The sequence below is a fragment of the Podarcis bocagei genome (genome assembly GCF_964188305.1).
Source record: "Podarcis bocagei genome assembly, chromosome: 5".
Lineage (NCBI taxonomy): Eukaryota > Metazoa > Chordata > Lepidosauria > Squamata > Lacertidae > Podarcis > Podarcis bocagei.
This window is the reverse complement of record NC_138129.1, coordinates 50,504,874-50,628,773: the sequence shown is the minus strand read 5'-3', so window position 1 is coordinate 50,628,773 and position 123,900 is coordinate 50,504,874. Positions and strand designations below refer to the sequence as shown.

Genomic DNA, 123,900 nt, shown 5'->3' with positions numbered 1-123,900 from the left:
TGATAAGAAAAGTGAAGGGGAAATGTGCCTGAGATTAAATATACTTAAGGCAACAGGAAGTAGAGGGAGGAAAGGTAAGAATGAGATAACCAGGACTTTAAGTGATTGGATAAGTGTTTTGTGAAATTTCTCTAGGAATGCAACACCTGCAGTTGAAGTACTTAATCAACAAACCGTTTCTTAGTTTCACCTAACAAGAGCTGGACTCTCCATGTAGAGCTCATTGCGTGTGTGGAATAGTGATTATTTCTGTCACTAAGTCTTTACAAAATGCATGGGATTTCCATGAAATGGAGCTATGAACCTGATTACAGATGTGCAGTGAATATTGTTTAATAATATAACAGCAGGTCCTTTTGCATGATTTCATGGGAACAATGCACGACCACTGGGTCTTAGTATTTCATGTTGGTGTTGGGGTGTGTATGTGTTTTTAACAGATGGTTGTGAAGTTTTGAAAACCTGTGCCAACTGGAGGTACTGGTTTTGGACCTTGATTTTTTTTAGCACGGGTGATATTTGGATCTAAATTGGTGAACATAAGATACTTAAATTTATGCAATTGAAGAAAATGGGTTGATTTGTTTTTTCATTCTACATATCTGTCTATAATACATTTAATTCTTAAAAGACTGAACTCATAGGAAATTGCATAACAAAACAGGACAAAACTGGAGAAGGCTAATAAACCAAATTGTGTTTGTCCTTCAATGGGTTGAGATGCAGCAAGGTCATCTCCCCCCCCCATGTGCCCAGTTGTGTTTCAAGCCACAATGTTTCCCTGCCCCACAACCCCCCTGGAAAGCCTATTCATTCAGATGCTCATCTGCACAGCAGCTTCTGGGGTAAGTCCACATTAGAAAACTGGATACAGAGTAAGTGGCAATAAGACTGAAGGGGGCTTGAGGAAAAAATGCATCAAACAGCAGTATTTGTCAAGAATCTATAGGATCGATAAGCATCATGGCTGACATCACGTGAACACAGCTTCAAAAATTCCTGGATGTGGAATAAGTGGTAAAGTGAATATACCCCCCCCCCCCGTTATGCAGAAAAACTGACCGAAGAACACTAAGCACACTTCGTGTGCTGGAGAGAGGGCTTCTCATGCTCCGTATGGATGGTTTTTCACATCATGTGGATTATTTAATGGGAACTTGTGGCACAAACATGCAGCTTGCCGACAGGACGTCCTGTGTTGGGAAATTAACACTGGTGAGCTGAGGAAACCTTGAAACCAAATCTGATGCTTTCTCCAGTGACATTACATATTATCCTACCTACTGAATAAAAAGGGTGCTCCTTTCTTTAGGGATAGAATTCACTGTTATTCAGTTGTACAGGGCGATTTTGCATTCTTCTGCAATGAGGCAGGGCTAGTAGAGTCCTCCTGTTGTGCTCCTGGCCTGGGCTGCTCACCATCCGATACACCTGTCTCAGGTTACCTCTCTCTCCCCCCACCCCCCGCCCGGCCTTCGTAATCCTGCCTTGCACAGAAATCTTCCCACAACTCTTAAGGCGTTCTCTTGGCCCGGCTTCCTTTTGGTTTGCTAGAGGTGTCCCTCTGGTGTTCAGATGCCCAATAAAGCAGATCAAGGTTTGGATTTTATATAGTAATCGTGTCCCATTTCTCCCACCGTTATCTAAACATAACAGAACTTAAGTCATACTGCGGCCCACAGAGGTCTCCTCCCCTGTTGATATGAGGCTGGAAATAAGCATTCTGCTGTAACCAACAGAATGCCTGAGGGACATGGCTGCTGCTGTGAGTGCTGGAAGGAAGACCGCTCCCTGCGGCAAGGCCCATTTCCACCTGGCCTTTTGGGCAGGGCCAAGACTCACCTTGAACAGCTAAAAGAGGCTTCTGGGAGGCTGGAGAGGCATTGCTGGAACAGCTCGGGTTGGGGAAAGTGGCTAAAATGTTTTAAAAGTTTCCCATTTTGGTTCCTCTGTTTTATTTTTGTTGGGTTGGTGTTGGTTAAATGTTTAGTTGCGGTTGGGGGTTATTTTAATTTGGGTATAACTGTAAACTGTTTGTTGTAATTGTTGTTACTGGTTTCTATTGATTTATTTGTTGCTTGTATAGGATATTTTGTTTTTTAATGTTTTTGCTGTGTTTTTATATATGTTGTAAGCTGCCCAGAGTGGCTGGGGAAACCCAGCCAGATGGGCGGGATATAAATTAAAAAAAATTATTATAATAGGTTGAGAGGTGTCCTTCGCTGTGATGTGTGTGGTGCCCCAAACAGTTCCTCTGGTTTGCAAAGGGGCTCAGAAAGGCCAACGATCCCTGACATACACGCACTCACCCTACAGATTCAATCGCTTGAAGGCACTGGGGCAATGAAGTCTAGGAGTTTTCAATCCAGGCAAACCTTCGGAAACAGTAGCAGGTGGTGGAAGGGAAGCATTTGCAAAAGACGGGGAGTTTGGTAGCTGGCACCCATTGAGGTTCCCTTGCCTTGCACCCCCCCAGGAAAAATGAAGGAACAGTTGTTATCTTTTGCTCCTCTCAAATGCAACAATCCCCCAGAGCAGGGGTCAGCAACCTTTTTCAGCCGTGGGCCAGTCCACCGTCCATCAGACCATGTGGTAGGCCGGAATATATTTTGAAAAAAAATATGAATTCCTATGCCCCACAAGTAACCCAGAGATGCATTTTAAATAAAAGGACACATTCTACTCATGTAAAAACATGCCGATTCCTGGACCGCCCATGGGCCGGATTGAGAAGGCGATTGGGCCGCATCCAGCCCATGGGCCTTGGGTTGCCTACGCCTGCCCCAGAGTTTTGTTTCAGAAATGCTACAGCGCCATCTTCTGGCAACTTCACAACATGGCATTTTGCAATTATTTCATGCTCCACAAGTTTTCTCATCTCTGAAGCATTTTTAATTCAGGAACTACTTTACTACCCTTACTATACTGACCTTCCACCCACCACAAAATCCTAAAGTGGCAAGTTTCTTGTTTCCATTTTGCAGCCGGGAGACAGTCGGACTTGACCACAGCCACAGAATGAGCCCATGAAGAGTGGGTTCGAACTCTGGATTTCCCAGCTCCAACTCTTTAACCCCAAGGCTGTGCTTAAAAACAGGCATAGGCAAACTCGGCCCTCCAGATGTTTTGGGACTACTACTCCCATCATCACTGACCACTGGTCCTGTTAGCTAGGGATGATGGGAGTTGTAGTCCCAAAACATATGGAGGGCCAAGTTTGCCTATGCCTGCTTAAAAACAAAGAGTATTTTTAGTTTCATCTAAAACAGCAAACACGACATGAATTTGCCAAGATAGCCTCAGAAAGGAGTTTGGAGCAACCAGCTAGCACAGTCGGTGCTAAGCTACTATTTGCTTGCATGTAGGCACTCACCTTCTACTTCATGGGTAGGCAACCTAAGGCCTGGGGGCTGGATCCGGCCCAATCACCTTCTCAATCCAGCCCACAGACGGTCCAGGAATCAGCGTGTTTTTACATGAGTAGAATGTGTCCTTTTATTTAAAATGCATCTCAGGGTTATTTGTGGGGCCTGCCTGGTGTTTTTACATGAGTAGAATGTGTGCTTTTATTTAAAATGCATCTCTGGGTAATTTGTGGGGCATAGGAATTTGTTCATTCCCCCCCCCCCATAAAAAATCGTCCGGCCACCCACAAGGTCTGAGGGACAGTGGACCGGCCCCCTGCTGAAAAGGTTTGCTGACCCCTGTTCTACTTGATACAGCACTGGGCATTGGATGGAGTTCATTCCCCACCCCAAGTTGTGAGTCATTGCTATGTCTTAAAAAGCAACGACGACAAAGTGCACTAATTCATGCACTCAGTGAAAGGAGACAGGAGCACTTATGTGGATAGTAGCCTTGCATTTTCATAAACTACCTGTCTCCACCAGCGAAACAGGCCCCAAATTGTTCAAACTACTGCCAATATATATTTATGCAAGCCTGGGTTAACTACAGATATCACTATAAAAAAATTCCTTCCAGTAGCACCTTAAAGACCAACTAAGTTAGTTCTTGGTATGAGCTTTCGTGTGCATGCACACTTCTTCAGATACACAGATACACTGTGTATCTGAAGAAGTGTGCATGCACACGAAAGCTCATACCAAGAACTAACTTAGTTGGTCTTTAAGGTGCTACTGGAAGGAATTTTTTTATTTTGACTATGGCAGACCAACACGGCTACCTATCTGTAACGGTACAGATATCACTGTGTGTTACATAACGCACCATGTACAAATTAAGAGCGGGTATTGGGGTAAGGGAGTCCAGCTATCTGGAAACCTCCCGTTTTGAACCAAGTCCACATTCCAGTCAACCTGGGGGTGGTCATGATTGTTAGCTACTGTTTTATGAGCTGCGTTCCAACCTTATCTGGTTGTGCTCTAGGGTCAAAATCCACGAGCTCACATTTTCTTAGATAGGCAATCCTAGCTAAGTTAGATACCTGTTTTCAGTTCTGTACTGGTCTACCACTTTAACTTACAGGGATACACTCCCGACTCACCACCCCCACAAGAATTGTCTTCAGTGAAATCATATGAGAATATCCCAGACCTCTCTCTCCTGCCTTCTGGAGAGAAAATAGACCTTTAGCAATGACATTCTGGGAGCGGGTTAATGTCTGTCTTTGTAACAACACAAGCAGCAATTCTTGGCTCTCTGAATTAAAGCACCAACCATGTGTATTTGATGCATTTTCTATAACTTGTATACATTTATATTTTTGAATGTTTAACATATTAATTCATTTTTTAAAAAAATCATTTCTTAACAAGGAGTAGTTGCCCTGAAGTCCACAAAGACATGGTGTTTATTGCTCAGTTTGCAAAAGTGTACAATTGTCACGGTGGCATTTTTAGACTTTGGTCCTTAGATGATTAATGTCCCGCATAAAACATACTCCATCCTTGTGTGGAAGCAATCTGAGCAATAGCCCTGTGTGTGGTCTATAAGTCATCCAAAGGAATAAGTCCATTCAGTCAGAAACAACACAGAAGACTTACTTAAATAATCTTTAATGATGGATCATGCTCATGTTTGATAGGATTTCTAACATCACATTTCAGCACAGACAAGCAGATAGTTTATCCAAACTACATCAAAATTATCAAGAGTGTGTGATAGGAGGATGCAGTGATTGCCAGGGGGATACGGGTTTCATCTCCATCTGACAACAAAGCAAAAACTAACATGGTGTGTGCCGCACCAGATACCAAAGAGGAGCAAGGCAGGTTGCGGCAAGGAAGGAAGGAAGGAGGGAGGGATCTGTGGGGAGGGGAGAACCCTCTTGACATAGACCAAGGTACATTCAACTCCCTGAGTCGAGATTCTGTTATCTTCACAAAGATACAGACCAAAATGCTGTGGCTCCGATCCGCAAAGGCTAGCTGAAACCAAGGCAAAACACCTCCACTGCCCTCTCCAAGTACCCAAACAAAAGCACAGAAGTAGGGGAGGAAAGAAAAAAAAGGTTTCCCCCTTTCAGGCCATGGAGGTGAGATGCCAGTCATACAAAGAAAACATTTTGACCCTCTAAGAATTCTCCCTGTCCCTCTTGTACACACACAAACACACCGACACAAAGGAGAGCAAGTGCCTGTTTCAGAGGTAGAAGCTCAAGGGGAAATCTACCCAGTCTTGGCACACTCCATGTACTACTTAAAGCAAGGCACTGGCTGCAGTATGGATCTTCAGATTTTGGTCCACAGCAGCCTAGAGGGAGGGCTCCGCAAGCTCCCTGCCCAACCTTAGAAAAAATAAAAACCCCATTTCTATTGCTGCTGCCCATCTAATGTTTAGCAAACGCATTTTTCCATTGAATCAAAGCTGCTTGCAACTACAAGGTCAAAAGTGCCTTGGCAACAGCAAGGGAGAGGTGGCGCCGTGCAATCAACTCACCACTGAGAAGCCTTTTTTCGTGAGCAATGCAGACTTTGCCCGAGAGTCTGAAAGGAGTGAGCAGTGTCTGAGACTGGTCTGCTACTCCAAGCAGCTGTGCTCACGAGGAATTCCTTACTGCGACTAGTTGCACACAGACTGCTAAGGGGGCCACAGAGACCCAATATGTCAAGGATGGTGAGCTGCCCACAAGCAAGCTTCAGAAGCTATGTGATGGTGAACAGCTTGGCCAGACATCTGGGGGGGGGGGCTTCTAACCGTTATGAACCTTTCACAGGACAGGACTCAAAATGGAGAGCTGGGAAAGGCACGGATCCATGTTCTTCTGCGCGTTTCCATTTTGAGTCACATGGCTTCAGCAGGAAGTATAAGTTACTGCCTGTTGCCTCCTTGAGATTCATTACCCATTTGCAATAAGCAGGAGGCATCAAAGTCAGTTCCCAGAACAGCAGCAACTTTGCTGGTGAGAAAGCTAAACTATTTCTATGGCATGTTTCCTTGCCAAATGTAGAAAGAAGATCTTGACATACATGTGCATTATGCAAGGGCAGACACAAGAGGCTGTTCTCCTCAACCCAATGCAGAGAACAAAGGAGGTTGTCCATGTGGTCTATGCCCAAGCGTGGCAAGGCGTACTGAGAGCTAACGGCTCTCCCCAAGCTCAAGCAATTGGCAAGAAACTGCTCTTTGACCCAACAGGGTGGGGTTTAAAAACAACGCTATTCTAGAGCAGGGAGGAGGAGTCAGATTTTATTTGGAACAGTGATACTGAAGTGGGCACCATTTTGCTGATCTACTCCCCAAACAGCAGAAATGTTCCAAGAGAATAATACAAATATGATGCAGACACTGTTTTTTGCCCTGCTCCTGGGCTAAGGGTGGCATGTGGGGTGAGGGGAGGGCACCAGTTTAGATCAGATAAATGGATTAACACATGCAGTCTCAGTGACACTGATCCAACCAATGTTTAAGGTGTATTTTTTGGTGTTTTTTTGTTTCAAAAGGACATAAATAAAGGAATACTCAAGATGGCTGATCACAGAATGCCCATGTCACATCCATTTCAACCTTAAGGCAAAAGCCCCTGCTAGGATGGGTGTTACGGCTCCTCTTGTTACACTTAGATAAAGACATCTTTGTTACATGATTGTAGAGAAGGACAGACAAATGCTAAATATGCCAGTTACCCGGCAGGCTACTTTCTCTTTATCCTGCTGGGCTAGACTCAAAGGCCCACTATTCCCCAGCCACTCACAGTATTTTGCCTCCTAAGGCAGGGGGGTTGAGAACTGGCACTTTCCCCAAGCAAAAGACACCAGAGTTTAAGGGCTTGAGACAGAACTCACCACATGGCCACGCTGTGCACTGAAGGCTGCAGCACGGAAGAGCTGCGCCAACATGCTGCTCTGATAATAAAAGGCAGGGCTGCCTAACCAAAGAGAAATAGAGATAGAGAGGATGTTTTATTGGCCAATGAGAAACTCCAGCTGCCAGCAGCCAAACAGAGGACAAACAAAAATCCTACGCACCAGAAGGCACCACCACTCTGCTCTATCCCTTGGCAGAGCCACACAAACACTCACAGCATCTCATTCCAAATACAACTGGGACACATGCTTCCATGCTGGTGCTTCATTTGGCCTCCATGCAACTGTCGCCAGGCGCCTCTAAGGTCCACTCAGCAGGTCTCTGCCACAGCCTTACTCTTTGCTGTCCAGCCTCTGCTCAAAATCAGCACTGCCAACATCTGCAGGATGCTCTTCCCCCTTTCTAGCACTCATTCTAGAGACCCCAAAAGGAATTTCTCTGACACCCCCGCCTCCATTGCCCCAGCAGGTTACCAAGTGCAAAAAAAATCCCAACCCATTAATGCCTTTCCAGGAGATAATAGAAGATAACAAGATGCTTAAAAACCAAAACACAACAGGAAATTAAAACGGTCCATGGGGCCGGGGTGAGGTGGGTGGGTTGGTCAGGGTCTCTTCATGCTTGTAGGACAGCCCCACCTTGGCAGGCCAAGAAGGGGATGGAGGGGAGATTGTGAGCCGGCCATTCTTCAGCGAGCATCCAGGCTGGAGCTCATGGTCAGAAGGTCTTCCTCCTGGATAGTCTCCAGTTCCTCCGTCTGCACAGCCTGCGTGATGAGGGTCAGTTCCTGGGAAAGTGTCTCATAGCGGTAGGCCACCCGGATGTCTGGCACATTGGTGCGCCGGATGTCGTTGCCCTCAGGACCCTCCTTGTGGTAGTTGTGCCCAAGCCACTGGCTCTTCACCTGGGCAAAGAAGAAAGAGACCAATCCATTGTTAGGACAAGCAACAATTTATGCTTTTCCACTGTGCCATTCAACTACATGGTAACATCCTGTGCCCATGAGCACTTTAATCAAGGCTAGCACCAAGCATAAAATCCCAGGATACCTTTGTCTGTCTTTAAGCAATCTGTAAAAAAGAAACCTTAGAAAACAAAGTCCTGTGGAAGCTGTAAAGAGCTGGCAACAAAACTGAGCATACGTCTGGGCTGCTAGGATAATGGGCTACATCTCCATAGTTTCTCATCACGGCTACAATGCATCTTTTGCAAAAGTAAAGAAAGGCAGCTACATTTATGGTTCTCTATACCCTAAGAGAGAACTTATCCTCTGAGTGCCATTCCTTATGAGGCCAAAATGGCACCTTCCACATACCAAAGACAGGTTATCAGCAGACCTGGGGGTGAAATGTCAATGTTTTGCAGAAGTACAAACCCGAATGGGTAATGCAAGAATAAAAACAGCTGATTAAGGACTGAACATGCTCAATGAGCACAGAATAGCGACTGACTACTGGGTAGATGGGCAGAACTTGAAAATCGGGGGGGAAATGGAAAGGAGCACCCTTGAAAATGGCAGGAATCCTGAACAGGAACACTCCAAGGTGCAACAATTCCTTATATTGCAAAAGTAGGACGTCTTTGTGCAGACATCTCAAAACCTAACAAGGGCAGAGAAGGAGACAGATTAGAACCACTCTTTGATTCCCGCCTCCTCAAATCCCACAGGGGCAGAAAATGTGAGCTGCTCTCAGCTGGCCTGGACTGGAAGAAGAATCCTTTTGGTAAGGAGGGGGACTTCTTTCACATAAAAGGACTGCAGTGGTATTGAGTTGGGAGAAATTGAGCTCAAGAGGCCACAGGCCACAGGGGCAGCATTATCCAAAATCAATTCCCTCTCCCATCCACCAGGGTCTTATTGGCAACCAGGAGGACAGATCCTTCATTACTTAAACTTAAAGGGTCACAAAGTCCGGAGAGGAGCAAGGAGGTTACAGAATATCCACCTCATGACACAACTCCTTCTGAACTTAATTTCTCCCCTTTCAGAAGTGGTCATGCTGCAGAAAAGGCCACAGAGTGGAAGGAATTGGGCTGAGAAGAGACCCTCTGGGCCTGATCCCAGCCACTGCCTTTCACAGAGCCCAGTTGTCACATGACAAATACAAAGATCTTCAGCTGGAGCCTGTTCATGTTTGTGTAAAGGCACAGCTGGGCAGGAGGCAGTTCTAAACTGATCTTAAATTTCCAAAGCTGGAGACATCAGGCCATGAATCGATACGGGGGGGGGGGGGGTATTCTTGTGTACTGTATTCTCTGAGAGGTTAGGGAACAAATGCAACCTCTTTTCAAGAGGGAAAAAGATGTCGCCTTACCTTGTGGGAGAAGCCACTCATGAGCACACTGTTGCGTGCAAGTTCGCACATATCACAGGAGCTGAGCTTCCAAACCTGTGTGGCGATGCTGTACTCTTCCATCAGGGGTTCCTGTAAGAGATGGTTTTGTCAGTCAGGCTGCATCATGGACTATACTGCAGATGAGAACATACAGTGGCCCCAACAAGGCAGGACTTTGAGGCAGGTGTCTAGGGTCCCACTCAGAAGAACAAGCAGGAGGGTCCCCCAATGAAGCAGGGCTGTCTGACATTTTGAAAGCAGCAAAGTTATACACATTGTCTTCAAAAAAGGGCACCTCCACATAAACTCCAGAGCCTAAAGTAACCTACTTGCACCCTCTGTTTGTATATAAAGAGCATTAAGACATGCCACTGAGCTAGGTTTGGAGATTCTGAGATCATGGGGCATATTCTGGCTACCCTACCGCAATTCCTCTGTACTAGACAATTAGGAGAACAGAATGTACTAAGAAAATTAGGACAACGGCATGCGGAGAACATAGCTGAAAAGATGGAGACAGCTGAAGCAACATCTCCTGTAAATACAGTTCAGTTGTAACCCTGGCCTGGCCTTCCGCTACTATCCCTCCAGGCTGAAGCAAGCTCAACACTACAGGCTGACTGCTACGTTCTTGCTCTGACAGCTGTAGTGGACAGGCATCTGTCCAGACAACTGAACAGTCACTAGGTGGCAGCATTCATGCTGACTTGTTGAGAGGAACTTACGCTGTGCTTGCACAAGCAGAAAAGGAATTAAGAGGAAAATCTGCCTACAAAGTGGAACCCAAGAAATGTACATATATGACCAAAATGGAGACAGAATATGATTCCCACCCCCCTCCAGCCAAGAACAGTTGCTAAAGTTACTTCTGAAGTCTTCCACAAGGTCCCAGCCCTCAGCTCCAAGCTCTATAAGCGTCTGCCATGCAGAAAAGACATTTAACTGACTGCTATCGATACATCTGGCTAGGTAGGAAGGTGAAATGTAGGGCTTCTCCAAGGTAGCTTGCTCTGAAATGCTACCCATTCCATATGTAGGCGAGCTGGCAGATGAAGTGGAGGAGATTCAGTGCATGGATGAGGTATTTGGAGAAGGGCTTTGGCACTTCTTAGGCACGAGGGGATGTCTTGGGGCATGCCAAACCTCTGCAAAAAGGCCTAGGCTCTACGTGAACTGAGATGTAACTTATCAGAAACATTCAAGCAGATTTTAAACTGACGCTCCTAGGGAAAAGCCAACAGGAGCTGGGAAGCATCTGCTTCAGGGTGAGGGTGAAAATGTTTCTGAGCATCCAAGTTAGTAGAATTAGGCAACAAGCACAGGACAGGATGGGAGAAGCAGCCAAAGGACCTCAGGGGGAAACGGAAGAAATGTGATAATGCTGTGAGATCTTCCAAGCCAAGTTAGGGGTGGTGGTGGGGGGGGGAAGGAACTGGAATGCTTGCCGCTAAAAGGAGAAGATTGCTATAGTGGGCATAGCAGAAGCTTAGTGGAATGGAAAGGACCCGACCAAGGTACAAGAAAGGAGATTCCAATTATACATTAGGAAGGACATTCTGACACTAATTGCTGTTCGACAGTAGAGCACACTGCCCTGGAAGGTGGTACTTTAATCATGGCCATCTGTCAGGGATGCTTTCGTTGTGATTTCTGCATTGAAGGGGGTTGGACTGGGGGTACCTTCCAACTCTAATTCTTTGAAAAGAACCAGTGGAATACAGATTACCTCTGCATACAAAACTTTACAAGGAAAGGAAAGGCTTGTCAAAAAAGCATTTTGCTTGCAGTGGGTAGTGGGTTTTTTTTGTTTTGTTTTGTTTTTGCAAGGTCAGAAGGTACATGAGACAGGTAAATGGATGCCATCTGCCACAGGGTCATGGCCTCACTTGGCCTCCGCGACATCACACTCACCTTAGTGAAGTGGAACTGCAGTGGGTCATCTGTGGACAGGGAGACCATGAGGCCCCGAGAGAGGTACTCTGGCAGAGGGTTTCGATGGTAGCTTAAGAAGAGGCTGTTATTGCTGAGTGGGGACATGGCAATGCCAATCTGGGCCAGGTAGTAGAGGTACTGCAGCACAGGTGCCTATGGAAGAAATGCAGGGTTAGGAGGTGGGCAGCACATCTGGGGAGTGTTGAGCTTTGTCAAATCCTTGGCTCAGAAGGGAATAGCAGCAATACCCAGGATGTGCTTCCTTCAACGAGTTCAGAAGGCTCATGAGATGCCAGGGACTGAAGCGGGAAGCTTCTGCATGTGCTCTGCCACCGAGTTTGCACATGGGCGCACACACTCGTTTTCCAAGTGTGCCCCCCTCCCCTTCTTACTCTCACCTTGCGGAGCAGGAGGCCATGTGATATGTTCTCAGACAGCATGAAACCAGATACCAGATGGTGGATGGGCCCTGCCTCTCCACAGTGGGGGCGCAGCACGAAGGTGTGAAAGCCTCTCTTCCTAGAGAACCAGCAGCAAAACACACAGTTCAGTGTCACTTTATAGTGCCTTCATTTTATCTGCCTATTTATTACATTTATATCCTCCCCAGGGAGCCCAGGGTGACAAACAACAAGTGATAAAACAATAAAAACAACTTAAAAACTATTCCAACACAGATGCAGGTTAGGACCAACCTCAACTTAAAAGGCTTTTTGAAGGAGGATGGTCTTCAATAGATGCCTAAAAAGACAACGGAAATGGAACCTGTCCAGTGTACATGGGGAGGGAATCCAAAGTGTAGGTGCAACAACACAAAACTCCCAATTCCTATATTGTGCGGACTTCCTGATAAAATCGCATCTTGCAGCAGGCCCTCAGCTGCAGAACAAATTGATTGACTGGGTATATAAGGAGTGAAGTGATCTTTCAGGTATCCTGCTCCCAAGCTGTAAAGGGCTTTATGCACCAAGACCGGCATCTTGAACTTGGTAGCTAACTAGCAGCAGTGTCTTTCTTTTCTTTTTCCCCAAATTTTTTTTATTGATTTTCCAAGATTTTTAAACAAACAAACACCTTAACTGTACTTAATCCAATCTTAGTAACATTGTTAAGTGACTTCCTCAAATCCCCCCTAGCTGAATTTCAGTGTATTTCCTTGTAACAGTTACAGATAGGTAGCCGTGTTGGTCTGCCATAGTCAAAATAAAAAAATTCCTTCCAGTAGCACCTTAAAGACCAACTAAGTTAGTTCTTGGTATGAGCTTTCGTGTGCATGCACACTTCTTCAGATACACTGAAACAGAAGTTGCCAGATCCTTCTATATAGTGAGAAGGTGGGGAGGGGTATTACTCAGAAGGGTGGTGGGAATGGGAGATTGGCAGATAGCTGAGATGAGCCTGTTGACGACTCTTAACGACTGCAATAGGTCTTACAGGAAAAGGCAAGGGGTGAGAAGGTGAAAAATGGCTTAGTAATGTATAATGAGATAAGAATCCAATGTCTTTGTTCATACCAGGTCTCTCCATGGTTTTGAGTTTGGTAATGAGTTGCAATTCAGCAGCTTCTCTTTCCAGTCTATTTCTGAAATTCCTTTGTAGTAAAACAGCTACTTTGAGATCTTGTATAGAATGTCCTGGGAGATTGAAGTGTTCTCCTACAGAGAAACCAGTAGGAGAACACTTCAATCTCCCAGGACATTCTATACAAGATCTCAAAGTAGCTGTTTTACTACAAAGGAATTTCAGAAATAGACTGGAAAGAGAAGCTGCTGAATTGCAACTCATTACCAAACTCAAAACCATGGAGAGACCTGGTATGAACAAAGACATTGGATTCTTATCTCATTATACATTACTAAGCCATTTTTCACCTTCTCACCCCTTGCCTTTTCCTGTAAGACCTATTGCAGTCATTAAGAGTCGTCAACAGGCTCATCTCAGCTATCTGCCAATCTCCCATTCCCACCACCCTTCTGAGTAATACCCCTCCCCACCTTCTCACTATATAGAAGGATCTGGCAACTTCTGTTTCAGTGTATCTGAAGAAGTGTGCATGCACACGAAAGCTCATACCAAGAACTAACTTAGTTGGTCTTTAAGGTGCTACTGGAAGGAATTTTTTTATTTCATTGTAACAGTTTTCCAAAACCAATTTTCTCATAAAATTAACTTAATCACTTAACATCTTTCTTTCTTTTCATTTTAACTTTAAACATGTTATTCTCTAACATCACATATTTCAATCCTAGGCCTATCTGGTATTTGCAAGTTTTTCCAATTAAGTTATCTTAGCATATTTAACTAAATAGTCTTTGAATTTCATCCATTACTGGCAGGAGTGTCTTTCTGTGGGAGGAGTAGGCGATGAGCCGTTAGAATGAGAAGTGGAATGGAAACCGGGATCCAAGCAACAACATCGAAGGTGTGAAGCTAACGCAAAACCCAGCAGCCACCTCCAAGGACTCTGTGCACCTGCTTATCTAATAGGGCACAGTGCTGCATGATCTGTCAGCAGGCACCCAGTCTTTGCTCAGAAGGTTGAGCAAAGAGCCTTAAAGGGACAGGACTAGGGAACCTCAGGCCTCTAGACCTCTCTGTTCGTCTCTGGGGGCTCTGCTCAGGTCACACTGCTTACTGGCCCTCTTTGACGTAGGAAGGAATGGATGCTTCTCTGGATGGAGAACAGAGACGGGCATGCAGGGGCAGAAACCAGCCTACTGTACAAAGGCAAAACCCGCTTTTGCCTCTGGCCTCACCCACCACAGACATGTGGATGCCAAAAGAGAATGTGGCCCTTGGGCTGTAAAGGTTCCCCACTTTTGCCTTTGGAGCTAGCAGGGACAGGAGTACCATTCCGGAGTCTCATCCATGTATACTGGGGGGTGGGAGGTAAGAAGAGAGCCTCCTACCTGCGCAGGTGATTCAGAACCACCATGTTAGCATATGTGTAGTAAAGGTAGTAGGAATAGGGTGGGTTGTCCTCCTCCACCCAGTTCCCAGGCAAGGGGCTGTCTAAGTTGAAGATGTGGTGCTCTGGCTTTGATTCGTCATCCACGCTGTCAAATCCATCCACCTGCCCATCAAGAAGCCGAGGGAAAGGAAGGAGAGAGAGAGAGAGAGAGAGAGAGAGAGAGAGTGAGGATGAGATGGTGCCACTTATCTAAAGATTTTCCACTCCATGCAGAAAACTGAGGATTTTTCTGAATCCTCTCGCTCCATGCAGAAAACCTGCTATACAGGTTTTGGTGGCAGAACTTACGTGCTCCAAGAAGAGGTGCAGCTCTGGGTGGCTGGCAGGGTGGATCGTAGCTTCGAAGAGGGGCAAGAAGATGTTCTCCAGCATCTCCTGGAAGTTGGCCAGCTGCTTCTTTGTCTTGTACACATCGCTATCGGAAGCAGAGATACATGGAGAGCACAATTGTCATTCACAGAAGCTTAAGACACAGGCCTTTGCAGAAATCTCCATATTCTGCAGTTCACCAGAGGGTTATCACTTGCAGGGGCTGAGTGAGCCACTCCACATGCCATTTGGCCAGAGTAAGACCTAAGGCAGTATTGTGACCCTAGTTCAAATCTCACCTCTGCCATAAATCTGTTAGGTGGCCTTAGGTGAGCCACATCCTCTTAGTCCCAAACCACACCACACCTCCCCCATTTGCAATATGGGATCACAATTCTGAGCTCCACTGATTAGAATGGCATATTATCAAAAGAAATGACATTTGAAAAAATGGCTATAAATTTATGACTGTGGAACTAGTCTAGATGGTTTTGATACTACAATAAACCACTTAGAAAAATCCAAAGCAATTGCTGGAAGCTACGTAGAAGAGAAATTTAAAACTACTGGAGTTAGCAGCAAATTTAAAACAACAGAGCCATTTGAATATTCAGATAGTAACATTTGACCTGAAGAATTTGACTGTTTGGGACATAGAGAAGCATGTTGTGGGCTGGACACACAAGATGATCTCTTACCACATCTGTCCTGTAATCAAGTGCGGAGCAAGCTAGGACTGAAACTGTATAATTAACAGCTACATTCTCAGAGTTTGCCAACAGCTTCAGGGACTGTTAGGCAATGGTCTTAAGAATGTGATCCGAAACACAAGCTTGCAAAAACTTGATCCAAAATATATCCTTGCAAAAAAAAGGGGGGCATGATCATAAGCATTAGTGTATCTCTCCCCAATTCATTGCTTTGGTTAAAACATGATGGTATACTATGTATCTTCTCCTTTCTTTGGTGGGGCAGGCTGCTTGTTAAATATTGTAACAGATTTCTTCTCTTTTCTTCCTTGTGGACAACAACTCTTTTTTAGGACAATAACATTATGTATTAGGATAATAACATTATGTATTTATGTAAATATTAATGTATGGAATTGAAACTGATTACAGTTAGTGATCTATATTATATCTTTTTATTAAACTTTCAATTGAAATTCTCTTAATATATATTTTTAAATGAAAATGAAAAACAAAACAACTATTTTTTAGGAACAAGTGTTTGCTGACCGCCCCCGGGTATTTCAAGAATACCTCATTACAAAATGCTGAACTTTCTCCTGCCTTAATATCAACTTAGAATATAGACTCTACTAAACAGGGTTGTAGGGATAACCAAGATAATGTATGTGAAATACTCTGGGCACCCTACAGCAATACACAAATTCTAAGTATCATCATCGCCTTCCAAAGCAGCATTTGCATGGCTTCCCGTTATCTTTAATCCATAAGAACACAGGAAACTTCTTTATAATACATCAGACTAGTTGCCCATCTAGCTCATTATTATATCCTCTGATCAGCAGTAGCAGCTCTCCAGAGCAGAAAGCAGCCTGCTACCTAATCACTTTATTTAGAGGTGCTGGGGGTTGAAGCTGCCTTATTCCAAGCCAGACTCTTGGTCCATCTAGCTCAGTACTGTCTACACTGACTGGCAGCATCTCTCCAGGGTTTCACACAGGGATTTCTCTCAGCATTACCTGGAGATACTGTAGATATAACCCTGGCCCTTTTACATGGCAAAGCAGTTGCTCTACCACTGAGCCCCAAGAATGTTGGGCTTGCTTCCCTTTCATAGCTTTCTTTTTAGAAAACCCCAGCTTATTCTAGTCTCTCTGCACAATTTAAGAAACTCAGCATGTTGCACTCCTCAGGTGCCCACCAGGCCCCTGTTCTTTGCATTGTCACCTGAAAGACTGCTGGTGCACTCACTCTGTTGCTCTGTTCAGACAGGGAGGCTTTTCATCCACTTCCCCCAGCCAGTGAAACAGGTGTTCAGCTTAGAATGTGCAACCCTATCTGAAGGGCTTGCAAGCTGTGTTGATAGTGTAGCTGAGCAGCTAAGCTTTGAGTGCGCTCTCCTGCTAAGCTAGGATTACAAGCAAGCACAGCTAAAGCCCCAAGCACAGATCCATCAAAACAAAGTCCTCCGAGTTCCTCGTCAATCTAGCTTTATCCATCAGTCAAACATGCAAAAAAGAAAATTATGGGCACCAGCTAAGGAATAAATGGACGTAGTTATATGATGCGTAGCCCACTTTTCCTCCATTAAAGCAGCTTGGCAGCTTTGTTTACTGTGCCTTAAACCATAAATTAAGAGGGTGGGAGGGAGCAGAAAATACACCATATCAGAGAAGCAACAGGAAAGTAATGGTAAGAGCAGCTGCAATATAAGGTATGTTTGCAGGCCAATCACATCCATGGCTACACAGAGTTAAGGAAGGACCTGGCAGGGGCTACAAGAAGAGAGCAAGCTGGGAACCAAGGGAAAGGCGGCAGAGAGGGAAGGAGCCAAAGGGAGAGACCTAACTAAGCAGGGAAGGAAGCAGACAGAGGAGGAGAGAACAGGAAGCAAAGTGGACTTTGATAAGCTGGGAGAAGAAAGGCAGAAACTGCCACCTGCATGAGAGCAGTTAACTGACATTATTGATTTATTCATTCAAGAAATTTGCTGTTGCCAGGCAACCAGTGGCAGCTTGTTCATTTACTGGCGTTGTTAAGTAATCTGCTAATTTTATGAGGTGGTGTTTTGTTTTTTTTAATCAGTCCTACTGAATTCCGTGCAAGTAAGTGCATGTAAGATTGCTGCTTTGGAGACCTTGCCTAAAGAATACCTGCTCAGGCAGCACAGTTTTCACTATTCTTTTATAAACACAAAATAAAAGGGGCAAGATGTGTGGGCTTTATAAGGAGGTTTCTCCACAATCTGGGTGCCAAAACAGCAGAGGAAAAGAACCTCATGCAGGTGCCTATGAGAGATCAGGGATTTTCTGCTGTTGTTTTGGTACCCAGATTGCTTTGCGGGTGAGGGAAAGGTGCAGAAACAAGAGCCGCAGGAGCAAGATTCTGCTTACGGAACAAGCTTTCCCAACTTTTCCATTTCAGATTCCACCTTAACTACTGGGGTAGCTATTGCCTAGTTCGCAATACAACATCTGCAGGGGTGTCCAAACCCCCCAATCCCACCAGCACAACAGATTCTACCTCTCTAGCCCTCGCAAAGTCCTTTCTAATAATCTCAGCAGCTTGCTACACTTTGCTAAAATAGAAAATGGAGTTATGTTTCTCCTCCGTATGACTAGGAGATAATACTGCGATCAGTTCAAGCCACACAAGGTAGCACAGCGGAGTACCCGTCGCTTGGAGGCTGTTTCCCCTGCCAAAGGTTGGCTCCCCTTCCTGGAATAACACAGGGGGAGTGGCACTCACAAGAGGCGAGGCACCTGCACCAGCCAGCGCACATTGTTGGAGTGCACTTTGTGAGCCACAGCCCACTTGGCCAGCTTGTCCCACTCGTCACGGGCTCGGCCATAGATGGAGAGCCTTAGCTCCGCATTCTGATACTTGCTCTCTTCCAGATCAGACATCACCTCCTGCCAGGAGAGAGAGAGAGAAAGAGCTTGTCAGCAAAGGAGCCTCATCAAAGACATCAAAGACTACCCTCATTTGCTACAGAAACACTCTCATGTTTTTGCAGGATGAAACGCATTACAAAGACAATCCAGCGCTTGGACACCTTATACCTTCTTTGCAGGGTAGAATAATTTATCTGCCTGCAATTGATTGCTTGGGCTTCACATGTGCTCTTTGAGACAGCCCCTACTGTCTCAAAATTGACTGCTCTCTTTGCCCTATTTTTTATCCCCAGACAGGTGCGTTGTTATTCCTAATATTCTAGAAAGCAGACAGAGAGTGAAGAAGATCTTGAAACTGAGAATCTTGTCTGCCTTTCATTATTCTTCTGGGAAACCTGCAAGCCCAAAGTGTGATGAATAGAAGAAATCATACTGTGCCTTCCCCTTCCTTCCTCAAGTATGGAAGCTGGCACCAGGGGGTTGGACTCGATGGCCCTTGTGGTCTCTTCCAACTCTATGATTCTATGATTCTATTCAGATTTTGACAGCCCAAGAATGGATGCTCTCCTTAAAAAGCTACGTTTCAAGGCCTCAAGTCTGAGGGCAAAGCAATACTTAATCTGGGGAAAACTCAGAAACCAGGAGGGCTGAAGTAGGCTGCTAGTAGTCAAGAAATCTCAACTGCCCAGCATGGTTCCCTTTTATCTGCCCCATTCTCCTGGTTCACTAGATGCCCTAACTCAATTTGAATGCTCCTCCCAAGTTTTAAAACCACACACAACGCAAGAATAGGGATACAGAGTTTGGATAGCTTATCCAGCACTCTGGCAATAAGTAGAAGCTCCTGGGCACACAACTAAGGAAAGATCAAGCAGTCTGCTTACCTTGATGATATGGGCAAAGTATTTTCCAGAGACTCTGTTGTCTGTCTTGATGAAAATCTCCCGCAGCACAGACTCGCCTATGGGGTTATATTTGGCATTGAACTTGTCAAAGCGATGGAAGGTGTTACGATCCTATTAGAAAAGGCAGCAACAATGATTGTTGTAATTAAGTAACCATGAAGACAAAAGACTGCAATTCTCTTCGTCCCCATTTGGCAAACTGCAAATGACTATATAAGGCCTGTAATAACGTTGTGAAGGCTCTTATTTGACATACCGCATGGACATCAAGCGTGTCTACGCTGAGATCATAAGCTGTGAGATTCATGGTCTCAAAGACCTCCTTTAGAGTTTGCTCCTTGCCCTTCTCCACATGCACAATCTCCTCCAGGTGCTTCTTCATAGCCCGCTTGATGAAGCGCAACAGGTGCTTCTGGTTCATGCAGGATGATGCATGGATATGCGTGTCCACCTGCTCAAGAGATCAGTGGTTAAGAATGTGGGCCAGAAAGCCCAGAGCTCAAATCTGACCTTGGCCATTGACCCACCAGCTGGCTTTAGGGAAATCCATTATCTCTAAGCTCCAATCCCTAACCTTAAAACACGGGCAACTCCCATCAGCCCTCATCACTGGCAACACTGCCTGGAATTGATGGGAACATGAGTCCAAACTATCTGGATGGTCATAGGCTTCCCACCTGTTTTAAGGACTAAAATAAAAATTAAAAATATATCTGTAAATAAATGCTTATTATTCAGCCACCATGACACTTCTTGCCACTATGGTTGCCTGGAAGACCCTCAAATGGGCAGGGAACCATTTGTCAGGCCATCTAAGGAAGCAGGGTGCCAAAACAAGCCTTTGAAAGAGAGTGCCTGTTTGTTAAGAGGTACCAATGGAGAGGGGCCCACATCTCCATCAGACTTGCTATTCCTTCCTTTGGCATTGCAGAGGCCAGGCAGTTTGGGCTGTAGCGACTGAGCATTCTGCAGTAACGGCTGGGGTTCCCAAGAGTCCAGTCCAGTGTGGTACAAGCATTCTTTGTAATGAAAACTACAGGCACATACTCCTGAAACACAGAATGTCGGTACCTTCCGGATATTGTAGAAATCGCGGTGCGGAACCCTCTTCTGAGCTGCCAGTTCTTTCATCTCATTGAGCAGGACGTGCATCTGGAACTTTGAACTCAGGTACTGCAAGCGTCTGTAGCAGAAGGATTTTCTGTCCAAACATTAGAAAGGAGGTTTAGTTCACCACACCAAAATCAGACCTTCACCTTCTCAACATAGTAGCCAGCACTGTAAATCATGAAAACCTTATTCGGGGTTTAAATCTATGCTTGCAGAAGGCTCAGGCTAGTGCATTTGTCATTTCTAATGTGGTCTGGGTGGGTGGGTAATTACCAAAGACATAAGGGAGCGAATTGTAAGGAATTCCATAACATCAGAATACATTGCCATGCGAGGTGAGGTCCATATTCCAGCCAGCTCAACAAGGATCAGACATATACTGCAGAGAAATTCCAAAGCAAGCCATGTTGATCCTTACTGTAAGTTCCTGGCATCTCGTAATCAGAAGTGTATACTTACTCTCAGTTTGACCATGAAGTTTGTACTTCAGGTTATCATGGCAAGTAGCAATCACCAGAACTACACCTCATGAATTTACTCAGGCCTTTTCCTTGAAAAAAGGGGTTTGATGCTAGTTTTCCATGATAGTTACCAGATAGGCTCACATCCACCCTGCTTGGATGTGAGCCTAACCACATTTAACTGAATTGTCATTTGGAAGAAGGAGCTTGCTCCTGCACGTAAAGATGAAAGAAATAAAAGAATGGCATCACTTACATTGGACCATTGATGATCAGAGCCATTAGGACATTCATGTCAGCAATGAACTCCTGCAGGTCAGGGTAAGGCAAGTCTAGTTCTGTGGTCCTTTAAAAAAAATAAAAAAGAGGCAAAAGATGAAACAAGATCACAGACACAAGTAAACAAGAATCAAGAGAGCTATGTTGTCCAGATGTGTGTTTTGCATAGTTCTATGTGTAAAATGAGAGGAAAAGCCAAGATCAGCCCTGCAAATAGCACAAAACGAAGATCTCTCTCTAAAATTATTAGTTAGAACTAAAGGGGAGGAAGCTACTAAAGAAGGCTCAAGAGAAAATTGGCGAACAAGATGCTCAAAATATAGAATTTGGTAGTTATTACCACTGCTTCAAATTGAAATTGCCAGAATATCCAGCTGCTCACTACACCAACTCTGTTAAATCAGGTTAACTGATATTTCCATACAGAGTAGAAAATTAAGATTCCTGAGAACATTCACTTTAAAAGAAATTGTAAGGCATTAGCAGTTACTATTATGGAAATGCATTGAGAAAAACACAGATGGTTTCTGGGACAGACTCCTGTTCTTTATTGTATGTATGCTCTTTTATTGTATGTATATTGTATTTTCCTCCCTTATCTATGCCCGTTTTCCTGCTATGTCAGTATTTAATCAAAAATCACAACTAGGGTTCAAGCTTGAGGAACTTCCATTTCATGCAAAACTATCCCATGCAAGGTTCAAGGTTTTGTCCAGGAAGTCCTGTCTAGCTGTATTATTGCGTTCATTCCTTCACCTTGGTTGCTTGCAACAATTTAGCTAGGTGTCTGGAACTGGTTAATAGCTATTTTGCTAGAATATGATGTTTTTTAAATTCAGTTTTATTGTATAGTACTCTGAATATGTAAAAAAGAAAAAGATATAACAATAAAGTTTTCATACATTTTACTGATTTGCTTAATCTAGTTTGAAAACAGCATGTGCTGTTGGTTCAAATAACGAACAGGCCCAATTAAAATGTGGATCTGCCTTTCTGTGCTCTCAAAGCTGTGTAGGCGGTTGTCAATCACACCTTCTTCCCCAGCTCCTGTAGTATAAATATTCCCTTCTATACTTTCCAAGGGCAAATGGATACAGGGAAGAAAGCACAAGATTCAGTGATTTCAACAGTGTTCATTATCAGACATCATGTGTGCATTTATTACGATTTGCATGAGAACAGTGTTTTCACAAGATGCTGCATAAGAATATGGAGCTAGACTTCCTAAAAGCTCAGGATGTCTATAGATGAATTTTCACTTTCATTAGGCATATGCCATTTCTATAGATACTTGAGCTAAATGCATCCAAGATTCCCAGCTACAGAGAAAACAGGGAATAACTTGGCCATTTAGGTGTGGGCCATGGATAAAATCACCGTGAATGACCTCTGCTCACCTCCAAATTTTACCTGTCACTAAAGAACATATTTTCCTAGAATCACTGTTAGCATACCAAGGCATCTGTACCCAGCAAGATATTGCCATGCCTTCTCCCATTCCCCCTTACTTGTCGGTGATGTCCTGCTTAGTGTACACATGGACTACTCCATTGACCATCTTCAGGCCAAAGCCAAGGTCTCCAGGCATTGATTCAGGGTCACACTTCTCATAAGGATGCTGGTTTGTAAACGGCGAGTGCCCTGAAGCATCTGCAACACAGGAAAGAGCAAATGAGAGGCTATACTTTTGCTTCATCACTACGGATATTTCACCTCCTATTTTAAACAGAAAACCAAAATACAAAAAATAAAACTAATTATTCTCAAGAACCATCTCTCTCCTTGAAGTTGATGGCACATTCCCTTATCCAGTTATTGTTTGTCTGCTTGCTTGCTTACTTGTTTAGCAAGAGTTGGTGAGAAAGAAAAGCTAGCACAAGGGGCACAAAACAAGCAAGTTACAGATAGGTAGCCGTGTTGGTCTGCCATAGTCAAAATAAAAAAATTCCTTCCTGTAGCACCTTAAAGACCAACTAAGTTAGTTCTTGGTATGAGCTTTCGTGTGCATGCACACTTCTTCAGATACACTGTATATCTGAAGAAGTGTGCATCTGAAGAAGTGTGCATGCACACGAAAAGCTTATACCAAGAACTAACTTAGTTGGTCTTTAAGGTGCTAAAACAAGCAAGCTCAGTGATGGTTGTTCGGCTACAGAACATGACGGATCAAGTCAATATGGGACGGCACAGCCTCACTGGGTCCCAGTCACACCATCTCTCCCAATCATCCAAGGCTGATTCCATGGGAGCACAGAAACCTTGTAGAATGTAGTTAATGGGTATAAAGTTCCATTTTTCTCATAATCTCTGTACGTTTTTTTTTGAGAGCAAGCAAGTTTCTAGTTCTCATGACATAAGATACATTTTGAAATGTGGGGGCAAAGTCTACTGAACTCTCGGAATCCAGAGGCGTAGCTGCCACTGAACATTTGCTAGAACTTCAACACCCCACATAAGCTCCTTGCCCCCCAAAGACTAATAAAATCTGAATAAAATGAATCTGGGGGGGGGGGGAATTACCCAAATGTACCCAACTGGAACCCAACAGTTGCAGAATTCAGCATTTCTCAGCACACGGCCCTACACTCACCCCATAGCTATAGCATCTTTCCATGGGATCACTTAAAAAATATTTGTAGTTGAGCCCTTGGAGACATGAAGAGATGACCCATTAGATCTTGCAGCTACCCAGTCTTGCCTACCCCAAAGCTGGAGGCAATGTACGACTTGTCCTCACAGCCCTCCTTGGGTGTGGGAGAGGAGGGGAGCTGCCTCTGGACCATGCCCTGACTTCCACTACCTGCTGGCCTTTCAAGGGCATCATCAATACCATGACCACCTTGTAAGTAGCCAGGGACCAATCTAAACCTTCTCCATGTTCCTCTTCCTGTCTGCCACTTTAGGCACCTCCCTTACTGGAATGACTTTGCTGAAAGGAAGGCCCTCTCACACACAGGCCCCAGATTCAGACCTCACCTCCAGCCCCAGGGGTCTCGGGGATCTCCTCATACATCCTGGGGGCCAAAGGCCTTTCTGAAAGGTCTTGTAGGAAGCGGGCTGTGGTCTTGCAGAAGCTTTGCAAAGAATGCCCCATATACTTCTCCCGAATGAACAAGGCCTTCACCACACTCTTGGCAGCATCCAGCAGGTCTGTGAAAGGCACCTGGGGGGGGGGGGAGAGAGCAAAAGAAAAACAGTTAGCTGAACTGGGAACAGCACTTATCAAGGAATCATGATGGGCAGGCTAGGAAACAGATGGCGTGAACCGCTAGACAAAAATACATAACATATCAATAATAATAATGTCTCCAATAAGGCAAATCTATCAAGTGCAAATTTCAAATAACCACAAAATGATAATTGATCCATTCAAACTATATAAAGAAGGTCAGAAAATCAAAACAACAGCCAGAAGGAAGTCTTCAGAGATTCACTGCATAAAATGGAAAAACACAGGGACTGAGTTAGGTAACTAACTGCTTCGCAAGATAGCGATCAAAAGCCAGTTTGCATGCAGAACTTCAGTATCCATAAATAAATACAATGAAAGTGCAATACAGGTGCTGCAGCTTCTTCGTGCTAAATCAAATCACTCCAGAGGTTCCTAACAGACAGTTCAGTTAATCATAGTTTAGTGTCATTCAAACCATAAACTGGGGTTAATGTTGACTATGGTTTGTAGTTGGCTTGTTTCAAACAAACCATGATTAACGTTATCCACAGCGAACACTGAAACACGAGATTAAGCAAAAACAGAAGTAAAAGCGTCTGAATTCCAGAAGGAGGGGGAAAGAGGGAGTGTGTGAGCCAGAAGCTCACATAGGCTCATTCACAGCACACTAAGCTGAAGTTTAGCCAAGTATCCAAATGGAACCACTGGGTGAAGTTAGGCGAGCTCCTCTTCTTAGCCCCAAACTCCCATCTGCAATTTTGGGGGGGTATAACACTTACAACATGGGTGTTTAAAAACATCAAAGTTAGAAAATTGTTTTAATACTTGAAATAAATTAATAATAAACAATTTCCCACAATGGCTGTGCCCAAAGTGACTCACAGCAAACATTCAAAACATCAAACTACAAAGCACCAAAAATACAAACATACAAAATACAGAGCCTGTCAGTAAATTCTATTTGCCCAGCTGGTTTATTAGATGGGTTGCATATTTTTACCAGCAGCTGCTCTCCAGGGGCTCAGGCAGACAGAGGCCTTTCCCATTCCCTGCTACCTGATCCTTTAAAGTGGAGATGGCAGGGATTGAACCTGGGACCTTCTGCATGCAAAGCACAATGTGCTCTAGCACTGAGCTAAGGCCCTTCCAGGGCTAAACCGGAGCCATTTCCTGCCTGGAGGCTATCTGATTGCTGTCAGAAAGCAGCATGTTGTAGAGCAGTGGTTCCCAACCCACCTGCCCCCCTAAACATTGAGGAACACATTGTCAGACCACGGAATGATTTCCCTGTCTGCTGCAGCAGTTGTAAAGCACTGTGCTGGATGCTGCATGATTTTTAATTGCATTTTTTTACAAACATAGCATGGATCACTCGCATGAAGCTTGTAGACCACCGTCTGTGGCAGAGCCTTTGCAGGAGACTGTGGTTGGGTGCAAATGGATGGCTAGTTTCTGAATCTGTCAGCCTTACCCCGCACGTCTCTTCTCCGGAGATGGTGACCCTCTGGAACTCCCTTTCCAGAGGCACATCCCGTTCTTTGGGATACTGGTCCACCAGGTCCTCTCCCTGCTCCTTAAACAATCTGGGGGGAGAAGAAAGAAAGGGAAGAGTTGAGGGAGCAACAGTAAATGACAGATTTGGCTCTGCCGGTATCCTGCCGTGCTCACTGGAGTCCCCTTTTCGAAAGAGGTCCTTCAAGACATCAAAGCAGGACGTACCACACACAAAACACGTTCAAGACAGGGACAACCTCCCCGCCAACCACAGGGAGGCAAGCCCTGAACTACGGAAAGGGGTGGAGACAGTCATGGACACCTGACAGCTTCAGAACCTTGGACAGTCAAACAGGTTGCCCACGTAGCAGGAAGGTGGTTCCTGCTCCTCAGGGGAGGGCTCTTTCATTTTGCACAGCTTCACCAGATGACCAATTGCCCCTTTCCGCACTGCATGAAGTCAATCATCTGGCAGAACCAGAAGCAGAGCAAGGGCCTGAAGAAGCTGGTCTCCAAGGGACCCCCTGACAAGGACCTTGCTGGGCTTACTAGGGACCTGAGCTGCTCAGCCAGCACCATGAAAAGAGGGGAGGTGGGGGAAGAAATATAAAACACAGAGACAAGAGGCTGGCTCCACCCACTGCACCTGCCATGAAAAGAATCATCACCGTTATAATAAAAAGACAGGAGGGAAATGGAGCTCAGAGCAAAGGAACAAGGGAAAGTGACCAGCAGTGGAAAGGGAGGAATCCCCCGCTCAGCTGTGTCAAGAGCCATGGTGGGCTCGGGACCAAAGGCACTTCTGCCTGCCCTAGTTGCCATGGGGCTTCCCAGCTTCTCAGTCTGAACAGCATCTACTTCTCAGAAGGGATTGCCAAACTAAAACACCGAACTTTCATTCTCCTCCAGGAGGCGAGGGGAGATTCACTTCATCCATTTACACCAGGCAAGTCTAACAGGTAGATCGTGGTCTACCGGTAGATCACTGGATGCCTGTGGTAGACCACTGGTAGATCATTGGCTCCCCCCAAAGAAGCTCAACAGGGCTTTCCTCCCTAAAAAAGCCCAATAACTTTGACCTGAACCCCCCAAATTGGGGTAGATCACTGCCAGCTTTTAACTCTGTGAGTAGATCGCAGTCTCTTGGGAGTTGGCCACCCCTGATTTACACCATCTTTCCACTCTGAAGTCCAATTCCAAGCCTGCTTCCAGGCTGTCTGGCATGTCTCTCAGTCACTGCTGGTAAGATCAGAGCCCTACTTGGACATTTGGGGCAAAATAATGTGGACTTAAGATGGAGAGGCGAGGGATACAAATGCAAGCCCCCCCCCCCAACTTCCTTGTGCCTCCTGGTCCCACTTCGGACTATCCCATGTTGTACAAGGTCTGCTGGGGGATTTCTAAGCATGTTCCACATAGAATCCCCCCACTTTAGAGCTTTGCACTGATTGTAGGAAGGTCTGAACAGGAGCTGGCATGCACTGGGATTTTGAGGGAAGGTGCAAGGGTTGTGTATGCATGCCTCTGCCTCCTCCCCATTTTAAGCCTGCACAAGGCAGTTCAAAATGCCTGCACATGGCTTAGTTTGACTTAGCAGTACCTGCACCTAATTAATTGACCACACACCCAGCGGTGTGATTGAGAGTGGGAATGTGCCACATGCAGGTGGATAGAACTCTTGCAAGAGTGTCACTTCCTTTGTGCCTGCCAAGGTGGGGAGAGGATGAGGATGCAGCCTGCAGGGTGCTCCCGCTCCCACCCCTGAGTCAAGGGCAGAGAGAATTAATGCCAGGCACTCACTGTAAGTCAGCAGCACTGTCAATTTTCAGGAAGTCCTGTTTGGCTCTGAGTAAAATGTCAGGTTCTAGTCTGAGGATAAATGGGAAGTGGAGGCCAAGGCCAAGACAGGAACAAACAGAGAGACAGAAAGAAAGAGAGAGAGGGGAAGAGAGAGAGAGACACACACAAACAAAGAGAGAGATGAGGAAATGTGGAGGAAGAAAAGGAGAAGAGAAGGAGAAGAAAAAAAGAAAACACTAGCATTAATACAGAAACCAACACCAGAAATGGCAGACACTGTACAGCAATATTCACCAGCTATGGGAGACAGAAGAGAATGGATTCAAAAGGCCTAGGACAGACATCAAAACCAAACCATGGTTTGGCCATCAGGAAAGTGCTGCTGATTTGAATAGTAAGTCCCTCCTCATCCATGGCAACCAGTTTGCCATGAAGATCAGGCAAACCACCCCCACCTGAACCAGAAAGTATAGCTCAATGTGAGTTTCTGGTTCTGGTGCGGAGGCAAACTATGGCCAGTGGTAACCATAATTTGATCAATCCAGACATTATGCCAAAGCATGGTTACCACAACCCAGGAAGCGGAGAAGGGAAGCAGTGTGTGCATGGAGAAGAGGGAGCAAATGCTCCTACAGCACACTTCCAACAGCCTAGGCATGGTTAGGTCACAAGATCTGTACTGGGCCATATTTGTCCTCTCTCCAGTCCTGGTTTCTAAACGAATCTAGCCACCTCTGGGCAGATAGAGCTGGAAGAAATCCAGAGGCCTTTATTTGCCTGCTGGTAATGTAGATAACCACAAAGCAATCCCACCAGTGAAAAGCCTCTGGGCACCCAAGACAGACCATAAGCAGGACGAGCGTTGTGTAAAACTGCCAGGTACAAACGCACACACATACAGTTATGTATATGCACACACACACACAGCCATGTCAATGGCAGGCATCCTAGCCAACGTCCGATGTGCACCTCTTTGGACCACCTATGTCTTCTCCATTAAGCCTGTTCCCCGAGTTACAGCAATCTATTCTAGGTTGCAGCTAAGGGTTCCCCATTTGGCTTCTTGCCACCTTTCTCAGTTCTCAACTGCTCATATTCATCCAGTTGTCTTTGTTCATGAATTTCTCTGAAATGCACCTTCCTACTCTTGGAAATACCAAACCAAGGAGCCAGACGAAGACCAAGAAGCATCACAGCAACTTACTTCACATCCTGGCTGATTTGCCGCTCCAGCCGTTGGCGCCTCTCCTCCAGCTGTTCAATGGGGCTGTCTTCTGGGAATTCATAGGGGGCACTGCGCATATCACTCTCAGCCAACGAACGGCAGAACAGCTCCTGTGGGCACAGCAGCACAACAGTGCAGTCGACCGGGGCAGGGAGGAGCAGTTAAGCCTCCCACATAACAAACCTCTGACAAGCAATGCGGACACCAGCATGGAGAGTCCACTAAGAGGGACTCCCTGGAGTCTGTCTGCTGAGATGGGAATACTCTGCCAGCATCCATGAAAGTATTGTGGGTGGGATCCATGCCACAATGCCTGCTTTTTCAGGGCAGGAATTCACAATGGGGTCACCAACGCAGTGACTTTCAATTGCCTGAGTGATGACTGTTAGATGAACTTCACTGCTGCTGGTTTCCCATTGCCCAGGTCATCAAAAGGTGCATTAATGATTAATATATCTCAAGGTCCCCGTCTCCCCTGCTGCCTTCTCCAGCATGTTTCTGACACATGGATGTGTCAACATCAGGAAACGACAGCTGCTGAGCCATCAAGCAGGCCCTAATTTCTTCCTACAAAGGTCAGGTGGAAGCTAGAGCAGGCAGATTCAAACACTTCCATACCACCACCAGTGCTCACATCCAGTATCTCTCTGCTTAGGACCATGCCTCACATTTAAGTTGTAAGATATACACTTTACAGACCTGTACTGTGAATCCACTAAAGCCATAACAAGTGTATATTCAAGCCTGTGAGGTGGGGTTAATCTACATCATGCCACAATGCTTTTCTACAGTGTGCATACGACATTTATGTACTTCAGGTATTGTGATTTTAATAAGTCTGTACCATGGACCCATTAAAATCAGCACGTGACGTGAGCTCCACCAACAGGCTCTATGACACTTCTATCAGTCTGGGACCAGAAAGAGTGAAGGCAGACCTAACATCTTCAGTGTGGCAAAGGTAGATTGAAATGACATTTCCTGCCTTGAAAATGAATGCACATTTTAATGTCCTAGACCTGGGGTGAGATACCCATGGTCTGGCCAGATTTCCTACAGCCCTCTAGGTGCCCTGCCAACCATCAGCTGTTCAGCAGAAATGGAAAGAGGATGTGTAACCGTGGCTCCTTCCTCTGCAAGGTCACAGCAAACTTGTTTTCTTTGCAGAAATGCAAAAAGTAGTCCACACATTTTGCAATTGCTGGATCTCAATTTTGGGGAAGGACTTGCAATTCAGCTGTGAATTGAACATATTTGCATTATCACACTAGAATTACTGAGCCTTTTGGATAGGCAGTACAAATACAGTGGTACCTCGGGTTAAGAACTTAATTCGTTCTGGAGGTCCGTTCTTAACCTGAAACTGTTCTTAACCTGAGGTACCACTTTAGCTAATGGGGCCTCCTGCTGCCGCCGCACGATTTTTGTTCTCATCCTGAAGTAAAGTTCTTAACCCGAGGTACTATTTCTGGGTTATCAGAGTCTGTAACCTGAAGTGTCTGTAACCTGAGGTACCACTGTATAGGAAGTTCAATGTATTTTTTTAAAAAAAGTCTATGAAGGAAATGGAAAGTATAACTTGAAGGGAGCTAGTAATAATTAAAAATATGCCTCTGCTTCCATGATATGCGTGGTGTTATGAGAGAGAAAGAGAAATTGTGTGTGCATCAAGGGTTTATGATTTTGTGTGGATCTGGCCCCACCTGGTTCAGGTATATGGCTCCACAGCTTTTCTGCTAGGGCAATGTGACCCTCAGCCCCCCGCCCCGAAAGTCCCCCCACCCACCCATGTTCAAAAGCAAGGTATGAAGGAAGGAGACAGACAGCTCTCATGAATCACGAACAAAGGACAAGATCTTGCTATGGACATTTCCATACTGCAACTAAAGAGCCCTGAAGCACAAGCAGCAAGAAAGCGAGCTGCGCTACAAAGAGACATGAGCTGGGAAGTGCTGAGTCAGGCTTGCTCTGCAAGGATTTCCCCCAATAAATCAGACAAGCAATTCAATTACTTAGCCTGCCAGTAGGTCGATCAAAATGCATTTTCAATTAATTCACTCGGGTACCCGATTCTTGAAAGCTTGCCTGTGGTAAGTTCACTCTTTAGATAGCTAAAGGCAAAAAGCCAAATTTCTGTGCCAGCAATTACAATGGAAACATCTGTTGCATAGGTTAAAGGGTATCAGCATCAGAATTACTGACCACTTGCCGGTGACCCGCAAATTCCCCAGTTGAAATTATGGACCTTTTCAGTCTTTCCAACTGGGAGAGAATGCACCCAAGAGCCCATCCAGACAAAAAGTCTGGCCAAAGTACTCCTGTAATCGCTCTCCCTGACAATGGCTCAGTTCACACTCCAGCAAGAGATTGCTCACCTATTACTGAGGTTGAAAAAATTGTTCTGATTGCCTGAAACAGGAAGCCTGGAACTGGATCACGCAATAAGGGGAACATAACAAGAGCTTCTCTTTTTTCTTGCTCCTCCTTTCTCTTGTAATGCTGTGATTAGCAGGACAGTTCATCACTCACAGAGATTCCAGCTACTCCAGAAACCATTAAGTGCACATGGGACAGACTCTGCCAGGCTTTGAGGCTGGGTTTAGGCTAATGCACATTTGCTGTGAGCATGCCACGTCTGGACTTGGAAGTAGCAGAGTCCCAGAACTGCACAAGATTTGCCTGCCTTAGAATCTGGCATCCCCAACCAGTGGACGAAAACAGCCAGTGTGGGCTGCAAGCAGTGCTAGGTCCACCTTTCCTTTATGCCACAATTAAAATTGGGAGACGGTGGAATCATTATGGCAGTGGAGACCACGTAACAACACTTTATGCCTCAACTGCAGGGTGGCACTAACTGGCACAATGTGGCAACCTGGCCCTCTGGGAAGCACCCCAACAAAACCTCACTACAAGCACACTCAGTGAGAAATAACTCCCAAACATCAGGTTGGATACAGAGGTGATCCTAGGAAAGCAAAACTGTACTTCAGCCAAGGTGTCAAACCAGCAGAAGCTTCCACAAACAGAAGGGGAGGGTGATTTATTCCCACAGCCCCTCCACCTCCCATACACCCACCACCACCAAGCACAATTCCCAGGGGCACAGGAGATAACAAGAGGAACTGGCAAAGATTACCTCCCTCTCAGCTTCCATTTGCAGGAGTTGAAAGCAACCCACTCATTACCTCCAACAGTGAAAGGCTGCGTGGATTATTCCCCCCCCCCCAATCTTTGCAAATGCAAGAGGAATCGCATGCATTTGTCAGAGTTCAGGGTTACAAGCTTGTTTCATAAAAAAGCAATCAAAGGAAAAGAGGAACTCGGGGCCAGTAGGTATAACTCTGAGGTTATAAAACAGGAAAGCAACAGCAATGAAGAAGTAACATTACCTCGGCTATCTCTTTGTACTTGCCATCCATGGAGGTGCGCAGGTCAACAGGAAAATGCTTCAGGCAGTGGGGAGGCCCTGGGAGGGAGCGCGCAGGCTGCAACTGGCGGGACCGTGGCCCTCCGTGGATCTCTGTGGAAAATATGAGACAGCAGTCAGGGAGATGAGAGAAAGCCACGGCCCTGATCAGAACAATTCAAGGGAAGAGGAGAAATTTAATCAAACACAGCCTCTATCAGTTCTCTCCAACCCGGTGCCCTCTAGATGTTCCGGACTATGATTTCCATCAGTTCCAGTCGGCAGCGGCTGGTAATTTTGCCTGGATCAGAACTGAGAACTGCCGTGGGACAGTCCTGCTTTCCAAGAAACATCTGCAAAAGGTTTCTGCAGATTAGCAGACACCCCACCACCATCATTTCGTTTGAGAAACTGCTAAAACACTTGGCTTTACCATCACTCCCTTCTCACTCCACATCATCCATTTGAAGGAAGCAGGTTGTGGCTGCTGGTACTGTAATTAACAAACAAACAACTTTATTACCCTGCCTTCACACTAAGGTCCCAGGGGTGGGCTGCATTGATTAAAATTACATCAGAAGTTTTAAAAACTTACAATAAAAAATGCAACCACACACACAAATAGAGTGGGTCCTGAAAATATACATCTCAGGTGTCAAGGCCAGGGAAAAGGGGTGATAAGATGATGACACTATAAAAGGTAAAGGACCCCTGGGTGGTTAAGTCCAGTCAAAGGTGAATCTGGGGTTGTGGCGCTCATCTCGCTTTCAGGCCGAGGGAGCCGGCGTTTGTCCACAGACAGCTTTCCAGGTCATGTGGCCAGCACGACTAAACCATTTCTGGCGCAATGGAACACCGTGATGGAAGCCAGAGTGCATGGAAATGCTGTTTACCTTCCCGCTGCAGCGGTACCTATTTATCTACTTGCACTGGCGTGCTTTTGAACTGCTAGGCAGGAGCTGGGACAGAACAACGGGAGCTTATCCCGTCGCAGGGATTTGAAGCGGCAACCTTCCAATCGGCAAGCCCAAGAGGCTCAGTGGTTTAAACCACAGGGCCACCCACGTCATATATAAGCCAATATAATGTACTAATTCTACTCTTTCCATCCTTTTGCTTCAGGAAGTGGCTCAGGAATGTATTCAAGCTAAGATGTTAGAGCAATTGGTACACACAGAAATGGCAAGCACATACTACCTCTGCTGAACCTCACCATCCTTCAAAGGAAAATTAAACTGCCAAGTTCACTTTCTGGCAATCCTTCCCAAAAGCCTTTTTCACATCTGTGCACACTGAGAAGTATGAAGCTGCTAGAACTCAGACTGGCCCAGGGCATCAACAGAGCAAAGATGCTACTGAAAATTGACATTGGAATCGGAACTAGTCTTGTGGCACCTTAAAGACAGATGTGTTTATCATGGTGTGACCTTCCCTGGATTAGTCACCAGATGCAACAAAAGAAAAATAACAGAAACGGAGCAACTCTGATTGCCGCTCGTAACCCATCCCTTACCATGTCCAATGAATGGCAGTTATTGACAAAAAGCAGGAAATCCTCTGTGAGATATGCCCAATTTTATGTTATTTTCTGGTCTCTGTTAACATAGCCCAGGTTCATCAGTTCCTGAGCTGTGTTTACCAGTTCCAAGAGGAGCCCACCATTTAAAATAAAAGGAAATGGCACAAGCACTATTTGATCCATTGGTTCACCATCCACCCCCAAGGGTCACTCGAAGCCCGCACTCAAATTGCCAGCTGTCAGTCTGTGTCCCAGGGCCCCAGACCTTGCAAATGCCCAAGAACTATCTTATGATCCACCCGCCTCTGTTTGCCATTTTCAGCTGCTCTGCTACCAGGGACAAGGGTTGGGTCTGGAATCCACCGTTATATTGGCATTATGAGAAGAGTTCCCAGACATCTCCTTCCAGGCCTGGCCATTCATTTCCTGAATATGCAGTCACATATTAATTTTGGCAGATTACATAATATGCACAATTGTTGCTTTATTCAAGCTCACAACAGCCATGCAAAATAAGCCACTCCTACTCCCATTGAACAGATGCAGGATTGAAGGCGAGACTTCCTCAAGGGCAGCAACTGTATGTTCCTGGCCCAGCAGGGATTTAAAGTCAGACTCTGGATAGGCAACCAGCATATGCTATTCAGCTGGACCCCACCATGTCTCAAATGTCGGTTCTCAAAGTGATCCAGTCACCTCAAAATACTGGAAATGCCACTGAGCTGAGGACCAGATCTCCTTTCAAATGGGAAAGAATCCCTTATCAACTGGCATCACCTTTTATTGGGCTTTTTCAATGCCATTCCTCCTAGCATTTGTGACAACCACAAAGCATTTGTGACAACCAAAAACCACGGTGCAGATGGAGGACTCCAGCTCGGAGATGAAAATACTTACTGCCATACTTAACAAGGAATTTCTGGCAGGGCCAGGAACTGACTATGCTAGCTAAAAATGAACAGATGCTATAGCTTTTCTTGAAGAACAAGGACACAGAAACTGCGGCCCTGAGGATGTTGTTGGACTACAGCTCTCACCACCCCTCACTAATGGGCATGCTGGCTATGGCTGATGAGAGCTGGAGTCCATGGAGGACCACACAGTCCCCATCCCTGTTGTAAAAAGATAAGGCTCCTCACCATCACGCCCAGTTAAAAGGATCCCATTTCTCACCAGCTTCAAGACTCTTAGCGTCTACTTTGAGGTTGAGAAGCACTAAAAACAATAACAGGTATCCCATCCCTTCTAAAAGTTTAAACTAGTTGGTAAGGCTTGCCCTACCACTTGTCTGATGTAGAAATAATAATCAGCTTCCAGCCTGGAGACGAGTACCTTAAGTTGGCTTCCAGAAAGACTATTAAGGGGAATAACACATCCTTTGTTCTGTTAAAAGGAACCTGGCAGAGACACATTCTCTCTTGTTTGCGCCTGCAGAGGCTGAAGGCAAACACCATGGACCGATCAGCCAGACCCTACGCTGAGCCTCACAGGAGAAACTGCTCAAAGTCCATTTTATAGGGGTGACTGGCTTTCAGCTCTCAGGCCTTAACGTTCTAATGAGAGCAAATGCTTGCAGACCAGACCTTTCCTCCCTGCCGCCGCCACAAGAACACAACCACTCCTAGCTCCCCATGCAGCACAAGGGTAACAGATAGGGAAATCAATACAAACAACCCAACCACAGCACTTATGCTGACTGTTGGCCAAGATCTACCATGGAGTGGCCTCTCTGAAGCCACACAGGAATCCAGGGGTGACCCAACTTCCTACCTCTGCAGACTAAGGGGCAAAGCAAGTTGTGAAATAATACAGAGTCATGGGCAATTACTTTGTTCCCTTCTGCTAGAATCGACATGTCTTGACCTCAAAATTCCTAAAAATAAAGCAAGGTAAACAAAATAGACTCCTCAAGGGAAAGGGAGCAAAAGAATGTAGTTACTTGAGACATTTTAAAAGCAGATCAGAGTCTCAACTGCTGTGTGCTCAGTATGTGTTGTAGAATACACTAAATTGGTCCATTACATATCTTGTTGTTTAGTTCTAACTTGTGACAAGGTTGCTCATAGATCTGTTTTTAATGTCTCCCAAGGATGCTTCACACACTACAGAAAATATGGATTTTCTTTGCTCCTCTGCATGTCTCTGTGGTGCCTTTAAACCATAAGGTCTCTAAGTCCATGCCACCAATTTTTCACACATGTCTGCACCCTCCACACATTATAGTAGTCACCATGTGGACATAGTCAACACACAAGAGCTCATTTCCCCCCGTAATAACCCAATGTAGGTGCCAAACTAGCAATCTTCTAACTCATGTGAATTATTTCCTTTCCGTGGCTCATGTAGACATCTTGACTGGTACTAGCCATGGTTTGCAAACAAGCTTCCATCTCTGTTTGTGCTGCTGCAGATGTTAATGCTTCTGTGCCAGAGTCAAATCTAACCAGGTGAGGGAAGTTGATTTTTGAGAGCTAAAGTAAGGAAGGTGATGATGGGCAAGGAAGGAGATGCAAACCTGCAGCACAGCTTTGATCACCTAACCATGGTTACATTTTCATTGGGTCGATTTGCAAGGCAGCTCTAAGCAAGACGTTTCACCTACTAAGTAGAGAATAATAAGCAATAGACTGGGGCGGGGGGCAAGGGAGGTTCAAAGGTACAAAGGAACATGACACCTCTAGCGGAACTGGACTATCACCAACAGCTACTGGCAATTACATAAACTGACACTCTTGCATGCTGTCAATAGGCAGGAAATCTACATAACTTGTGTGGTCAACTATGTCACAAGTAAACACTACATGGCTTTGTCAGATCCTTTTCTATTTAAAAGTTTCAGGTATTCATAGCCACACAAAAGGATTTGGGCTCAGGAGCCAAAAGGATCCATTTCTAGGTACCATTTTCCAAGCCATACTGCTCCAAGTGACATTGCTGAATTAGGACTGGGGAGACCCAGGCTCAGATCCCATTTCAACCGTCATGAAGTTCCGAGTGACCCGGGGCTAGTTATTCTCTCTCAGCCAGATTGAAGTCACAGGGTTGTTGTGTGGATAATGAGGTGGGGGGGGGGGACCCATGTATGCCACCCTGAACTTTTGGATGAACAGGATAAAAGTGTCCAAATTAATCAATCAATCCACAGTCCCTGCAAACATTTTTTATCACTGTAATGCCTCGTGTCCTTACTTCTTTTTCACTCTCTCTGTCATGCGATACATCACATTCCATTCTTTGAAGAGGATATCATAAGTACACACATTCATGAAAATTCATGGCTCACTTGCACAGCCCACACTAAATCACAGGATCTGGCATTCCCTCGGTTGAATCGTACAAGTCCTGTCTATAATTACTGACATCACCCACTACGCAAGGAATTCCATTTGTCTTCCCATCCAAACCAGCTATTGTCTATCTAGAGTCACTTTTCAACCCAACACAGCTGGCCTGCAAGCACTGATTTCCTTTTCTTGTCAAGAGACAGAATATCTTCTTCTAAATTGTATTTAATATCAGCAGAGTGTTCAAGTAAGTTTGTTACTGTCCATGAAGAAGTTGAAATTACTTTAGGCGAAGGGTGAAAGGCCAACAAGTAAGGATGGGTGGAAGATGTCTGATGGCACTGGAGGTGCTTGACTGGTGAGCGATCTGTCACTCACTGTTGCCCCTGTAAATCGCTCAAGAATAAATACAAGATGGAGAATTATTACTTTAGAGAAAATCTCCTGGTCAAATTGCCACAGAAGCTGCTTTATACAGAGTCAGACCACTGGTTTGTTGAGCTCAGTGTTGCCTACTCTACAATGATTAACAGTGACTCTTCAGACTTTCAGTGGGGACGATGTTGTCCAGCTCCACCTGGAAATACCAGGGATTGAATTTGGGATGTTCTGCAATGCAGAGTATGTACCCTGCTATCTAGCTATGGCCCTTCCCAAAAGGTTGCCTGATCACAATCTAGAGATCCTGCCTGGGTCTAAACATCCCACGGCAACAGGAACACAAGGAGCTACCGCATTTCCCAGTCCATTCCTCCTCCAGATCCTGCATCCATCTTCATGTAGCAGAGTGGGAAAGGGGTAACAGCAGATAAAAGTAACAGGCCAAAAAGAGCCAGAGGAGCCGCATACGATTCTGCTGTTGCTGCCTTAAGAGTGTTCAAAAGAACAGGCAGGATCTCCAGAGCATCATCCGGCAATGAGACACGTGTGTTCCTACCCACCAGGGTCTAAGAAAGCATTTCATAATTATATACCTGGAAACGTCATTTCTGAAATGATACGATTATTAGCTTTTCCCCATCTAGTGTTCTTAGCTGTTACATCTACAATAACCAAAATTCTTGTCGTGGGGGCACTTAAAACAGATGTTGATTCCGCCCCAAAAGCAGCTGCACTGCAGTAGCTGGCAATATGCATTTTGTGCACTCCGATTTTCAGTACTCATTCCTTCAGAACGAAACTTGTCACAGAAAAGGAAAAAATGGCCCTGCTGTCCTTAGCAGCCTATTCCCAGAAACCTCTGCACAACACATTCCAGTTTGTAGGGGAGGGGGCCACTTATCTTAGTAGATGCTGAGCAAGTTTCACAAGTGTCACAACTACCCGACGAAAGGGTGACACAAGAGAAACCAGTCCCTTCGAGTTCATTCATATCCTGAGCTCACTGGAGACACGCGAGAACTCCATAACTACACGAAGGTCTCCCCCACCACCACCCCACGATGAAAGCTTGCAATGCCTGCTTTGCATCTGGCCCTCAGCAGGTCACCAAGGTACACACCACAAAGCAGAAGCATCAAGCCCTGTTCTAGGACAAGGAGGAGAGCATTGCCATCAACTGTCAAACCTGATTCAGAGTGTTTTTGCCTGCCTGATGCCCCAGAGGCTGACTACCCACTCAATCACAGTGGCTTCTGTGGAAGGAAGAAGTGTTTGCTTGGGTTCCCTCCCCCCGCCCATTGCCCCTCTCCCACTCCCAATCCAGGCACTGCCTGAATAGTCAAGCTCCACTGTGCCTTGCTAATGACCCTCACATGTCTCCCTAATGGGCTCCCTGTGCACAGTGCAAACAATCAATTCATTAGGAAAAAAACAGCAAGAGCTGGGGAACCGCCAGGCCAATTGCAGGGCTAAGGCTTGGCAGCCCCATCAAAGCCAGCATGTGTCTTCAGCTCATGAGGGGGGCAGCCAAGAACAGCTGCTCCTGTAGCTCCAATTGCTGGCTGGGCAACACCACGGATGGCAACACAGATTTCCTCAACCTTTCTTCCACTGCCACTAGCAGCTTTAGGATGTGCAGCAGTCTGGAGCCCCAGCTTTTGTTGGGCAGCCTCCCAACACCTGCCAGAACCAATGGGGGAGCATCACTTCCAGGCCCAAACCCTCCATGGCAAAAATCCCCTTGTGATGTTGCAGAAAAAGTTTAGTGGGGTCAGCAGTGTAGCCTGCTCCTCCTATACTCAGATACCTAGGAGAAGTAAAGACAGGACATGGCTTCCCACACTTAGTCACATCATCATGCTTGGTTCTGAATCTGCAATGGTCTTCACTTAAGTCAAGCTCTGGCCAAATGCTGAAGCTCCTCCACCAAGACTATAGCTGGGGATGCTGAGTCGGTCACATGCCCATATTGTGACACTTGTTACGCCACTCTTTTGGAATTCCTGAGCCTACTACACACAGAGCAGCAGAAATGTGGCTAATTCAGACATATGCCGATGCTGTAATATATAGCGACGGCTTCATTCACATGTATATAATTGAGATACTTTATTGTGACATCTCATTGGCGAGAGGTCACTAGGTGCTCCATCAATCCGACTCCAAGGACCAGATATTCATTTTTCTTTTACGCAATTTACCCTTGGGGTTTCCCACAAACACTGGGGATGCAATTATGGTTAGTTTAACAGTGGCTTAAAGGCTTGCCCTGAGAAACTAGAAAGCTAGACTCTCTCTCTCTCTCTCTCAGTAGTCCTCTGTTGATCGCTGAAATGCCTGTTCCAGCAACATGAGACAAGGTAGCACAGATAAATTGCCACGTGACTAGTTCCTTGGGGTAAAAAATTGGGCAGTTTTTACAGAATGTATTTCAATGAAATAGTGGAGCCTCTTCCAAACAGCTGTATTTTCACAAGTACTAGAAGATCACAGAAATATGCTTTAAAGAGTACTAATAAGCATCATAGTTTCCCCACCCCCATTTTTAATTTTATTGTACATAGTACATGCAGGTGGTTTTGACTAATGGCTATCAGATCTATACACATTCAATTAATTAAAGTATGTGTGGGTTTGTTTGTTTTTAAACTCCCTTTCTCAAGAGAAGCCTTGCGCTTGCACAACCAAAATACTAAAACAGAGTGCAAGGGATAGAAGTCCTGCATTTTTTGTGGGTATCATCACAACAACTTCTCATCACAAGGAATCCAAACTCTTGCAATGCATCTGAGAACATGATAGGGATACAAACAACTGCAAAAGAAGCTGTCATCATTACCCACTTCCCCCATTCCCCAAGACAGACATTTCAGCATCTGCACCAGGATAGCCGGTGGAGGTCCCCTTCAGTGATGAGCTGTCAGCTAGCCCAGCTTCAGAGAATTGCCAGAGGTTTACACACAGAGACACAAAACACCTCCCACTCCCCGGAAAAAAAGAAACCTCAAGCCTCAATCAATACAGGAATACCTTGCCAGTGCTCCTGCTCTAACTTTCAGGGATTTGCCTTCTGCGGCAGCCTGAGCAAATCACCCCTCTCTTTTACGCTGAGTGCCACATGCCCATCTCACGTCAAAGGCTTTTAAATCGCATGCCCCTTAACAACACAGCAGTGCAACTCCAGCCCATTAAATAGAACAGGCAGGCTTCACTTTATCCTTCAAGCATCTCAGAACTCCTGATTAATATGAGCAGCTGCAACTCAAAACCATCCAGCCCCAGAGGGGAGAAAGGAAAAGACATTTCCAAACACTTACAGATCTGGCAGTCTTAAGGGCCTCACTAAGCCGCTGCCTTTTCTCCACCTGGAAACCAAGATGCTGGCAGGCTAGGCAAGGAGCATCCCATCACCTTCTGCCCCCTGAGCGTGGACCAAAAAGCCTCCAAGGTACCCTTGGGGGAGGCAGAGTGCCCACAAGAAGGCAACGAGGACGAAGCAGACAGAGGTGCCTGCTGCCGCTGCTCTTGCCGGTGTTTCGCAGCCTCCTCTCTGAGAGCTGCAGTCCCACAGGATTCCAGCTCCAGAGCCGGCTTGGGCTGTACCAACCGTAGCTACATGGGGGGAGAGGGAGGAGACAAAAAATATATGACAGTCTCTTCCAAGAGGCAGGCAGAGCCAGACAGGCAAAGAGAAGCCACCCTCCGCCACCAGTGGCCACGCAGCAGAGCTAACTCCTGGCCTCAAAGTAAGGAGGCGTTAACCCCTAACATGCCAGCCACAGCTGCAGACGTGTATCCCAGCGCCCGCCCCCATCTCTCTCTGAAAGCAAGCAATGGCAGAGATCTACCCACACACAAAAGCACAGAGCACCACATACTGGTCGTTCATGCTGTAAGAAAAGGGGGAAATCGAACAAAAGCTAACTCAACTTTAAGAGTGTGTTTTCATTATGTACTGGTATAATAAGGCACAAGAACACTCCAAGCCACATACTTTGTAGGGAATACATTGAGATTCTTATTTGGTTAAGCTCAATGTTGTTGTTGTTATTGCCCCTCTCTGTTTTTGTTTCACATTGTCTCTGTATGATTTTAAAACAGAATATATCATATTTCATGGGTGGGGGGGGGGGCAAACAGAGGTGTGTCTTGTGCTCCCCCCATCTTTTTCCCACTAAAGGCTATGAGGAGTCTGGTAAACATACACACAAATTCCATCCAGCAGTCAGTTTGCAAGGTGTGATTATCTGTCCCTCTCAAACATTAAACCCCACTCTGGCTAGAATCTGAGGGAGGGTGCTCCCCTTTGCCCAATTTCTCCTGCACCAGTCTGGAAAATATTACTTTTCTGCTATCTGTAGCAGATTGTCTCTATCTGGCTCACAGACCATCCAGCTCTAACCATTAGGAATCGTTACTTCCCAAATGGCACATTCTAGCCCTTACGGCACACACTCCATTGATGGCATCACCCAGGTGTGTTAAGACAACTCCAAGCCAGATCTCGTTTGGTTCCAAGGTAAGGAGAGGAAGTGGAAGAATCGAAGCTGTGCTGCATACTGGACTGCAGCTCAGTGGTGACGAGGATGGAGGTTGTCTTGGCAGAAGCCGCCTATAAGCTTTGTCTCCAAGCGCTGCAGCCGCTGGTTAATTAAGAACAATAAATGGCCTATGAGAAGCAGCTGTCCTTTCCTGATCCCGCAGGACGTAATGGAGGTGCCTGTGCTCAGAGTCTGCTGTCACGGAGATGAAGGGCCTCAGGGGTGACAGTGATGGGCATGTCATTCCTCAGTCTCGATCCTTTGAAGACAGACTGGCAGCAGGTTTTGGAAGCCTGCCCAGTGATCGCTCTCTTTCTGAGGAAGGCAGTGGCAGTGGCGGCAGCGGCAGCGGCAGCAGCAGCAGCAGTGCCCCAATGTTGCTTACACAGACTTTCTCCAGTTCTCAACAATCTGGCCAAGGATCCCACACCTCTTGTTGAGAGAGCCAAATCCAATCCAATGCGGTACTTGCTCACAAAGCCCTTAAGTGAAATGCGTTTTCAGGGATGGCACCAGAGCAGCCAAGCCCCAAATCCCCAGAGGCAAGCTCCAGGCTGAACTGCTCAAAACTGGGTTTTGAAACCCATGGAGGTAAACTTCATTATTTCCACATCTGGGAGGAGTCAGCCTTTCACTGTGGCAGCACCTGTGGAACTCCCTGCCTATTGACATTAGGTAGGCACCCTCACTATACCATTTCACACACCAGCTAGTTTCTTTGTTTCAGCAAGCCTACCCAGATATAGTGTTGTGTATGCACTTGTTTCTAAAATAAAAACAAAAATGCTGCTCTTATCGGTGACAATTATTTTATTATACACAGCTTAAATATTTTCCTTAATTAAGCAGTTTTGTATTGCTTTCCTAAATAAAATAAAACTATTTTTGTAGTGGGTGGACGCGGGTGGTGCTGTGGGTAAAACCTCAGTGCCTAGGGCTTGCCGATCGCATGGTTGGTGGTTCGAATCCCCGCGGCAGGGTGAGCTCCCGTCTTTCGGTCCCAGCTCCTACCCACCTAGCAGTTTGAAAGCACCCCTAAGTGCAAGTAGATAAATAGGTACCGTTTTATAGCGGGAAGGTAAACGGCGTTTCCGTGTGCTGCGCTGGTGCCAGCTCGCCAGAGCATCTTCGTCACGCTGGCCACGTGACCCGGAAGTGTCTCCAGACAGCGCTGGCCCCCGGCCTCTTAAGTGAGATGGGCGCACAACCCTAGAGTTGGACACGACTGGCCCGTACGGGCAGGGGTACCTTTACCTTTACTTATTTTTGTAGGTATATAGCTTTCTTTCAAATGAATATGGGGTGTGTGTGGAGAACTACAGATCAGCAGCCAAGCCTTTGAGGAGATTGACACCTAAAGACTGGCATCAATCCCTTTCAAAATAGAATGGCTAATACCTTTTTCCTATCAATATTGTTATGTCCACAGGTGAGAAACACCTGTATTTTCAATAATAAATAATATATATCAGTTATTGGGGTTGCAAGCAAATGAGGCAGATAAGAGAAATATGAAGCATGGGGATATATTTACACAGACCTTCCTTATACTCAGTGTTAGTATTTGTACTGGAGTGGGAATGGCTGTTGGATGAATTTCAGCAGCTTGACAAAAACAGCCTTAGAGCCAGATGCTTGGAAGCAACAGAAGTACACTGAATAATAAGTCTGTGGGCCAGGGAGGAGGAGGAGGAGGAGGAGGAGGAAGAGGAGGAGGAGGAGGAGGAGGAGGCATTTAACTCCCTCTGTCAAACATTAGTCGCCTGTTTCTGGATTACTTGCGTTGTGCAGATGACAAAATAAATCCCCGGAGAAATGATGGAAGCTGCATAAATGATGCCTTTTCCACAGTTGTTGTTGTTGTTGCTTAGTAAAATTTGGAATTATTACTTGGTTTTGATTTGACAACAAAGTCAAAGCCGGCAAATAAGAAGCATATGTGCAATATGACTGAAAGTTAAGCAAGATCTAAGACAGAATGCAAACAAAATGTAAACAATTAGTTCTTATCATCCAAGGAGAACAAAAATCAAAATACTATAGAAAACACTGTACTGTACTGAGTATTCAGTGAGATTCGCAAAACACTTCTGTGCACTAGAGGCTGTCATTATCTAGGTGTAAATAAAGATGGTGGAGGAGAGAAAAAGCTAAGATCCTGCTGGTCTATCAGGTGGACTTGTGAGTGGCCTTAGGACAGGAGACCCAGCTTCAATCCTCAACTCTGCCTGCAAGTTTTAGCCTGTTGTCATGGAAATAATTTTATACCAACCAGGGAGAAAATAAAAACATCCCACACAGGATAAAAGACAATAACAGTGTAAGCCTATACAGTGTTACCTCAGGTTAAGTACTTAATTTGTTCTGGAGGTCCGTTCTTAACCTGAAACTGTTCTTAACCTGAAGCACCACTTCAGCTAATGGGGCCTCCCGCTGCCGCCACGCCACCAGAACACGATTTCTGTTCTCATCCTGAAGCAAAGTTCTTAACCTGAGGTACTATTTCTGGGTTAGCGGAGTCAGTAACCTGAAGCGTATGTAACCTGAAGCGTCTGTAACCCAAGGTACCACTGTAAATATTTACTTAGAAGTAAGGCTCACTATTTTATATGGATGCTACTCCCTAGTAACCCTATTTCAGTAAGCCTAAGGTTTTCTCTTCTGTTGGAAATACTATAGCTTTGGACTTCCTGCATCAAGCAGGTGGTTAGGCTAGATCAGGGGTAGGCAACCTAAGGCCTGGGGGCCGGATGTGGCCCAATCGCCTTCTAAATCCGGCCCGCAGAATGGTCTGGGAATCAGAATGTTTTTACATGAGTAGAATGTGTGCCTTTATTTAAAATGCATCTCTGGGTTATTTTTGGGGCATAGGAATTTGTTCATTTCCCCCACCCCCAAATATAGTCCAGCGCACTACATGGTCTGAGGGACGGTGGACCGGCCCATGGCTGAAAAAGGTTGCTGACCCCTGGGCTAGATAGCTAAACCCTATGGCAGCAGCCTAAAGAGGGTTGCAGTCATGCATACAAAAGGAGGGGAGGGCAGGCAGCCTAGACCTCTGGAAATATAATTCTGATTTTAATAAAAAGGATCTGGCAATCTTTGCCTCCCTCTTAAAATCTTCTGCTCAAGACAATTTTCTCAGATCACACAACTGACACAAGGTGCACATTCTGCAGGAGTTTCCAACATTTCACTGGGAAATCTCCCTTTCAAAACTGTGCTGTGCTTTGTACATCTGCTGAGAGTAACAGAGGGAGAGTTAACAAGAGGCACACACTGGAGTTGCACTATATTCTGCCACACTTAGCATAGGAATGTAGTGGGTTCCTGGAGAAGAAGGGGAGCTTTCCATCATTCCCACCTGCAAGCTCGAAACATTTTGCAGGCTAGTAACTTTTGTGGGCTTATTTGCAAGGCTGGTTCAGTGGTTTTGTCACCACACCCTAGAGAGAATTCTTCTTCCAAACAGCAGCTCTTCAACATCTGGCTTAGACCACAGGCTATTGTGTATCCATGACTATTTATAGGTTTATTACTCGAGTTTCATTTATTTATTTTTACCTGAATTAGTTGGACAGGGGCAGGAAACATTTTTTAACTGCTACAGAACTAAAAATAGAGAGCACAAACTCAACTGACCAGTAGTGACTCAACAATAACTAAAATACCCTGCTAAACAATGAACAACTATATGCTTGCTCCATGTGGCTTTGCTTCTAAGTAGTCCCCATTTTCTGTACTGTGGTTAAAAGCAAGAGGTCAAGGGCTTTACATATGTTACTCCATTGCAGCAGAAAACGCTCTTCTTTACTGGCTTTTAGGAAGGGTGCAAAGCAGTGCTTTTTCTGGGGTACTCAATGGTATGCAGAACCAGCACCTTTCCCCCAAATGTTAAAAGTGTGGCACTTACTGTAACAACTTAAAGGTGACTACCAGCACCTGTTTTTCTATTTGAAAAAGCACTGGTGCCAAGGCAATACCTCTTTCACCTAGTTTTTAATTTCAATAGATAGTTCACTGTTATTTTTCTATACAACCCCTGTTCTTCACTATTATAATGTTTTGCTCCTTTTTACTATATTTTAATATTCGCTGTGAGCTGCTTTGAGTTATGGAAAGGCAGCTTAAAACAGTTTTAAATAAATTTTAAAAAGACAAAAACGGGTGGAGGAAACATCAGGAAATTCACTCACAAAAGGTTAGAATTCAGCTTAACGTTGCTGCACAACAGAACTGCGCTGTAAGATTTCTAAAGAAAACCAAAGCAGCATTGCCATCCTTTTACTGCAGATTTAGCAATAGAGTAATTTTGAAATGCTCTCTCTCACACACATAAATAAGCTGAAAGATGATCCCACACTTCCCAGATCCCTCCACATGGCATGAAATATTCTTTTAAAACACACATTTCCCTCTATTTCCTGCCTTTGACTGCTGTGCCACCACTCACAATCCCATGCTTGGAACCCCCAAATCCTTCATTGGTCTGCCCTTGCTCCTCAATATGCCAACGCATCTCCTCTTGCATCCCCATTACCTTGTTTCCCAGGGCCTTATTAGCACCCTCTAATCAGTTTGGTCCCCAGCTTGTCTCATCTTTTCTAGCAGTCACTTCTCATTTGAAGCCTGGGGAAGATTCTCACCTTCTGCACGCCAGTCCTCTTCTCCACTGTTTAGCCTGAGGTTATTACCACCAGGATTCATAGCTAAAGAAGCATCCATTGGTTGTTATGTGACTGTAATATTTGCTTTTGAGAAATGTTTTTAGGTCACACAGTATGATCATCCTGTTCTAGGAATTTTACTCCCATGAGGACCACAAGAGTAAATATGATTATGTTCTCAGGATTTTCTCCCAAGAGGACTAGTCAATATTATTTGCATTATTTTTTTTAAAAAAAATGAGATTCTCAAAATATTCTGCCTGCCCAAAGGAAACTAAGGCAAGAGGCATGATCAGTTTGCTATTTAACATTTCCCTGTTGCCTCAGATACATAGACTTAAAGGTAAATAGTGGCTAGGAGATCTCTATCAAGCTCTAATTTTGCTGGTTATAAGTACACGCTCTCTCTTTTTCTCTCTTGCTATATATATTTGTGGGCAGCTATAACCCTTCCATCCTGTTTCTCCAATATTCCCTATACTTTTCAAAATAACATGTATCTCAAAAAACAACAACAGTAATAAGTTTCTTTTCCTTGTATTTCATGCTTTCCTCCCAAAGAACAAATATTACTACAGTAAGGAAAACAAGAGAACAGCAACAACAAAGCCATATGTCCCGTACATGCACAGGGCTCCACTACCTCACAGCTTTAGGGGACAAGGGTGGGTCATTTAACAAAGGAAAGCTGACTGCAGTGGTTAGAGTGAAAGACTCAGCAGATTTGAATGCAAACCTTTGCCATGCCCTGTTTCTATGTGATCCTGGACAAGTCAAGGACAGGACAATTCCCAAATTGCTCCAAAGTGAATGCAATTAAGTTTCACTGATGGATAAAAAAGATTGAGCATGGGGACGGGGACAGGGACAGCATTTGTGCTGCACAGACTTTACTACACAGTTACGTCCAAGGGCTGTATGCACTTCTGTTGGTTTTTTTTTAAAAGATTCCAAATTCTACACTAAAACAACCTAGGAAAGCCAACTGCTGCAATTAAAATATATGGAAATGTGAAACGTTTTGCTCAGTTTGAACACTGTGGTCTGAATCCCAAAATGATGTTTCTGAAGACTGATGGGGGGACAAATGCTGTGAAAAATGAAGGGTATTGAAACAAAATAAGGAGGAAATGATGCAAAGCTGTTTAGGGCACTAAAGTACCAACTCCTTGAAACTGGAAATCCTGAAGCAGGAATAGGGACCCTGTGACCCTCCAGATGTTGCTAGACTCCATCTCCCACCATTACATTTGGCCTTTACAGCTGTCAGACTCAGGGATGACAGGAGCTGTAGTCCAGCAACATCTGGAATGTCTCCAGGCCTAGGCTAAAAAAACAGGCTTTTTAAAAAATTAAAGTGAAAACTAAGGTCATCGGCAAATCAGGATTTGCACCTTCTATCAGATCTTGTGCTTGTGTGACAATTTTATAGACGTGCACAACACCATACACAGCCCTGCCATTATCCCTCCTATGAGGAGGGAGGGAAACTGGAATTGTAAGGGTACCATTACAGATGAGAAAATAACTGAAATCACGTCTGGCATTTTGCGAGCTGTTTTTAAAATGTGACACCCTAAGCAGCCAGGCACGCCTCGCTGTCACTTAACAATGGTCTTGGCTGTGCAGAAGTATTTTACTTCCAGTTGCAATGTAGTAATAATGATATTCTCTCAAGTACTAGAGAACATAGGAAGAAGCATGCTGTTTCTTTCAGAGCTTACTTCCACAAATGCTGAAAGGGCCTAGAGATTCTGCCCACACATACACACCCCTTGAAACAAAGGTAGGGCAGAAAAAGATGCAATGACTATCTCACACTCTGAAGAGCACCGGCAAAATCATTTGATTTGCACTCAGACAGGCTGGTGTAATGTAATGAAGTGTTTGTGTCAGCTTAAAAACTATCGGCAGGGACGCGGGTGGCGCTGTGGGTTAAACCACAGAGCCTAGGGCTTGCCGATCAGAAGGTTGGCGGTTCGAATCCCCGCAATGGTGTGAGCTCCCGTTGCTTGGCCCCTGCTCCTGCCAACCTAGCAGTTCGAAAGCACAACAAAGTGCAAGTAGATAAATAGGTACCACTCCGATGGGAAGTTAAACGGCGTTTCCGTGTGCTGCTCTGGTTTGCCAGAAGCGGCTTAGTCATGCTGGCCACATGACCCGGAAGCTGTACACCGGCTCCCTAGGCCAGTAAAGCAAGATGAGCGCCGCAACCCCAGAGTCAGCACGACTGGACCTAATGGTCAGGGGTCCCTTTACCTTAAAAACTATCTGCACCGTACAGAGAACGATGTGACAGAAGCCAGTCCCAACACACTTCTGACTACAGATGTTTTTCAAAAAACGGTTAGACAACTCCATGGAGGAGAAGGCTATCAATGGCTACTAGCCATCAGGGGTATGTTCCACTTCTGCTAGCAGAGGCAACATGCCTCAGAATACCAGCTGCGGGAACTGACAATAGGGGAGAGTGGGGCTGTTACACTCAGGTCCTGCTTGTTGGCTTCCCATAAGCATCTGGCTGGCCGCTGTGAGAACAGGATGCTGGACTAGATGAGCACCCTCTTCTTACATTTATATGTGGGATAACTCAGGTTGTTAATGTCACCATCACATAAGCAGTGAAAGGAAGACACCAAAGCTTACTCCTTCATGTGCTGGTGTATGATATATCGGGAGTTTTCTTAATTAATATACAGCAAAGGCAAGCTACAAAGATTTTCTTAAAAACAAATCCTAGATCTGTCCTCCTTTCAGTACCAATAGCAGCAGCGTCTGATGGAGAATGGAGGAAGCCGCCTCAGCTGCAACACTGGGATGGATAGCTCTCCAGGCTAGTCTGTCTTCTTAACATTCCAGAGGAATTCTGGAGAATCGGGATAAGAGAATCCTGTCCATTTACTACGGGAATGGGGATAGAAGGCAAACCCAAGGAACATCGGAAACTGCCTTACACCAAGTCAGAACATTGGTCCATCTAGCTCAATACTGTCAACACTGACTGGCAGCTCCCCAGGGTTTCAGACTAACAGTCTTTCCCAGCTTTAACAGGGGATGCTGGGGATTGAACCTGGGACTTTCTACATGCAAAGCAAGTGCTCCCCAATGGAAGCTCTTGCTATTTTCATTATGTGCTTGGGTACCCAAAACCTCATGGTGAGAAGCAAGTGGGGAATAAAAGGAAGAGCCTAGAACAGCATTATTAATTATTATGTTACTGGCCACAAATGCTCAGTCAAGGGCCAGTAAAAGAAAAAAGAGTCCTCAGAATGCAGTTCAGGAAGAATTAAGATTCGGGCTACTAGGAATCCTGTGTTTTAAGGAAAGCATTACTGTATAGTTTTTTGAGGCGAAAACCCCATTCACGACCCTCGTCTCCAGTCTAAATAAAGGAAAGACTATGAAATGCCTGCAATAATTCCAAAGTGTCCAATGTTTGCAGGCCTAGGCAATCTAGATGGTAGACATTTTAGGAATATAAAACAAACAAAAGGAGGGAAACAATGTGTAAATATTTCTTTTATCAACAAGCAGCCATTCAATTCAGGCACCTTATCATTAACATGATTCCCATTCTCAAAAATATATACCTCCATGCATATGCACATCACAAGCTTATCTAACCCATCAACAGCAATCTGTATGCACATATTGGACAGCTACACTATATGTATGTTCTATATCAGCTCCTGGGCACTCATAGCTCCCAATGAAGAGAGCCCAGGAGCTCATAAGGATACAAGAAAGACGGCCATATGGAGCAGCAGCCTGCTTCAGTAGGAGCGAATGCCACGTACCCTATCCTGCAGTTGCAGTTCCTACATACCCACACACTGCAGATGTACTCCCACATGAAGGAGGGTGTGCTTTTTATGCGCAAAGACTCCCATGCTTCCTACAAAAGACATATCTAACCCAAGAGGTAAAATACTCAAAGTAAAACTGTCAAACTTGGGAATATACCTTCTCTCCAGTTCTCACAAATAACCTGTAAAGCACTGCAGATACTGGCCCACTTACCTCAAATTAAGCAACAAGGTAGAAGCCAAGAAAGGAAAAGTACAGACAGTGCTGAACTTCTCAGAAAAGGGGATCCAGGGTTTACACATACCTAGCCATACTCCATGTTCCAGCTGGCTGGAGGTGGCTCACTAGAAATGGCATGCTCTCTGCACATGCTCAGAAGAAAATTGAGCATTACTATTTTGCATTCACCACACCACACCACACCACACCAAATTTCTGGCAAGCTGTGATTAAAAATAAGCCTGACTCTAAGGAACTAGGAAAGGTGAGGCAAAATATCTTTCAGATGTGTTGTATTACACAGGAAATTCACAGTTCTTACTATGTTTTTTGTGGGCAATCTAAACATCCTCCCCTTAGCTGGCGCATCTGGTGGGAAGGGGGCAGATCTAAATGCCTTTCCCCCAGCTAGCATGTCAGTTGTAATTAAAAATCTAAGACATAATTAGAAGGAATCCCAGGTATTGCTGCCTTCCAAAGGCTTGTATACAGAATAACAAAAACACAACAAAACACCCAAACCCAACAAACAAACAAACAAACAAACAAACACAGAGTATAACTATATTATCCTAATCAACAACAGCTTTAAATCCAGCATTCTAACACCTCTAGTCTCCACTGTACAGATAGTCAAAAATGTTCCTCCTCCCTAATCCAACAACCAAGCATTTGGCTATCCAAATTTCTGCTCCACTCAATAGAACGGGGCCCCACAACACACAGAAAGGGTGGCACATGGATGCTGAAGCTCTTTGAAAGATTTGCCATTTTATGCCTCAAAACGCGTGTACTCTTCATGCCTCTCTGGTCCCTGAATTCTCACACAATCCTATGCATGCTTAGCGGGACTTGTTTCTGAGCAAAAAAGCACAGGATGATACTCTTGTCTCCCTATCATGGTCAACAAACAGCCTAAAGGAGCAATCGTCTGCTTAAAGATGAAAAAACACATAACCGAAAAACAGTATAGAGTGAAGGAATGGGGGCTGGACTCGGAAGGAAAAGGGGTCGTTTCCATTCCAGGACTGCTATTTTCCCAGCTTCTCTCTCTTTCGATAGCAGCATCTAGTGGCTAAGGAGACAGTACCACGCTCTGCTCACCTCCTGTGATGGGAGCCTGAAGACTGGCCCGCTTCCTCAGCGGGGATCCGCTCTTGGGGGGCCCAGCGCCAGATGACATTTTTGCTGCCTCCTGGAAGCTCCACCGAAGTCTCGGAACCGGCGCTGCTGCCGTGCTCAAGAAAGAGGCGGGGACTAAGCTAGGCCACGCCTCTTGCCGCTGATGGATGGAGTGTGGTCCTCCCAGACCAGGGGTGGACAAAGACGCCCCCCCCCCGCGCGCCTTCCAAAGCCGAGGATCGAGGTCGGATTCTGCGCTAGAGCGCACCTTGTCTGCTCCCCGATTCGTCAGTGGGGGTGCTGAATGAAAGGCAAGGCCTGCGATCCCTGTCCGCTGTTACTTGGGAGTCGGTCTCATTGGAATCGGGGGGGATTTGCTTCCGAGGGAACAGGCACCAGGGGATCCCTGGATCGGCTGGTTTCCGTGCAGGCAGCCCAGACCACTGCCCTCCCCCCCCCCACCTTGCTTCAGTCTCAGGCTCACAAACCCCGCCTCTAGTGCGGGGCGTTTGGGCTCCTTGCACCGTGAAGGCCACACGCACGAGATCACGCCCCACGAGAAATAATTAATCCAGAATAACTACCACCCCGGGTTCCATTCCTCACTAGCACCCTCCTACCTGGAAGTACAGTTTGCATTACAGAGGGGGCGATATCACCATCGGTTAGTCATCCGATTGTTAAAAGTGAGGTGTGTTAACGCCATTTCGAATATACGCCCCTTCTTGATCCTGATCTTATCAGCCCGATGGCAGAAACGGGATTCTAGACACTACCGGGCTTGCTGGTCCCAGGGGCAAAAGCAATTGCGGCATTCTTCCTGGGTTTCGAAGAAAACGCCAAAGGGTTAAATGAAATGTAAAGTCGGCAACACAATCGGGTTAAACCGAGGCGACTGGATCCCACAAGACCACAGAAATGTATTGAAAGATACTGATGGAAATCAACGGATTTGACATGCAAGTGTCTCTCGAGCTAGCTTGTGCACTATAATAGGCTCTCGGGTCCTCTCCCTCCGCAACAGGCAACCAGCCAGACCCCTTTTCCAGGAGTTCGCTTCTACCGGAAGCTGTCTGCCTCAAGACCAGCCTCGACCACGCCGTCGGCCCAAGCAAACGGCGGTGGCAGGGCAGGGAGCGCAGACAGCCCCCCTTCGCATTTAAACACAGGCCAACTTGGCACAATGGACCAGATTCCGAAACGCTTGGCTCCTCCCCCTCCGAGGCCTGCCGGGCTCCGCGGCTCCTGCGAAGATGCTGAGCGCCGCCCTCCGCACCGAGCTCGGCGGGCGGAGGCGGCGCTTGCTGCAGCCGAGGCGCGGCATCCTCGGCAGAGCTCCCCGGCCCTGATCCGCTGCGAGCATGGAAGCGGCATGCGAGGAGCGCCAATCGCAGCCGGTTTCCCTGCCCGGGGGGGTGGGGTGGGCGAGTTTGCATAACCAGCCCGTTGCGCAAGTGCCACTTAGGGGGTCGGCGGGGGAAACTTGGCTCGAGGGGACATCTTGCATTTTTATGTGGAGCCCAGCAGCTAACCTGGCTGCACGCGAGAGAGGCCGGCTTGGGGGGAGGGAAGGGAAGTCGGTTACAGGAGACAAATGGCGGCGGAGCAGCCCTTGCACTTGAAGCGAGTTTCCGGGTAACTATGATTATTCCCCCGCGAGCGCAACGGACGGTAGCCGTCGCCTTCACCCCAAACTCTGGCCAAGCGACCCTGCTTCAAGGCGCCTTTAAACGTCTGTCCTTGCGCAAGAGATCTGCTAGGAAAGACTTCGGCTCGCTACATCCGCTTTTTACACACACACACACACAAAACTTTCCAGCTCTTTCGCCTGGAACCGGCTCCGCCCTGGAGATCTGAACCTCCTCCCACACCCAGCCGCCCGCGTTACTGGGCTGGGTAACTGGTGGGGCACGGGCGCCCCCCGGAGCTCCTCTGGCTCCGGCCGCCTTCACCCTCCGCTCCCGCTTTCTTTCAGGCATGGCCCGATGAAGTTTCGGGCTGCGCGGTAAGGAAGGAGGAGGGTCTGCGGGGCAGCAGTTCGCGGACCCGAGGTGCTTCCTACCTGAAGCCATCGCGGCCCCTGCGGAGGCGTCGGGCGGCAGGTACCGGGAAACGGAGGGGGGAATCTCCTTTTGCCGAGCCGCCGCCGCCCCGCAGCTGGAGAGGAAGCCGGCCCCTGGGAGCGGGGGCGTTTCACGAGCACTTCCTGGCCCAAAGTCCCACCCCGGAGCAAGTGCTCTGCTTCTTTCTGAGAGGTTCGCCCGAGGAACTACTTTGGCCCGGCTGAGGGCTTCAGGGCGGCCGAGTGCTGGCGGGGAAAGTGCTGCTGTCACTGGCCCCGAGGAGAAGCAGCCGCATTATATAAGAGCAGAAGTGAAGATGCTACACCCACTGGGCATGCCGGCATTGCAAAATCAAATCGTGGCGCACAGGTAGGGCGGCCCAAGCCCCGCCCCGTGGCCGGCGGCGGCGCCGAACAAAGGAGTTTCATCCGGCTTGTGGAAGTGCCGCCATCTCGCGGCGGTGTAACTAGAAGTCAGCCGCATGTCAAGAAAGGGCGCGAAATGTGCCACATCCCCCCCCCAACACCCACGCACAAAGAATCCTGGGAACTGTAGTTTCTCCCTCAAAGCGCTACATCTCCCACCCACCCTTGGCCAACTACAGTTCCCGGAGTTCTTTGGGGGAAGGGCTGTTCTTTCAAGGTGTTATGTACTGAAGTTCTCACCCTGGGCCAGCAGGGGGTTACTGTAGATAGTTTTCACTCAGGTCCATATATGCAAATAAGGGTTTGAAAGTGATGTTCAGTGATTGGATAGTTACAGAAAATGGTTACTGTTGTGTTCTAGTGGAGCTCTATATAAGCAGGCTGGCTGAACCCTTCAGTTCAGTTCTGTTCTGGCCTGTGAATAAACATATTTGAAGAATCGCTGTGTTGTCTGACATGTTCACCCACAACTTAACACAATGCATGGTGTGTGCTTCTTGAAACTGACCTCTTGAACGAAGGAATTGAGAAGGGAAACTGCGACCAGAAAGCGCCGAATTGCAGTTCTTTGAGAGGTTCTGCGATAACAACTGTGACTTGAGTCAGGATAAAGTTCAGTCACGTGCACACATGCTTTATTTATTCATTAGCTCATCCAGTGCCAGGATGTCTGATTTATCATCAACAACGGTTTACCCAATCGCCAGTGTTAGATTCCCTTCTGTACTTGCCGCATTTCATTTTCGTCTGACCTCGCAGTTCAGAATCCCTTCACCATTTGTATATATAACCTGTGACTCTGGGTAACACTTCACACATCTGATGAGGTGGCTTCTGAGCTAATGCCAGAATAAGTTCGTTGATCTTTTAAAGTGCCACTAGACTCTGTTGTTTTTGCTGCAACAAACCGCTGTCCCTCCGGAAAGTGAAGTGTGCAGTCCTCCCCGGCAGGGCTTCTCAACAGCAAAGTTTCCTGGCATTTTAAAAAAAGTGGAGTTAGTGTTGCGATAAATTACGTGTTGGTGCCCTTCCCTTTTAGTCATAGGGACATCATTCATCTTGAATAACAGCTCCTTTTCATTCTGAATTAATCCAGAACAACAAGTCTTGCTTAACATATCACCTGGATTACTGTCCTCTTGCCCCAGAGTACCGAATGAAAGATGGGAGTGGGGAGGGATTTAGAGGACGTGTACAACCCCAAACAAAGGCAGAATCAAGCTGCAATCATAATCATACTTAGAAATAAATCCCCTGTATTTAGACAATAATTAATATTTATTCAATGATATCAAGGACAATAAAGATTCCATGGGAGAGTGACCAAGTAATGAAATCACAGATACAGCTTTGGCATTAAAATGTAATAAACACAATAGCATCTGGTTTCATTTAAAAATGTTTTGCACTTTTAGTTTTCATAAAACTTGCATGTTTACTCATGTGGGCATTTTCTTTCTTTCATAGGGGAAAAAAGAATTTGTATCTTTGTTTCCTAATAATCCTTGGCCTCATAACCCAGTGTTCTCCACATCTTGTGCAGGCATTCACACAGCATGTGAATTGCTCTGCAGCGCTCCCTAAATCATGCATGTCACAGTGAATATTATCAAAAGTTATACTGTACAACATACAATCTGGAGTTTAAGGATAGTAGTCAACGTAAGTTTTATGCAGAGTAGATATATTGAAATGAATAATTTTGTTCATGAATTTCAGTGGATCTACTGTCCCTCAGATACTCGGAGTAAAATTTGGTTGAATGCCACTCTAATATATTTGTCCTACATACATACATAATTTATTTGTATGCCACCTTTCCACAGTTCAAACCGTGTTCAAGGCGGCTTACAACATGAAAAAAATGCATGACTACAACATAAGTTGTCATAAACAATAACACATTTTTAAAAATACACAACCAAACTGAACAATTTCCACATATGATGTGCCCCTCGTCAGCTGACTTTCTGCAGACCTCATTTTTTGTAAGCCCTAGAAAAACTTGTAACACAGCATACCACAGTCTCATGAGTCATGAAATAAAAGTTTCTATTTTCATTCTGAAATAACATTTTCTACATTTCTCGAATTGCATAATGGCTCACCTTAGGTGTTTTCCATTATGCCTGCTTTTTTGTGCTATTTTTAATCATCCAGCCTCAGAAAGAGTCCTACAGAGCTTCCTGACTATTTTATAATCTTTTGATTGGTCCTAAGCAAGTTAATGTGTCCTACTTCCCTATTTTTTTTAACTCTCTAATGGACCAACATAGCTGCAAACATAAATAAACCAGTTTGCTTTGAAGGTTATTTTTCAGTTTAAAAGGCCAGAAAAATGTCATCTGAAAGGATATTTCCCATGCAGGTTTACACATGGTGAGGTACCTCTGGCCTGCGGGTCAGACTTGGCCCATTAAGGATCCCCATTTGGCCCCATACATGCCCTTTTCCTGAAACCACACCTACCTGTTCTACACCTGATGTCAAACGCAACATTCAGTGAGGGGAAGGCAGAGATTCCACTGTGGAAAGCACAAAACCTGGGCAGTATCTCTACCCCCTACCACCTTCACAACCAAGGGCCAACTTTAACAGGTTTGTGGGGCAACCCACCTGTCAGAGTTGGCCTGCTGAGTTGGGATAGATAAATATCTGCCCCATCAGACCAAAAAGTTTTCCTACCTCTGTAGTATACAAAAACTGCTGTGCGTGGCTTAACCACTCTTGTCCCATATACATGTGTGAACTAGGACCTATATATTTTGGCACTAATCTGGAAATCTACCATTGGAATTCAGCACCATGCTAAGGCAGCTGTTCTGTCAGCCCAAGCATTTATGTTTGCCAGATAGAATGAGCTCCCCCCCCCCTTCTTGTCATTTTGGAGGTTCTCCTGACCCAAGCAGGTTTGGAGAGGGCACGGGTGGGGGGTGGAGAGGAAGAAGGAGTCCCATTATACTAGCAGGAGTTGTTATGCTGGCTTCTGCTAGTGCTGGCTTCTGCTAGTGTTGAATCGAACCCAATATATTTATATATAAACCTGTGTTTCAATATTTAGATGCCAGGCAGAAATATTCCTCTTCTCCCAGGTCTTTGGCTAATTAAACAATCCATGGCCTTTTAAAGTGTGGGAAATTGTTTTTGCTTGTTATGTATTTTTATGTTGTGAATCTCCCTGTGATCCTCGGATGAAGGGTGGTACAGAAATTTAATAAATTAAAATAAATCTATAAAATGAATGGTACCCTCTAACTCCTACAACCAGCACTGGTTCTCACTAGATGTTTCCAGTTGTTATTATTGTGCTTTATCGCACCCTCCTCCTTATGTACTTAAGAACACCAGGACTCATAGTCCTCAAGAGAGCATGTCAGATAGGAGAAGCACAAATCTTTCTGTTTTTCAAGCTACAGGTGAACTTAAAAGGCACTAGCACACTTTCTCTGTTCTAGCAAAGATCCTATTGTTCAGAATGTTGTTCTCAACACTGGTTCTGATTGGCTCCAGCAAATCTTATCAGATCTGGACAGTAAGGTACAAAGCTAAAGGAAAATTAATTTAGCATCAGTTTCATGGTCAGGAAGTTGCAAAATATCTGCTGGGTTGCATCACAGGTGCAGCCAGTTCTGCTTGCCTTCAAATGAGAGGGGGAGGATTAACCCTGTCCTGGTCAGCAAACCAGACCAGCCAAGAGCTCAAATCCTTCTTTGGTGGGTTGCCACCTTTTTGTGTTTTCATTTATTTCAATATAAATTCAAAATATTACCAGTCATATATTTTCAATATGCTCACGTTCTCAATTTCATGCCCAGGGCAAGACATTTCTGTCAAGTAGCTTTTAAGTGCTGTACATCACATTTTACATCCACAAAGATAACATCAGTTCTTAAAAAGGTAAAGGTAAAGGGACCCCTGAGGTGTTTATTAATTTTGTCCAGTTAAAATTCCCTCAACCTATATTGCCGTTATAATGATTTTTATATTTTCAAAATAATTTGTCTCAAAACCTCCTTGATTCTACCACCTTTTTTAAATCCAGAAAATTAACTTTGCTAGTTTGATCTACAGCTACTTCCAATATCCTCCCTTCTTTCATTGCTGGGGCTTCTGCCTTTCAAAAGTTCTGTGCAATTAAAACTTGGGCTGCTATTAAGAAAGAAGATATTTGTTCATTTCCTGCTTCTGCATCTTTCACCTTTATGCACCCTACCTTTCATTGGAAAATGAGGAATGCAGACTCATCCCTGCAGATAGCTAGCAATTCCTAGGTTTTCTTGCATAAGGTTAACCACCAGTCGGGGCTAGAGGGTATTTGCTTGAAACATCTACCTAGGAAGACATGATTAACTGGAGCATTGCATTTGTAGAGTGATAAAATCTTACAACGCACTCATGGACCTAGGCTTATGTGCCGTGTCTTGTAATCAATTATGTAATCAATCAAATGGTGTGCATGTGTCTTGTAATTGCTAAGTATTTTATTCAAGTTGGCACCCCTGGGCAGAGCTGCCATATGAAGACGCAGGAAGGGACACTGTGTGGCTGCGTGTTTGCATGGAAGCACAGGGACTGGAAAATAATCCTCTAGAAAAGGATGCTTTGGAGAGGGATGGAGGAAAGGATTCCCAATCTCCTTAAAGAGGGTAGGTGGAGATGAAGAGAACTGTTGTTTTGGAATGGGTTGGTTCCTTACTGTTGAGGTTCATGAAAGACCTTGCCTGAAGTATATTTGTGGATGTAAAATGTGATGTACAGTCCCCTTAGTGGTTTGTCTCCTCATGACTGGAAAGTTTATATTGAGCAATAATGTTGTGGAAGATCCCTCTCCCTCTGTGTGTATGTATATAAACATCTGCAGCAAATGTGGTGAGGTTGCTATGTAGCTCCTAGGCAAAGGTACAAGGGAGACTAGGTATGCCTCTGCTCGAGTTCCCAGCCCAAAGGAGGAGTAATTTAGAAAACAAAGAGAATAAAATAAAATGTAATCGCTCCTCCCACAAACTTCTTAAACTCAGGAAACATTTGTAAAGGATAAGGTACAAAATTGTTGAATAAGTTGGCAATCCAGTGCACATCACATTGGAGTAGGTCAGAGGCAGTTTTAGGGTAGCCTGACCAGTCTGGCCATGCTGGCCACAGGGGCCAATGCAACCGTTATGTAGAATGGAGTACGAAGAGGGGGGGGGGGTACCCAATGTTAGTGTTGCACAGGGCACTGTTGACATTTGAGAGCCCAAAGTCCGCCACTGAGTAAGTCCAACTGAATTCAGCAGATCTTAAGGAAAGACTCTTTATCATTATATGGTGTGGAACCCTTTTGACCGAATCTTGGTTTTGTTTTGTTTTTAATTAATATTTTATTAAGTTTTATCAGTGAAAAAATTCAAAAAGAATACAAAAACAGAAAAATACAAAGTCAAAATACAAACATACAAACATTAAGCACAAAAAAGAAGAAAAAAGAAAAACACATAAAGAAAAAAGCAAAACTCCCTTTTTTTAACTCCTCTTTAGTTAACTTATTTTCCTGACTTCCTCACGCCTCCCTTTTTTGTATCCCTTTTTAAAAGTTGGTTCAGCAAATTCATAACCAGTTTATCTATTATCAATCCCATCTTGCATTTTACCTTATTGCTAGAACCCCTTCAATTCATTTCAACGTCATCAACATTCAAAAATTTTACAATGTTTCTGTAAATAAGTTTTAAATTTCCTCCAATCTTCTTCCACCGACTCTTCTCCCTGGTCTCGGATTCTGCCAGTCATTTCCGCCATTTCCATATAGTCCATTAATTGCATTTGCCATTCTTCCAGAGTGGGTATTGACCGAATCTTGACAATTAAGATACAGAAATGCATTTGCAGATGCAAATATTACTATTCACAGCATCATCTTCTGAGACACCCGGCACGCAGCGGTCTTCCCTCCAATTAGTGAGGTTCCATTTTTAGGTATCAGGGCAAATAGCCAATGAAAGAGGTCTCTCCCATCAACTTGAGCTACGACCTGGCTGATAAACATTTCAAGGACAATTTGAGTTCTGCACCACCTAAAAGAAGAAGATATGCATCCTTTAAAAAAAGAAGACCCCAATCTGTATAATATTTGCATATGGTAATGTTTAAGGATATGTGCAAATTTAAAAATAATTACTATAATTTAAATAAAAATACAATACTTCTTGTCGTAATGGGGAAGACATCCTGTCGTAATGGGGAAGACACCACGTCTGATGACCAGGAGATGCTAACTGTTGATGGGCAACTTCTGCTCTCCCTTTTCATTCCTTCTCTTTAAACCAGACTTGGGACACCTTCAAATAGAGGGCTGTCCTCTTGACTGCCCTTCAAAATAGAGGACTGTTGGTACAGACTTTGAAGGTGACCTTTAAACTACAACTAATCCAGAATGCAGCAGCTAGACTAGTGACTGGGAGTGGCTGCCGAGACTACATAACACCAGTCCTGAAAGACCTACATTGGCTCCCAGTACATTTCCAGGCACAATTCAAAGTGCTGGTGCTGAACTTTAAAGCAGTAAACGGCCTCCACCCAGTATACCTGAAGGAGTGTCTCCACCCCTATCGTTCAGCCCGGACACTGAGGTCCAGCTCTGAGGGCCTTCTGGCAGGTCTGTCACTGCGAGATGTGAGGGTACAGGGAAGAAGGCAGAGGGCCTTCTCAGTGGTGGTGCCCACCCTGTGGAACGCCCTCCCATCAGATGTCAAGGAAATAAAGAACTATCTGACTTTTAGAAGATATATGAAGGCAACCCTGTTTAGGGAAGCTGTTTTAATGTTTGATGTTTTATCACATCATCATTATTATTATTATTATTATTATTATTATTATTATTACAGTGGTACCTCAGGTTACATACGCTTCAGGTTACATACGCGTCAGGTTACAGACTCCACTAACCCAGAAATAGTGCTTCAAGTTAAGAACTTTGCTTCAGGATGAGAACAGAAATCGTGCTCTGGCGGTGCGGCGGCAGCAGGAGGTCCCATTAGCTAAAGTGGTGCTTCAGGTTAAGAACAGTTTCAGGTTAAGAACAGACCTCCGGAACGAATTAAGTACTTAACCTGAGGTAACACTGTACTCTGCTGGGAGCCATGCAGAGTGGCTGGAGAAACCCAGCCAGATGGGCGGGGTATAAATAAATTATTATTATTATTATTATTATTATTATTATTATTATTATTATTATTATTATTATTATTATTATTATTCACAGTTAAGATATTTATTAATTTTAATTTTTCATCCACATATTTAGGAGGCTTCACAACCACACAACTCCACTCTATTGCTCCATTTGCCTTCGTGTGTTTACTGCTACTAGTTATTTTCTCCTCACCTATTTCAGTCTCCGCCCCTCACAGAAATCACAGGAGGCTAAGCAAGGTCCATAAATTAAGACAAACAAATTTCAGTGTCAGGATTAGAAACCTGTTTCAGGCAATTGCTTTGTGAAATCACTTTAATCCTTGGACCGAGAACGGGGTATTTTTAGAACGCCGGCTCCGAGCAAAGGGAATTCCACATGCTCACCAACATGTGGCTGTTCTCAAGGCTTGGTGACAGACTGACTCTACAGTAAAACCAGGGGAGCAGGTAATATAACAATAACTGAATGGCGACTGGAATATACAGGAGCTATAATGAAACTGTAGAATCCCAGATGGGATACACATCATATTACTATCTTTTTCCTGATTCAGAAAGGAAGATCTGTGTGTTGCTGAAGCAACACAATATGCCTTTAGATACAGGTGGGCACCCATCTGTTTTGGACTATAACTCCCATCAGTCCCGGGCAGCATGCTCTGCGATTTGCAGCCAAAAACATATGAAGGGCACCAGGTTGGGGAAGCCTGGCTTAATGTGGAAGAAATCCCTCACTTTTTCCAATATAGTAATCCTAAAGCTTATGGCTCATGTGGCTCCATTCCCTAGCCTCTCTGATCTATCTTATAAACATGCCCTTCTTCCTATAACTACTTAAGATTAAAAGCAAACGTTTTATTATCTATCTACAGTATCTTAGAAAATTATTTGTTGTGCACCTCTTAAGATAGTGTAACCAGATTTTGCATGATTATTCCTGAACTGAGATCAAGGAACAGGCTTTTGTCTGTGTTTGGACAACGACGACGACAACAACAACAAAATTTATACCCCGGATACAAATGGATGGTGTTTTGAATCGAGATGGCAGCATGAACCTTTCAAAACTGTGTGGGTTTTAAGTACTGATTTCAAAACTGCAATGACCTTTTGGTTTCTTAGAATTCCTGAGTAATGCTGGGTATGAGGCTGCTAGTATTCAGTTATACTGTACTAGTCAATTGGCACCATATACTCAGACTCCATTAACACAAAGGTTCTATGAAATAAGTGGACATCAGCTGTGCATTTGTAAGTGCTCAGCCAAATCACCTTCCAGGGCATGCATCCAATTAATTGAAAATAAGATTCAATGACTGACAGACAGAACGACAGACAGACAATGTGTTCAGTGAGAATGAGGCTTCCTGACATAGGACAGAATGTCCCTATTTTCATCTAAGAAATGTTAGGAGGGTATGTAACAGAAGGGGGGGTGGAGTATAGGGCTGTGGGGATAGCGGCTGGAGAGAACACCTGTCAGTGGGGTTATCAGACTGGGAGCATTAAGAAGGCCTCCTCCAACAGGCATCGGCCCAGCACACACAGAGAGAGTGCGCACAGAGATCTCCTGATCCTTCTAGAACTGCAAACCTCCCAAGATGTAGGAGTTTGCTGCAGGAGGGGGGGAGGATTTTGTGAGCAAAGCCAGCAGTTTAAAGAGCTTAAGTAGCAGGATAGAGAGAAGCATGATTAGCGGGTGCAATTCTGCTTGCCAGCACTTAAGGATTAAACTCACTCGTTCCCCACCTCAGTGAATTATCTTATTCCTCAGAAGAGCCAGGGCTGCACAGAGGAAAAAGGAAAGAGAGGAGTGCATTTTGTTCTTCATTTATCCCAGCCCTAATGCCCAGAAACACAACTGTGCACAAGGGATACACTCCACCCCATTTCAATGGCTGATGGTTGCTTCTAGGACTGAGACGTGTGTTCGTTTCCTTTCCTCTATGCAAACAGAAAAGCAAACAAAACCCAGAAGCTCACCATCTTCCCCTAATATGCTGAGCAGCACATCTATTTTGGCCTTTGTGCCACTGTGTGTGGGGGTGGGTCACCTCACATTTTCACAAGCTCTGATGATGGCAAAGCCAGGCCTATGGGGCAGTTCATGTGAAAAGCACCAAAGCATTCCTTGAAGATGTTGTTGCATAGGCATGGTCCTCCTGCTATTCCCAGCCTATTGGGAGGGAGGAAGCTCTGCCACCTTTCCCTTGGTGAGCGAGAGAAGACTGGTGTCAGAATTCTGTACTCTTCCTGACTGTGTGGGGGAGAAGAGCAGTAAAGGAACAGAAATAGCTGCATCTAATTACACATGCATTTCAGCGATGCCATCTCCATGGTCAATCCCTAGGCGGCACCTGTTGGGGATAAATGTTATTAAGTTTACTGGGTTGCAGCTGCCAAAATGAGACTAGCTTGTACATTTGGGCCTCAACAAATTCTTAAGCCACCTTCCCCATCAGATTGGGTCCAAACTATTGGTAAAAGATCCATCTGGAGTGTGTGGGTGCTTTGTTTACTACTTTTTAAATTTCTGGTTAGTTTTAAGCTGTTAAATTAGGTTACTTTGTTTGTATTATTTATACAAACTTGTGTGGATTGATTTTTTGGTAATTATTTATTAGTGTTATATTTCAAATTTTGTGTGTGTGTGAGAGAGAGGGGGGGGATGGCTATATTTGTTCACCCAATACGTTATGAACCACTTTGGGCACAATTTTGTGAGAAAATGGCATACAAATAAACTGATGGTGATGATCAGCTCTGAGCATTTGGAATATAAATTGAATGAATAATAACTATTAGTTTATTAATTAATCCCCCAACAGGCCTCCAAGGGGAGGAGCTGACTATGAGGCCTCCTTTGGGAATGTGGAATCCTTGCCTAGTACGTAGGTAGAGAGAGCTGTTAGCATCCAATCCTAAGAGTAGCCCTTTTCGATCAGAACAAAGGCCCATCGAAAGCCAGCATTCTGCTTCGCACAGTGGCCAACCAGATGTGAAAAGGAAGCTCAGAAGCAGTCAGAGTGGAATAGCTCACTCCTACTTGTGTTCCTTGGCAGCTGCTATTGAGAAACATGCACCTCCAGTACTGAAAGTAGAATACAGAGCTATCATGACCCACAGCCATTGATAGCCTTATTTTCCATGTCATATCCCATTGAAGTTGGTGGTCATCCTTACACCTTGGGGGGGGGACTCCATAGTTTTAATGATGTCCTTTTATCTGTCCTGAATCTCCCCACATTCAACTTAATTGGATGGCCTCAGGTTCCAATATTATAAGAGAAGGAGGAATGCTCATCCACATCAATTTTCTCTGTACCATGTACCACTTTAGGCACCTCTATCCTTCCTGTCGCCTGCTCCTCACTCACCTATTTTTCAAAACTAAAAATCCCCAAACGCCGTAGCCTCTTCTCACTGGGGGAGCTGCTATGTTACATCTTCGTGTTGCATAAGCATCTTCCCCTATACCACACGGCGCCACAGCTTGGGTTCAATGTTCTGCTTGGCCAGTCATTAATCTTTGCCATCTTGGGCTTTTATAATTGGATTTCCCAGGTCACATGGCGAGATAAAAAGCCCTCAAATCCACCGTAACAAAATTGGGTTACCCACGAAGACTTAGCAGGGAGTGGGGGGAGGGGAAAAGAGCACAGAGCAAGGTGAAGAACTCTGATGCTACCTTCTTAGCAGTCTTGGACCAGCTGCCTTGCCGCCTGCAGCTGCGGAGCTAAGGCAGCTCCGTGGAATAACTTCTTCATCACCCTGGAGGATTCCGCGTAAGATACTTTTATTTTGGTCTTTTTCGTCTCCTCCACCCGGAAAAGGGTGAATCAACCAATCTGAAGAGCTGGAACAAACCGAAGAGCTAGAGGGGCTTCAGGAACCAGCGGAGGAGGAGGAGGAAGGAGAGGAAGAAGGAGACGGTGAGATGGGGAGTGGAGCAAGTGCAGAGGATAAGGAACTTGCCAAGAGGTCCAAAGAACTGGAAAAGAAGCTACAGGAGGATGCAGATAAAGAGGCAAAGACAGTCAAGCTGCTACTGCTCGGTAGGTGTGCTGTAATGAGATCTTGTAGGGGGTGGGCTGCAAGGGGAACACACCACTGGCAAGCAAAATGAGAAGGCAGCTCTCTCCAGGGCTTCCTATACTATCACACGTTTCCGAATGAAGAATTCCAAAGGGAAAACATAGCTATTCTGTACCAACAGCTGTGGATGGGAGAGGAAAGTGTTTCATCTCAGTAGTGTGCTGGTGGCAAAAATAATAAAAATGGGAAAGTGCCTTTCAGTTCTGATTTAACCATGACGCACATGGAATGAAGGCAGCCACCCTCTGGTATGCCATTTTCCAAATTAGGCTTTTCCCAGACGATGACAAAAACTATGGTGGACGTTGCTGCCAAGCAACAGATCACTACTGCCCAAATAGCCAAGGACCGTGAAATATGGCAGAGAAATAGCTTGTTTCAGCACACACCGAGAAACAGAATTCAAAAAATAAAAATAGAAAGTATGTTTTCCTAAGTAGCACCAGATGGTTCCTCATTAGCTTGATGACCTCCTAAGTCGGCTGATCAGCCGGAACTCAAGATTTCTCAGCCCATTGGCTAGAACAAGATGTCACAAACACCCCTCTCCAGCAAAGCAGTCTCAGGCACCACAGTTGTCAAAAGAGATTAAGTGCTTCCAAGGAGAGTCAATGGCTGGAGGAGCACAAGGAAAGCTATGGCCCATGTTATTTTTGAATGTGCAAAACCATGTCTCTTGCATTCAATCTCCCTTCACAAGAAGAGGTGGCAAATTGATCTGTCAGCCTTTTCACGGCCTTTTGGAAAAGAAGAGGAATGGAGCCTGACAGAGGTCCCTATCCTCTCAAAGGTGGATATATAAACACCCTATCTAAAGGACATTAGGTATTCTCAATTGGCTCTGCCAAAATAATACACCCTGAACTTGCCCTTTAAGCCATCCTAACCTTATTTTCATCACCAGCCCATAAGGACAGTTGTGAGGCTCGAGAGATGAGGTTATAATGTGATAGTTATTTTCAGTCAAGTTTTCTTTGAATGAACAGCAAAGGCTTTTCAGAACCTTGGGTCTGTGGTGCTGAAGGAAAGGCATTGGTGTCAATCCAGGTTTGCTTTCTTATAGGACTTAGAAATGAATTCATGTTACAAAATTCAGCCTTTACTTGATAATAGCTATAGAAATTGAAAGCATTCTGTCTGTTTATATTGATGTTGACTTAGGTATTATCCTTTTGCTGAAAGAGTATTGATTGATTCCAGGTATTATCCTTTTGCTGAAAGGGTATTGATTGATTCCAGGTATTATCCTTTTGCTGAAAGAGTATTGATTGATTCCAGGTACCCTTTGTGCTTTGGGGTTGGTGTTCAGACCAGCAATGGAGGTTTGTCCCTATGTGGTTTCAGTGTCTATCCCCTGAACCTCCTGTCACTAAACATGAAAGGAGACTGGCAGAAGGCCAGCATCAAAATAGATTGACTTTCATTCTAGACAGCTTTACTGAGAGGCAAGAGTGGGTCCTCTCCCCCCCCCCCAAGTTGTAATTCCATGCAATGCTGAACATTCCCACTTGATATCTTCAGACACCTTCAGTGATGCTTCATGTGCCCCTCAAAGCTGGTTATTGTCATAGACTGGCTCCTGACAATTATTTACTTTTGGTGCGTGAGGTGGAGGGGAGACAAGTATGGGAGTATAAAATTATGCATTGTGCAGAGAAAATGGATAGAGGAAAGGTTTTTCACCTTCTCTCATAATACGAGAGTGACACTGAATGTCAAGAGATACAGAACAGATAGAAGGAAGTATTTTGCACACCACATAAACTGCAGTATTTGCTAGCACAAGATGTGGTGATAGCCACCAACCTGGACAGCTTTGGAAGAGAATTAGAGAAGTTCATGAAAGATAAGGCAATCAATGGTTGCTCATCAATATGGCTGCATACTACCTACAGGATCAAAAGCAGCAGGCCATCTGAATAGCAATTGCTAGGGAGCCACAGCAGAACTGGAATATTACCCTCACCTTCTTCTGTCGGCTTACAATAGGCATCCGGTTGGCTGCTGTGAGAAGCAGGATGCCGAACTCAGTTAGCTCTTTGGTATGATCCATCAGGGCTCTTATGTTCTTATCCGTGGTTTTTGTGGCTGATGACTTTCCAAGTATAACAAGGATGTGCAGTGCTCCTAGGAGTGTACATCTTCCCAAGCTCCTGATTGCTGCACATATAAACTCATCTGAATGATGCCCTAACCTGTGTGGCTCATAGCTGTGAGCTGTTTCCATAACCCAGGGATGGGGAATCTGTGGGCTACCAGATGTTGCTCTCTGCCATGAACTAATCTAGAATGTGAATTAGTGGGAAGAAAGTGACTAATGGAGATTTTACAGGAGGTGGCACAAAAGAAGTTTGAGACAAGAAACCGCATGGTTAAAGAAAGTAGCTGGACATCTTGTAAAGTTGTGCGAGCTCAGTGAATTTTTGGAGTCCCGTAGTGGGTGACCGTAGGTGCAGTTGAGATGCAGAAACGAACAGCAGTGCACAGTTTATTACTGGGCAAAGGAAAGGGAACACCTTGTGCCAGCTCATTCAATAGTGGTCTGAAAAGCACAGGCTTCTCCAGACACAAAAGCCTAGAGGATATAGGAACACAGATGTCACACCCAGGCCAGAAAGCCTGTTCACCCACCCAGCCCCTGAGAATTCAAAGATCAAGATAAAAGCACCTCTGGCATTCTACATGCAGCAGGAAAAGATGTTGCCACTCCCGCCTTTTAGCTCAGCCAAGTCAAAGTTTGAGAAATTAGAAACCGCTGCTATTAGGAGCAATGGGTTGCATGGAAACTCCTCCTGCATGGGAAAGAAGCAGGATCCCATGTGCTTGCTCCAACAAAATGGCTTCTTGCAATAAACCTTCCACAGGAAGAAAAAAGAAGAAGAGCATAGATCAAATAGCTGAAGTAGCATATATCAAATGTGCAGATAGCCTGTGCTTGCCTGCCACTGTGCAACATGGGTTCCTTCAGGTGACAGCAGGGAGGTTAGGATCAGGGTGATTAAGTCCTAATTCTAAGCAGCTTCCTGTTTTGGAATAAGCAGCTTAAGGTGATGAGATGAGGAAACATACTGTGGCTGCTGAAGAAGACTGAAGGGCAAGCGAAGAAGATAACTGTTGAGAAATAGAGCTGGGTGGGGAACCTCAGGCCCTTTATCTGGCCCTTGGAATTCCCATCAGACCCATACCTCCTTTCCAGCCTTTCTCTGCACCCTTCCTTGTGCTTTTGACTAGCTGGAATGTGTCCCTGAAGTATGATAGTACTCAACTGCCAGGATGGAGGTGGAGGTGTGTATGCGTAGCAACCTCTTGACTACTGTTCAAGCATCTGATCTGTTGCTCCACCCACTTTGGCCTCTGGCTCCACCCACCACTAAGTGCTGCCCATAAGGCAATGCTGCCCTCAGGCTGAAAAAGCTTCCTGAAATATACTCAGAGTACATAACACTTCCCTACTCCTGAAAAAGTGAGCACCTAAAGAACACACACTTCTAAGCCAGCACATCTAAAACGCAAATATCTACTGATGTGAGGTAAAATATGAATCAGTCCCAGTGGAAGTTACTATTATGAATCTACTTTGCAGCGGTGAGAAGGCCTCTGTAACTAAGCAAATTTTAAAACATAATTGGGACTATATTGTTGCCTTTTTAAAAATAGCCCACATTGGCTCCAGGTTGTCTCAACTTAGGGCTGTTGGCCGTCACTAGAATTGGAATACCTGTAGGTGGAGGTATGGTTTGATACAAACGTGGAGAGGGGCATTTATAGTGTAATCCTATGCAGAAGTAAATCCTATTGATTTCAATGGGGTTTATTCACAGAAAAGGAGGTATAGGAATGTGGTTCACAAGTGTGCCCTGCTTAGCAAAACCCAGGTACTTCCCTTAAATGAAAAAGTTGTCTAGACAACTATCTTGAAGGACTGATTTTTTGTGTTTAGTTCTAGTACAGAAGGGTGAGGAACCTTCCAGAAGTTGTTGGGATTCAACTCCAATACACAGTCTTATTTGGCCCTAGGGGTAGTAATGTACATGGGGTATTTCCAGCTGACAATAAATTCATGCAGTAACGCTAGCTCCCATGCAACATCAGCTCCCATGTAACAGAAGTGATGGTGCCTTGCCCAGAGGGCAATGGTAGCTGATCCTCATTAGGACTGGTAGGGTGGAATGCAGATGTGCCAACAGTAGGTGGAGCCAGAACCAATGACAGGCAGAGCCACGGCCTGATTGGTTGCACTGAACAAGACAGGCAAGTAGGGGCTGGCTTCTGGGGCAGACTGAGGTGGAGGTGCTATTCCCCATTCGCCCTATTAGACCAGCCTCCATTGCTGAAGGGGGATATCTGTACTCTGGTTTGCTGACCGGGGTTAGCCTAATTGGCACATCAGTAAAGTGCTGAACCTGCAAATAAAATATAAAAGTAGGGGTGCCAGTTGAGGAGCGGCAGTGGAGATGGTGTCCCTCCCTGATTCCAGGCCACATATTCCGTGGGAGCACCCCCATCTACAAGTTTACTGGGCAGCTTTTTTTGGAACTAGATCCAGGAGCAAACCTTGGAACCATGCTGTGAACTGCTCCTACGCACCTGCCAGGGGTGACATTCAGCATAGGCCTGGCCTACCTAGTAATTTCAAATGCTGGTCTTAGTTTACCTAGTCATTGTTGGCTTCAGTATTTAACCTACTTGTGTTGGGTTAACAGACAGCAATAGAAATGTTTAGGAGAGAGAGAGACAGAAAGAGATACTGAGATGGCCTCATCTCTTGACCTGGGTGCTTAAGGCTGAATGCCAGCCTGTGAGGAACCACAATTTGTCTGTGGCCTCATATCATCTGTAGGCAGTCTACCTTCTCCTTGAGTTAGATATAATTCCACAACTACTCAATTTTGGAATCTGAAATGGCACCCTAGGATGGAGTTGTGTTTCTTATTACTAGTGATTTCACAAGCAGAATCCAAGAGCTGCCATGACAATCATACAATCAAATTATTGAGTGCATTTAGCATGCTAGCTTTCTCTGTGTGTGTGTGAGAGAGAGAGGGGGGCGGGGGAGATGGACAAAAAGAGAGATATCAGTGAGAAATAACCAAGAATAGCCAGGTGAGGATAAGAAAGAATCTTCCTGCCAGGCCACTTTGCCATCTAAAGAATAGGAACAGTGTACACTGCAAGCACCAAGACCACAAATCCTTATTAGACTGAAGTTTTGTCTCCTAAACAGTTCATGCACAATACTGGGAGGAAACCTGAGGCATTTCAGAAATGAAAAATCAAAATATTAAAGTAGCCAGCCAAAATAAGGATCAAAATCCAACCTCCACTGGATCAAAGAGCTTCTATGAATGGTTGCAATTGGGGGGGGGGGACAATGGCTAAAATGTTTTGATTTGAAAGGCAGTTAAATTGAACTTTTAATCTACTCCTTGATGATACCTGATGGGTGCTTATTTTTATATTTTTCATTACAAATATTGTGTATGTGCTTTTAAAATTCTATTTTCCCTCTCTGATTATTTGCGGGGGGTTATTGGGTTGTTCTTGTTTTTATTCTGATTATGCATTTTGTGTTTTTATATTGTGGTTTTATCCTGTGAACTGCCCTGAGGCCTGTGGGTATGGGCGGTATATAAATATAATCAATATAATAATAATAATAATAATAATAATAATAATAATAATAATAAGTGGATACAGAAGGATCTGCTATATGAAAGAGGCTGTGTCGCTAAGCCCAGCATGGGGAGGCCCAGCAGAATGATTTGGCCTCTATCCAAATCCATTCCCTTGGTAACTTCCTTAGTAATTACTTTGCCTCTTTATTCTTAATGCATGTCGTAGGAACACTCCCAGCATTTCCTCTTTTGCTTTCTTGCATGACATCCTGGAAATGGCACAATCCTTTTGCAAGGAATGCTGCATTACCAAAGGCTTTCTACTTATAGAGACTGACGTAGTTGCACGGGGTGGGGGGGTGGGGGTGGGGGTGGGGGTGGGGACCAGATTCCTCCAACTGTCTGCCCTGTTCCTTTAACATGCATCCCCTGAGAGGCTCGCATAATGCTTTCTGTTCCAGCAATAACTGAAACATATTTAACACTTTATTAGCAAGGCTGTGTCTTCTTCCGTGCAAGATCTCTTCAAAAAATCAACACCAGCATCTTTGGTAGATACTCCAAGAAGCACACAATGCTGCTCAGATCCGAACTATTTTAGATTTTTAAAGTTTTTGTTGTTGTTTTTAAGAAAAAAAATGTTTACCCCAGCATAACTGCAGCAAGACACAAGTAGACAGGGCATCTTCTCTCTCTAAAACAAAACAAAAGCCTCAAGATAAACATGGAAAGTGTCTGAAGTATCTGTGTCCAAGAGTATATTCCCTAGTGGAAGATTTGCAACAAACATCCCATGTCATTGGCGCCCCTTTTCATGCCAATAGGTCTCTCTAAAGATGTCCTTGTATAGCCAGAGAGTGTAAAGTGCATTTCTTTCGATTTCCATATTGAATGCAACAAAAACAATTTATCAATAAAATTATCTCTTTCGGAATGGCATCTCTAAGTTCCAGTTGTTTGGTGGATTTCTCCATGAGAGTTGCCACCCAGACCTGCACAGCCACATTTCCAAAGAGATGTACTCTAAAGTCTGATGGGAAATTTTCTTGCACTTATTTCAAGCTCTAAAAAAAACCCCATACAAATAATGAACTGCTCCCACTCTCTTTTCTCATCAATGAAATAGACACGACTGGTCAGACTGCCAAACAACAGCAGCTCTTTCATTGGCCTATGAAGGAAAAAAGCAGGCATTTTCTAGTTAGCAGTTGGAGCAGTGATTTTGTGCTTAGCAGTTTGCATCAAGAGGCTTTACACATTACATTTTCAGCAGGGACACGTTACATGTTCCCGGTAACTCCTTGCTCTTCTAATCTGTTGTAATTACAGTGGTACCTCGGGTTAAGTACTTATTTCGTTCCGGAGGTCCGTTCTTAACCTGAAACTGTTCTTAACCTGAAGCACCACTTTAGCTAATGGGGCCTCCTGCTGCTGCCGCACCACCAGAGCACGATTTCTGTTCTCATCCTGAAGCAAAGTTCTTAACCCAAGGTAATATTTCTGGGTTAGCAGAGTCTGTAACCTGAAACATATGTAACCCGAGGTACCACTGTAGTGTATACACCATTTTAGAGAGAGAGAAATGTAGCTTCTTCAAGTGTTAGTTTCAACTCATATATGGTACAGATCTGTAACATTTAACTGCAAAAACAGAAAGGCTGCTGAGGGGCGGGTTCCATTTTATAATAGTTTCACATATTTTTGTTTCAACTCCCTGCAAATAAAAAGACTAGGAAATTAGTCTGAGGGATTCAAAGCTAATCTGTTCCTTACTGTGCTAGTTTTCAGTTAGCAGGGATTGTGTGGGTGTTTTTAACACAGGAGAACATTAAATCATTGAATCCCCACCTATAATCTGAAGCAACAAAACCGTTTCTACCTTAGAACATTAGACTGTAACTACGGAAGAGAATGGAGGGGGTCAGGGATTGAAGAAAAACTGAAACAGGTATATTCTTATTCCTTAGCAAATATTCTAAAATATATTGAAGTTTAGGAGGGAGAGAAAAATGTGAGCTAACTTGTCCTCTGTTCATAGTCCCTACCTGTGGAATCTTAATTGAGAGCATGTTGAAACTCTGCAAAGGAATTCTATGGAAGATAGTATTTTAAACTTTGTTGTGCTACGCTGTAATGCTAGGAAGGAAAGACGGGGAGGGAGGAGAGGGGGAATGGAAGCAAGACTAACACCATATCTTCTGAAACCGTTTGCCACATCATTCTCCTGCATGTGTGGATTAGGCCCAATCAATAAAGTAGTCTTTCAGAATAATTTCATAGGGAGAGAAAAAATATTACTGGTACATATTAATGGTTGATGTAGAAATAATATATGAAGGAGTCAGGTCCAACAGCAACAGGCTTTACTGCAGTTATAAATAAAGTTGTAGACAGGTCTTCAACTTGAATTAGGAATGCTTCAGTATTCAGGGTGGGATGTCTTTTAATAGGCCAGGGCTCCTCTTTGGGATGTATCTCAAGACACATCAAACAATGCACACACCACCCTGCTTATATTACTAAGGAAGCCTTTGCTCTCCCAGATATCTGGGACTGGACTTCAACACTGGGTTGAACCTCAGTTACTGCACAAAGAATGGGGTGTGTGGTATTGCCAAGATGCAGGGCAATAATGAGCAACAACACCTCCTGCAGCATGTCTCAAGCTCTTTGGGCTGTCGAGTTTGCTAGCCTATGCTCCTGTTCCCCACGATGTATAATTTCCTCCCCCCCCCAAACCATCATGCCCACCTTACATCCCATCCATCGCTTTCAAAATGTCAAGTTAAAAATCTGAATTAGGTGCACAAAATTGCAAAACACCACCTTTCAGAAAGCCAGCTGGATATAAGCACAAATGAAGCGTGCCAATTTGACCTATCTAATGTCACCTGCAGTTTCTAAAGCTCCTGTATACTGCCATATCATTTACTCTAGGTGTTGCTTAAGAAGACGTGTGCAGCTATCTTGCTCAAGCAACTAACTGTCCACGTGAATAGTCCATCCATATGTGCATCAGAGGAGGAGGTGGTATCACTGATGTTCCTCCACAAACACGAAGCCACATGTCCCCTCTGATCTTATGTCACCCATATGAATAGGCCACGGGCATTTATTTGCGTAAGCCTGCTGACCTAACGTCTGAACTGGGGAACTTGGCAATGGAAAGACATTCCAGTAAGAAAATATAAAATAGTTAAGTGCCAAGACAAAACGACCCCTGTCTTTTAGCAAAGTGATCTGCATGTGTATCTTTTCCCATATTCTGCCATTAATCTGTTTCCTTTTACTTCTTTCAGGTGCTGGAGAGTCAGGCAAGAGTACAATTGTCAAACAGATGAAGTGAGTATTGCCTTCTAGACTGAGGACCAAGAACCCTAAAAACAGGGGCGTCCTTGAGCCCTTTCCTCCTGCGTTGCTATCCCACACCAACCCAGAGTAGCACATTTAGAGGCTGTTGTTGGCAACAGGACTGAGCTGGGACAAATAACTTAAACAGATTATGGAAGGCTTAAAACACAAATAAAAATAGCATTTAGTTAAAAGCAAGCTAGGGCAACATGAAATAACTGCTTGCTTCACAAGCTGATCCTGAGCAGGATAAGGAAGAAATAATGCTTTATATGCTATAGCACAGAGATGGGGAACCTATTGCCCTCTAGATGTTGCTGGACTACAACTCCCATCATCCCTGACCATTGGCCATGCTGACTGGGACTAATGGGAATTGTAGTCCACAACATTTGGAGGGCACCAGATCCCCAGTTCCTGCTATAGCAGATTCATTGACTAATCTACATTAATTTCCCTGCACATGGTTTTAGTAATCCTCATAATAATAAGCCTGCAATAAAGGCTGATGGCAAAGTCCATAATGTCAGATTTCTAAGCCCTGTGGCTTATGAACTGACAAACAAACAGCAAAAGATAAATGCAGTTCTGTTACTCTTCCTTTAGTAGCCTTTAGTATTCCCTGGGATACTCAAAACTTTCTGGGAACTTAGATTTAACACCAGAGTGAAAGTGCAAACCATACAGGAAGAGGCATCTTAAACTGTAGCAGTAACCAATGTGACTACACCCACACCCACCTACCCTACTCATGAATTCCAACAATAGAAAAGTGACCTACAAACTTAACGGCCATCATTTTAATACACAGGCCTTCAGTGAAAGGGCAGCTAATTATATATCATGAGGCATCTTGGCAACATTTTCCTACAATCCTTTATAGGTCATATACCTTATACATCATATCTGTCCATGTATCTAAGACTTAACAGCCTTCACATTCAAGTAACATACAAATAAAACTCAAGGCCTTTCAATGGAATAGGCAGTATTCTCATTTTTGCTGCACAATTAATGGGAGCCATTTATTGTTCTGGGAAAATGTCAAAACTGCTGCCCCATGGAGTACAATCAGGCACGGGGCAAAATGTGTTCCTCACCCAGACATGGTCATCTCAGCCAATGTGGTTTGGGGCAGGTTTTACTCTGTGATGTCTTAGATTATGGTCCTTTTAAAAAACATTCTTCCCCCAAAGCAAATAGATGCCATTTATTATGCATCTCTATAAAACGGGTAGAACTTCTCAAGAAGATCCGGAGTGGTTATTTCATCTATGGTGACTGTTCCCTCTCCCCCGCCCCCCTTCTTACCCAGGATTATCCATCAAGATGGTTACACGGAAGAAGAATGTTTGGAGTTCAAAGCAGTTATTTACGGCAACATCTTGCAGTCCATCTTGGCCATCATCAGAGCCATGACCACCCTGGGGATTGATTATGCGGATTCAAGCCGAGCGGTCAGTATCCTTGTGCATGACAGCAGCATGTTTTCGTTGAGCGAATGAGGATCTCTGGGAAAGGGGAGGGCCAAGGCATTTGCAGCTACAATGTGGCTGATGTGCTAAAAAGGGACCTGCTATTAAAGTTTGTTTATTTGTGTTCAAGGTCAATATGTATAATCATACAACAGGAATGCCATTGCTGCTAGATACGTTTCCTATCTTTATTCCCATGGGATGTTCTGAAGAAAAATAGGTAGGAAAGGACAGGTGGAATAGCCAAGCACCAGAACAGTAAGAGTTAGTGTAACTGTGATCCCAGTGCACTGTGCTGCACCCTTCATAAGATATCAAAAAGAGATAGATTTGGGCTTCAGCCTCAAGTTGAAGCAGCTACGGGATGATGCCACCTGGTGGCTAAAGACCACTTTTCAAGAGCAGTAGCCATAGATTCACTGGAGCTGATTCATAGAAGGGCTGTAACTCAGCAGTAGAGCATCTGGTTTGCATGCAGAAGGTCCCCAGCATCTCTGGAATGGGTTGGGAAAGATTCTCTTGTATGAGATACTGGTGAGGGCACTGCCAGTCAGTGCAGGCAATTCGGAGAGAGATGAACAGCTGATCTGACTCTGTATAAGGCATCTTCCTTCGCTCCTAGAATTATGGTGTCAGAATAAGACCTCCAGTGGTACCTAGGCTGTGGCCACTGTTGCACTGTACCTTCTCCTACCTAACACCATTAATGGTGAGAATCAAAGTACTTACTGAAAAAGGTAAGAGTTAGAGTGTGCTGGGACACCACCCAACGCATGATGTTTCTGGAAAGAAGCCATGTTGGAGCAGGTCACCACACAGAAGGTGCCAAGATGGTAGCACACACACCTGCATCCATGTGAGTGGTAATGTGGAAGCACAGACACATTTCTAGACCAGCTTTTCCCCTACAGCTTAAATCATCTCCAGCAGATGCTTACTGTATTTGCACCTTCTCATAATACTTCCCAATAAATGCTCAACTTGAGAAACCATCGACCAACCATAGGAGGTTTTTTGTTGTTTATTAAATCTCCAGACCAAAGTTGATTTGTTGCAATTTGAACTTTTTCTTCACTTCCTTGTCAATAATGGCCCTGGTAAACAACTGTTCCTCCTTTTTTTTTAATGCATTGTTGTCCTCTGATTTGATGCACGCCCTGTAAGAAGACCTCTGCAAAATCAGAAAGGAGGAAATTATGAAGTGCCCAAACCGTGCGGCTAAAAACAGGTTGTGAGGGTGCAAAATACAAACACTTGAATATGAGGTTCTGCCGTACCCTTGTCACCAAGGAAACCACAGTTTCCTTACAGGCTTTGTATCTTTACAGGATGAGGGACGACAGCTGTTCAACTTGGCTGACTCCATCGAAGAAGGAACCATGCCTCCAGAGCTAGTGGACTGTATAACCAAACTCTGGAAGGATGCAGGTGTTCAGGCCTGCTTTGAGCGAGCCGCTGAGTACCAGCTCAATGACTCTGCCTCCTAGTAAGTTGGTCCCTGTGGAAACATATTGGGGAGGGGAGAGGCAATATTGCCAGCAGAAGGGGTTGTGGCAGGGAGACTTCAGAGAGAGAGAGAGAGAGAGAGAGAGAGAGAGAGAGAGAGAGAGAGAGAGAGAGAGAGAGACTGCCATGCATTTGTATAGTACATTTCGGCTTTAGCTAGTGCCCTCCAGATATTTTTGACTACAAATCCCATCAGCCCCAAACATATGTAGTACACAAAGCAAATGAACTTGCCCTGTCAGGCTTCTCCATCTTTTGAAATGCAGCAAGCTTTTGCAGATCACTTCTTTCCTTGTGCCTTACCATAGCGTTCCATTCAATGCTGCACAAGAGCTCTACTTGTACAACTAGACTTTTCCCTCCTCCTCTCTCCCCATGCTTTGGAAGGACCCCCAATCCTCCAGAGCAGATCTTGAGGATGGAGGGGGTGGGAATGGAGATGGAAGAGTAAGCTCCGTTGTGCAAGCGGAAGTCTAATGTGGGAATGCAACAGGAACCCTGTATGCAACCCACGGTCTCCAAGCCGGTAGTCCCCTTCCCATAGATGCTAAGCAGCACGGGAGTCACTTCCCTGCAGAGAGATCCCACATCACTGGAGAGCAGGTGTGAATGCAACAACATGGGTAAGATTAGTCATTTAAGTCTTTTGCACCTCACTGGCACTCGACAGGGTTGAAATCCACCATTTGGCTGGGCTGTTCATACTTCCCAGGAGTGTGGGATCAACTCACAGGAAAGAGGCTCCCATGCAATTGGCAAGAGAGGTGACCCCACGCAACACGTGTGTTAAGATGCTCTTTGCTTGAAGTAAAAAAGAACAGGAGCATGACAAATGGTCCCTAGTCTGCAGACCTCCAGTGCCACATCACTAGTGCTCCAGGGTGCTCTGCAATTGTGCCACCACAACCAAGCCTTCTAACAATGCAGCTGGAAGCTTAGGGCAGGTTAGATGTGCACTGCCTATTTGCTTTCTGCTGTACATTTCTTAGGGCAGTTTAGGGCCTGGGGAACCAAAAGCGCTGGCTGTGCCCACAGTAAATATAATGGCTGCCAATTTCCTTGTGGAGCAATTGACCAGGAGCCATCCCTTTCTATTTTTGCTAACTTTGTTGGTGGAAGTTTGAAACAAACAGAGGTCTATCCTAGCCATGACCGAAGGGCTGGCAAAAGCAAACAGCTGCAAATTTAAACAGATCCAACCAAATACAACAGCCTAATAAACTGCAAATTAGTAACCCACAACAATTGCACAATTCTTGCAGTACCTTAAGAGAAGCAGAGAGCCCTGGTAAATGTTTGCATGTGTTCTAAGCCACTGCATTAGCAGAGACAGTATTGCTGCCCGAGTCCTCTTTAACCTGTTACTCTCCATTTTTGTAGAAGCAGAACATTTTGAACCCAGTTCCCAGCTGCTCACATATGGTTTTCTGTGCATATGAGGATAATATACACATCACCTAACACTTCCAACCACTTGGATCTAGACAAGTCAAGGGTAATTACGTTCAGCCAAAAGGATGTAGTGGTCCGATCCTGCAAGATATGGGTTCAACACCTTGCTAAGCCATGAAGACTCCAGATGGCTTTGGGGAAGAGTCACTCGGCCTCAGCTTCCCATCTGGAAAATGGGGAATACAAATAGTGATTTACCTCCCCAATTTGTGAGGATGAACAATTTATTACAAAGCCCCCACATGTGCTGTAGACATTACAGCATTACGTCTCCATTTCCTTCTGCAGCTACCTGAACCAACTGGATAGGATATGTGCTCCTGGCTACCTCCCCAACGAACAGGATGTATTGCGATCACGAGTTAAGACCACAGGTATCATAGAGACAAAGTTTGGTGTCAAAGACCTCAACTTCAGGTGAGAAAGAAAACCCTTCTAGGTAGCCCTCCTTGTTCTTTATTCAATCACAGCACATTCCATGTTCCATCTGCCAAATGGCAACATGGATAAACTCTGTTTATCTTAAAGATTGTCTCCTCCTGTATATGCCTGTGTACAGAGTACACTGTGCTTTATTCTCATGTGTGAAGTCCTACTCACTGCGCCACTACAGCACAGAAGTGTAGCAAGGCCTTCTTAGTTGTGTCCCCTTACTCTTACGGGATGCCCTTCCCAAGGAAGCCTGCGTGGCCCCATCACTGAGTGCCCTCAGTTCTCAAAATGGTCTGTGGCTTCTATGATTTTTATATTTACTGTGTCTCTGCAGCAACCATAGGAGTTATTTCCCCTTTTAATTGACCTCAGCTTGATTTTTGTTGGTGGAGCTATTCTACATATTCTGTTTTGCTACTTTTAGCCTTCTGATTTCTCTTTGGACATTTACTGTTTCAATGGTTGCTTGTTAGCTATTTCCCTGAAGATCAAAAGGGATATACATTTTTCTAAATAAATATTTTGCCAATCTGTGTCAGTCTTACATTTCTGGTATTAACTTCATGTTTTTGTCTAAACTGTTGCATTATGCCTCTGACCTGATGAACGGTAAAATATTCACCTCTTGTAAGTCCCAATCATATGTTCATTTAAAGCTACAATGCTGAGGAATGACTCCTCCCTTCTAGCATGCTGTTTCAAATGGTTACCTTTGAAAATAAATATCATAATCACGACTCTTCTTTCTGCAGGATGTTTGATGTAGGTGGGCAGCGGTCTGAGCGCAAAAAGTGGATCCACTGCTTCGAAGGGGTGACCTGTATCATCTTCTGTGGAGCTCTCAGTGCTTATGACATGGTGCTGGTAGAAGATGATGAAGTGGTATGTTTTCTCGCTCAAACTCTTATGAAATTAATTATCGCTCCACAAACATGCCTGCATCCGCTTTGAAATCCAACAACCACCACAACAGCTCCCCTGTCCCACAGAATAAAAAATAACACCAGGATCTTACCCTTACTTACATAAAGAGCCTGCCAAAAGTTGTTTTTGAGTAGAGCAGGGAGGAAAATTAGGGCCTTGGGGGAACTAGTACGTAGTTTGTTTCCAAACTGTGCTGCTCTGATGCAAATCCAGGAAGCACTGGCTTAACCCCTGCCTGAAAATAAATATGTCTCTGTGAGCATACATCCTAGAACCAGTTGATTCCAATCCTTCCTGTGCACTTTAAGGATTGGTAAAAGCCTCCAATTTACATCAATGGTGACATCAAAGGCAGGGCAGGCTTTTCAAGGCACAGGAAGGGTAAGAATTTTACCCCTAGTTTTACTAAGAATTCCTCCTGAAAACCCCAACGATTCTGAAAGGAGAAGTATACATCACAAACACTTCCCTATTGCTACAAGACCTATATGTCAAATGCTGTTGAACTGTATTTCTCTGAATCCTTCTACGGGAAAAGGAATTTCTATTACTTTCGCCAATTCTATTACCTTCACCAGTAGAACTGGGCTGCTGGAAATCTTACCAAAAGGAAGACATAGAAGTTGTGCCAAAAAAGTGCATCAGCTATATAGCCCTCCCCCCTGCCCCCAGTTGATCATAGGCTTTCCATCAAGACTAATTAAAATAAGAGAAGGAAGCGATAGATGATTTACTCCACCATAAGCAAATTTAGTCACCAAGCACAAAGGGGGGAAAGCAGCATGTCTGCAGCAACTGTCCACTGAAAGGAGGGAATCCAAGCTTGTTTTGCAGCCTGTTTTGCAGCCCATACTTTGTAATTAGGAGGATCAAAACCTTATAGATGCAGTGCTTTCTAACTTATTTATATCGCTGAGAGAGAAAACCAACAGAGGAGTTAGAACTTTGGCTAAGAACAGTAGGCCAATACTGGTAAGACAGTAGATTAATGCCACAGCAACAGCAGTATTTTATAATGTGGGTGTGTTTTTAAACCCCAAAGCCCGAGGGCATTTAGGAAAAATCCACCTATTACAATTAGATTAACCAAGAGAGGCAAGTAGATGCATCAGCCACTGAGCTCCAGTATAGACTTGCTCCAATTTCAGTTTAAGAACAAGAACAAACCTGTGCAGAAAATGCCACAACACACGTACAAATGTTGCTACTTTTGCTTGCTCACCTCCCATTTGACTTCACAATAAATGGACGTTTTAAAATACTGTCTTTCAACATTGTTCTATGCAACTTTTACATTTAGAGTTGCATCCCAAGCTGCAGGAATGGAATGGATTATCTGCTCAGACCACAGGAATTCTCCTTCCCCTGTAACTCCCTGCTCATCCTCAGGGGACACAGGGGGCTGCAAGGGGAATGTTTTGGAAGTAATTGAGAAGCATTTGGGGGTAATGGTCAAGTATTGTGTCCAGAAGCATACCCTACGGATAGAATGAACAGATGTTTTACGCAGTCTTTGAGCTTGCTTGAACTGTGTGGTCTTCCCCTCTAGAACCGCATGCACGAATCCTTGCATCTGTTCAACAGTATATGCAATCACAAGTTCTTTGCTGCCACCTCCATTATTCTCTTCCTGAACAAGAAGGACCTCTTTGAGGAAAAGATCAAGAAAGTACATCTCAGCATTTGTTTCCCAGATTATGATGGTGAGTTGGTCGAACGTTTCCGCCTTACAGTAGCCAGTCATCAAGAGCCAAGAACTGCTTCACATATGATGTAGAAACAGACACTAAACATGGGTGACACGTCATGTGCCATCTCTGACCCACTTCCTCCTCTGCTATAGGATAGGAGGAATCAACAAGCATCCCCTCCTCTGGCAGGAGACTGCATTAGATCAAAAGCCCTTCTCTGAATGAGGAACTCCCCAATAAGCTTTCAGCAACATTTATAGCCTCTTCCTTGTTTCTCTTACGCACACAGGTCCCAATACCTTTGAAGACGCAGGCAACTACATCAAACTTCAGTTCCTTGATCTGAACATGAGAAAAGATGTGAAAGAAATTTACAGTCACATGACTTGTGCCACAGACACACAGAACGTCAAATTTGTATTTGACGCAGTCACGGATGTCATCATCAAAGAGAACCTCAAGGACTGTGGCCTCTTCTAAGACTTCAGCTTTTTAAGAAGGTAATTTCCATTCTAAGGAACATAATCAACAATAGTAGTCCTCCTATGGAAGAGACTGGTGAATGGGTATCTTTAGCGCTCACTTGATTCACAGAGCTGCTCCTGTAAATTTAAAACCACACTTAACCTTGCATTTGAGTTTACTCCAGCAGCCCAAGCTCACCAATGTTCCTTCAACAAAAAACAAAAACCACTTATTTTAGCAGTTATCCTTAGCTTCCCCAAAAGTGCAGCAAGTTTTGACTTTGATGTTAATTCATTTTTAGTAAGAATTTACTGTTCATTTCAAGAATTTGGAGAATGTTTCTGAATAGGGAGAGCTAACCATAAATTCTGAGGCAATTCCCATGCAGATGAATCACTGCCCCCCACTACAAAGTGTAGCAACTACATCCGAGTATTTATAATGCACATCAGCCTAAATGAGAAATAAAATCATTAGCAACCTGACATTATAATTTGTCTCGTGCGTTTATGTATTTGTGTAGAAGTCTTTTATGGTGTTGCAGGATCTAAATGTCATGTTACATTGTATCTAATTTCTCTAAATGATCTCTCACCTTCTTCGTCAATTAGGAAAAAGGACTTGCAGTTAGCTTCACTGTTCTGCTTGAGCAGAGCCAACGGAGTAAATAAAAGCCACTCAAAGAGTCCACATTTTTCTATAACCTACCCATGGCACAAACTGTATACTTCCAAGAACATGCCACCAAAAGGGCATGAAGGAACAAAAGCTAAGAGCCTCCCATCTCTAAGCTATTTTCTTTGGTAGTTTTCCTCCTTTCTGAAATTCTCGGCAATCTGTAAACCCTGACGACAACTTGAAAGAGAGCCAACACAATCTTGTCTGCAAACAATGAATCATGCGATACACTGGACGTTTGTGTGTGCATACAACTGAGATCTTTAAAAAGCATCAACCTTCTGTGGGAACGACACAATCAGTGCTTTTGTGGATTCTTCAGCAGAACCTCTGTATCTACAAATGGTCTGAATGGTGATTCTCAATGAAAATCCTAAAGGGTTGAATGTGCAAGTCCAACAATTTCTAGATTACACATGAAATCTAATTATCAGTGTGCAAATTAACCAAGAAAGTTAAGTAACATTTTTCAAACCTTCCAAGTAGATCAGTTTCAGTTCTTTGGAACTGGTGCAATTTGTCCCTACAGCCTTGTAATGTGTATGGGTTGCTCGTGCGTAAGTTGCCGCCTCTCCAGGCTTTGTTGCCTTGCTAAACCTTTCAGTCTGGGCAGCCCTTCACTTCGTGGCTGCCTCAGTCGCTAGCAGAATCCGTCAGTGGGCGTTTCTTAAATCTTTTCCAACATAAAAGTTGTTTGACACCCAGTCTCCTCCTACTCTCTCTGCACGGAAGACTTCTGCGCAGGGTGGGCGTGGGTAGCGGAGGACCCGTGCTCTCCCCGCTGGTGTCCGGTGAAGAGTCCTGGAGCCCTCTCCCCGATTCCCCCATCAGCCCCTCTATATCCCTGGTGTTGCGCTGATTTGCTTCCCCATCTGCGGAGCTGCCTCTCTCCCTGCTGGGCCCTTCTCCAGCATCATTTGAGAGCCTTCCCTCCACCTCTAGCTCCGATGTCAGTTCCCTGACAAGCCTTAAGTAAATAATTCATTTTCTTTCTAGTATCCAGCTTTCCCCATATTAGAAGGCCTGGTGAACTTAAGACTGATTTTCTTTCTCTACACCAACTCACCCCACTGAGTACAGCAGTACTGATCCCAGCCCATTGCTTTACCGCTTGCTGTGAGACAATTGCTCTTGCTGTCTCTCTGGTCCCCGATGGAAAGAGGTCACAGCAATGTGTACAAGCAACCTATTGACATCACAGAGTCAGAAAACTTCTCCACAACATAGGAAATAGAAAGAAAACATACAAACTGGAAATGGTGACGTCAGGATTTTCACTCTGCTATTTAGCACTGTATCGTTCTTGATCATTTGTAAATAAGTCGTATGTTACTGTAGATAGGATTCTCTTTGTTATCAATATTTACTTCAGAGAACGGCTTAGGCAGCTACAACTGAATGTAGAACATTAGAAAATAAAGAAACGTGCATTAAAAATGTGGATACAGTGTTACCTATTTTGAAAAGTAACGAATTCCTCTACAGGTTTTATTTGTGTTTTCAAAAGCCACCCAATACTTTTTCAAACATTCTACCAGGCCTAATATTATAAGGATCATATGTTTAGGTGGTTTAATATTGTACCTGGAAGACATGGATTCAAATTTCACCTGAGACAGAGACTCACATACCCAATGGCCACCTTCAGAAATAATGCAAAGTGTTCACACTTCATTTGTCTCCTTGCCAAGAGGGGAAACAAATCACAAAGTAGCTAGTGCCTAAACCTGGGAGAAGTGAAGTGTGTAGAATAGCACACAATGCATCTGCAGGATGATTTGTTTAACCATAGTTAGTGGCTTAGCACAGGGGTTGGCAAAGTTTTTGTGGCTTGGACCAGTTCACGGTCCCACAGACGCCACGGTGGGTCAGAGTGCATGCACATGCATGCACAAACACTATTTCCGGTGCTCCTCCTGGTGTGGAGGAGGCATGCGCAGCTTCCCATTGGCTGCAGGAGCTTCAGCTTCGCATTGGTTAAAGAAGGCGGTCCTCGCTCTGCTCCACACCGGTTTAGCACGGCGCATGGGAGCCGACCGAGCGGGCAGCGGGGGTCCATGGGCCGGTTAAACAACCCCCATGGGCCACTTGTGGCCCACGGGCCTTAGGTTGCCGACCCCTGGCTTAGCATTACATCCAGACATGGCCAGTGAGTGAAAGACCAAAGGATGTCTTGCACATGCACATTTAGCAAACAGCAAACCTCAAGTCAGGAGGTACATTCAATGTCAAGCAGTTCTTTCCAGTTGAAGTGTTTTACGCATTTAGTTTGCAATTCATCCCTGCAGGTGAAATATGCATGTATGAAATCGGCCCTCACAGAATGGCCTTGGGCAAGTGACATTGACTCTGTTTCCCTTTTGTGAAAAGTGAATAAAGTTGATGCAAGCTAAACATTAATTCACCAAGAGTATTTTATGATAGTGTGTGCACAGAGAAACATATTAAGCTAGTGATCTGCAATATTCTACCATGTAGTGAGAATTTTACCACTCTTTCCTGTTAAGAATCATCATTCTTGGTAACAAACAGTCAAATAAATGCTTTAGAAAATTATTGCTGTATCTTGCTGATACGACTTAATGGTAGAAATAACTTGCCACAATTCTCAGCCTTATCTGTGTCAACACACAGAAAATACCTGACACCATATTTTTCAAGAAACAAGACAGGAAAGTTTCAGTTATTTATATGAAGGTTCAGAACTACGAAAAAGCTAATCCAGCTAACTAAAATCTTTATTTGCAGAACCTGGAAATGCTATTAAGAGAGACTGACAAAGATCCCTAGATCATTTCTAGAAATGGCTCCAATAAAGTGAGGAACATTAAGATTTTTAACTCACCATTTTAATATTGCCAATAACTACATCAGGTTGAAACTGTACATGACAAATTGGAAAAGTCTCAATGTAATGGTTCCAGCAAATAAATGTACTGACTCGGGTTAATAACATCACTACAGTAAAAACAATGGCAAACAGGAACTTGGCACCACATTTACAAAGTAAAAGCATGCGGTTGATACATTTTGGAAATCTCCTATGAGAAAAGGCCCTGGTAAATGCAGAACAAATTGCACTGTCTACAAAACTCCCCACTGGTTTAAGACCAAACACACACACAAACAATTAAGTGGTTGATTAAGTAGCTTTGTAGTAGCACTCTCTCCCCACCCCCTGCAGTTTGTAATTTTACAACTCACCTTTCTACCTAGAAGCCAATTCAGGCATTTCATGTAAGAAGATTTCCATCTGCTACATTAGTAGCACACTCAGTGATTTGGTAATCAGCATAAACCAGGCTAACCCCCTCCCCCAGCCATTAAGTCTGACAAGACTTGTCACCCTGCTACAGGAAATCTCTCTTTCGGGGGTGGGAGCACCTTACAGTGCTTGTAGCAGACTCATAACATTATACATTAGAAGAAGCCATTGCTTTAGCCATAAGAATCCTAAGGCCCTTTTAAGTAGTTGCAGTTACTGTATATCAAGTTCTGACCATACCAAGTTTTAAAAACAAAAGGTTCCTGCTAAGAGGAATACTTTCTGCGTGATCTGGTCACAATCATGTGCATAGTTAAGTGTTTTTTTTTTTAAAAAAAAACAAGTCTGTTTGCAAATAAGGAAATAAAATTTAGTAAATATATAGTTTTGATGGAAAAACCTTAAAAACAGAGCAGCGGTGGCTTATTAAAGAAAGAAAGCTACATATTGAAGGTCTGGGATCTCAACTTCGTAACAGCTGTACACATTTGAGACTATGCAATCCATATGATGCCTGGATGATTTAAAAAAAAATTACACTTAACAGTAGTTCCATTTTTGGAATTTTAACTTCCGCATCCCATATCAATAAAAAGGTCCCTAGTACAGAAGATTGTGCTAAAGAATGCAAGGATTTTTGCATGCTGTTTTCATTCCCCGGTCCTGTTCATGCTTGCAGCTGTCCCACAAGGCAGCAAATAAACAGTCCAGTTCTTAAAACGCAACATCCTGAAATGGAAATAATTTTATTTCATTAGGTGAAGTTCATGTTATAGCCAGGCAGCTGTTTAGGCAATGCTAAAGCTCAGAAAAGACTACAAAGTTCATAAACTTACATTTCACTGTTACGCTCTCTTTTTAGTAGAGTCCACATTCTTTCAGGTTGTTTTTAATTATAACATCTGTAACAGCATCAAAAACAAATTGCACATTCTTTGTGTCAGTGGCACAGGTGAAATGGGTGTAAATTTCCTTGGTGTCTTTTCTTCGGTTCAGGTCTTCAAACTGGCACTGAATGTATGCAGCTGCCTCTTCATATGTATTAGAACCTGGAGGGGGGAAATGACAACTTCTACTAACTAACACCATTTTAAGGACTTGCAATTGACTTTACAAGTCTTTGAAAAGAAAAGTACCGTATTTTTCACACCACAGGGCGCACTGGACCATAGGGCACACCAAGTTTTTAGACGGGGAAATCAGTAATAAAAATCTCCCCCCCCCCCAGCCCCAAAGAACAGCGTACAAGCTGCGCACAACCTCTCCCTGCCGGAGGGGTTGTGCGCGGCTATGGCACAAGCCAAGGCAGTGAGCGCGATGGATCACGCTGGCTGCTTTGGCTTCCTCTTTAGCACCACGCAATCCCTCCCTGCCGGGAGAGGCTGCGTGGAGCTAAAGAAGCCATAGCCCCGTGCAGCCTCTTCCTGCGGGAGGGGTTGCGCGGGGCTATGGCACAAGCCTGCATTCGCTCCATAGGACGCACACACATTTCCCCTCAATTTTTGGAGGGGAAAAACTGTGTCCAATGGAGCGAAAAATACGGTAACTGTTTCCAGTCATCATACTTTGCCATCATTTTAGGCTAAAGAAATGCATCTAGACTTAGGAAACTGTGTCTACACCTCTTAGATGAAGCAATCACAAAATAAGTAGTTCATTTTAAAGAAACACAATCACAGCTCCATTTCCCCAAACAGGGCATATGCGAATCTTTTGTGATCAGAAATCTTTACCATTTACTTCTTTGCTTTTTTAGTGCAAATAGTGCTGCAGTCACTGGGTGCCATTAGCGAAGTACTAAATTGAAACAGATTGAGTACAAGATTGCAGCCTCCAATGTATGAATATATGAAGCTGCTTATAGTGAGCAGACTATCTAATTTATCTAATCCAATACCATTTCCTTTGTCTGGTAACAGCTTTCCTTCAGCTAAGTTTGGCTATCAGGTATCTCTTTAGCTACAAATGCCAGGGACTGGTCCTCAGACCTCATGCATGCAAAATATACACTCTGCAACTGAGGTATGAGACCCTTCTATCCATGTTTTAAAATTGTGTTTATGAAAACGCTTTAAAAAATGTGGTACTTGGGTGCCACAGAACTCTCATTGTTCTTGAAAACCTATTTCTTTCTTGGTTTTTGTAATAAATTATTTTACACTCGTTTTTAAACTAGCTATTAGCTCCCCCCTCTTTTTGTTTTTAAAGTAATGATTTTTTTAAAATTAAAAAGCTCTAATACTTTATAAAACCCAAGACGCTTAAGAACTACCAGTTTCAATTGAAAGAGAACATAAACAGGTGTCATGAATGACAGTACTTTGCACCTAAAGCTGTGGCTTGGGTTTTGACTGCTTATTTATTCCCTGTAAGAAGCATGATTCATCTTTTAAGAGTGTTTGACTAAAAGGCCTATCCATATATCTCACACAGTCTGATCATTTCTGATTGGTCTAGACTTCATCATTACAGCTAGAGGCAGAACCATGTGGTAACAGCAGCATAATAGTTGGCTACAAAGCCAAGATACAATTTTTGGACCCCTCTATGAGGAAAACAGCAAACAGTCATGAAGCAGTAATTTGCAGCTGTTGGGACTATCATGACTTGCTTATTCATAGGAAAAAATTCTGTGGAAATAGGACACAACAAAGCAGTGAGGGGAGACTACACTGCGCTACAAATTTTGAAAGTTTGGGCAACAGAACTCACAATGAAGGCCATAATAAATTGTTGGTGATAGGGCATCAGTTTCAGAACTAGGATTATAAAAATCTAATTTTAATGCTGAGAGAAACCACCACTTTCATATCACACATAGTGAAAGGACTCAATTTGGGGGGAAATGTCTAGGTGTCTCCTTCCATCAGAAAATTCAACCTTGGGCTTTAAGAGAGAACATTAAGTATTCAAGCCAGCATGACAATAAGTAAACAGAGCCAAGCTAATGCTAACATATCTGTTTTCATCTAGCAGGAACATTATCAGACAGGGATCTATATTTTTTAAAAGGTTGGATAGATGATGGGACAAAGAAAAATATTATGTACATATACTGAGGTCACAAATACACATTAAACCAAAAGCAACAAGCTGTTTTCATCCTATTTTCCCCATTATTTTTTTACCTTACCTGGGTATTCCGGGTAGCAAATTGTTAGTGGACTCCTCCTTATCTTTTCCTCAAACAGATCTTTCTTGTTTAGGAAAAGAATGATTGATGTGTCTGTGAACCACTTGTTGTTACAAATGCTGTCAAAGAGTTTCATACTCTCATGCATACGATTCTGGGAGGAGGAAAACATCTCGTTGAAAAGGTAATACCCCAGCAACTTTGCATAATCACTAATGAAAACAAAGCTACTAGTGCAAATAATGTGATTTAGTCAAAGCTGATTCTCAGATAAGAAAGTACTAGTAATCATTTGGGCAAGTATCAGAATTCCTAAACTTTGGCAAAAATGGGTCACAAAAAGACTTTTCAGTTATCACAATTACATAAAGTTTCACAAAAATTCACCCAGATGCTTTATTTCCTTCACAGCTAAGAACTACTGTAGTTTTCAGATTCAGTGGTGGGGGGTGGGAGCAAAGAAGATTTTATTGAACACAGCCTGCCAATTAGTGCTGCTGCCAGCGCTCACTGCAGGAAATTTGAGGAGACAAGAAATGTTTGCTTCTATGCCTTAGTAATTTTCAAAACACAAGCTATTTAAATTAAGTTGTCCTAAACAAACTACATAAAGCTTAAAGTCAATTTCCACCACAGTTTACGTAATGCAGCATGTAACCAACATTTAACTCTATGGCAACCTACCATTTCTTCGTCCTCAGCAAGAACAAGGTCATAATCACTGAGAGCTACGCAGAATATAATTGCTGTTACGCCTTCAAAGCAGTGGATCCATTTCTTACGTTCTGAACGCTGGCCACCAACGTCAAACATCCTGGCAGAAAGAGAAATTGCTTTTATTATTATGCTACATTATGCCATAAATTACAGTGCAGTGTATAGTGTTGTCAAAAGCACACCACAGGGTTGTTACAAAGCTGAATGAGCCTTTGCCACTAGCATAACCTATGCTGCTCTAACACTGTTTTACTGAAGAATTGAAACATGCTGATCCTAGCAAAAACTTATAATAAGGGGGTTTCTAATAATCACTAAAAGACAGATGAGTCATTGAGACTACTAGGCCAAGTACTTCTACAACAAGCCTGCTTGCATGAATGCAGAGCTCCCACAATACACTATCTTCCTCCTCCGCTTAGTATTACCTCTACTGGCAAACTCATGCTCTCAAAGTCAAAGCCCAAGAAGATAAGAGTATGTTCAGTTATGATAATTATGGATCTCCTAATAATTTGATCATGTGAAATTGTCAGCACTAGTCACCACATATCATGGTTTCCTTACCACTTCAGGTTAATGAGTGGGAGTCAAGTTGGGAAATAAGAGAAAATGATTTTGACATGGGGTAGGATTCAGCAGTGTTATCAATCTGCTTTAGCAGAAACATGTTATTTCAGAGGCTGATAAACTGCTAACATATGGTATAATTTAGTAATCTTGAGAAATATTTAAGTAGTTAACAGTCCAGGGAAAACATTATTTGTTTATACACTTTGAACAATATGCGTAACTCCAGATAATTTCCAGTGAAGTCTATTGAGCATAGTACTTCATTGGACTGCTGTAAGAACAAGATTAGCATCTCTTGGTAGAGACTGAATGGGCATTTGATCCAGGAAATCTAAGAGTCACATGAAATAACAGGATCATGATAGCAGCAATGTGCATTTTATCAAGTATTCAAGGTAAGTGGACTGGGAAGAGGGACCTGCCTACTTCTGTAAGGGGAAGGCAATATTTACCTTGAAGTATTAAATTATCCTGCCTCTAACAGCTGGAGAAAGAACCAATTTTTTTTTAGCAAAATCTCACTTTTGCAATGTGAATTCATATTCTCCAACAGTAGACTATAACAATTTACCCCATATTCAGCACAATGATTTCCTTTTGGAAAGAAAGGTGGCATAGAAAGGAGGAAATGCCACAGAAAAACATAAGGACATCTCTCTTGACATATCACACAGGTGGGTAAGCTTGCTCAACACAGAACCTGAATGTTATGCTAGCATACAATGTTTATCATCTTCTGCTGCTTGGGAACAGCATTTTGTTTGGCGGCTGCTGAACAACAACGGCTGATTACACAACCTCCTGTTGCAGAATGGTCAATGCACTTACAAAGTGGTTTCCTGTGGGAAAGCTAACCAGCAGCAAACATTTACAAGCCATAACACCATAGTGCAAGGTGTTGCTAGTTTCTAGTTAAATTTCCCCTAAAGGGTAATATGGTCTTATTTTATGTTTAGCTGAACGGCACAACAAACCAATCAGACACATTAAGACTAGCTAGCTTAAATGAGGAACCTACTTAAACAACATACACGCTGTTGTGTCCACATAGTGCATCAGGAATTCCTTAAGACTAGGTTAAACTCTCCCTTTCTGTGACTGAAGTTCTGCATCTAGCAGGATAGAATTAGATACACACACACACACACACACACACACAGAGAGAGAGAGAGAGAGAGAGAGAGAGAGAGAGAGAGACAGAGAGAGAGAGAGAGAGAGAGAGAGAGAATCTGCCTTCCACCCATCCTATCAGCTTTTGCATGAGATTATTTAGTAGACAAAAAGTCCACTGCAGGAATGGATACAGAAGTCCTACTGAGTCTTCTTTGTTCTTATGGCTGTGCTCTTGACAGCTTTTACTGCCTTACCTACATTGAGGTGGCCAGCCTCCAGATGTTGTTGGGACTTCAACTTTCACCAGCCCAACAGTATGGGCAATGGTCAAGGATTATAGTCCAACAGCTGGAGGGCACTATGTTGGCTACCCTGACCTACATTCATACAGCCAACAAGGCTGCCTCCCAACTTGGTTAGGCCCTCTGGCAAAGGTGTAAATAGGGCAAGACAGAAAATGATATGCTGCTTTAGAAAAAGTCTTAAAATACTCACACCCTTCTTTAACTGGTAGTTTAATAGGCAGAACGTGCTATCAAGCTGTGCCACGATTTACAGCATTTTGTTAATTATCATTACATCTGATCTTGGATACAGTGGTACCTCGCAAGACGAATGCCTCGCAAGACAAAAAACTCGCTAGACGAAAGGTTTTTTCGTCCGCGATTTGCCTCGCAAGACGAATTTCCCTATGGGCTTGCTTCGCAAGACGAAAACGTCTTGCGACTTTGTTAAGCCGTTTAAACCGTGCTTCGCAAGACGGAAAATTCGCTAGACGGCGGCAAAAATTGCGGAACGAATTAATTTCGTCTTGCGGGGCACCACTGTACTACATACCAAAGCAATTTTGGGCAACTAATTCATATACTGGAAAGGTGAGAAGCCAAGGAGCTCCAAAAATGATTTATTTAATAATTTAAACAAACTTAATAATTTAATAATTTAAGTTAATAATTTAAACAAACTTAAAAACTGTAGTAACAACTGCTGGTATAGTCCAGTTCTACATATGAGGAAAGACTTGAGATAACGTTAAGAGAAGGGAAGGGAGGTGTTGAACTGCCCAAGTTCAAGGCCCAATTACCTAACCAGAGCGCAGAGAAGCAGATTTGATCCACTAGTTATGTCACACTCATCTAATACAGCATATATATATATTACGGAGTTTTTCTCATTCATCCTCTCTATATATGGGGTTCATTATTTCCACTTTACATATACAGAACACAAGCTCATCAATGATAATTTTCCAAAGGCCATTCTGTGATTTGATGTCCAGAACCAAACTTAACATGACATTCACCCAATCCTAACTTCCTTGGGTTTGTTTTTTGTTTTTGCTGTGCATTTATAAAATAAACACAAAAATATTCTTAAACATTATCCCAACCAACTGGAGTGCAATTAAAAGACATGTGCAAGTGAGCCTTGTCAGCAGAAATCCAAGCAAAGGTAGTAACTCATTTTGCCATATATAAAATTATTTATTAAAACATTATTAATAATATTATTATTACCATCTATCAAGATAAAGCACTGTAACTAGGCTATGGTGGAGCATATGATCAGAAATGAGCATTTCTCTAATAGCACAGTGGCAGGTAGAGGAATATTGGGTTTCAACGCATCCTTATGGCTGGCATGAAGGATAGGAGGCAAAAGGGAAGAATTCATACTTAAAGGGATACTGCCTAGGTCAGGCCCATTCTGTTAAGGTGGATATGTGTTCATAGAGCAGGGCTCCTTACACTTTCCTCCTTTAAACCTCAGACAGAGTATCTAACATTTCTCTGAGTTCCATGACCTCTGTAGCAAGGCCCCCACTCTACCAAAAAACATGGTGGCATCTTGCAGCATGAGGGATGTGAGCTCTTACTAGTCCCGCTTATTCTGCATGGCACTATATTTTACAGAGAAATGGGACTTGATGGAAGTTATAGTCAAAACAGAGCCAAGGGACTTTAAAGGCTGCATTTAAAGAGCATATGGCAATCCCTGTAGAGGCAATCAATAAAGATGGTGGGAAGCTACATTGAGGTTCATGGGTTGCAAGTCTCAAATCACTACGTATGTATTCCAGGGGGAAATACACATCCCCTGTCCTACATCAAGCTCTATAAATGGCAAGCATTTAAACACATGTGCATGCTTCCGGCCAATGTTCTGTTCTACTGACTGGTTAGTACTCTCTCTACACAGTTTTGCTGAAAAAGCCATGCACATTTCACAAAGCCATGTTAATTTCAGCTCCAACTGCAACACGGGAAAATAAACATGTGGCAAATTGGAACATTGGTATGGTGGGGCTTTCAACAAATAATGTAAAACAGTAGTCAGTATCCTTTTTAGTATATATGCTCCTGTAAAGGAAGGGTTCAGTACCTGTGTCTGTGATCCCAACATAAAAGCAGCTGAAAAGAACAAAACAATGAAAATAAAAAAGTGAACTGATACCAAAAATCTCCAGCAAGAACAGAATTGAAGGACAGAGATTTTACACTGTGCGAAGCCGGAGCGAAATGAAGCCTGCACAACATGAGCATATGGAAAAGTCGTAAATTTTACACCACAACCCAAAGAACAGTGGAGTGATAGTAATATGTAAGTGGGACCCTACAACCCACAATGTAACTCACTTGAAATACAAGTCCTTGAAAGTGAAGTGTGTTTCTACAATGCCTGTCGTTTTCACTCTGGTCCGTAGAACATCTTGCTGAGTTGGAATGTAACTTTGCTGGGATATTCTGTCCAAGTCATTAAGGTAGCTAAAGGGGAAAGAGAGACAGAGAAAGGAAATAAATACATTTTTATCCACTCTCTTGGACTAAGACACAATTTTTGTGCACGACTCCTATATTCTTCTTCTATGCCTTATTCTCATCTAGAGAAAAATCAAAAATTCTTCTGCAATGTTATTTTTCTTCTTCTTCTTCCAGGGTGTTATGACTGTCATGACTGTAGATTACCCGAAGCCAGTTAAGCACTCGCTTTACTGGATCTAACTTTTGAAATTTATTCCATGTTAACAAAGTTACTTAAGTTTGCAACCTCAGCTGAAACTGGAGCCAATGGATATATTTTGGGTTCTTTATGAGAGAGCTACATTAAGAGCTGCCTTAAAATGTAGTTTTAAGATACAGGCTTAATGCTTTCCAAAACATCATTACAGTAGCAATGTTCACACTATAAATTCTCGAGTTTTACAGCAATCAGTAAATATAATAGCTTGAGCCAAAGTAGTCCCTAATATGATGATGAAAATGTAAACTCCTTAAGGCAAGGTCCTGTCTTTTTGCTTAAGTTATTCAATAAAGAACATTTATATAAATGGTGCTTACTTGAAACATTAAAAAAAAAGAGTTATAAGATATACATGTAGGAAATGCAATGTAGAAAGAATTGATAGTTACCTCTATACTGGCAGGCAAAGGGGAGAAATACAAGAAACAAATTGAAGAGTATGCACTATAGATTGGTAAGATTGCAAGCTTGAGGTATGTATCATTGCCTGAGTGATGAGAGAAACTTCATGGAGATCAGTAGGAAGGAGTTGTGTGTAATGCAGCAGTTAAGAAAAGTGAGTGATGAGACTATGTCTATGTTGCCAATTAAAATCTTAGCTCAGTCACTAACTTGCTGGTTAACTTCAGGCAAGCCACTATCCCCCAACCTCACAGATCCCCACTCAGTAACAGGTCTACATTAAAAGGGTTGTTGCAAGGAGTGATGACTATATACAGTACTTGAAATCTTAGGAGATTTCCTCTGTCAGTCTTCCCCAACATGGTGCCCTACAGATATTTTGCACTAAAAAGTGTGCAGGCTCAGGGTGATGAGTGGTGTAGTACAAAAGGTATGGCGGGCAGCTGGTTAGGGAAGCTTGCACTATATTATTAGGTATTATTCGGTAATGCTCCTATTCCCCATGGTTTCCTTTTACAAGTATCTATGACTTTACTTACTTCCAAATATGCATAAAGAACCAACAGACACTGTCTTGAAAATCACAATGTGCTGGAACCAAGGATGAAATACAGTAGCTTGCCCTAAGGGTACCATGAGCTTTATCAGTTAAACAAGGTTTGAATCTGGGTTATCCACATCCATATCCAACACATTAGTTACTATATAGTACTCTGGCTCCAGCTTAGTTTTCTCCTGCAGCAGAAGGGAGGGCAGCCTTATTCTGCACTGCCACTTAACTGTATTTTACAGCTGAACCTTTTAACAGAGAGCCCAGTTTCATTTGGTTCTATAAAGTCTCACAAAGCAGTAAGATGACTTAAAAGTAACTCATAGAGTATAATTACTGTCTTGAGATGCTATTCCTTTGCTGAAGCAGATTCCTGATTAGGGTTTGATGTTAACAAATTACCTAGGGAGGGCAAAGTTTATGATCTCAGCTTCTTGTAATAAAAATACTTCTGCTGGGAAACAAAGATCTTGTGACCTTCTATGCTATACTTAAACTACAGCTATGTGAAACAGTACTATAACTTTATTTATTATTACATTCATTTATACCTCACTTTTCTGCCCACACTAGAAGGAAGAGCGTGTTGTCCTGCTTTTAGATTAGGCAATGGAAAAGCAACCTGAAACTAAAACCAAAATGTGAGTGGATTAAATGAAAACTCCAAGCAACTGGCTGTAGTGTAAAATGCTGCCAAAAGAATACAAGAGCTACTTCAAGTCCTGAAAACAGTTAAGACCTTCATTTGAAAACAAGAAGCAGTGAATTATTTAAACAGATGATATTCTCTCTTTCCATGCAGGTTAGTCATCTGTATACAGTATAGTCACGTTTCAGCAGCAAGCTCTGAAGAAGTAAAGCTGGTTTAGATCTACCTTATCTGGTAGTACAAAGACTTGGTTCGGCAAGTTATCAACCAGCAAGGATGATATGCTGCATGATATGCTGCATACATTGGTGTAAAAAAAAAAAATCTATCTCAAAATAGATAATCCACAGGTTCTTAAGAATATCTTGGTTTAAATTACTGGAAAATGCAAATAAAACCATTGTTCTACAAAAAAAGGGGGCACAGCAATGCCAAGAAAAACCATTCAAGAATGATACTTGTGTCCTATAATCATAGCCAGCTTCATACTGCTGTTATGGGTATAAATGGCTTCTTTTATTGTGACTTCAAGCTAAATAGTCATCCCTCTACTTACATATTCCCCTGGATGCGAAATCTTTGGGTTACGGCCAGGGCAAACCTGGAAGTGTATACTTCCGGGTTTTGCCGCACGTGCAGAAGCACACCTCTATTTACGTTATTTTTGGGGTGTGAATGGACCCCCAGAACGAATTAAGTTCATATATGCAGGGTCCACTGTAAATGCAGAAAAAGTCTCCAGGAAGTGTTGCAAACACCTATACCCTGAGAATATTAAGCACTTCTGAAATAAAATAATAGGTTCATGCAGTTCTGGAAAGAAATAATAGGTTCATGCAGTGTCCAAAGGACTGTTGCCACTCCTCAATTGTTCTCAGTGACTAAGTTTAAACAAATGACAGGCCACAGTCTTTCCCAGTCCTACCTGAAGATGCCCAGGACTGAACCTGGGACTTTCCGCATACAAAGTAGATGCTCTACCACCAAGCTACAGTCCTTTCCCAAGTTCAGACAAGACAAAATAAACACTGAGAATTGGGGAGATGACATTTTTGTCAAAATGAAAAAGATTAGTACCACTGTTTTAGAGAAGGAGACCTCAAGAATCCCATTAAAGTCAGGTTGCCAAGCGTCCAGTATACCATAGACAAGAAAAGTAAGTGGTGTTGGGACTGATGGCTCCACCCTTTCCTTTGACCCACAGAACTCGCTTTGATCAATTAAGCATAATCGATGGAATCTTCAAAGCCAAGCCTTCATTAACTGTTCACTGTCCAGTTTGTCAGGCTTAAGGAATTTTTCTGAAATGCATTTTAACATCCTCACATTAAGTTTCCCCAAAGCCTTTTGAGAAATACCACAGAAAGTATTTGGGAGCATTCATCGCTCTTGCCAGAACTCTGAAAAATAAACAACAGTTCTGACAAAACAAGTATAGCACCTATGTGGGTAGTTAAAAGAACATGAGTTTATCTGTGAAAGTGCTTAAAATCTATAAAAAGTTTCTTACTAGGATGCAGAATCATTAAGCTGATATTCCCTTGATCTGCTGAAGCATGCTTGGACCCCAGGATCTCTCCATAACCGCTTAATCACGCCTGCCAGTTCAGGAGTCATGACTCCCTCCTCTGCACTTCCAGCTAGTACAAACAACTGACGGGCATCATCCTGCAGAAGAAGGCAAATTAAACACTGCTGTTATCATGTGCAGTATAATAACATATGCTTAACAACCAACATTAGGGGAAGTGTTTCAATGCGAGTTTACAATGGTATGGTTGATTACCTACTACCCACCAGCAGCAGACTGTTTCCTTCTCTGAAATGTTACTTCTAAACGACCAACTGCTAATTGCACAAACCATTATTTGATGTGCATCACAACTAGAATTCAAAGAATCAGCTATGCTGATCAGAACTACCAAAAATGAAGGCATATTGCAGTCTGATACGACAGTTGGGAAACAAGCTCATCCGATAAAGAGGTTTGGGACACCTTATTTATTATTGGAGATATCCACTGTTGCACAAGCAGACCTGCTCATACAATTGGACCTCCTCTTCTTTTCCTCCCCTCTGGAGCTCTCTGTGCCCCACAACCCTCCAAAGCAGATCTGCAATGGGAGACTACAAGAGGGAGAAGAGGAAGCCCCATTGCATGAGTGGAAGTCTGTTCTACAGACACAACTGGATGTTGCCCTATGGCATAAGCTTCTGTGGACTACTTTAAATAGTACTACTCAGCTATGAAACACATTGTGATAAGAATGGCAAGAGCCAAAGAAATAATTAAAGCTTATTCTTATGAATTAAAAAGTTTTATAGCTGCAAAATTAGTAGCTGAGCACTGTCTTAAGCTGGAAAAAGAACAATTTAAGCAAAACAAATATCTGCAAATACAAGAAATGTAGCGTCAAATTAGGGAAAGGAAGTTGAAATTTTTGAAATAGATGCTCATCAACACTGCATACCAAACTAGTTTTTTAAATCGTGGATAATTAAAGTTTTAATGCAAGTATGGGAGAGCTCCAGTTCCTAAATAGTCCAATCAAATCATGTTCACCTTTCCCAAGTCTTATATCTTCTATGGCGTTAGGTGCAAGAAACTTCAAGCCATGACTAAAATGAGTAACTGGGAGCACACACTACATGTGGTTGGTTGTAAGCTGCTTTGGGTTGCCTTGGGCAAGATAAAGCAACTAAAAAATTGAAATAATAATAATTTAAATGGGAAAAATGACTGATATACAGGAAGATGGACAGTTTCAGCAAGGTGTTCTCCTACTTAAGTATACAAAACAGTACTGATGGATTAATTAAAGAAGCACAGTGGCAGAAGCTACAAATTTGTCTAACATGTCTTGAGCTGTTTAAGAGATCACAAAAGAACATTCTCAGAGGTTGACAGCACTTATTTATTTAAGGGATTTGTACCCTACCCTTCAATGTTTACATGTCCTGGGAAGCTTACATAAGACTACTAGTAACATAAAAACCATTAAAAACTGTAATAGCTATAAAACAGCATAGAGCAAACAAATCCACATTTTAACAGAGATTTCGAACTAGAACAGAATGCATCTAAAAGTTAATTAAGAGCTTGAGGGGGGCGGAGTCAATGCTTGGAGCTGAAAAGACAAAATACACAACAGCACTCCTAAGCATAAAAAGACCTGCTTCCCAGTTACCACCCACCACCCAATCATCTGAAAGCAGAGGAGTCCAGAGAAAGCCCTCAAAGATCTTAGTGCACTGTCAGGTTCACATCAACTGGCAACGTTACAATAACATCAAAACAACAAGAACACAGTTTACCAACTCCTCACATTTTTTGATCAAATGTATACACATAAACACAAGATGGTAGTGGTATTTCCACCACCAGTTTAATAGACAAGCACTTTATTATCATTACTACTAAATCAGTAGTAATGTTAAATCAATACAATACACTTACAGCTCTGGCAACTTCACCAAAGTCTATCTTTAGTCTTCCCATTGCTCTTATTATTGCAATGATGGATTGGATAGTATTGCTGTAGACAACCACTTTATACTGTCTGCATTCTTCCTCTGAATAGCCATCCTCATGAATGATTCTGAAAAGGAAAGAAATACTAACCAGTTGGTGCTTTGCCCAGAGTGAGGAAATCCCCATTCAGCCATTAGGCTAAGTAAGTACTGAGCCAGTCACTGTCAGTCAGACTAACCCACCTCACAGAGTTGTTATAATGATGAGAAAGGGGGAAGAGAACCATACATCCCCTCATTGAGAAAGGGCAGGACAAAACAGTAACAAATAAAATTTTATTCCTTACATATACCTAAACATATTGGGTTGTAGTTTAACTACTGCCAAGATAATGGGGCTTTCTTGCCTCTTGTTTCCCCTGCAGTCCCTCTGTCCTCTCAAAAACTGTCCCCTGGGATTGGGAAATCCTCCGGAATGAGGTGGGATGTGGAGCAGGGCCTGCAGCAGGAAGGATGAACTAGCAAAAAGTTCGGGGAACCCCACTCCCTTGCCCAAGCAGAAGTATGATCTACTTGTGCAATAGCACATTAGCATACTTCACTAGCACCATGGGCAAAGCACAAAGAGAGGATCATGGCAGGACTCAATAGCTTTGTAATCTCACAGCCCCCCGCCCAATAAGACATCTGCACAAACAGCACAATGTGACAAGAAAAGGAGCAGCATACAAACTTTCAAGTCCCCAGATGTCCCCTCATACTGCCTTCATGGCAGAGCTCTTTCAAACCCTGCGAAGATCCTCCATGTGCAGGCAATGTCTGCAGTATAATTGGATTAGCTACCGATCTAAAAGATATGCCGCTTTACTTACTTCATCTGTTTCACAATGGTGCTTTTACCAGATTCTCCAGCACCTATAAAACAAAAATAAGCAAACCTGTTTTAATTTGATGTGGAAATTGAGAAAGCAGAATCTTGGTGAGTGAGTTGAAAATTTAACTATTTTTCTATATCAACTACCGTCTGTTCCAGAAGCCTCCATGCACCAGTACACTACATACAATTTAATTCCCATGCCTCTTAGCAACAGCTGCAAGTGATCTTTGGCAGTTTAAGCCTCATTGGAAGTCAGGATTTACAAAATGAACATCTGCATTCTTTATACAAATAACTGGGATACCTACATATGTATACAGGATTACCCATCACCTACTTATAAATGTTTCTCATACTTCTTGCAGCAAAACACTACTGATCTCTCAAAGACTGTCAGAAACATAAAGTCCAAATAATTATGTGTATAAAACACTTAAGCACATACTTCCTTTTGTGTGTACATGTGACAACACAAATGTATGCCCAAAGCCCGCAGCAGCATATACTGAAGTTTTGAGTTTCTAAATTAATTACCTAATTTTTGCATGGTTAGTACTGAACTATGAAACACAAATTCCCCAAGATTTCAAAGAAGGGTCATAAATCATTGGCAGAGCAACTGCTTCACATGCAGAAGGTCCTAAATTAAATTCTACATCTCCAGGTAGGACTGGAGGAGAGACCCTTATCAGAAATCCTAGAGAACTGCTTCTATACGCGGTGGATAATACTGAGTAGGATAGCTCAATAGTCTGGCTTAGTATAAGGCAGCTTCTTATGTGTTTATAAATTGAATGTTGCTACTTGTTTACATACTTCAAAATCCCTTGGCTATAACCCTAGCAATTACTTTCCCCCAAAGACGAGAAGGTTGTCTCTAAAGTGTATTGCGCAAACCAAATAAAAGTCTCAGGATGGGAAGAGAAGCTTGCATGTATTTCATCAGCAGCTGCTTTTGCTTCTTAGAGCCAACTCTCAATTGCTATGCCTCTGAGCCACTCCTAATCATGTAGAAATAATATACTGTTTAAAATATTAACTCCCTTTCAGGTGGCAGATCACATACCAAGCTGCTTTTAAGTTCTGCTACAAGAAGAACAGGATTTTCTTTACACTGGGGTTGTGCTGCCAAATGAAGTCAGAACGGAATAGTAGGGAAGGATACTGTAAGCATAGTGTCCAAATTTTCAGGATCCAGGTCTTAAGACCACAATTACTGGTGAACTGGGTAGCATGAAGTGTACAGAAAAAACTACAATAGCTTCAGTAGTGCATTTCACATTAATTTCTTATTTTTAAAACGCGGCCTTCTATTGTCAAAGCAAGCAAACATATTCTACTCATGACTTAACAAGATGGCATTGGATCCCAAAGATACACTGACACCCAAACTGAACAAAAGTGCTTTGTTTAGATTAGGTTTGTGAGACCCTTAGCCAGCCAGATGTTGTTGAACTACAACTCCCATCATCCCTGGCCACTGACCATGATTGGTGGGACTGATGGGATTATAGTTCAGCAACATACAGAGAGTCAAAGCTTTCCCACAACTGGTTTAGATATTTTAAAAGACTAAACATGCAAAGTTTAGATGTTTTAGGTTTAGATATTTTAAAAAGACTAAAAGATGCAAACATGCATCAGGGACCCAGACAGGGGAGGACAGAGAGTGGGGCTTTGCAAGAGAAAGCCAGCAGAAAGTGGAAAGTTTAAGGACTCCCCCCACCCCCGCAGCTGCTTCTTCACTGCAGTCACTCCTTCGGAAGTGACTTTGCAGAGAAGATACAGCAGTTGGGGTTTTATTATGCAAGGTGGCTTCATCATGAGTGGTTCTGGCATTTTTCCTTAAGTTCCAACTCAAAACAGAAGAAATAAAATTACAAACAGTCAACTTGTTCTAAAGAGGAAAAAGCTTTAGTTAATAGAAATAGTAATTAAATGAGGTTCATGTTGCTACAGAGGCTTTACCTAGCTAGGTTCCCCTTCTTTTAAGAAAACTTAGTTGCAGTGAAAGAGAATATTACTACTCAAGGCCACAGCACAAAATTAGCAGGTACATTTTGAGTATACTACTTGTACGCACAATGACTATAATATGCACACTTTTTATCATTTGTGTAGATTGTGGGGCTTATGCCATGGCACACACAAAAATCAGGTACAAATGCCCCCTAGCTCTCAATGGTGTGTGCCTGCAGTCAAAAAATGCCATCCATTCCTCACACGTCACAGGGCCCCACAGTGTATATTCATTAATTTTATAAAATGTGAAGCAGCCTGAAAATTCACAGAATTATTCCATTTATGTACAATTATTCCCACTGAAGTGAAGGGAGACAGAACCTATTTACTGTACTGTGGTTCAACTGGTTTGTGAACTAAAAGTTATACTGAACCAGACAAATAATATACATTATTTGAGTAGACAGATCAATGCAACTTCTGTAAATTTAGCTATTTACGGCAATAGGAAAATCACGCAAGAGCTATACGTCAGCTAAATAGAGTGGCCCTTCATTAAAGTGTTTTTCCTAGAGGCAAAACAATAATGGAACAATAGAAGTGTTGTTTGGAGCCGAGAGATGTGGGGAGGATAAAGGAGGGGTAATAGCAGCATTCTCAGTTGTATAGATCCCTTTTATCCTTGAAATCTTTTGCAGTTATCCTTAGTAACTGGTCTGTTACTAAGGATCAAATGCCAAAGGACTGAAAATGTGTCTACAATGCTGCCTCCTCAACTAAGTATTTATGTATTTCAGAAGCTTGAAAGACATCTATTAGTAGCTGACTGTTGGTAAAACGCCAAATAATTTCTTCACACTTCGGTTGAAAGTGAATTTTGTACTTGCCTAATTGCGCTTATTGTGAGACAGACTAGAGTATTGTTTATGGAAAAGTAAGTGACCTTTGTATGACCAGAGAGAAAGAAGGAGAAATTATGATCACACAATTCAACAGTTTACGTAACTGCTTCCAGAATACCCCCCCCCCCGGCACAAAAAAGTAAATCTCACCAAGGACGTACAGAACACTTTACTACTCCATCTGAGGAGCTCTGTTTGAAGACCACCAACACACAAATACAACAGGTATCAGGCATTGTGAACAGCAACATAAAGAAAAAACCTTCCTAAAAGAATACAGTATCATTTTGAACTGGAGGCTGGTGAATGTTACAGTATTGCATAGTGTAATAAATCAGGATGAAGAGGATGCAAGAGGGCCTTTCTCAAAGAAGCCTACATGACTGGGTGCAAAACTGTTAGGATATTGAAATGATACAGAAAAAGAAATCTTTACTATTATCCAGAAATGTATGAAATTAATGAAGGTTCGGCCTACATCAAAGTCATGGCTTGACAAACCATGGGTTAACCACAAGTTAACCACAGACAAAGAAACCACGACTCTCCAAAGTTTGTTTTGTTTTCCAGCTGCTCTTGTCTCATGCCTTTGACCACCCCACCTCAGACACTTGCCAAACAAACCACACTGAAGGAAGGGTGCTTGGTTAGTATGCAATGCAAAGCTGAAGTTAGAACATGTCAACAAATCATGGCTTCATAGTGTGACTTGCTGGCAGTTAACAAACCATAGTTAAGCTGCTGGTTCACACGCAATGTTAAAACCATGGTTTAATGGCCAATGGCTTAGTATTAGATGTGTGTATCAGTCCTATATGACTAACTGAGGAATACGAGGAATATTTCATTATGTAAACACCAGTCATTTTATGTTCACTGATTTCTTAAAAACAGCAACTAAAACCATTTCCTTTTTGCATGTGAATTTTCAGTGATTATAAACACACAGTCAAGTGAAGTGAACTAATTACCTTGCTCATCATTCCTTCACTGCAGGCTTTACTATATCCTTCATGGCAATAGCACCATCTATACAGAACACTTTATCGTTTTTCTTAGCAACTGGTATTCAAAGACATGGAGCCTCTGATCCTGGAAGCATCTTATAGCCATCATGGCTAGCAGCCATGAATTTGTTTATATCCCTTTTAAATCCATCATGTTTATTAAACAAAATGAGTATTCTGCAAATCATAAACCATCTGTGGACCGACACTAATTAATGTACCCATGAACCTTTGGTTGTATTGTTTTGGTAATACAAGGAAATGAATTTGCCCACATGTGCATGCACACTTACCCCACCAAGTTCAGTAATAAACCTATAAGTAGATTGATCAAGACTAGCTCCTTCAAATTAAGACTATGCCATACTGTCAAATGGAATTTTAGTTTTAAAATAGTATTGAATCAAAGCCATTTATGAAGTCATTCAACCCAATCAATGCAGGAGTGCTCCATAAGCAAAGTGGTTTAGCGTAAAGCTCTATTACAGATACTAGGAATTCTATCTTTTCTTCTGAATACATTGCAAGGCAGTCACACCTTTCCCTTCAGCATTTTTTTTAAAATACTGTTTCCATGCACAGTTACATGCAAGCCCTGTACAGCATAAAAACATGAAAGCATTTTGGGTCCTATGAACCAGTTTGTGAACTTACATTCTTTAGCCTGCAATTCTATACAAACCTACCTGTGAATAAGCCCTATTGAACTCAGAAGAGTTCACGTTTGAGTAGAATGGTATACCACTGATCTATCAGACAAACAAGCTTAAACAAGAAAACTTGGGATGAAGATTGGTGGAACTAAACTTTGGGAAAGTGTGCTGCCAAATTCCATGCTGCCAAAAAGGAAAGAAAAAACGAATGCAGAAAAAGAAAGGTTGATAATTCTTCTAAGGCACAATGGTAATAAAATTGCCCCCCAAAGGGGGTTTTAAATCATGATTCTCCCAATTGAAAATACAGGTTCAGGCCTCATAATATTCATAGTATTTCAGTTATGTGTGTGTTCATCATGCTGACTTCCTAATCATAGTTTGTTGGGGTGAAGCAATCCATGAGCAGAGGCTCAGCATAATGCTAAACCGGATGCTTCATGGTTTCTTTCTCCACTAGAAAAAGGGGCAGAGCAAAGCAGGAGTGGTTGGTCTGCATGCAGCTGGGCACAGGATAGTTTACTAAACCATTAAATTAATGGCTTAACACTACATGCTGACATGGCCGTGTGACATAGTTCTTCTAACTTAAATGGAGGCATGGACAACCTGTGGTCCTCCAGAAGATGTTGGACTGTTGACCATGCTAGCTGGGGCTGAAGGGAGTTGTACTCCAACAACATCTGTAAGGGCACAAATTTCTGATCCCTGTTTTAGTAGTTTTTGAATAATTTTATTATGCCCCCATCTTTCTCATTAAGCCAGTGTTCGTGGGAAAGATTTCATAACTGTGATAATTTAAATTATCCTTTTCTGGTTTTTGCCAGTTCTAAAGCTTCCTTTTTGAAATGGGGTGGGTTACAACAGTGCACAGCATTAACTGTAGTTGTAGCTGATTTTTTAAAAATACCTTTCCTAATGCAGAATTTTGCATTTTCATTGCTACTGCAATTGACTTCTGGTGGGCTTTGATCACAATGGCCTGATTCACATGCAATGCTAAGCCAAACTCCTCCCTTGCCATTTTGTTGCTGCACTAAGCTAAGCCATGGTTTACTTAGCATGCCATCTGAACCTAGGCTTCTTGTTTAGTTATCTACGCATAAACTATATGCTGTAATCAATTGCAGCACAGCAGGAAAATGACAGGGGAGGAGCAAAGCAGCTACAATCTCCTTTCCAGGAGCCCTTAAGTTTGTGCTAAGCTAAATTAGTGTTATGTGCAAATGAGGCCAATACCTCTTTCCACCTCAGTCTAATTAAGGGTTTCTCCCACCGACCCACCCCAACATGCATGACTTTGGAGTCGAATAAATGATTTTTAATTAATGCAACATTGTCAGTACAACTAGGACCTTAAACTATAAAAGTGCATTAAACAATAACATTTTTTAAGAACAAAGACATTAGAACACACAATAAAATGTGGTAATAAATAAAGCATAGTTGTCCAACCAACAAACTCTTTAGAAACTCTTCATGGATTGGTTAGGATTGTACTCTACTATACCATATCATCTGCCATTATCTGTAAACATGGCTGTTTATCCCGGACATCATGGTTGTTTTTAAGCTAAACACCTACTCCTAGGTCAACACCCCCCAACAGGTTTATATTCTCTCAATTAAGAAAACTTATCCTCCGCTTTCTGCTTTGTTGTCCTCCAGTCATTCACTATCTGATCCTATGAGCATTGTTTCTTTAGAAAACACTGATAAGGAACTTCATCACCAAGTTTTTGAAAACTTTGTTTGGAAGCTACCTGTAGTTATAAAATGCTTATTTTTAATTTCTTGTTTATCACACCTGCTGTGATTTCTATTTTAGGTTTTTGAAAATCTAAAATTTTGTACTTTAAGAACTGGGTCATTTGTTACTTTTTCTTGGTTGCTTTATTTTAAAAGCCTGAAATTAAATAAATGAATGGCCACATTCATTAATTTAATGAAATAAAGAACTGAAGTGAATGACATCTGGCCTCAGTGACTTAAAACTGACAAATGAAAAGGCAATGCAATTTCAACTTCTGCCACTTGTTATCTAACATAGGTCTTCAGATGCACCGCCAGGGGAAAAAAAGTTCAGGAGAAAAAGTTCTGGCTGAAAAGAGGGGGGGGGGTCTAGAAAAAGACCAGGAACACCAAGTACACTTGCCACATGCCACTAACAGAAGACAGGTAATACTTGTGCTCTTTGCTAGAGAGAAACCATTCCACTGTCCCCTATACGTACAAGACAAACAGCTTGAGGCTAACCCTCTTTCTCACATTCATGGCAAAGGGGCAAGCTGTCCAAGGTATCAGGGGCTTCTTCCTCCAAGCTTCTAGAGAAGCAGCAAAAGGAGCAGGCAGGAACTTGGCATCAGATGCTGCCTACATACTAGTTCTAGGAATCTGTTTCTCTCTCATTTCATTTTTTGAGAGAGGTACTTCTGCAAATGTAAAAACCTGGAGGAGGGTCTGAAAAGGGATCTTTAAAACACAAATGCAGAACAAACCCTTATCAACACAAACAGCAAGGAGTTTTTTGTGTGATGTGAAAGGTAGACCGTTCTCCTTCCTCAAGGTCTACTGCAAGTGGGTGAGGGGGGGCAGCTGTACAACTATTCAAAACCATCATCCTTCAATGTTCCTTAAACCTAATCGGAAGGTTTCTATTTAAAAAAAAATCATTGGGGAAGGCCTAGGATCTTCTCCCACGAAGTTTAGTCGCGACTGACTTCCTGGGATTCTGGCCTTAAGCCTGCAGAACTTTTACTTTTACTACTTAGGGCCTTAAAAAAATAAAACATACGAAAGGCCTTTGGGTCAGAAAGCGGCAGCTGGACCAAGAGGAGCTCTTGGGCTGGGCCGCCTCGCTCCCTCTTGCTCGCGAGTAAGCTGCGGGACGTGCCCGGGAGCCACGGGAGGGCCAGCCCGGGCCACCAACGGGGAGCGCCCGGTTAAGAGAGAATCGCCACCTCGGCCTCTCCTCACGGGGCCCGGCTGCCCCGTCCCTGCCCCTCGCCCCACCCCGGGGCCGCCGGCGGAGCAGGCCCCGGCCGCACCCTCCTCGCCCGCTTCCTTACCGAGAAGAAGCAGCTTCACCTCCTTGGACGCCTTCTCGCCGTCTTCGCGCAGGTTGCGGTCTATCATGCGGCTCCGCTCGGCCGCCGCCTTGTCCTCGGCGCTCAGCGTACAGCCCATAGCGGCGGCGGCGACAGGACGGGAGAGGCGGGCGGCACCTCTCACTCTCCTCAACGGCCACGGACTCGGGAGGAGAACGAGCTGGGCGGAGGAGGGGGGGAGAGACAGGCACCGGAAACCCGTCCAGCTTCCGCCTCTCCACGGGCCACTGACGAGAGCTCGAAAGGCACCCTGGGAAATGTAGTCAAGGGACGCGTCTCCATCTCCCACTAAGGGGCGCGCGGGGAGACTGACTAAGCCCCCATGATAGATCCAAAGGAGTACTGTATTATGCCGCTTAGTTCCCGCAAAGAATATTGGGAACTGTAGTTTGTGGGTGCTGATAGCTCTCAGGGCATCCCACCTTCCATGTATTGTAGACTATATCTTACAAATCTTCTGACTATTGGCCATATGGGCTGGACCTGATGGAGTCCCATCAGGATCGGGGTGTGGGGTGGGCAGAGGTTTCTCATCCTTGGAATATAGGACCAACTAAGTTAGTTCTTGGTATGAGCTTTCGTGTGCATGCACACTTCTTCAGATACACTCTTCAGTGCACACTTCTTCAGATACATTCTTCAGTGTATCTGAAGAAGTGTGCATGCACACGAAAGCTCATACCAAGAACTAACTTAGTTGGTCTTTAAGGTGCTACTGGAAGGAATTTTTTTATTTTGACTATGGCAGACCAACACGGCTACCTATCTACTATTGGAATATAGGACTGTAGCATAAGAAGGACAATGCCAACTTGTATTTCCTTTGTCGGAGGCGCACGTGTTTCAGGGTAAAAAGCGGCAGGGTTGTTCATAGGAAAACGTTGTGAAATCCAGTCATTTTTTCACTGCAATGATTTGTCAGCAATATGTCTCCACTTCCACCCCAATAATTTAAGGCAGAGGGGTTCACTCTCTTTCAAACTCAAGAATTAGCGTGTGTGAAAAATGTGGATGTTTTCTGGTTCTTAACTTTTAAAATGCACATATAATTCACAGCTATTGTCCCTCTTTTTTTCAAAAAGGAGGTGGTGAAGAAACTCATGCTGAATCTTTCTATTTCAGGCAGTCAGGAAGGGCTGAGACTTGAGGATGATATCATGCTTATCACTATTAATATTTTAAATTGGTGTGGTTACAGCCAGTCTATACTGTATTTCATAATTTCCATGTTTCAGATGAAGCTGGTAGTGCCATGAAATAACTAATAAATGCTTTAAGAGCTGTTGCCCAATCTCTTATTAATGGCATGCATATGATTGACTGATTTTTAATAAGTAAGTAAAAACACACATATGGTGTCACATGTCTCCACTACAATACTATGTACTGGGGATCCTCAAACTTTTTGAATTTATGGGGACACATTTGGAAATCTGTCTTGGGCACTGATAAGTGTCCATTTTACTGAAGAAAAACTAGTGATGCTCAGAATTATTCCACCACACCAGAAAAACAGCTGTATGCTCCCCCAAAGCAAATAAAATACAAAAAGCACCCCTATACAAACAAGCAGCCCACATAGCCAAACCTAAAACTAAATACAGTAAATCAATAAAGAAAGAGGGGCAGGGGGCCTTGGTGAGCAGCCAGAAGGGTGTCTGTGCGGTGGGGATGCCGGCTGTATGTAGTACACACAGGTTATCATGATGAAGTCAGACAGCATTACAAAACAGGACACAGAGCAATATGAATCGCTCAGTGAAATGATTTTCTTCCGCATCTCCATGAGTCTGAGTCACCTAAAATTATTCAGTTATACTGAAAACAGAAAGCAGAGCAAAACAATCCCTCTGAAATAGCTCGGGCTTCAGCAAAAAAATAAAACAAACCTAAACAGCAATCCTATACAGTGGTACCTCAGGTTAAGTACTTAATTCGTACCAGAGGTCCATTCTTAACCTGAAACTGTTCTTAACCTGAAGCACCACTTTAACTAATGGGGCCTCCTGCTACTGCTGTGCTGCCGGAACACGATTTCTGTTCTCATCCTGAAGCAAAGTTCTTAACCCGAGGTAATATTTCTGGGTTAGTGGAGTCTGTAACCTGAAGCGTCTGTAACCTGAAGCATATGTAACCCGAGGTACCACTGTACTTCTGGGGACGGAAACCTTTTTCTGCCCAAGGATCACATTCATTTGTGGGCACTCTTCCAAGGCACTGCCTGCCAGTGATGGGAGGGGCCAGAGACAAAATGGGTGGAGCAATTAATGTAAACCTCCCCCCTTCTATAGTGGGCTACTTTTCAGCCACACAAAAGCCAGTTTCTAAAAAAACTTACCACTCCATCCTCCTTAGGTAAGCAAGAAATGCTATCAGAATTCAAAGACATATTCCAACCAGCAGGGTCATTGAGGGGTGTGTCCTGGGGGAGTCCTAAGGGCCAGATAGGGAAGATCAGAAGGCCACATTTAGCCCCTGGGCTTGAAGAGCACCATTGTTATCAATGAGACTTACTTTTAACTAGACATGGATTGTTTTTTGTGTTCTTGCCAAATCTGTTCCTGAGTGTGTCTTAAGAGTGTGGATCTGCAGACATCAACATAAACAGAACCAGTCTGAAAGAACAAATCCTTGCATTCATCCTGGGTCTTTGTGAAGACAAAGAGAGGCTGTGAAATAATTGAAGAGGGTGTGAAATAGATGTCATCAGCTTTGCGAGTTGTCTCACCAGTGCAGCTTATTAAGAGTTATATCATAGAACTGTAGAGTTGGAAGGGACGCTGAGGGTCATCTAGCCCAACCCCTTGTAATGCAAGGAGATGCAGCTGTCCCATATGGGGATCGAACCTGCAACCTTGGCATTATTAGCACCATGCTCTAGCCAACTGAGCTATCTGTTATGCTTGATGAATATCCCAAATTTGATGGGTCTTTCCCCATAAAGATGGGATTATGCAGATACAGTATACTCATGAATAGTCCCGCTTAGCTGCGTTAGCCCTGCCTGCTCCATCTAGACAATGTGAAGTTGTGTATCTTGGATGGTTTTCAGACTTGGCCATTTATGTGATTTGCACTTATAATACACAGCAGGTAGCCAGAAGTGCATTATTCTGGCCCTAGCTTTGGATACTAACTTCCTACATCCATAATATGCAAATACAAGCCTTGCACACATTCACACATTGGTGCAGCCCTTCTGGAGTTGGAAGAGAAGCCACTGCTTCCTCTTCAGTGCTGCTTTCATTGGGTGCTGCCTGAGGCAGCTACCTCACCCTGCCTCATTGGTGGGCCAGCCCTGCAACTAAGGGATCATTTCCTTCTTCCTCAGAGTGACACCTTCTTTCTACGAGACCCTCCTTCTCCATGACAGCAAAGGGCCTATCATCCTGGTGGTGAGACACAACGGCCCCAAAGGCCTCATCCACCAACCTCCCTGCTTTTGCTCACCTTTGCAGGTCAGCTACCTTTGCTTTAAGGAAACGAACTCATTGCACCAGGAGCTCATTACACCAAGAAACTTCTGTCCAACAGACAGTTAGTCATAGCCCATCTGCTTCACTTTCTCCCACCTGCAAACATCCTGGTCCTTTCAGTTGCACCCCAGCCCCCCTTTACATGGCGCAGAATGAGGATTTGTAGCTTTGCAAGGTTAATCTGTGTTTTAAGCAGAGGTACTCTCTCTTCAAGGGACGTGGGTGGCGCTGTGGGTTAAACCACAGACCCTAGGACTTGCCGATCAGAAGGTCGGTGGTTCGAATCCCCGCGATGGGGTGAGCTCCCGTTGCTTGGTGCCTGCTCCTGCCAACCTAGCAGTTCGAAAGCACGTCAAAGTGCAAGTAGATAAATAGGTACCGCTCCAGCGGGAAGGTAAATGGCGTTTCCGTGTGCTGCTCTGGTTCGTCAGAAGTGGCTTAGTCATGCTGGCCACATGACCCGGAAGCTGTACGCCGGCTCCCTTGGCCAGTAAAGCAAGATGAGCGGCGCAACCCCAGAGTCGGCCATGACTGGACCTAATGGTCCTTTACTCTCTCTTCTGGTCCAACCATGCAAAGCCTAAGCTAAGTCTGAATGAAAGAGAAGCCTGCGCCTACCCAGGTAACCTCCCTCTTCCTCTTTTAGGAGGCCTACTTCCCATTTTGAGAACCACAACAAAAAATGATTGCAAAATAAAATTGCATTAAAATTGCCATGACAAGCTTTGGGGCAATTACATGTTCACTGTTTTATATAATCCCCAAATGCTCCTAGAATGCTGCAATATAAAACACACCCAAGGGAACATCAGGTTTAAAAACAAGCAAAGCTTGGGAAGGATACATATTGCCTACGTGTCTAGAATAGAACAGCTGCCACAAAGGAAATGAAGGCCGCCACTACGGTTTCACCATTTATTCTCCAAAGAGGGAAGTTGCTAGCTAAACACGTCCTGCTATTGCCCTCTAGTGTCCTTTATGTAGTATGTCTGAAACAAAAAAAGCGGTTCATGATATGGAACAATTTCCATAGGGTTTACCAATCAATCCCTCTTCCCAAGGAACTCTGCAAAGTGTAGCTCTATTATGGGAATACTGTAGAGGGTCTCCTAACAACTGTAATAAACTACAGTTCCCAGGATGCTTTGGGGGAAGTCAATACTTTTTAAAGTGGTATGATGGTGCTTTAAATGTCTAGTGCAGATAGGCCTTATTTCAGTCTTTGCCGACCTGATGCCCTCCAGAAATTTTGGACTACAATTCCCATCAGCTCCAGCCAGCTGTAGTCCAAAACATCTGGAGGGCACCAATTTGGCAAAAGCTGGCTTAGTTCTAATCTGGAGATCAGCTAAATAAAGTCTGTGCTAGGTCTTGCATATAGCAGGGTACACACCAAGGATTCTGGGATACAGAAGCAAGAGTTACTCCCCATTTTTGGTTTATAATCCAGATCTGTCCCATACAATATAGGAAACACACACAGGTTCCTGGTTAGGCAGACAGCAGAAGGGGAAAATGACAGTTTTTTTTATATTAGCAAAGCAAGGGATTAATTTTGGATGGTGTACCATCTAAGAGTAAAGTGAAGCCAAATTGTGCAGTATTCCACAACTGAAACTGAGTCTGCAACTGACCTTAGGGCAAAGGTGGTTAATTTACAGGTCAAAAGCCTAATCTAGCTCCCCAACAATTTTTCCCTGGCTTCCTAAGACCCTACTGCGGCCTGGGTAGACCACAGGCCTAGGCAGGCCGGGTCGTCCTCTTATATACCTGCTGGGATTGACAAGTCATCTGACCCTCACCTGAATCTCATAGCTCTCCTATAGCTGCCTCTGATTAGTTATCATTTAACTCTTGGGGGAAATAATTAGCATTGAAAGGGACTTCGTTATTTAGACCAGGAATGTAAAAACCAGGCAGCAAAGTTTCTTAAAGAAAAAGTTTTTATTTGTTTTGTCAGACAAAAGCAAAGGGTGCATTTCAGAAAAATGAGAAAATGCCCGCCCCTCCTTAGCAGTAGTCTGCTTATATACCTTCTTGCTAAGCATAGCCCAGCCCCTCACCCCTCCCTATCTATTGCATATTCATCATAGCTTCTACCAATCACATTGGTGGCTGCCGTGTTCGGTTCCAAGCTTACCCTAATCACTAGATGGCGCCAGAAGCTTATAAACTATTTACCAGTTCCTGGAACTGGACTTGAGCAGGTGCTTACTGGAAACGCATCCTGTGGTTTTGACAGTTTCTCTATGTGGTTAGCTACGTCCTGTTTGTCAGGGGTCGTTTCTCAGAAATGGCTTAACCTCAACTGGCAAACTTCCTGCACCTGCAGAATCTTCCTGTGACCTACTTAATGTTTGCAAAGCTTGCTGTTTGCAAGGCAAGAGAGAAAAATAGTTTTTAGCTGCTTGCTTTTGGAAATGCCTCTCAGAGGTTCAAACATGGCTCTGGCCTGGCTCTCAACTGGTCATCCTGGCCTTCAATCCTTCATTCCCCCCTTTCCATCACGGAAATGCAGACCGGTTACGGTTCTTCATTTTCGCTTGATGGATCTATAGATACAAAATCGTAGAGAGCCAGAACTTGTGTGCGTGTTGCTGCATTAACTGAGCGGCTCACCATCCGGCGTACAATCTGAATAAGGCAAGGCACAAGACATGATAAGGCGATTACAATGAGAAAGAAAACCAGAATCACAAGTAAAATCTCTTTTAACCATGACCAACCTGGGAGCCAAGAAGTAAGCCAACTCCATATACTGGGTAGACCTGCACCATCTTGACTAATCTTGTGGAACAAGTCAGCTTGCTTCTTAATACGGTCAACATCATTCTCCACACGCTTACTTTGGTTGTATATGGATGCTAATTCCCTAATTTGCCCAATATCAGTCAGCACTCGTTGGTCTCGATTAATGTATACACAGCAGGAGGAGTTCAGAAGGGCACAAACCCCTCCTTGGCTGGCCAGTAGGTAGTCCAAAGCAATCCTGTTCTGTATAGTGGTAGCGGCCATCTGCCTGATTTCCAGCTGAAGGGCCATAAGGGCATCAGCTGTAGAGTTAGCCATTTGGGCCATTTGTGCTATCTCCTCCTGCAAGGTGGTTAAAGCGTCTGCGGTAGAGGCCGCAAAGATTTCCAGGGAGGCTGAAATATTGACCAGTGCTCTTTCCACCTCAAAAACTCCAAGGCCAGGGAAAAACGATCTCATAAAGGAGTGAAAGGCTGTGTTTCTGACCACCAAAGGGTTTTCTGCCAAGGGATTCCATGCCCTGCGGTAGCGGGGGCGTACCTTCCCGGGGAATGTATCATGGATCGTGAGCCCTGGGGCCAAGGTTCCTAAGCTGCAGGTCCCATACCAATTACGAGGCAATGTTTTGTAAGCGGTGTGATCGCATAGCCAAAACCATCCCTTCCTCCACCCCGGTGTTGCAAGGGGGACGTCAACTGCGTACCTTCGAGCGAAAGTCACATTGTGTACGTACGTACACCCTGAGTGATTGCCCACAAAAATTTCGTCTGGAATGTCCGGTTTCCACCAGTAGTCCCTCCAAAGGGGGGTATGGTACCGGGCCTTCCAAAAGGCACCGTCCACAGGCGCTACGCTCCTGTGTATGCATGGGCCTCCCTCTATGACCCTGTCAAGTTTCCAAATGTGGTGTTGGGGAACCATGTAGGTCTCGTTCAGCCACGGAGGCCCTACTATCATCAGCCTTTGAAAAGAAGTAGCATTCATTGAGAAAGGTACTCCTGTTATGGGGATTCCCTGCCCCAGGTGCATGGGGACATGCACACATACCCAACATTCTGACCTATTCAGGCTCTTGGCTACCGCCGTTGTCATGTTCAGGAAGGTGTTGTCCTTCCACCCTGTGGCCATTTGCGAGGTGAGGACCCATAGGAGCCAGGGGATGACCTGATTCCTCATCTTGTTCAGCGCCCCAAAACAGGGGACTGTACCACCAACACAGAAATCCTACAAAAATGGCAATCCCGCAAGCAAAAAGGATGGTGGCCCACCAAGGCCAGGGCATGGGGCCTCTAACTCCTGGCCCTGCTACGACGTGAACAGCGTGCACACACGTAGCGGTCCCACTCTTCCCAGGGAAAGGTATCCGTCCGGGAGTGATACACTGCTAGGCCTCGGGAACTGTGGGGATGGCAGTAGACCCTGTAAGCTTCAAAAGTGGGGCCTACTCCTCGGATTAGGCCGACAGGTCTAAGAACCCACTCCTGAGCCTCCGAAGTTCTATAGACCAGCCACAAGGGAAGAGTGGTGTGTTGACGTAGGGTAAAGGTATAGTGGCCACACCTGAACGCTCCTTCCTGCAAAAAGAAGCTTCTGCGGGTTACTGGTCGGGCAAACCACTTGTAACACTGCTGCTCTGACCAGGCCTCGTGATATGGTTCCAAAGGGGAAGGGCGTCTCTGCATACGGTGAGGTTCCTATACCTAGTTGCCAAGATACCACCGGCGGAGCCCTGCCTGAGCCTGCAGATAGGCAATGTCCAGGAGCTCCGCTAATTCAGGGCCATCAACGTTCCAGGGTCTATACCAGGGTCTGGATTCTTCTGAGGCTAGGAGAACTGACTGTCGACCTGCCGGTCCTATTGGGTGGTTGTCGCCCACGTGTCCTCTAACCAGGGCGAAGGGAGGCTGAAACCCTGGGGTGGCAACCCTTATGCAGCCACAAGAGTATCCTGCTACGTCCAAGGGTATTAGGTGTGGAGTTACCAAGCCTATTAGTTCAGGTTTTACTCTGGGATTTTGGGAAGTTCGGGCCACCACAACAACTACAGGCGGGGCTGCAGGATTTACGGGTACTTGTTCAGCAATTTCAATACGCCCCGGGGTCAAGCTCCCTCCCATTCAATGCCTGAACCAATGTTCTGTCAACGCACGGGCCAAGGTCTGGGTGTGATATACCAAATGGGGTTGGTACTGTGCTCCGCCTCCCCTTAGACAGTTGGATATCCCCCCACCAAAACAGGAGCGGGTGAAAACTCGATAGAGTTCGACCGTATCCTCGACCTCCCGTAGGAGCAATACCCACGTGCGCTGGGATGTGTCGTGTACAATCAGCCACAGGGGGTCAGTGGGATGCCTCAGTGCGGCTGCCCTGTTAGGTCCCCGTTCCCAGACGTCGACGAGCAAGCCGTCCCTTACCACAGGCAAGACGAACCACTTGTAGCAGAGTTCAGTAGTCCAGAAGGGTTGGTATGGCTCGGTAGGGGCAGGAATGTAGAACATAGAACAAATCAATACAACACAGAATAGAGAAAAGGGAAAAGTCTCTGTGAAAGTCTTTGTGATGGTCAGTCGCAGGATCTCGTTGCCCGTGGCCCAACGCACTCCCGGTGGCGTCAGACACAAGGTGATGATCCGTCGCAGGGTCTCGTTGCCCGTGGCCCAACGCGCTCCCGGTGGCGTCAGACACAGGGGTTTTTGGAGAGAGTCAGTTTCAGAGGGTCAGCAGGATTTCTTTTGCAAGTCCAGACACCCTCAGACTTCTTCAGACGCGTGTGATGGATCCAGGGAGTCACCTCGGCTACTTTCACCGCAGTTGGAGTGGAGAGGAGGACGGTGTACGGGCCTCGCCACTTGGGGATGAGGGGGTCGCGCTTCCACTCTTTTAACCACACGGAGTCTCCTGGCTGGAACTGGTGGACCGGCTCAGCAAGACTGCACGGCGTGCGCTCGAGGGTGTACCTGGAAAGGGAATTAAACACACGGGACAAGGATTGCACTTGTTCCTGGGTAATATGGTCTCCCACCCGGCCCAAACTGGCGGGGATGTCTCTGACGAAAGGGGGTGGCCTGCCATACAAAAGTTCAAAGGGTGAGAGTCTCAGTCTCTTGGTTGGAGCGCTCCGGACCCGAAACAAGGCAAGGGGCAGGACATCTATCCAGCATAGGCCTGTTTCCTGTGTCAGTTTGGCCAAATGGGTCTTCAGGGTGCGATTCATGCGCTCGGTTTTTCCCGAACTCTGGGGCCTGTAGGCTGCGTGGAGTCTCCATCTAATCTGCAACGCTTTGCATACTTCTTGCACAACCTTATCAATGAAGGCTGGCCCATTGTCACTGCCAATACTTCTGGGGAGGCCAAAACGGGGTATGAGTTCAAGCAACAGTTTCTTGGTCACCTCCCGAGCTTTCTCTGTTCTAGTGGGGTACGCTTCTGTCCAGCCCGTGAGGGTGCAGACAAACACAAGCAGGTATTTGATGCCCCTTGCTGGTGGTAGTTCAGTGAAGTCCACAATCAGGCTTTCCATAGGGGTAAAGCCCACGTGTTGTACACCTGGTGGAGGGAGGTGGCCTTGTCTGGGGGTGTTCTTGGCGCACAGGACACACCTCTGGGATATAGCAGCAACTAGTTGAGAAAGGTTAGTGATATAGAAAAGTCTCCCAAGGTGTGCTCTGGCAGCTGGACCCCCCAGATGAGTGGACTCGTGGTAGTTCTTCACAATCACGCTAGCCAGATGTTGGGGCACAAACACACGGTTGTCCGGTAGACGGAACCATCCCTCCTGGAGTGTTGCTCCTTCCTGGCGTGCCCACTGCCTTTCCTCAGGTGTGTAGCGCGGTTCCACATCGTCTGGAGTGAGTTCTGGGATGAGGGCTGCATTGAGTGCTGGCGGAGGTTTCAAAGCTGCCTCACGAGCCGCGCTGTCTGCTCTCCGGTTGCCCCTAGTGACCATGTCCCGGCCTCTCCCATGGCCTTTACAATGCATCACGGCGATCTTTTCGGGGGCCCACACCGCTTCCAGTAGCGTCTCAACCTCTGGACCGTATTTCAGGGCTTTCCCGTGGGCTCCGATCAGGCCTCGCTCCTTCCAGAGGGCTCCATGCGCATGCAGGGTCAAGAAGGCATACTTGGAATCTGTATAGATGTTAGCCTTACATCCAGCTGCCAATTGCAGGGCCCTGGTCAGTCCAATCAATTCGGCCTTTTGGGCAGAGGTGCCGGGGGACAGGGGTTCTGCTTCCACGACTTCCTCATTGGTCACTACAGCATACCCGGCTTTCCGGACGCCGTCCAGGATGAAGCTGCTGCCATCTGTGTAGTATACAACGTCTGGATTTTTCAGCGGCTCGTCCTTCAGGTCCGGTCTGCTGGAATAAACCTCATCCATCACTTGGAGACAATCGTGGTGTTCTATGGTGTCTGTGTCAGGCAAGGGCAGTAGAGTAGCTGGGTTGAGGGTGTTGACAACCCGTAGGTGTATTCTGGGGTTTTCACACAAAAGTCCTTGGTACTTGGCCATGCGAGGGTTGGTCATCCAATAGTTCCCCTTAAACTCCATAAGGGTGAGAACGGAGTGGGGCACATTCACATGCATCTCTTGGCCGAACGTGAACTTGCCTGCTTCTTCTACTATTGTGGCCGTGGCGGCGACGGCCCGCATACAGGGTGGCCATCCTTTTGCTGTGGGGTCCAATTGTTTGGAGAGATAGGCGACAGGCCGATTCCAGCTGCCTAGTTTCTGAGTTAGGACCCCAGCTGCCACGCCGTTCTGTTCATGCACATACAGTTGGAATGGTTTTCCGGGATTTGGCAAACCCAGGGCTGGTGCGGCCATTAGACACTGTTTAATAGTCTCAAAGGCTTCTTGTTGGGCCGGTCCCCACTCAAAGGGATCTCTTTCTCCTCCTCTAGTACTCTCATTGAGAGGTTTGGCTAAAATACTGAAGCCTGGGATCCAGATTCTGCAAAAACCTGCTGCTCCTAGGAAACCCCTCAACTGTTTTCTGGTAGTGGGTTCCTTCATGCAACAGATGGCTTCCTTTCTCTCAGGGCGCAGTGCCCTCTGCTGGTGTGACACATTAAAGCCTAAGTACTTCACTTCTGTTTGGCATAATTGAGCTTTCTTTCGGGAAACTTTGTATCCCGCCTCCCACAGCAGGTGGAGCAATTCTTCGGTGCCCTCCCTACACGTCTCATAGTCTACTGCGGCCAGAATGATGTCATCAACGTACTGTAGCACCACCTTGTGGCCAGGTACGGAAGGGTACTGTGCCAAGTCTTTTGCCAATGCTGTGCCAAAAAGAGTGGGAGAGTTCTTAAAGCCTTGGGGAAGTCTCGTCCAAGTGAGTTGCCCTTTTGTACCGGTTACTGGGTCCTCCCACTGGAAGGCGAAAAGGGGTTGGCTTTGAGGGGCCAGGCGGCAACAGAAAAAGGCGTCTTTGAGGTCCAGTACCGTGAAGAAGGTGGCTTCAGGTGGGATGAGACTCAGTAAGGTGTATGGGTTGGGCACATTGGGATGTAGGGTCTCTGTAGCTTGGTTGACTACCCTCAAGTCCTGTGCCGGACGGTAGTCATTGGTATTAGGCTTTTTGACCGGCAATAAAGGGGTGTTCCATTCAGATTGGCAAGGTTTGAGTAGCCCGTACTTGAGCAAACGGTCTAAATGTTTCTTTATTCCTTCCACTGCCTGGCGTGGCAAGGGATATTGTCTTACAGACACCGGCGTTGCAAAAGGCTTTAATTTGACTATGATAGGTGGTATATTGATGGCCAATCCCGGAGGATTGTCTTCAGCCCAGACGCCAGGTGGCGCTCTGAGGTTTTTCGGGATATGGTCAGTCGAGGAGACTGACTGGGACTCGGTGGCCAGTGCTGCTAGAAATCCCCACGAATGTTCTCTGGGCACTGTAATTGACATTATGCCACTTGCCTGGGGGGGCAATTTCAACTCAGGTCCCTTGGGGGTGAAGGTAATTTGAGCCTGTAGTTTGGAGAGGACGTCTCTTCCTAACAAGGGCACTGGGCACTCAGGTATGTACAAAAATTGATGGGTTAGGTGACGCCCCCCGATCTGACAGTCCAAGGGTTGTAGGAAAGGTTTTCTTGAATAATTGCCAGTTGCCCCCACTATATTCACTGTTCTCTGGCTTTCACGTTGAAGGGGTGTAGTTAGGACTGAGTATTGGGCACCGGTATCGATCATAAAATTGATAAGTCGGTTCCCTAATTTGATTTTGACCATGGGTTCCGATTGGGAACCTGAGGAGGCTGGCTGTGTGCCTACAAGGGAGGAACCCGGTCCATCCTAGTCTTGATAGTCGCCCATGGCTGCCAGACCCACAAGGTCTGTCCGGTCTGGTCCTCTGGCGTATCTTCCTTCCACTATCCTGCCCCGGCGGTCCCGTCCTCGGCCTCCTCCCGTCCTTCCTGGCTGGTTCTGGGGACACTCGGCTTTCCAGTGGCCTTCTTGTTTACATATCGCACACTGGTTTCTTCCTAAAGCTTGATTTCTTCCTCCCCCTCGACTGCGGGACTCTGACTGACTGCGGCGGACCTCCCGGTTCCCTGGGCGGTGCGCGATCGCCGCGGCTATTACGGCCGCCTTTTCCTTCATCCACTGCTTTTTCTCCCTCTTCTCAACATCCCCTCTTTGCTCAAAGACTTTCTGGGCGATGGCCATGAGTTGGGACCTGGTCATGCCTTGGAACCCCGGTTGTTTTTGAATCTTTACTCTGATGTCTTTTGCACACTGTCCTATGAAGGAGGCATTGACCATTAACTCATGCGCGGGGATCTCGGGGTCAAAGGGGGTCCAAGTTCTGTAAGCGTCCATCAGGCGTTCCAAGAATTCGCCTGGAGATTCATCTGGCCTCTGCAGGACCCCTGAAACTTTGGACAGGTCAGTTGGTTTCTTAGCTGCCCTACGCACCCCATGTAAGAGAATTTCTCGGTAGGTGGTTAAGGTGGTGCGGTTGTCCGCATTATTTGGGTCCCAATGTGGGTCCGCTAGGGGATATCGATTTGGCCATTCCTGTTCAGCCACCTGTTGATCCCTCAAATATTCCAAAGCCTGGGTGTTGATTCTCCTCCTTTCCTCAGAGGTGAAAAGGGTACTCAGTAATTGCTGGCAATCTGGCCAGGTGGGTTCATGGGCTGCAAATATAGACGACAGTAGGTCCAACATTGCCTGGGGTTTTTCAGCGAATGGCGGGGTGTGGGTCTTCCAGTTAAACAAATCAGTGGTCGTAAAAGGAACATATTGAAGGGTAAAGGTTCTTTGGGGCGGCGGAGGTGGCGGTGGGGCACCGGCGCCGTCTGCTCCTGCCGCAGGCGCCGGGGGCGCTGGAGGCGGGTTGTCGAAAACTACACGAAGGGGGGTCATGACGGCTGTTCCTGTCTCTGTAGCGGCCTTACATTGTTTTATATATAAGCCCAATGCTTTGTCTCGGGCATGGCGATAGGCTTTTACAGCGTCTCGATACATGGTGGTGTTGGTCCTCTTTTTGGCCACCTCTTCCCTCAAGGTCTTAAGATGGGGATATATTTCTTCTAGGATCTGCTCACTGGGCTCTGTCTTGTCTTCTCCCGGGGTGGCAGGTTTTCCCCCTTCAGCGCCTATTGGGACATATTGGGGCGGCGGCAGTGGTGGAGCGTTGGGGACCTGAGGGACTTGTCCCTGTTCTCCTAAGGGGGCCACTACGGTTGGTGGAACGTACGGCGGTGGGGCTAGGACTTCTGCCTCGGGTCCCTGGTAAATGGGTTTCTTGGGACATTTTCCTGCCTTTGCGCCCCTAACTTCAGCCCTGAGGGCCATGACTTTGCAATATTCAGTCCTACACTTCTTCAACCAGGGGGGGTTGTGATCTATCACACTCAGCCAACTGTCTATATAGGGGATTTGGTCAGGATGTCCCCCCTGGTCCTTGATAATATTCGCCCATAAACTGGCGACCAGGGACCGGTCAAAGCTGCCGATGGACGGCCATTGGGTTCCTTGGGTCGGCCAATCTAATTCACACAGAGTTCTTAGACGTTCCGGCGTCATTGTGACACCATAGTCTCCACTGAATCCTTTTTTAAAGTTGTTCAACATACATTGAAGGGGAGTGACATTCCCGGTCGATGCACCCCCACCCATATTCAATATGGCCCTTTACAACGTCACCACACCAAAAATTCACAGACTCACAGACTCAATTCACACTTTGTCCGGACGGTGTCACTCTTTCCAAACATACAACTTTCGCTGCAGATTGTGACTTGGCGCGGTCGCCCGGCCGAAGAAATGCACAACCCTACTCTCGCCTGACCAAGGGATACCTAAATCCCGGCCGCTCATTCATCCATACAGTCACCCTGTAACATACATACACAAGGAGTGCCTCTTTCGCTAGACGTTGTACAACAAACTAACCACCCAACAATTCCGCCCCCCTTTCTCTCTTCTTAATACCTAAGTGTAACTGGGCATCAAGGGGACACTCCTTCCCCTTTGTCCAGGCACACTGCGGATGTGATCAAGATCCGCCTTCTCCTTAATTATTAAATAAGGAGGCTATGTTAACGGGACCCGTTGTCATTTACTCACCCACTGACGGCCGATTGTGTGACTTAGGAACCTCGATTCTTCAATCCGTTGCTCTCCTCCAGGATGCAGACAACAGAGGGTCAAGTCGCCTTCTGTCCTCCTCCGAAGAAAAGTTCGGGGCGCGCCTTGGAGGCAGGAGGTCCGTTGGCCCCCTGCCGTCCTTGCCCAGAGGGCAAGGGAGCTGCCTCCTGGTCAGGACTTAGGGTCCTTAAGATCCGAGTCACGGCACCAAATGAAAGGGACTTCGTTATTTAGACCAGGAATGTAAAAACCAGGCAGCAAAGTTTCTTAAAGAAAAAGTTTTTATTTGTTTTGTCAGACAAAAGCAAAGGGTGCATTTCAGAAAAATGAGAAAATGCCCGCCCCTCCTTAGCAGTAGTCTGCTTATATACCTTCTTGCTAAGCATAGCCCAGCCCCTCACCCCTCCCTATCTATTGCATATTCATCATAGCTTCTACCAATCACATTGGTGGCTGCCGTGTTCGGTTCCAAGCTTACCCTAATCACTAGATGGCGCCAGAAGCTTATAAACTATTTACCAGTTCCTGGAAC

The 123,900-nt window shown here is 44.5% G+C and overlaps 3 protein-coding genes across 9 annotated transcripts; 1 reads left to right on the top strand and 2 right to left on the bottom strand.

The window, feature by feature from the left end:
• Positions 1-5,002: 5,002 nt before the first annotated feature.
• On the bottom strand, positions 5,003-54,623 carry AMPD2 (adenosine monophosphate deaminase 2). 4 transcript variants are annotated; one of them, XM_081194161.1, is made up of 18 exons: positions 53,855-54,623; positions 32,236-32,366; positions 28,826-28,956; positions 27,622-27,690; positions 25,799-25,910; positions 24,132-24,318; positions 22,664-22,805; positions 21,133-21,222; positions 20,377-20,506; positions 19,562-19,756; positions 19,285-19,416; positions 18,255-18,418; positions 14,797-14,923; positions 14,447-14,610; positions 11,936-12,056; positions 11,517-11,690; positions 9,585-9,695; positions 5,003-8,173 (listed from the first exon to the last, which is right to left on the bottom strand). In XM_081194161.1, exons 1-18 carry the CDS (start codon positions 53,862-53,864, stop codon positions 7,958-7,960), a joined length of 2,406 nt encoding a protein of 801 aa, XP_081050287.1. In that variant the 5' UTR covers positions 53,865-54,623; the 3' UTR covers positions 5,003-7,957. The 4 variants fall into 4 exon arrangements, with proteins under 4 accessions (XP_081050287.1, XP_081050286.1, XP_081050289.1 ...); XM_081194160.1 differs by lacking the exon at positions 53,855-54,623 and adding an exon at positions 51,775-51,980; XM_081194163.1 differs by lacking the exon at positions 53,855-54,623 and adding an exon at positions 40,754-40,993.
• GNAT2 (G protein subunit alpha transducin 2) lies at positions 52,611-83,664 on the top strand. Of its 4 annotated transcripts, XM_081194220.1 has the most exons (10): positions 61,872-61,900; positions 65,287-65,508; positions 74,463-74,505; positions 75,830-75,971; positions 77,318-77,475; positions 79,236-79,364; positions 80,132-80,261; positions 81,853-82,006; positions 82,284-82,494; positions 83,071-83,664. In XM_081194220.1, exons 2-9 carry the CDS (start codon positions 65,391-65,393, stop codon positions 82,472-82,474), a joined length of 1,065 nt encoding a protein of 354 aa, XP_081050346.1. In that variant the 5' UTR covers positions 61,872-61,900; positions 65,287-65,390; the 3' UTR covers positions 82,475-82,494; positions 83,071-83,664. The 4 variants fall into 4 exon arrangements, with proteins under 4 accessions (XP_081050348.1, XP_081050347.1, XP_081050346.1 ...); XM_081194222.1 differs by lacking the exons at positions 61,872-61,900; positions 65,287-65,508 and adding an exon at positions 52,611-53,797; XM_081194221.1 differs by lacking the exon at positions 65,287-65,508 and having other exon boundaries at positions 61,853-61,900.
• A 3,074-nt stretch (positions 83,665-86,738) lies between these two features.
• On the bottom strand, positions 86,739-108,713 carry GNAI3 (G protein subunit alpha i3). Its single transcript, XM_081194218.1, has 9 exons — positions 108,501-108,713; positions 100,904-100,946; positions 100,018-100,159; positions 98,071-98,228; positions 94,575-94,703; positions 90,220-90,349; positions 89,536-89,689; positions 87,239-87,451; positions 86,739-87,131 (listed from the first exon to the last, which is right to left on the bottom strand). The coding sequence occupies exons 1-8, from the start codon at positions 108,616-108,618 to the stop codon at positions 87,261-87,263; spliced, it is 1,065 nt and encodes a 354-aa protein (XP_081050344.1). The 5' UTR covers positions 108,619-108,713; the 3' UTR covers positions 86,739-87,131; positions 87,239-87,260.
• Positions 108,714-123,900: the final 15,187 nt, after the last annotated feature.

What these genes read in the sequence shown, in the direction of transcription:
- GNAT2 (XM_081194220.1), top strand. Translation starts at nt 65,391, where the DNA reads ATGGGGAGTGGAGCAAGTGCAGAGGATAAGGAACTTGCCAAGAGGTCC. An exon ending in GTCAAAGACCTCAACTTCAG is followed by an intron (nt 79,365 to 80,131) that starts GTGAGAAAGAAA and finishes TTCTTTCTGCAG; the next exon opens with GATGTTTGATGTAGGTGGGC. An exon ending in TTGTTTCCCAGATTATGATG is followed by an intron (nt 82,007 to 82,283) that starts GTGAGTTGGTCG and finishes TTACGCACACAG; the next exon opens with GTCCCAATACCTTTGAAGAC.
- AMPD2 (XM_081194160.1), bottom strand. Translation starts at nt 51,853, where the DNA reads ATGTCATCTGGCGCTGGGCCCCCCAAGAGCGGATCCCCGCTGAGGAAG. An exon ending in CTGATCATCAATGGTCCAAT is followed by an intron (nt 20,507 to 21,132) that starts GTAAGTGATGCC and finishes ATGTTTGGACAG; the next exon opens with AAAATCCTTCTGCTACAGAC. An exon ending in GTTCTGAATCACCTGCGCAG is followed by an intron (nt 12,057 to 14,446) that starts GTAGGAGGCTCT and finishes CTGGTTCTCTAG; the next exon opens with GAAGAGAGGCTTTCACACCT.
- GNAI3 (XM_081194218.1), bottom strand. Translation starts at nt 108,618, where the DNA reads ATGGGCTGTACGCTGAGCGCCGAGGACAAGGCGGCGGCCGAGCGGAGC. An exon ending in TTCAAGGACTTGTATTTCAA is followed by an intron (nt 90,350 to 94,574) that starts GTGAGTTACATT and finishes TCTTTCTGCCAG; the next exon opens with GATGTTTGACGTTGGTGGCC. An exon ending in TTGCTGAGGACGAAGAAATG is followed by an intron (nt 89,690 to 90,219) that starts GTAGGTTGCCAT and finishes TCCTCCTCCCAG; the next exon opens with AATCGTATGCATGAGAGTAT.